At 44.7% G+C, this 121,896-nt stretch overlaps 1 protein-coding gene across 1 annotated transcript; it reads right to left on the bottom strand.

Annotated features, from left to right (window-relative positions):
• Window positions 1-34,020: 34,020 nt before the first annotated feature.
• CMTM6 (CKLF like MARVEL transmembrane domain containing 6) lies at window positions 34,021-118,931 on the bottom strand. The gene is made up of 5 exons (XM_086942103.1): window positions 118,576-118,931; window positions 72,475-72,651; window positions 50,676-50,774; window positions 41,350-42,804; window positions 34,021-40,777 (listed from the first exon to the last, which is right to left on the bottom strand). The coding sequence occupies exons 1-4, from the start codon at window positions 118,693-118,695 to the stop codon at window positions 42,637-42,639; spliced, it is 564 nt and encodes a 187-aa protein (XP_086798229.1). The 5' UTR covers window positions 118,696-118,931; the 3' UTR covers window positions 34,021-40,777; window positions 41,350-42,636.
• Between the last annotated feature and the right edge of the window lie 2,965 nt (window positions 118,932-121,896).

The raw sequence follows: 121,896 nt of genomic DNA on the forward strand, positions 1-121,896 counted from the left end.
CTCCGGCTTGGAGGCACGCGGAGGTGGTGGTATTTCAGAAACCTGGACGCCCTCCGGAGAGCCACGCGTCCTTTCGCCCCATCTCTCTGCTAAATGTTGAAGCCAAGGACTTGGCGAAGGCGTTGGTTAATCGACTATTGCCACATATAACATCGCTGATACACCCTAATAAGGTGGGCTTTATGCCCCAGAGGGCTACGCAGCATAACATCAGGAGGGCGCAGGTGGCCGCTGCTGCTATCCGGATGCTGGGGGAACCAGCGGCGTTGCTCCTGGCGGATATGGACAGGGCATTTGACTCCCTGAGCTGGGTCTATTTATTTGCCCTACTGCCCAGGCTCAACCTGGGTCCGTGATTCCTATCATACATAAAATTGCTATACACTGGTCTCACGGCAACGGTCAGGGTTGCAGGGGCGGTCTCCTCTGCTTTCGAGATTCAGAGAGGTACGCGGCAGGGGTGCCCCCTGTCGCCCTACCTGTTTGCTCTAGCCATGGAGCCATTAGCGGCGTGGGTGCGCAAAGATGCGCAAGTCCATGGGTTTGAATGGGAAACGGGTCTTTCCGACAGAATAGCTCTTTACGCCGACGATGTTCTTTTCTTCCTGACGGCTCTACTGTGGGTCCTCGATGGGCAGACGAAGGTGCGATTGTGGGCATCCACGATAAAGTTAGCTGCAGGAGGATTGAAATATATGGGGGTAGTATTGTCAGAGGTCCCAGCTGTGGCATGGGAGCGCACTGTGGCACCCATATGGGACAGGACGCGGGTGGACATCAAGTCCTGGTCTCTCATGCCTCTGACGCTGTTTGGTAGATCGGCGATTTTTAAAATGGTGGCGCTTCCCCGTCTCCTATACCAGTTACAGAGCCACCTGTTTCCGATTCCAGGTCGATGGTTCGGCATGGTGAACTTTGTACTAGGGCAGTTCCTGTGGGAGGGGGGGGAGGAGGGGAGGGTGCGGGTGGCGGTGCCTACATGCTTTCTCTCTACATACAGCAGGGGATTGACCTCACCTGACCTCCTATCATACTATTAGGCCTCACACTTGCTGGTCCTCAATGACTGGTGGTACGGGGACAGGGGAGATCCAGCATACGCGCTAGAGTGCTGTCTGATGGGTCACAACATACTGTACACTATATTGCACTCAGCCAGGCTACGTGGTGCGCTGCCGCCGGCTACGAAGGTGGTGTTCATGATCTGGAAACAGGCGCTACGGCCCTTGGGTTGGTGGGGGGTCTTGACGCAGGAAACCCCCCTGTGGAACAAGGGGCGCTGCCCCAGTTGGCTGCTCTGACGGGACTCAGGGGGTGGGATGCCATTGGCATTTCCACGCTGGGCGACCTGGTGGCTGACAACACTATTAAGTCCTTTTGGAATTTACAGGAGGAATATCAATTGCAGCCGACACAGTTCTATCAATACTTACAGCTGAGACACGCGCTGTCCCAGAGTTTGCGGGGTTTGGAGGACATCCCCGAGTTCAGTCCTATAGAGGCCAAACTCTATCAAAAAAGTATATAGCCGGCTCGAGAGGGATAAGGAAGTCTCCAACCCCAGTTCCAACACCAATGACATCCCACATTTCCACGACCTGTGCGACTCACTGGCCACCTTCTTCCATTGCAAGATCGCCGTCATCCATGACAGCTTCAATGGGAGATCTGGGAGATAGAAAGATTTCGCGCATATACCAAACCCTAGTGAGGCTCTGCTCCCCCACACTTCAGAAGCTGCGGGGGGATTGGGAGGCTGACTTGGGAGTGCTGGAGGAGGAGGACTGGGTGAAGGCACTGGCGTCCCTGCGTGGGGCAGCCATTGCAATGCGACTTTGCCTGGTCCAATGTAAATACCTTCATCGGGTGTATTTTATCAGGACGCGCCTCTGGCGAGCGGGGATGATTTCCTCACTGATATGTTTGCGCTGCGATCAGGTGGAAGGCACATTTATTCACTCGTTCTGGCACTGTACAGCACTAGAGCGCTTTTTGGGGGTGGGGGGGGTTTTACATGCCTCTCGGAGGTCCTGGGGTGGCAGTTAGCCCGTACACCGCAATTGGCCCTTTTACACGTAATGTGGGGGGTGGGGGGTGGGGGGGAGGTAACAGATACAAACAACACCTCTTATTGTTAGGACTCACCTGAGCAAAGCGAGACATTGCTCAGGCGTGGAAAGCGACAAGGGCCCCATCGGTAGCAGTCTGGAAAAATGGTCTTGATTTCTGCATGGGTCTGGAGCAGCCTATTTTTGTGGCAAGGGGGTGTCCACGCAAGCATTATAAAATCTGGAACAGGTGGGCAGAATAACGGGGACTGCGGCTGGACCCTCTCGTGGCAGATGAGCAGTTACTGCCGGGCTAGGGGGAGACTGCATGCAAATACAAAGGAATGTGTCGATGGGGTGGTGAGGTGGACTCTGAGTGTCGTATGGTATATGGCTATTTTGTACAGCTGTGATTATGGACCTGTGGACTTGTGTGACCTGGGTGGGGGTTGGGGAGGGGAGTTGGGTGAAGGGGGAGTTGGGGGTAGGGGAGGGGGGTTTTACATACGCTATTGTTTTGGGGGCAGAATTCCAGGGGGGCTGACAAACTTTGAACCAAACAGTCAAGGCCGAATGTGAATTTGTTGTAATGATTGTGCAGTTGCCTCTGGGTTACGGGGGACTGCTGGATATGTGTCACTTAACTAATAAAATCTGTTTTAAAAAATTGTAAGTTGGAATAATTGCGGGTATATTGCCAAAATCAAACAATGAAAGCTTGTTAGAATCTATTTGCAAATGTGACATTAAATTAATGCAGGAAACATGGTTCATCAATGACCCTTATTACAATGATTATGTATGCTTTTCCGAATTAGCAACTCCATCTCCGTGTGGTAAAGCAAAGGCTAGAATGACTTGTTGGTTTAGGACTATCTTACCTTGTACGATAACCTTAATACCAGGAAATTGTTGCCTCATGCAAGCCATTCTTTTTAAATTGACTAATAACTTTAATGTGGTGAACAGTTTTTATAACGATTTTACAGGCAAAGGCAATTTACATTTCCATAGCTTATTTGGTTTCATTGATAATTTACCCAATCTTTGCTGAATTTAGGTAAGGGCTATAGCCTCTTGGTGGGAGGTGATTTTTACGCAAGCTAGGTAGTAAGACATTGTGTCGAAATGATATCCCCTTTTATGTTGGGACCCAAAAGCTGGCATATATGTTTAGGATTCAATGAGGGGCAATGCTATACAAGCACCTAAGGGAACATGATTCATGTATGCTTTTGAATCCCGGGCTCTTGAATCCAACAGCTCCTCACGTATGTAGGACATGGAGGCAGCTCAACTACAGATTATGTATTCGTCTCTAGAGCTATAAGCAGGTGCATTACTAAGGTGGATATTATCCCAATGTCTTTAGTGATTGTAATCTGTTGAGTATCACCTTCATCACCCAAAAACATAAATCATTGAAAAATAAGTAAGGCCACATCAAGCTGGAGTCAAAAGGAAATGGAACAAGGTTAGTCTGGAAAGATGCTGACATCGGCACTTTACTTCACAAAGTGATTTGCGACAATATAGCACATGTGTTTTACTGCCTGTCCCTGGATGCCAATCCCACAAAGGCTATGGCAGCATGTCATATGTTTGGCTTTTGAAGCCTATTGGACGTTCACGCAGGGAGCCAAATGCTTGGTTCGACAAGCCCTGTAGCTCTGCAAACAGAAGGCTTTATGCTTCATTTAAAGGAGGACCCAAAAATAGCACGAGTAGTCAGTCCTGAACTACTTATAAAGAGGCACTGTAGAAAAAGGAGAAAAGAAATTCAATACAAAGCCTGGGAAACCTTGGTCTTCTCAAGTGAATCAAGAGATACTAGTGCTTTTCGGAAGGCGGCCAACTCTGTTAGACTCTCAACTACTCTGTTGCCTATTCACAGCCAGGCCATCAAACCTAAGCATTGGGTGAATCATTTCAAAAAGGTATATGGCCCGCTCGAGAGGTATAAGGAAGTCTCCAACCCCAGCTCCAACACCAATGACATCCCACATTCCCAAGACCTGTGCGACTCACTGGCCACCTTCTTCCATCGCAAGATTGCCGACACCATGACAGCTTCAACGTTACGACCACCCCGACTACCACTGAGACATCCGCCACCACCTGCACCAACCGCCTGCTCTCCTGGACCTGCATTAACGACAAGGACACCAGCAAGATCATGAACACCATCCACTCGAGATCACCGTTAGACCCATGTCCACACTACATCTTCAACAAAGCCAGCACAGCCATCGCACCCCATCTCTGGAAAGTAATCCACTTCTCCTTCAAAACAGCAACCTTCCCAGAAAGCTGGAAACAATCCGAGATCAACGCCTTACTCAAGAAGCCCAAGATGGACCCCAAGGATCTGAAGAACTTCTGGCCCATCTCCCTGCTCCCTTTCCCGGCGAAGGTCCTCGAGAAAACCATCAACAACCAACTAACCCGCTACCTCGAGCAGAGCAGCATCCTGGAGCGGTCCCAGTCCGGGTTCCGCAGCAACCATATAACGGAAAACGCCCTCAACACCGCCACCGACGACATCAGGACCCGGCTAGACAATGAGAAACAGAGGCCCTCATCCTCCTGGACCTGTCAGCCGCCTTCGACATAGTCTGCCACCGCACACTACGAACATGCCTACACGACACCCGGATCCAAGAGAAGGCTCTGGACTGGACCACCTCCTTCCTCTCCGGCAGAACAGAGCGTCCGCCTCCCCCCCTTCTGCTCCGATGCCACCGAGATCATCTGTGGCGTTCACCAGGGCTCATCCCTCAGCCCAACGCTGTTCAACATCTACATGGCACCCCTCGCCCACGTCGCCTGACAGCATGACCTCAACATCATCTCCTACGCTGACGACACCCAGCTTATCCTCTCCCTCACCAAAGACCCTCACACCACCAAAACCAACCTCCACGAAGGAATGAAGGGCATCGCCGAATGGATGAGGAACAGCCGACTGAAGCTGAACTCGGACAAGACGGAGGTCCTCCTCCTAGGTTCTACCCCCTCAGCCTGGGACGACTCCTGGTGGCCGACAACACTAGGAACAGCCCGACTACCACCGACAACGCACGCAACCTAGGGGTCATCCTCGACTCCACCCTCTCCATGACTAAGCAGGTCAACTCGGACTCTCATCCTGCTTCAACACCCTCCGAATGCTCCGCATGATCTTCAAGTGGGTCCCCACCAAAACTAGAAGAACATTCACCCAGGCCCTCGTCAGCAGCAGGCAGCACTACAGCAACACCCTCTACGCAGGAACGTCAGCCAAGCTCCTGAGACGACTGTAACGCATCCAGAACGCCTCAGCATGTCTGATCCTGGACATCCCCGCTGCAGCCACATCATACCCCACCTGAGAGACCTGCACTGGCTTCCTGTCAACAAGAGAATAACCTTCAAGCTCCTCTCCACAACACCGGCCCAGCATACCTCAACAGACAACTCAGCTTCTACACCCCCACCCCCCAGCTCCACCGGCCTCGCCCTCGCCGCTGTCCCCCGGATCCTAAGAACAACCGTCGGCGGCAGATCCTTCTCCCTCCTCGCCGCCAAGACCTGGAACACCCTCCCCACCAACCTAGGGCAGACCCAAGACCTACTGGCCTTCAGAAGACTCCTCAAGACCTGGCTCTTTAATCAGTAGCGGCAATCCCCCCACCTCCCCCTCAGCGCCTGAGACCCTCACGGGTATGTAGTGCGATTTACAAGTGTCTTGATTGATTGATTGCCAGCAAAGGTTACTCCTGTTTACCCTCTCTTAAGTATGTCCACCCTTGCTGGAGTAAAATCTTTCATCTTAAAAAGTCCATCAAGCAAGCCCCTTGTCCAGGTGGGATTCCACTGGACTTGCATAAAACCAAAGTAGAGGTGAGGGCACCTTTACTCACCAATATTAACTTTGCTTGCAAGACGGAGCTGCCTTTGTCTTGGAGATCTGCAATCATAGTTACCATGTTTACAAAGGAAAAAGACCCTCGCAGTTTTCGTCCAATTTCTCTGTTGCATTCAATGGTTAAAGTTATAGGTAGAGTTGTCCAAGACAGGTTAATGGCCTGGACCACATCCTATCAGACGTGCAGAAGAGGTTTCGGACAGGGGTAGGGACTTTATAGCAATGTTTACATTTACATCTGCTAATTAGCGAATACACTATAGCAGCTAAATCCTGACATATTTACCTGTCATTGATGGGCCTATCATGCTCTATTGGCAGTGTAAATAAAATCTGTGGTCAATCTTGCTTGCCATGGGACTAGACAAGAAATTGATGGACATCCTCCGAGCCTTACACCAAGATTTAACAGCCCCCATTGGGTTTGGGGAAAATGGTAAGCACACCAGCTCCTTTGGCCTAGCCCGGAACATGCAACAAGGGAGTGTTCTTGCACAAGCTTATTTTTTCATTATTCATTGGTGACCTAAAGGTAGTGCTTATTGAGAGGTGCAGGATATGCCGGTAGTTAGGAATAAGTCTATACCCGACTGCTCCATGGTGGGGTGCATTACTGGTGGCTACTAGAGCACCTAATGGTTTTAAAAATCTAATTGATGTAAATTAAAAAAATTATGGACAAGTTGAACCTTGAAACTGACCTCACTAAAACATTCTTTATTGACTTGTAGACGTAAAACCCCCCAGACAAGGGCATATTCTATCGCCATCCCAAAGATAGGGTGTACCATAATCTCTATATTGGAGTGACCGTCGATGGGGCTGGCACTTGGGATCATTGTCTGCTGAATAGGAAGCAACATTTTGCAGTCTGTCGTCTTTTTCCTTAACTTGACCACGAACATCAATCATAAACTGATTTCTCCACTTATGGACTGTGGAGGGCCCGGACTGGTCCTGCTACTGATCTGAAGAAGGGCCTGGAAGCAGGGTGGGCCGATCTCGCGCCTACCCCTGGGTATCAGTTGAGGATACACTTTAGTCAGAAACGCGAAGACTTGTGAGGCCTCATCCCTATGCCGCCAAAGAAGGGGAGGGGCAAGACGACCAGCAAGGTATCGGATTTCTTTTCAACACTCGGCAAGTGCCCGCCAATAAGGGTAGACACAGGCAGGGCAGGCATGGCTCTCACAAAGACAGATCTAATGACCATGCTTAAAGACATTAAAACTGAACTACGCAGGGAGCTCTGTCAGGACATTAAATCCTCCTTTGGCCAATTGAGATCGGACCTGACCTGATTACGGCTGACGGACCTGCTTTTTGAATGCCTCGCAGCAGATCCATGGGAACATTTTACCGAACTACCTACCCCCTTCCCCTCCCTGCTCTACTCCTCTCCTCTTTTCAGATACTAACCTTTGCCCCCACCTGTCCTTGCCCTAGTCCCCACCCTGTTTACCTGTGAATTTCCCGCGTCATTTGAGAGCTAGCTATTTTGTCTGATGCCCGATGGAGCTACCTGGTTTAGCTATAGGGGAGATGGGCCATGGATTCCCTCCTTGGACGTCACCTACCCAGTCGGCCTTTAGACAGATTTCATTTTGTCTCTCCCTGTTGTCTCTTCCCATATCCTCCCTTTCTCACCTTCCCTGTTCCCTCCCCTCTACGCTCCATTTATTTTGCCCTCCATGTTATTTAATGTTTCTCCTTGAGACCTAGCTATTTGGCTAAAGCCCGGTGGAGCTACATGATAGCTATAGAAGAAATGGGTTTTGGGATTTCCCCCTCGACCGTCATCTACCCAGCCGGTCTCTGGATAGACTTTCCTTCGTCTTTCTGCCGTATCTCCCTCCCATCCTGTTTTTCTGTGCTCCTCTTCCCTCGACACTTGAGACCGAACTACTTTGTCTGATGCCCGATGGAGCTACCTGGTTTAGCTATAGGGGAGATGGACCATGGATTCCCTCCTTGGTCGTCACCTACCCAGTCGATCTTTAGACAGAATACCTCTCGTCTCTACGGTTGTCTCTTCCCTTATCCTCACGTTCTCACCTCACCTACCCCACTTCCTTCCTCTCTCCTTTCTCTCCTCTCCTAATGTATTGCTCATTGTCTGATGTCATTTTGTAATTGTTGATCTTCTTCTTTTACACTGTTAAACCACATTGTTGCACTTCCTTTCGTCCCTCCTGTCGTCTCCTCCCACGTCCTTCCTCTATTTATTTCTCTCCTTCTCCCCTCTCTCAAAGTATTGAGACAGAACTTTTTTGTCTGATGCCCGATGGAGGTTCCTGGTTCAGCTATAGGTGAGATGGGACGTGGATTTCCTCCTGGGTCCTCAACTACCCAGTCGGTCTTTAGTCAGTCTTTAAACAGACTTTCTTTTCGTCTCTCCTTATTGTCGCTTCCCTTATCTTCTTTTCTCACCTCTCCTGCCCCCTCCACTACTTTTCTCTCTCCTCTCGTAATTGTATTGCCTTTGCTTCTGGGATTTAATGTGTAATTGTTGAACTTTTTCTGTTACATTGTTGATTCTCATGTAAAGCGCTCCGATACCTCCGGGTCTAGCCAGCGCTATAAAAAACTCTTTAAAAAAAATATATAGCTTTGGTGTCAATAAAGAGGGAGATAAGTTTTCCTTGGCACACAACTGTCAGAAGGATGACCAGATATCAAATATTATCCATGGATCACCTAAAGGGGTAGAGATTGTAAGTGAGAGGCAAGTGCTTGATTGCCCACCAGGATGAGGCCCTGTGTTTTGTTGAGATTTAATTTTATTTGCTACCTCTTGGTATTCTTCCATTATCAAACTTAATTCTTTTAGAGGCTGCTTCAGTTTGACAAGTGACAACAGGACATTGCCATAAATTCCAGAATATTTAAGTTTCTTGGTGGAAAGTTACAACTTTTATCAGTCTCTGATCCTCTGAAGAAGAGGTTTAAAATAGAGTGAATTATAAAAGGGGGAGAGAACATCTGTATTGAATCATTCGGAATATGTTTATTCAGATGAAGAGCCTGACATTTAGCTCAATCTTGGCCCAAGCAGACTCACAGATGACCTCAATCTATCTCATAAAGCGGTCTTTGTACCAAAACTTGTGTAGAGAGTCTCAAATCATTCCCCAGTCAACCTTGTCAAATGATTTTTTTATGTCTAGGGACAAGATTATTACTTGCCTAGCACATTTCCTCACTATGTTAATCTGTTGGAGGGCTTTCTTGGACCTGTTGCTGATTGTTCGACCTTGGATGCATCCTGTCAGGTATGCACAAGTCATGTAGGGCATCGCCATATCAAGTTTATTTAGATTTCCGTTTCAGACTTCTCATGATGGAAACAAGGTATTGGCAGGGACTGAAGGAGGGGGTACTCCTGCAGACGCTGCTTGGATGCATTAGGTGTTTTGTTTTTAAACTTATTCCAGGAAGCAACAGCTGAGCTTGGGTTGACCGAGAGCCTTCAGTCAAAGCAGGGGCCATATTATCAGCTTCTGCCTATTGCCTGGGTTCATTTGTTTTAATTTTTAACCTGGTAGTGGGTATAAACAAGCATTTGCAATTCAATAGGTCTATCATTTGCAAGAGTTTAAGCTATTGGCATTGTAAATGACAATGCCTTTTATTTATCTGTTTTAATAATTAACACATACATAAAAGGCATTATCATTTATAATGCCAATAGCTCAAACTCTTGTACATGCGGGATCTATTTCATTTCAAATAAGCGTCCGCCATTGTCCCAGGCTGCTTGGGAAGTGAAAGCACGCATGGCGTGCTGAATGTTGCAGGAAAGCTTGTCGTGCATGCAGTTGGAGAAACTCATTAAAGAAAACAGGCTTACAGACTAAATAAGACATACAGTGTAACAGCAGAAGTAAAAGGGCCAGTCCTCATGGGAGGTTACAAATGAAGACAAGGCGGTACTAAGCAGGGACTAACAAGCAAACTAATGAATCAGAGAGCAGCCTTTACAAAGGAAACTTACACAAGCCAATGACAAATATGGGTGGCTAGTGGGCGGGGCTTCAAGTCTATACTCGAATACAGCAAGCCTCGCAGAGCAGCGCATGCACTGCCCAGGCTTGACCTAAAAAGGGCTGGGCATTGATTGGATGAGGAAGTCGGACATGATGAAGAAGGGATGTGATTACCTTCCATTGTTTTTGGTAGTGATTTTGGTTGCCAAGCCATCATTCTCCTCGCTGCATACTCACTGGTTATTTCGGTTTTGTTCACCAGGAGCTTAACACAGGCCCCCGTGCTCCAGGGGCCCCCTCACTCTCAGCAGAGGAAGACGGCTGCAAGCAAGGCAGCAAGCCTAAATTAAACAGTGTGCGCGAACGCCACGGACGGTGACGGCCTCACTTTAAACATTAAATTACAGGGGGGTATTAACACAAGCCCCCGCAGGGGCCCCCTCACTCTAGGCAGAGGATCGGACGGTGACGTGCCGGGCCGCTATTTAACCATTACTTATATAGGGGCGTATTAACATAGGCCCCTGCAGGGGGACCCCATGCTCCAGGCAGGGCCGCCTCATTCTCAGCAGAGGAAGAGGCAGTAAGCTGCTGAAGCAAGCAAGCAACAGTGCGCGCACGCCACGGATGGTGACGGGCCTCGGCCTCTATAAACATTAATTATGGTGCCGTGGTGCGCACGCCCTGCCAGCCTGCCTGAGCCTTTTTTAACTTAATGAAATAGTTGGTGCGCACTGCGCAGTATGCCCGGGCGGGACGGCTCTTCATAATTAAAATGGTGCGTGGGAGTGGCGGCGCGCAGTTGTTGTCTATGCGTCACTCTGCACGCCGCGGTGTTCAGGGTGGGGGCGGGGCTGGTGACTAACGGGTGGCAATTTTCTCATGCGTATTGTAATTAAAAGTGCGCGTGACTTTAGTACTAGCTGAGAAGGGTGCGGCCGCTGGTACTAGAGTAGTACTAGCCCCTGCCTGGCCCTGGTGGCTGGCGTAAACATTCTCTAGTCGAAACGAAAGAGTCCTCTCAGACATCTACATCAGAAACAGTTCTAGAGTGTACAAGTGAGTTTGACCCTTCATTAATATATCACCCTAAATCAACATAGTGGTATCCTTCAAAACATGCATTAAATGATGTATCAACCTTTAGATAAGCTACTCCGAAACAGACTTTGCTCAGAATGTCATTTATCATTGCTTAATCTTATGATACCGCCACCCTGGCATTTGACCCTAACATTTTGATTTTCTTCGCAAAATTTAGGACGGACCCCAAAAAAGTGGTGAATAGGCCCTAAAAAACTGTCAGGATAGAATTCTAGATTTAACACGCTTCTAAAGATAATGGATTTAACTCAATGACAAGACTGGAAGGTACTCAGGTAGCTCTTTCTATATTATTTAATCAGGCACAAACAGCGATTTGGATTTGAAGAAATACAAATTCAGCTATTTCCCAAGAACGCCGTAAAAGCCTACTTTTAAAGTTACACCAAAATTGGGAAAGTCACCAGGGGAATGGCCTCCTTTTTGGTGGTTTTGTCATCAAAGCAATGAGTAAATATGTGTAGGCTCACCCTTACCTAGGGACGTGTACGTGTAAAAAGAAAAGGGAAAAAAGTGCAAAAAATAGGAAGAGAAAATGTCTTCCTAATAACTCCTGGTTTAGGAGGCTTCCTTCATTAATGTTTCTGCACTTTTTGAGTGTAACAGGGGTACACCATGGGTCACAGGAGGGGGGTGGTAGCGTAATTGGCACACCGCCCTCGACGCTAGGCACCCTCAGTATACCTGCATTACCCTTAAACTGGACCCCGAAGATTCGTCCCTAGGTAAGGGTGGGCCTTAGCGTGCTCATACCGCCAGGGTTTAGTACACCTATATAGTCCTGATGAATGCCTGGTAAATACACACCGTTTCGGAGGCAGAAACATGTTGACTGACTAAGGAAATAACCACACAATTAATTTGTGGACTACTTTCCTACACTCATTTTTAAAAACATGTCCTAAGTGATTGCTTAATAAATCAGTTCCTGATACACTAAAGACATTTTTAATCCCCTCACAACTATTTAGTTTATTTTTCACTGCACGCCTTAAACTCACATATCCTGCTCCGCAGTAGATCTGGCGTTGAAGCATACTGAAGAGGCATTCGGCCTCTTCAGTGGGGCCCAATGATGAAGCATGTCATCACCAGGTGGTGAGTGAGGGCCTTCCTAAAAAACGTCCTAAATGTGTCCGTTTTTTCCATTCTTTCGTTGCTCCTTCGTGTGTTTTCTTTGAAACCATATGACACTTCTTTTTTTGCTTATCAAACATAACCGGGAAATAAGAGTGTCTCAAAGTACTCCCTATCTCTCCTCTTGTTGATATATGTTGTTTGATTTAGGCAAGAAGATAAAGCATAATACTCGCCTTGGTGTCCTTCATAAAATCAAAACTTTCATTCACTGAAGCTATGAAAATCTCTATTTGAGTCCATTATGCCTGCTTCAGAATCCCCCAGGGAGCTCCTCTACAAAACACTATGTATCACATCATCAGTTAGTCCAGCGATTATTAAACTTTTGATTTCTACAGACCCCCACTGGATCACTAGTGAAGCAGTGGAACCCGGCCAAAAATATTACTGTAAAGGAAACCTAAAAAAAATACAGAAACCCATGTACATCAAACAAATGCATACACAATGTCAGTGGCACCATACGATCCTCTAGACGAGGAACATAGCCATTCACGATCTCATTGTAAAAGGAAGCAGTGCCCGACTATGTCCGCAATGTAACATACCAATCACCTATGTAACTGTTCTTTAAATGTCATATATTCTTGTGTTAAGGCCATTTAAAATGTGGTTCATACTCAGGGCTTCTGGAATTATGTGATTTTGCGGCCAAAGGATTTTCAGCATAGTTCTAGATTTGCCTCAATTCACAAATAATCCATCATCTTCTGAATACTCTGTAGAATTCAACAGAAAAATATCTTTCTAGCTCAAGCTGATCAAAAGTGTGATGATACAGTTACCTTTCTCTTGCTAATTTAAGTATCTGGGTGCCAAGTACTACTAAAGAGGTGAAACCTTTCCCAGACATGGCTATAAATTCTAAAATAATGAGATACTACTAACACTAAATGTGTCATTTATTTATTTTTGCCACATAATTTAGACAACCCTGCCACATATTTTGGTCCTCCCTTGCTGCATATTTCCAGTGGCCCTGTTCATACTTTGTGAACTTGACTAAGCTCCTATGTACATACCTTGGGGGTAACATACCAGTAAATGACTGTGAAGTTGTTGGTGTTGGGCTTGCAGGCAAGCCCAACTGCTGTTTGCTGTCGACTGTTCACACATTAGGGATGGAAATGGAAAGATGCAAATACATGCATTTGGCTCCTTTGCAATTAACATACACATGTCAAAAGAAAACTAGATCAAAAGTAACTACTGCACCAAACTTTATTCATTACATTGGAGGCATTAGAAAGTAAATCAGGTAAGTGGATGAAGCTTCATAGGTCATTAATGGGTGGAAATGGGGGGTGAAGGGTGCCTTGATGCCAGTGAAGATGGCCGCCTTCTGGCGAGCCACAACTGCAGCTTGGAAGGATTGTGACCCTTCCGGACGGACACTCCTTTCATGCACCTCTGAATTGGAATCCCTGGAGAAATGAAAGACTCCCAGTCTTTACGTTGGCCAATGTTGTTTTAGTCCCTTCAGATATTTTTCCTCACCAGAAATTACAATGTGGTTTTCCTTAACTGGACACTGTGTTTCTCACACTTTGAAGCTGGCAAAGTCACAATGTGGCTTGTTTACCGAGCAATAATTGAACCACTTTCTTGCAATTCATTAGCCAGGAGTTACATATTTAATTTTTTGTTACAAGCATTTCAGCTGTAATTGCTGCTTCATATTTGGAATTTGTCTCTGAGAAATTATTCTTCAATTGACATTTAACAACTTGGAAAGAACGAAGCTACTCTGTTGTTCTTGCTCCCTTGTACAGGTATTTATAGTACAATTTATTTTCCTTGCATATTGAGAATTGCCCTATCGTCATTTCTTCTTCAAACTATATCCTTTCAGCATACAAAAGCTTACTGCTCTGTGGTGTTTTATTTTATGGAGAAAACGAGGTCTGTTTGTGGTATTGTTACTACTACTTCTACTTCTCCATCTCTGGTGGACTATAACCCATTCACTATTCTTTAGGAGAATATAGAAAAGTCAGAGCAGGGTGCCTCGTCTCTACCGTTGGGAGCAACACCAACGAATATTCTGCCTCCTACTTCTAAGCATAAATCTAATTAGGTTGCCTCCTTGATGCTTTCACCAGGTAAAAGGGTTAAAAAAAGATCCACCTCCTCCTGCTATATCTCCTCCACCAATATCTATGGAGTTAATTCTTGCGGTGATACGAACGCACAGGCCTTATATGGAAGAAACCAATATAAGTCTTCAAAATCTTGACGAAAAATGGTCTAATATTTAGAATAAACTTGGCCAAATAGAGCATTGAGTATAATGTAATGTAAAAGCGTACTTGTATAGCGCAACTATCACTCCAAGGAGCATCTTGGCAATGATACGGAAAACCAGAGATGGAAAAAAAGCTGGTTTGCTGCTACCAACAGAAAAACAATGGGCGTTCAGATCAGAGTTTTACAAAGTATGTATCAGCACAAAAAATCCAGGTTTTAAGAGCCTTCCTAAACACAGACTCAGATGCAATCTGGCAAAGCTGAAGTGGAAGTTTATTCCATGCCTTTGAGCCTATGACCGCAGGTGATTTTCCTCCCTTCGACACCAATCTGAAAGTTGGAATGATCAGCAGATTTGCGTTGGATGATCATAAGCTACGGGAGTGGACTCTTTTCCAGCTTGTGCGTTGGATTCCCTCTCTCAATTCACATGGAAATCTCGCATCTTAAAAAAACAAGTTGAGAACCTTGAAAATAACAACAGGTGCAATCATTTATGTTTTTATGGATTAGCAGAGGGGCTCAAAGGCTCTCTCCTTTTTTCAATCTTTTCTTCCAAAGATACTGGGTTTTCCTGAAACATCAGCATCAAATATCCAAAGAGCAAATCATCTTGCTCACAACCCACAGACTGCATCGTCATCTAACAAACCAAGAAGCGTCATTCTTTACATATTATAATACACTGATTTACTAAAAGTTTTACAAGCAAACTGAGCTGTAACATTTTGTGCCGGGGATCCACTCTTTGTTTTCACAAAATTATGCTAAAACCACGGTAGATAGAAGGAAGACATTTTTGGGAGTCATGAGACCTGCGCTTCTGAAAATAAATGCCAGATTGGGCATTTTCCATCCTAGTCTTTTTAAAATGACATCAAAATAGAACCACGAACTATGAAGATCTGGATCTATTCCAGCGGTACATGGACAATGGCAAAGAGGAAGACATGGACGTTGCTTGCTTATCTACTGTTTGATTATTTGGTATAAATGTTTAAGTATAGCTCCTTTTCTTGTCATGTTTATCATAATTTATCATGTTTAAGATAACATGTTTTTCTCATTTCATGTTAGGTGCTGTCTTCATAGATGCTCATAGTGACTCCTAGTCTGTTTGAATGGTGTGTTCCTTCCTCCAATTCTGTCCAGACGTTTTCAGTCGGTTGTGTCATTTTGCCATTTGTGGCTTCACCACCCTCGATTCCTGTGTATGTTTTTTGGTATGTAATTTTGTTTATTCTTTGTATGGCTTCTGTCTCTTTCTTTTCTACCCCTTCTCTTATATTTTCTTCATGTCTTTTTTCATGGATTTTTCTCATTTATATTATATATCTTTCATCTTTCTCTATTCCCCCTTTATCTCTTTTTCTACTTATTTTGTATTCCTTTTGTTCATGAATATATCTTTTTTTCTCATATACTATCCATTTTGCTGGTATATTACTGCATATTCTTTGTTACGTCTTATTACATATATGATATTATTGTATTTTACCAGTTAATATTTGTTTCAAGTTTTACATTTGTATTATAGATAGCTTTAAGAACTATTTATTGGAATGTTAAAGGTTTAGGCTCACCTATAAAATACTAAAGTGTCTTGTTGTAAATCTCTAATCTAAAGGTGATATTATTTTGTAGCAAGAAATCCATGTATTAGATAAGGAAATACCTAAACTTGAAAAACAATGGGTTGGCCATATTTTTGCTTCTCCAGGTTCAGGAAAATGCAACGGGTTTGCTATTTTATGTCACAAACGTTTGGATGTACAGGTCATTGGGCGGGATACTGATGTTGAGAGCAGATGGTTTCAGTTTCCTTAATTGTTAACAAAATACATATGACAATTTTTAACTTGTATGAACCCACTGTTCTTTCACACATGCATTCCCAATTTTCATCCACTATACATCAAAGGTCCCTTGTTGATACTTGGAGATTATGTAATCCTACCTTCCAAGAATATACTTTTGTCTCTCCTGTACATTCTTCTCAATCTAAAAATTGATAATTTGTTCATTTCTCAATCACTTGCACAATATTTGTTACACTCCGATATAGGCTCCATATTAATTTCAGATCCTGCTCCAGTCACTCTAGATTTAGATCTTCTTCCACCTATTCAGGGAACTAAGAGAGGGAGAATCAATAATTTGCTTCTTTTAGATCCCAATTTTACTCAAGGCTTTGAAAAATTTGCTAATACAATTTTTTCTGGAAAAGAAAAATCCAGATATCTCCTCTCAGACTATTTGAGACACTTTTAAAGCTGCCTCTAGAGATTTAATTATTTCTTTTGTAGCCCATAAAAAGAAATCCTCCTTTGAATAATTTAAATTCCCTTAATTAATGTATTAAGCAATTAGAACATTCTTTTAATACTACTAATTCTAAAACTTATCTTGATGAATTAATGCTAAATTTACATTTAATAAACTCTCAGTAGAAAATGCAAATTCATATTTACTTAAATCTAATGCTAAATATTACGGCGGTCAGAATAGGGCAGGGAAACTTCTTGCTAATTACTTTAAAATTAAAAAGGAACGTACTATGTTTGACTCTCATCTAACTTCTACTAATTGCACTGTTCATAAAAATGAAGATATACTCTCCAAATTGTATAATTTCTTTCAGACTCTTTACACTCCAGAATCTCAATCTAATCAAGAAGATATCCTTCAATATTTATCTTCTATCAATCATCCCTCTCATCGTAACAAACTTTTTTTAAATTTTTGCTGATATTCAAATTCATGATATCCTTACTGCTATACTTTCTATTAAGTGAGGAAAAGCTACTGGACCTCATGGTTTTACTGTAGAGTTTTACTCTTATTTCTCCAAATTTCATCAATTGTTTCTACACTTTCTATCTTTTCAAATATCAGGTGGTTCTTTTCAAGATGGTTTAATATGTCTCTTCCCAAGGAAAACATAGACCATCCATTGTGCAAAAACCATGGACCTATCTCATTCAATAATTTAGATTATAAAATATTGCAAAAATACTTTCTCTTCGTTTAGATATTTTATTACCTCAATTGATTGGGAAGGAACAATGTGGTTTCATTAAAGGGGTACATCTTTCAGACAATACTAGATTATTTTTCAATGTCCTAGGTAAATCTAAATCATACAAATATTCTTTAGCGGCTGTTTCTTTAGATGCCAAAAAGACATTTGATTGAGTTAGCTGGTGTTTTTTTTATGCTTTCGTGGTTCGGCTTTGGTTCTAAATGTATTATGTCTCTTAGTTATATTCTATTCTTCTCCCAAATCCTCTATCTTAGCCAATGGCCTAATTTCCCCGTCATTTTCCCTTTACTCTGGTGTTCGACAAGGGTGCCTTCTCTCCGCCCCAATTGTTCATTCTTGCCCTAGTACCTTTCTTAACAAAAATTTATTTGAATTCACAGATTAAAGTTTTTTCGTACGGTGACAAACAGTTACAGCTCTGCGTTTATGCCAATGATATTTTACTTTTAATTGGCAACTGCATACCTCTTTACCAGCCTTTTTAACAGAGGTGGAACATTTTGAATTCCTCTCAGGTTATAAATGAAATACTATTTACAAAAGGGGGTGGTGATGAACAGAGTGTCTGAATTGAGCAGACCACTCTTACCCAGTCCAAAGATCAGGGCTTGATCCATCACCGTTATTTATCTCACTGCCCCATCCCAGCTCAGAATCTGGCTATATGCAAATCAGTCTGTCCCTGGCCCAGTGCATCATGGGAACAGGGCAGACTAAACTACCAAGCCAATTCTTTACCAGAAAGGAGACAAGCTACCGGGGACCGGTTTCTGGCATTTCAGCCTCTTCGGCCCGGCTTGCTTGAATCCTGATGGAGCAGTGAGAAAGGGACTCATGTCTGAGTATACCCTGCCACACCTATAGTGGCCAAAATCGATTTACAAAAGGGGGTGGTGATGAACAGAGTGTCTGAATTGAGCAGACCACTCTTACCCAGTCCAAAGATCAGGGCTTGATCCATCACCGTTATTTATCTCACTGCCCCATCCCAGCTCAGAATCTGGCTATATGCAAATCAGTCTGTCCCTGGCCCAGTGCATCATGGGAACAGGGCAGACTAAACTACCAAGCCAATTCTTTACCAGAAAGGAGACAAGCTACCGGGGACCGGTTTCTGGCATTTCAGCCTCTTCGGCCCGGCTTGCTTGAATCCTGATGGAGCAGTGAGAAAGGGACTCATGTCTGAGTATACCCTGCCACACCTATAGTGGCCAAAATCGATTTACAAAAGGGGGTGGTAATGAACAGAGTGTCTGAATTGAGCAGACCACTCTTACCCAGTCCAAAGATCAGGGCTTGATCCATCACCGTTATTTATCTCACTGCCCCATCCCAGCTCAGAATCTGGCTATATGCAAATCAGTCTGTCCCTGGGCCAGTGCATCATGGGAACAGGGCAGACTAAACTACCAAGCCAATTCTTTACCAGAAAGGAGACAAGCTACCGGGGACCGGTTTCTGGCATTTCAGCCTCTTCGGCCCGGCTTGCTTGAATCCTGATGGAGCAGTGAGAAAGGGACTCATGCCTGAGTATACCCTGCCACACCTATAGTGGCCAAAATCGATTTACAAAAGGGGGTGGTGATGAACAGAGTGTCTGAATTGAGCAGACCACTCTTACCCAGTCCAAAGATCAGGGCTTGATCCATCACCATTATTTATCTCACTGCCCCATCCCAGCTCAGAATCTGGCTATATGCAAATCAGTCTGTCCCTGGCCCAGTGCATCATGGGAACAGGGCAGACTAAACTACCAAGCCAATTCTTTACCAGAAAGGAGACAAGCTACCGGGGACCGGTTTCTGGCATTTCAGCCTCTTTGGCCCGGCTTGCTTGAATCCTGATGGAGCAGTGAGAAAGGGACTCATGTCTGAGTATACCCTGCCACACCTATAGTGGCCAAAATCGATTTACAAAAGGGGGTGGTGATGAACAGAGTGTCTGAATTGAGCAGACCACTCTTACCCAGTCCAAAGATCAGGGCTTGATCCATCACCGTTATTTATCTCACTGCCCCATCCCAGCTCAGAATCTGGCTATATGCAAATCAGTCTGTCCCTGGCCCAGTGCATCATGGGAACAGGGCAGACTAAACTACCAAGCCAATTCTTTACCAGAAAGGAGACAAGCTACCGGGGACCGGTTTCTGGCATTTCAGCCTCTTCGGCCCGGCTTGCTTGAATCCTGATGGAGCAGTGAGAAAGGGACTCATGTCTGAGTATACCCTGCCACACCTATAGTGGCCAAAATCGATTTACAAAAGGGGGTGGTGATGAACAGAGTGTCTGAATTGAGCAGACCACTCTTACCCAGTCCAAAGATCAGGGCTTGATCCATCACCGTTATTTATCTCACTGCCCCATCCCAGCTCAGAATCTGGCTATATGCAAATCAGTCTGTCCCTGGCCCAGTGCATCATGGGAACAGGGCAGACTAAACTACCAAGCCAATTCTTTACCAGAAAGGAGACAAGCTACCGGGGACCGGTTTCTGGCATTTCAGCCTCTTCGGCCCGGCTTGCTTGAATCCTGATGGAGCAGTGAGAAAGGGACTCATGTCTGAGTATACCCTGCCACACCTATAGTGGCCAAAATCGATTTACAAAAGGGGGTGGTGATGAACAGAGTGTCTGAATTGAGCAGACCACTCTTACCCAGTCCAAAGATCAGGGCTTGATCCATCACCGTTATTTATCTCACTGCCCCATCCCAGCTCAGAATCTGGCTATATGCAAATCAGTCTGTCCCTGGCCCAGTGCATCATGGGAACAGGGCAGACTAAACTACCAAGCCAATTCTTTACCAGAAAGGAGACAAGCTACCGGGGACCGGTTTCTGGCATTTCAGCCTCTTCGGCCCGGCTTGCTTGAATCCTGATGGAGCAGTGAGAAAGGGACTCATGTCTGAGTATACCCTGCCACACCTATAGTGGCCAAAATCGATTTACAAAAGGGGGTGGTGATGAACAGAGTGTCTGAATTGAGCAGACCACTCTTACCCAGTCCAAAGATCAGGGCTTGATCCATCACCGTTATTTATCTCACTGCCCCATCCCAGCTCAGAATCTGGCTATATGCAAATCAGTCTGTCCCTGGCCCAGTGCATCATGGGAACAGGGCAGACTAAACTACCAAGCCAATTCTTTACCAGAAAGGAGACAAGCTACCGGGGACCGGTTTCTGGCATTTCAGCCTCTTCGGCCCGGCTTGCTTGAATCCTGATGGAGCAGTGAGAAAGGGACTCATGTCTGAGTATACCCTGCCACACCTACAGTGGCCAAAATCGATTTACAAAAGGGGGTGGTGATGAACAGAGTGTCTGAATAGAGCAGACCACTCTTACCCAGTCCAAAGATCAGGGCTTGATCCATCACCGTTATTTATCTCACTGCCCCATCCCAGCTCAGAATCTGGCTATATGCAAATCAGTCTGTCCCTGGCCCAGTGCATCATGGGAACAGGGCAGACTAAACTACCAAGCCAATTCTTTACCAGAAAGGAGACAAGCTACCGGGGACCGGTTTCTGGCATTTCAGCCTCTTCGGCCCGGCTTGCTTGAATCCTGATGGAGCAGTGAGAAAGGGACTCATGTCTGAGTATACCCTGCCACACCTATAGTGGCCAAAATCGATTTACAAAAGGGGGTGGTGATGAACAGAGTGTCTGAATTGAGCAGACCACTCTTACCCAGTCCAAAGATCAGGGCTTGATCCATCACCGTTATTTATCTCACTGCCCCATCCCAGCTCAGAATCTGGCTATATGCAAATCAGTCTGTCCCTGGCCCAGTGCATCATGGGAACAGGGCAGACTAAACTACCAAGCCAATTCTTTACCAGAAAGGAGACAAGCTACCGGGGACCGGTTTCTGGCATTTCAGCCTCTTCGGCCCGGCTTGCTTGAATCCTGATGGAGCAGTGAGAAAGGGACTCATGTCTGAGTATACCCTGCCACACCTATAGTGGCCAAAATCGATTTACAAAAGGGGGTGGTGATGAACAGAGTGTCTGAATTGAGCAGACCACTCTTACCCAGTCCAAAGATCAGGGCTTGATCCATCACCGTTATTTATCTCACTGCCCCATCCCAGCTCAGAATCTGGCTATATGCAAATCAGTCTGTCCCTGGCCCAGTGCATCATGGGAACAGGGCAGACTAAACTACCAAGCCAATTCTTTACCAGAAAGGAGACAAGCTACCGGGGACCGGTTTCTGGCATTTCAGCCTCTTCGGCCCGGCTTGCTTGAATCCTGATGGAGCAGTGAGAAAGGGACTCATGTCTGAGTATACCCTGCCACACCTATAGTGGCCAAAATCGATTTACAAAAGGGGGTGGTGATGAACAGAGTGTCTGAATTGAGCAGACCACTCTTACCCAGTCCAAAGATCAGGGCTTGATCCATCACCGTTATTTATCTCACTGCCCCATCCCAGCTCAGAATCTGGCTATATGCAAATCAGTCTGTCCCTGGCCCAGTGCATCATGGGAACAGGGCAGACTAAACTACCAAGCCAATTCTTTACCAGAAAGGAGACAAGCTACCGGGGACCGGTTTCTGGCATTTCAGCCTCTTCGGCCCGGCTTGCTTGAATCCTGATGGAGCAGTGAGAAAGGGACTCATGTCTGAGTATACCCTGCCACACCTATAGTGGCCAAAATCGATTTACAAAAGGGGGTGGTGATGAACAGAGTGTCTGAATTGAGCAGACCACTCTTACCCAGTCCAAAGATCAGGGCTTGATCCATCACCGTTATTTATCTCACTGCCCCATCCCAGCTCAGAATCTGGCTATATGCAAATCAGTCTGTCCCTGGCCCAGTGCATCATGGGAACAGGGCAGACTAAACTACCAAGCCAATTCTTTACCAGAAAGGAGACAAGCTACCGGGGACCGGTTTCTGGCATTTCAGCCTCTTCGGCCCGGCTTGCTTGAATCCTGATGGAGCAGTGAGAAAGGGACTCATGTCTGAGTATACCCTGCCACACCTATAGTGGCCAAAATCGATTTACAAAAGGGGGTGGTGATGAACAGAGTGTCTGAATTGAGCAGACCACTCTTACCCAGTCCAAAGATCAGGGCTTGATCCATCACCGTTATTTATCTCACTGCCCCATCCCAGCTCAGAATCTGGCTATATGCAAATCAGTCTGTCCCTGGCCCAGTGCATCATGGGAACAGGGCAGACTAAACTACCAAGCCAATTCTTTACCAGAAAGGAGACAAGCTACCGGGGACCGGTTTCTGGCATTTCAGCCTCTTCGGCCCGGCTTGCTTGAATCCTGATGGAGCAGTGAGAAAGGGACTCATGTCTGAGTATACCCTGCCACACCTATAGTGGCCAAAATCGATTTACAAAAGGGGGTGGTGATGAACAGAGTGTCTGAATTGAGCAGACCACTCTTACCCAGTCCAAAGATCAGGGCTTGATCCATCACCGTTATTTATCTCACTGCCCCATCCCAGCTCAGAATCTGGCTATATGCAAATCAGTCTGTCCCTGGCCCAGTGCATCATGGGAACAGGGCAGACTAAAATACCAAGCCAATTCTTTACCAGAAAGGAGACAAGCTACCGGGGACCGGTTTCTGGCACTGGGATGGTGCAGTGAGCTAAAAAACGGTGTTAGATCTAGCCCTGATCTCTTGACTGGGTGAGAGTATTCTGTTTAATTCAGAGACTCTGTCCCTCACCAACCCTTGTTGTAAATATTTTTGTCCACCCTAAGCGTGGAAGGGTATACTCAGATGTGAGTCCCTTGCTCATTGCACCATCAGGATTCAAGCAAGCCGGGCCGAAGAGGCTGAAATGCCAGAAACCGGTCCCCGGTAGCTTGTTTCCTTCCCAGTGTAAGAATTGGCTTTTGTAGTTTGGTTTGCCCTGTTCCCATCATGCACTGGGACAGGAACAGACTAATTTGCATACAGCCAGGTTCTGAAACTGGGATGGTGCAGTGAGCTAAAAAACGGTGTTGGATCTAGCCCTGATCTCTTGACTGGGTGAGAGTATTCTGTTCAATTCAGAGACTCTGTCCCTCACCAACCCTTGTTGTAAATATTTTTGTCCACCCTAAGCGTGGAAGGGTATACTCAGATGTGAGTCCCTTGCTCATTGCACCATCAGGATTCAAGCAAGCCGGGCCGAAGAGGCTGAAATGCCAGAAACCGGTCCCCGGTAGCTTGTTTCCTTCCCAGTGTAAGAATTGGCTTTTGTAGTTTGGTTTGCCCTGTTCCCATCATGCACTGGGACAGGAACAGACTAATTTGCATACAGCCAGGTTCTGAAACTGGGATGGTGCAGTGAGCTAAAAAACGGTGTTGGATCTAGCCCTGATCTCTTGACTGGGTGAGAGTATTCTGTTTAATTCAGAGACTCTGTCCCTCACCAACCCTTGTTGTAAATATTTTTGTCCACCCTAAGCGTGGAAGGGTATACTCAGATGTGAGTCCCTTGCTCATTGCACCATCAGGATTCAAGCAAGCCGGGCCGAAGAGGCTGAAATGCCAGAAACCGGTCCCCGGTAGCTTGTTTCCTTCCCAGTGTAAGAATTGGCTTTTGTAGTTTGGTTTGCCCTGTTCCCATCATGCACTGGGACAGGAACAGACTAATTTGCATACAGCCAGGTTCTGAAACTGGGATGGTGCAGTGAGCTAAAAAACGGTGTTGGATCTAGCCCTGATCTCTTGACTGGGTGAGAGTATTCTGTTTAATTCAGAGACTCTGTCCCTCACCAACCCTTGTTGTAAATATTTTTGTCCACCCTAAGCGTGGAAGGGTATACTCAGATGTGAGTCCCTTGCTCATTGCACCATCAGGATTCAAGCAAGCCGGGCCGAAGAGGCTGAAATGCCAGAAACCGGTCCCCGGTAGCTTGTTTCCTTCCCAGTGTAAGAATTGGCTTTTGTAGTTTGGTTTGCCCTGTTCCCATCATGCACTGGGACAGGAACAGACTAATTTGCATACAGCCAGGTTCTGAAACTGGGATGGTGCAGTGAGCTAAAAAACGGTGTTGGATCTAGCCCTGATCTCTTGACTGGGTGAGAGTATTCTGTTTAATTCAGAGACTCTGTCCCTCACCAACCCTTGTTGTAAATATTTTTGTCCACCCTAAGCGTGGAAGGGTATACTCAGATGTGAGTCCCTTGCTCATTGCACCATCAGGATTCAAGCAAGCCGGGCCGAAGAGGCTGAAATGCCAGAAACCGGTCCCCGGTAGCTTGTTTCCTTCCCAGTGTAAGAATTGGCTTTTGTAGTTTGGTTTGCCCTGTTCCCATCATGCACTGGGACAGGAACAGACTAATTTGCATACAGCCAGGTTCTGAAACTGGGATGGTGCAGTGAGCTAAAAAACGGTGTTGGATCTAGCCCTGATCTCTTGACTGGGTGAGAGTATTCTGTTTAATTCAGAGACTCTGTCCCTCACCAACCCTTGTTGTAAATATTTTTGTCCACCCTAAGCGTGGAAGGGTATACTCAGATGTGAGTCCCTTGCTCATTGCACCATCAGGATTCAAGCAAGCCGGGCCGAAGAGGCTGAAATGCCAGAAACCGGTCCCCGGTAGCTTGTTTCCTTCCCAGTGTAAGAATTGGCTTTTGTAGTTTGGTTTGCCCTGTTCCCATCATGCACTGGGACAGGAACAGACTAATTTGCATACAGCCAGGTTCTGAAACTGGGATGGTGCAGTGAGCTAAAAAACGGTGTTGGATCTAGCCCTGATCTCTTGACTGGGTGAGAGTATTCTGTTTAATTCAGAGACTCTGTCCCTCACCAACCCTTGTTGTAAATATTTTTGTCCACCCTAAGCGTGGAAGGGTATACTCAGATGTGAGTCCCTTGCTCATTGCACCATCAGGATTCAAGCAAGCCGGGCCGAAGAGGCTGAAATGCCAGAAACCGGTCCCCGGTAGCTTGTTTCCTTCCCAGTGTAAGAATTGACTTTTGTAGTTTGGTTTGCCCTGTTCCCATCATGCACTGGGACAGGAACAGACTAATTTGCATACAGCCAGGTTCTGAAACTGGGATGGTGCAGTGAGCTAAAAAACGGTGTTGGATCTAGCCCTGATCTCTTGACTGGGTGAGAGTATTCTGTTTAATTCAGAGACTCTGTCCCTCACCAACCCTTGTTGTAAATATTTTTGTCCACCCTAAGCGTGGAAGGGTATACTCAGATGTGAGTCCCTTGCTCATTGCACCATCAGGATTCAAGCAAGCCGGGCCGAAGAGGCTGAAATGCCAGAAACCGGTCCCCGGTAGCTTGTTTCCTTCCCAGTGTAAGAATTGGCTTTTGTAGTTTGGTTTGCCCTGTTCCCATCATGCACTGGGACAGGAACAGACTAATTTGCATACAGCCAGGTTCTGAAACTGGGATGGTGCAGTGAGCTAAAAAACGGTGTTGGATCTAGCCCTGATCTCTTGACTGGGTGAGAGTATTCTGTTTAATTCAGAGACTCTGTCCCTCACCAACCCTTGTTGTAAATATAAATGAAATACTGACAAATGTGAAATCGTTCCATTAAAATATGTTTTCATGCAGATTTTGCATCTTCTTTTCATTGGAAATCAGATGGACTATGGTTTAGTGCTTCTATTAAAGACATTGTATCCTTAAACCTGAAAGAATTACAAACAGTATTATTCTCGTCTACATCTTGGTGGCGACGTTTAGATACTATAAAAATTATGTCAGTTTCCATATTATTATTCTTGGTTTCGAATATTCCTATAAATATCGTTAATTCTCATTATAAAAAAATATGCTATTTTGCCCAAGTTTTTATGGAACAACAAAAAAATCTAGAATGTTTCTCCATAAACTCAAAAGACCTAAACATATGCAAGGTGTTAATTTTCTGGATTTTCATTCTTACCATACAGCTTTTTTTCTTAAACAGTCTTCTTTTTTGTTACATGACGATGATTCCTCCATCTCTCACCCTATTGGCGCATCTTGAAAAGTCCTTTTTTCATCCTTTTATCTTTTAATGAGTTTCTATCCTTTTCACATAAACCTTTATCATTATCTCCTCCCATTTTTAAAAGTGCTTGTAAGACCCTACAACCTATTCTTAATTATGATCAAAACATTAAAGTACAATTTCTACATTCATCAATTTGTTATAATTAATATATTAAAAGAAATAAAAGATTTTTTTTAAAGATTGGTATGCTAAAATACTTAGGAGGACTTATCAACTGTTTCATTATGATGTTTGCATTACTTTCTCGATAGCTCAAGCACCTTTTCCCTTCCCTCTTCTTGTCAAACCAAATACATTTCCTTAATCTCAGAGGTTCAATCCTCATATAACCAGCTTCTTCTCAATCATATGTCTTTCTCTCCAATATCTAGTATAAACTTGAATTTATACAATTCACCTTTTGTGTACCAACTTTATAAACATCTAATTTATTTTCCAGATTATCAAGATAAAACGGATGTAGGACTTTACTGTATATCTGATTTACAAACTTTTTTTCAATTCCAATCTGGAATAAAATAAGGAAATCTTCTAGAGCAGCAAATACTACTTAAACTTTATTTTTCATTTATTATTGACCCGAACATACCCCTTATTTGTTGGTTATGCACCACTGCTCCAGCAGATCTTAAACATGTGTTATATGAATGTCCCTCTATTCCTAACTTTTGGTTACAAATTTGGCAACAGATAAATACTATTTTTCTCACACAAGTCCCAATTACTTTTGCTACTATTTTTCTAGGCAGCATCTCAGAGGTTTTGTCATCTCAACCTAATGAATTTCACATACTTGATTTACTTCTTGCTGTTGCTTTCCAACAGATTACCGAGGCATGGAAAGATGTTTCTACTGTCTCTTTTCAGGCATGGTGGTATGGAGTCTGTTACAATCATAGACTAGATAGAGCATATGTTGATCCAATAAAAGAGATCTTCTTTGTTTACACATAACAAGTTTGTAAAATATTTCTGCAACCAGGACATGTTCACATAATCCTAAAAATTGAAGAAGTACCTCCAGTAGATAATACACAGAGTGCAAGTCAGGGAAACCCCCGCAAAAGACTGAAAGCACCACAAGTGCCGTTTATAACAACGCTAGCATAAAGCAAATAACCACTTCTTTTCCTGTGTGACAACACCAACATAGAAATCATTGACCAGTAGACTACGGGACTTGTGGCTGAGTGAGTGCTACGCAGGGAGCTGCCTGGCACGCTTTTACGGCGCCATGTCGGGCAGGGGCGCAAGAAATCAGACTACGCAGGCCAAGCTGGATAAATACGCATACAACAAGGGTTCTCCCGCGCTACCGGAGGGACGTGCCTCTACAGGGAGGTGAGCAGGCGGAGTAGGACCGCAGAAGGTGACACTGGAGGACATTATGAAAGCACTTTCGCAGGTTCAAACTACAGTAGGGACGATCTCCACAGATGTTTCCCTGCTACGTGCAGAATTCCAGAAAATGACGGACAGAGTCAAAGAGGTGGAGATAGTCGCCAAATCTCTAGTGGCAGATACATCAGAGCTACAAACAACCGTATATAGACTCGAGACTGAAAATAAACTATTGGAAGCGAAGCTCGACGATCAGGAAGGACGCTCGAGACAGAAAAACGTACGCATTCTTGGCATCCCGGAAAGTGAGGGCACTGAAGCGATGGACCTCTATGTGGAAGACTTGGTAAAAACATGACTGCAACCTCAAGGGGCTGTCTAGGTTTTTCTCGGTGGAAAGAGCCCATAGGGTTCCGGGTGGGAGAGCAAAACCAGGAGCGCCCCCCCCCCCAGACCGGTGCTCGCCAGGCTATTCAACTTTAGAGATAGGGAAGTCATCCTGCAAACAGCGAGAATCGCCCCGCCAATCCGAGTGCAAAACTCAACGGTCGCCTTCTTCCCAGACTATACAGCGGCGGTCTCACGACGTAGGCAAGACTTCCTAGAAGTTAAGAAAGCCATGAGAGCACAAGAAATACCCTATTCCATGCTATTTCCAGCAAGGCTAAGAGTGGTGGCGGACGGGAAAACATGGTTCTTCGAGACACCAGAAGCGGCTTACGATTGGCTCGAGGGTTGGATAACAGTGAGTAACCGGAAACAGGAATCACCGTCGTCATGAAGAGGAAGACGCCTCCGAACACCAAACGGCATGACGCCAGGAGTCGGACCGCTTACCAGAGACTGAGACCACTGGTCATGGGTAACCTTATTGACCAAAAGCCTCCTGGGACCATTAACTGTGGTCGAACTGACTGGGTTCGGTAATTCTCAGTTTGTTTAGTTCTGTTACAGTTCATAACGGCAATGTTGGCATAGCAGAAAGTCCCCCAGCTGGGGATTCCACAATAGTGATGATTGGGGACACGCTACTGAAATCAACATATCACATCTATGTCACTGGGTTCACAAGTTAATTGTTACCCGTCCACGACCCAAGCAACACAGGTAGCCCCGTTGAAGCTCGTGACATGGAACGTCTGAGGGCTAGGGGACAAGATTAAGAGAGGTCTGGTGTTGCGGGTTCTAAAACGACATGGCCCTACGTTAGCACTACTACAAGAAACACATCTCACGGGAACTGCATGTAAGGCGCTAGACAGATGGGGGTATAAGATGGTGGCCCACTCAGAGTTTTCATCTGGTTCCAGGGGGACGGGCATATTGACACGGGAAAACTCACCCTTCATGGTTATCAGTACCAAGATCGACGACCAGGGAAGGTTCGCAGCGATACAGGGTCAGTGGGAAGGCAAACTTCTAAATGTAGTGTCAGTATATATCCCACCTTCCTTACACACAGTGGCACTCCCAGCACTCAGCGACTTTCTACTGACTCTGCCTGAGGGGGGCCTTATCGTTGGGGGAGATTTCAATGCTACGATGGACGCCACTATGGATAAATATACAGCTAGGCCACCGGCACCTGGGGCCTCTCGGTTGCAAGGCTTTGCTGACGCTGTAGGGCTGGTAGATGTGTGGAGACATTCACATCCAACAGAACGCCAGTACACGTATTACTCCACAGTGCACAATAACCTATCACGACTAGACTATTTCATGATGTTAAGGACCGGTCTCCACAATGTTGAGGGAGTGGAAATTAAACCAAGGGGCGTCTCTGATCATTCCCCGGTATTATTGACTTTCTCCTACCGCCAGAAAGCCCGACGGCGGATATACTCTATCTACCCCGGCTATCTGCACATTCCCAAAATAAAGAAAGAACCTGCACAGCCACAAAAATTTCTTTGAGGAAAATACACAGTCCGTTAGCTCACCCTCAACAGTGTGGGAGGCATAAAAGACTGTATTTAGAGGGCAGGCAATAGCGTCCATCTCGGGATATAGGCAGGAAAAACAAAAGGAACTTTTAGACCTGGAAAGGGCACTGCAGACAGCTGACATTAACCACTCCACAAATCCTACGCCGGAAACGGCGCACACACTACACAACAGACAGCAACAACATAGGGGCCATTTGCAAGAAAAGATGATAGCTCAACAGACAGCCACTAAACACAAAATTTATGACGTGGGAGACAATGCGGGGAAACTGTTGGCTTGGTTGGATAGACGGGAGACGAGTTCCAAGGGAATACAACAGATACAGAACGCAGAGGGACAGCAGTCGACAGACCCAGAGGACATAGTAAACATGTTGGCAGACTATTTCCAGGGAGTCTATAGAGCGGCTTCGGATGTAGAGGAGGACGAGATAGCAGAGTTCTTGCTACACATAGAGATGCCGAGGTTACCGCACAAGGCTACTTTGGAGTTAGAGGCAGACCTCACGAGCGAGGAGTTACAGTTGGCATCGGATCAGTGCAATCAGGCAAGGCACTGGGACCTAACGGGATCCCGGTGGAATGGTACAAATGCATGGCAGAAACTCTCTGCCCCCACCTCCTAGTAATGTTCAACGACAGCCTAGAAAAAAGAGAGCTACCAGTGGATCAAAGAATAGTGACGATAGTGGCAATTCCAAAACCCGGCAAACCCCCATCTGAGTGTGTTTCATATCGCCCTATTTCATTGCTAAATGCGGAAGCAAAAATATTAGCTAAATTGATAGCCAACCAGTTGATGCCCCATTTACCACACCTGATCCACCGGATCAGTCTGGTTTCATACCTCACAGGAATACGGCACTTAACCTCAGACGGTTGCATGGAGTAATGGCTAGGGCACCGTCGCTGTTGGAGCCAGCAGTGATTCTGTCACTGGATGCGAGGATGGCATTCGACATGGTAGAATGGCGGTACCTCTTTGAGGTCCTCCCTCATCTAGGGTTCGGCCCCGAATTGTGCACCTGGGTGCGCCTCTTATATACAAGCCCGATGGCTCATATTACAGCTAACGGGCACATGTCCAAAGAGATACCACTGGCAAGAGGGACGCGTCAGGGTTGCCCCTTGTCACCACTCTTGTTTGCATTAGTTCTAGAACCCCTGGCTACGCTGATCAGAGACGCCCCACTATTGAAGGGTATTAGATGGAAAGAGGGCTGGGAAGACCACCTCTCCTTATACGCGGACGATATATTAGTATACCTTACAGACCAAGAACAATCAATATTGATACTCCTCGCTATCTGTGGGGCTTTCGGGAAGCTCTCAGGTTACACCATAAACTGGGCCAAGTCAATCTTATACGTATTGAAAGGGCCGGCGCCACAACTCCCTACCGACTGCCCATCAATAGTGATGAGTGATTCCTTTAAGTACTTTGGTATACATATCACACCGAACAAACCTGACTTCTTCTCCAAGAATTTGTTGCCCTCCCTGGAGAGACTGCGAAGAGATGTGTCACACTGGGCTGCCCTGCCCCTTACACTGTTAGGCAAAGCGGCACTGTACAAGATGATGGCCCTACCCCGATTCCTCTACGCTCTAAATAATACGCCATTTTAGGTTCCACCCAGGTACCTTCGACAAATAGCTACGCAGGTATCGACATTGTTATGGGGCCACGGTACTGCTCGAATAGCGCAGGCTAAACTATACAAAAGTTGGTACGATGGTGGGATAGCTCTTCCAGACATACAGTTATATTATTGGGCAGCCCACCTCAAAGTCGTCAATCAGTGGTTGCACTCACCGCAAGACGATCCAGCCTACAGGACGGATAGAGCCCAACTATGTAGCATGCTTACATTCCTCTACAACAAAGGACCGGCTCTGACACTGGAGGGCCCTACAAAACATACGGTTAGATATGGCACTCAGCACTGACACGGTTGGGATGGAAGGGAGTGATTACTAAACTTACCCCACTGTGGGACAGCAAAAAACTGGGACACCTGAGGAATAGTAAAGTGTTTGAACAGTGGGACAATATTGGCATTTCTACAGTGGGAGACCTATGGGATAAGGGGACGGTAATCTCATTTGAGCAAGTCCAGAGCCAATACGAATTAGGCCCTACGGAATTATGTAGATATACACAAATTAGGCACGCGCTATTGGCAGCGATCCCATCAAACACTGAGGTCCCTGAGGCCTCCCCACTGGAGGACCGGCTCCTAACTGAACACATGCAAACGAGTGCCACATCACTCACATATAGAAAGCTACTCAACAACTTACCTGACCCAACAGTCTCACTATGCGGCAAATGAATGACAGACGTGGGAGAAGTAGATGACTCTGAATGGCAAGAAGCCCTAGCATCACCTAAAGAGGTGGGAATCCCTGCTAGAAAGCGGTTAGTGCAGGTTTAGATCCTCCCTAGGGTATACTATACCAGGTCCATGTTATTTAAAATACTAAGGGTACAACACCCATATTGCCTGAGAGGGTGCGGAGAAGAGGGAACTTTCTTACACACACTATGGGGATGCTCAGCAATAGTAGAATACTGGCGGCAAATAATGAGAACAATGTCACAGGTGATGGGGTGTCCCTAGTGCCAGAGCCGCGCAGATGTCTTTTAAACATATGGGAGCCCAACGACCTCACACGGCATGGACTAACATGGGTCACTCTGGGACTCACGGTGGCGAATTGAAATACTGCACAAAAGTAGGGAGCAGTCAACTCACCATTGCTAGAGACTTGGTGCAAGGATATGGACCTTGCTATGATAGCGGAAAGAACAGTCTATACTAATCGCAGAAGCCCACGTAAATAGACAAGAATATGGGCGGCTTGGAATACCTACAGGGGGGACATCTGCGACCCAATACTGGAAGAGGACTCTGACAGCTCTGATGAGGATTGAATGGGATAGGCTGGGGACTGCTATATCATTTACAGATGTTGAGAGAGATGTTAACTAACTCTGTATAATACGGGAACTGATTTCTGAAATGTGTCACCTGATTTTATCACATGTTCAATTGCAAACGTGTCATCATTGCCTAAAGTGTTTTGAATAAACAGTTTTAAAAAAAAACATTGAAGAAGTACCTAAATCTCCTTGAATCTTTCATATTTTGCATTTATTATTATAATATCTTTGCCAATATTTTTTTTTTATTTTAGAAATGTTGTCCTACAGATGTTAGTTTGTGCTTGATGGTATATAATTCTACCCCTTCTCGTTTTCTGAATTCATATCTAATATTATCATTGTATGTTTAATGATCATGCCTTTTATTTATTCTATTGTATTTGCATATTTCCCAAATAAAATGTATTTTTGAAACTGAAAAAATATGAAATTGATGGGTAAAACTGATTAGGCAAAAATGCTAATTCTTCCAGAACTTTTTAACAATGTGCCTCTCACCTCACCATATTTCTGTATTAACTGCTTATCCAAGATGAGATACTCTGTAGTGCCCAGTGCACATGCCATGTACTAAGCACTACTTAATTTATATTTGTTCATGAAACAGCTCTATTAAAGCCAGCAACAACACTTTCCTAGTGTCACACTTCACTCAAGTAATAACCTTACTATAGAAAACAAATGTTACAGGTGCTCACTGTTTTAAGGACAACCATATACTTATGACATAAGACTAATTATACATGCACTACAAATTCACTCAAGCACCAAAAATACAGCATGGAGAAATTATACTTTAGAAATTATTTATGCAAGAAAGAACGTTCATGGAAAAGGCAAATTTTCTTCATATAATTTGTATTAAAAATAACAATTTTGTATCTGTAAATGCACTGGCAAACATACTTACGGAAAGTGAATGTAGTTGATATTTAGAATGTGATTACATTTGAGTTAGTTTAGGTTTTAACACAAAATAAACCATACCCATGAGAAAAAAACCACATTTCTATGGGGCATCGAGTCATACCCTAAGTATAGGGCACAGCAAAGTAAAGCAATGACTGGAGTTGTCCTGCAGGATGTAAGCTGCTTGTGTATGCCATCCCAGATGTAAGAGGGATATTGAGAATTACTCCTGGACCAGAGACAAATTAAATTAAGCAGCCACTTCACAACACAAGATGAAAACAGTCTGTAATAGGCTCGCCCAGCATTTATCCTAAATCATTTGGAAGCACATGCATCTCATTGATTGTATGAACACAGAGTTGACATATCAAGAAAATAAAGAGTGATGATACAGTCATTAAAGAACTGACCAGGCCCAATTATTAGTGACTAAATGAGCATTTATTTTTTATATGGAACAATTACAGCAATGTTCAAAGTCACAGAAAAAAACATTATCAAACTTTATACAGCTGTCGGCCTAAAAACACAATGCACTCATTCCAATTTTTCTTCTTTTCTCATAACTATAGATCAGTTTATAAACATAACAAAAGTGCTGCACAGATGCATATCTGGGTGGGTTAGAAGTACTGGCTGCAGTTTCTGTTATGGGAAGGCCATACTAAGACCCTGCACAAAATCTGCAAGGCATGATATGCAGACATAGATGAAGCACCTGGTTGAGATGGCATATGAGGTTGTATAGACACAAAGGTGAATAAAAAAAGAGAAACAGACAAAGAATGCAGGCTTACAACATTCATAGTTTTATTGTCTTCACACATAGAAAGCAGTTGAACATCAAGACACAAAAGGGTGAAAATTGAAGTCAGAAACACCAGAGGCCTCCTGTTCCATAATAGGCCTGTGTATCTACTATATTCTTCAAACACAAAATCTCGAAAGCAACCTCAAATGACCAAACCCATATATATAATTTTACAAAGCAACAAAACTACGCAAGGCATTCAGGTATATGCAAGTAGTACAAAACAAGAAAATAAAATGGGCGATCAGCACATTTTATACAAAGGTGCAACTCAAACTGGGTGACAGCAACACACCCTCACCTGGAGGTAGCGTTGCCTGCTAAAAGCACAGGTTTGCATCAGTTAGTTATCCTAGACTTGTGTGTGATGCCCCAACATCTCTATTTGGAACTCTAAGGTTTTGCTGGTGTAACAACATAAATAATTCTACAAACAATTTGTGTTACAATAGGAGAGCGCCAAAAGGAACCAGAACACAGCTGGTTTGCTCTGCCATTTGAAAGATAACAGAGGTCTATAGCTGTAGATGTTCGGCCTGAAAAGGCATCTAGGAGTGCTACTGATGTGCTCTCTGGAAGACGTGATATTATTGTTTCAAGGAGTTGCTATACAGTATAAAAAGATTAGATACATAATTACAAAAAGAATCATATTTATCTGAACCACGCAGTAACATGCATCAGCAAAGTCAACAGGTCGAGCCTATGAAAGATCTATAGGCTTTGTCAATATCTTTTAGGCATGTTATACAGCAAAGTGCATGGCTCACAACTTGTAGTCAAAGTTACAATAAAATCACTAAAATAAAAAACTTTCACTGAAGGGCCATTATTGATAATATTAAAAAATGTTTAAAAAAAACACTTAATTTCTACAGAGTGTTCAAGGAGGCATTCGAGGCTCTTCTGTGCATTACTGAACTTAATACCTTATATCACAGATGACCTCATTGATTATATTACTAATTATCTCAATCATGCTGTATACAAGGCATGTAGTAAACAAGGGCAGCATGGAGCCACACCATATATAGGCTTGCCCATGTTTCCCTCTTACATCCTGGACCGTAAGGCATACATTGCATTGGCCATAGAAAACCCTTCCTTGTTATGCACACAGGGCATGGCTTTATTAGTTCAGTGTCAGAATTAGGCAGCCACACATTTGCTTAAGAAAAACTAAAAACAAATGAGTGTGAATGTGCTGGTTGGCTTATGAGCATTAGCTGTGTAATGCGAAATATTGTGTAGAATGTTGGAGTGAGAGGAGGTTTCAGTATTGGTAAGCATCAGAGAGAAGAATTTCTAAAGGCCGGAAATAAGTGCTGTACCCACAACAGAATCACAATAGGGTAGCTTCTCAGATGCTCAGGGAAGGGCCACTAGGCATCTACATTGGAGCATGAGTAGATGTCAATCTATATAAAAGTGGAGATTGCAGAGAATCATAACGTCTATGTATGATAGAGAATTGTGCGTCCAGGATGATCCAGCATAGTTTCTGCTCCTATGTGCTAGATGGCTGTCCTAACCAGGCTGCACATTTAGCTCTTACAGAATGTTTTCTGTACGTGGATGACTGGAAAAAAAACTCTGCAATCCAGGGAAGAAGTGAATGAAATTCTCCTTCACAGAATATGAGATTTTTCAATGTGATATTTGTTTAATCAATATGGTAAAATTAAAGGGCATAGAGATCACTTTCAGTATTGGACTTTTTCTTCATGTGAATATATTTGCATGCTAATTGTTAGTTTTTCCAGTCGTTTGTCAGGACAGATCAATATTGCTTTCTTTGCCAGTTTAACTCCTTAACAGCTCACAGGTATTTTAACAATAATTGGTCTTGTACTCAGTTGATTAAAACAGTTTATTTTGAGTCAATAACTCATAAAACGTGTATAAAATTCAACTAGAGAGAAAACAATTTGCATTAAAACCTACTAAATATCAGAGTACAAACAGATGATACATATATAAACAAATTTGAGGGCGGATGAACAAATTTACATATTAATCACAAATAGTTGTAAGAAAAAACATGATCCGGTATCAGAGAAGAGGTAAATCAACCAATTTTGTCATCAAATCTTCTACCTGTCTTGTGAATATATTCTACCTTGAAAACACATATCTAGAGAACACAAAACTGGTGCAGAAAATGTAGTGCACCTAACAATCTGAATGGCCAGAACGGGAATATGATGGTCAGGCTTGTAAAAGTAGTAAGTGACCACGTTCTCCTTTGCTGAGTATGCATTGAGCAAAAAAATACATTGAGCCAGGATCTCAAATTCTGCTAGGTAACAAGTTAATTGATCCGAAAAGGCATATGTGGGGCCCCCAATTGCAGGTGGAATTTGCCAAGTGCAGAATATCCAGGTGAGGTTTGTTCTACAGAATCTTTGCTATGAAAGGCTCAGCAAATACACTATAAACTCCTAACCAGGGAAAGACAATTAAAGAATGCTTCAAAGAACCCTTTTTTAGACATATATGGCGATATCTAACCCCACTCCCAGATATTGTTTTTTTAAGATTGAAACAGGAGTTCAGTCACTTATCCAATTATTTTCAACGCTGAACTCAGACAAGATGGAGTGGTCATGAGAGAACTGTGGTAAAATAGACACCATTTGAGTCCCAACACATCTTTAATTGGAGTCCCAACACATCTTTAATTGTCTTCTCATTAGGGTGCAACTCTTTTTTTTACTCATAGTTTAATCATAAAGAAAATGGGCCTTTTGCTTATTAGGCCCATTTTTAAGTGGAGGCGGATGGTGGAAATACTTGTGGGCATATTAAACGGGCTCTTAAAAAATGGTTCTCAACTGACATTACATTTTCCAAGTTGTTGAGGTCCTTTATCGCAGCAATGTAAAGGGCTACAGAACATGCATGAGCCTTCCACATATGTAGGATGCGTGATATGGTTTGATTAAAAAGTTTAGTATGAACGTGCCATGATCACAAAAAAATTGTGGACCTTTCTCCAATAATTGGCCACTAAGATGGATCTTGGCATAAAGGACCTGGGCTATTCATCAGCCATGCATTTGGTCTTTATTGTAACTTGATTAAAAGCTTCTTAAATCCCAATATACAATAAACCCCTCTAACAATATTCCGAAGCCATCATCATCTGCAAACGGTAAAGTAGTGATTCCTCCTTCCTCCAACAATAGCGAGGCAGTCGCATATTGTCATAAGAAATATACAGCACCATTAAGGGATAAACAGAACAGAGCCAGGTTCGGCACACTGGCCAGGCAGTTCCAAAAGACACCAGAAACTCCTTGAATGTTTCTCCTATTAGACCCGATCACACCTTTGAAAAATTCCTCTGGCAGTCTACTGTAGCATGAAATATGTTGTCTTTATATATCCCAAAAGTTTGCCTCCAAATTTGCAGTAGTATATTGTTATGAAAAGTAGCAATCTGAATATCTGATCAAGGGTACTCGCATTTTAAACCCAGCCTGAAAGTGTGAATAAACATGATTAACTACGGTCGGTTCCTCTAGCCTGGGCAGAAGCCACTAATAATTGACCTTCTGTAACAAATTAATTAGACTGTGCCAATTTGGTGGATCTCACTAGAATCTCTTATTGCAAGCTAGGACAATATCAGCCCAGAGGCAAATTTTTGAATGGGATTTACCTGGGATGTAGCATTTATCAATAATAAAATTAAAAGAAGCCAGTTCTCTAAGTTGATTTTAAACAAATCAAATGGAATTTTATCCAGCCCAGAGCTTTACCAAACTTTTGACTTAAAGTAGCACTTTGGACTTCTTAAATGAAGAACTAGAAGGTTCCAACAGTGTACTCCTGTTAGGCAAATATCTTAAAGCCTCATGATTCTGATAGGGCCAGTAACTCTGTTACTGGCCCATTGGAATTTATGAGGTCTGAAAAAACACCATGGACCTGTTTTGCGTCTTAAGATCATTTGGCTGTTTAAAACAGCCAAAAACATGGAAACTGCAGAGCAGAATATGCAATTAGCAGGTACATCTGACCCAGATCCACCAATTTACCCAGTAATTCTTCATATCTCAGTGGGACCACTCAGAATATCTGCTAACTCTGGACCCACAAGTTAACAGTATCCTTGGTAAAGCTAATAATGGGATGCGGATTTACTCTGTGCAGGTCCGTGGCACTCGTAATGACTCATTAGTGGGATGTTTGAAGACATACTGATTTACGTACAAACCAGATGCATACATAGTATGTAACAACATATTGTATGCAGTGCCTTGGCTTTAATTACATAATGGCAGGTGGCACTGCAAGCACAAGTTTGTTAATTCTTTAACATGATATTAGAAAAGCAGAATAGGTTAGTTAATATGTATACATACTTCTGGTTGTGCAGCAGCAAAATAGTTAAGACCAAAAGGCTTCTGTGGCCTAATACCTATTGACAACCGGAGCAGAGTTATAGCTAAAGGAATTGTATTTACTATTCTTTTGTTCCTCTTGCTAAACTGCTAAACTTAACTTTACAATGTCAAAGACTTCTGGATTCAGCTTCAATTTATTTATATGGTATACAATTCATGTAGACAAATCGAGCTTTAATGAACACAATGTATAATTGTTCTAAATTACAACTGTAAATCATGTACAATACACAAGCACACTATAATTATGTTTGTACTCATTTTTTTGGGCTGTGAATAAGAATGGAAAAGTATGTGACAGTTCTGCAAGTGGCATCGTCATAAATTAATTTAAACAGTACAATCCTGGGATGCTTAATTGAACCTTTAAACAACCATACAATATGGCTCTGTTATTGTTCCGCAAAAAGACCAAACTATTCCAGGTTCATGCACTTGTTTCTTGCTGCACTTTGTGAATGTGAAATAGTGTTGAACTATGGTAAACTACGGTAAATAAAAGAGCAGCACCAGCAAAGTGCAGCACCCTAACTCGACAAAAACGTGGTACACTGTATAAGACACCATATGGTTCACTCTACAATGCGTTCTTCAATCACTTAGGTCTTTCCACAGGAAACTCAATCAGAGTTATGTTATATTAAAGAAGTGTACATAATGCAATTGAGTCTGCTGTCACACCTTCATTGGGGAACTTCAGGGTGAAGAAACACATGCTAACTTTATCTTGCCAGACTATGCATTTCATGTGAAAGCAGATACAGCCTTGCATTCTTTACCGAAATATTCAACAAGAACAGTGGTCTCCAACATTTACTGTAATAAAAGCCACTTATGTGCAAAGAAAATCATCTTGAGCTACCAAAATTGGTTTAGTGACCACATCAGACAAGACTACATTAGTGGCCACCATTACCAACAGTAATCATTGCAGTGCATCAGCCATGGTTGACAACAGAAAAAAAATGTTTTGTCAATGTGTAATGCCTCTGCATGGAATGCATAAATGCCATAGCTGCAGGGCCCCTGGCACCGAAGTTCATAATATCAGTAATAATGTCTCCCCAGCACCAACACCACATGATTTATTACTCAAATATCAGCTATGAATATATTTTCGAAATTCAACCATTTTATTACAAGCAACAATTTACGAGTTCCGAAAATGTTTGTCTCAAATACACAATTTTCATAAGTATTTATATAACTAGGCAAGAGCTTTCAATTTAATAAGCTTAGCAGCACACAGGAGAGCCACTTATAAGTTGATAGCTATCAGAAAATCACAAGCTCCTCGTTGGAGAAGCTTGACTAGAGGGTAATATCTTCCACTTTGGAAGGCTTAAATATCTGGGGTTCAATCAGTAAAGAGACTTTGTTTCCTCTTGACTAAATCCTATGTGCAGAAACAGATGTTTTGGGATGAAAAGTCACTGTACAAAAGCCCAAACATAACAAGACATATATTCATTCCTCAGTGGAATATGCCAATTATAGAAGGATTCAACTTTTAGGATATTCCACTTGACAAGTTAGACTTCTTAAAGAACATTGCCATCAACAAAGAAACCACTAAGTGTATTATATAATTATATAAATATTTTACTTGACTTGATAAAATTCAATTGCACAAATTTCGAAATCTATTATATTAACGGCTACATAATGAAATAGACCCTATTTCTCTAGGTTGAGTAGTACGTAATCTTGAAAAACATTATTTTAGCTTTTAAGCGCAACATACTGAAATTCATATGTGTGTGCCATTGCGGATTTTGACAATAGTTACCAATTTCTTGTCTATCTTTCTTCAAAGTAGTCAAGATTGTTTTGTAAGCCACATCATTTGTGCTGAGTTCAAAATCAGCACAAGTGTTTGTGCTAGATTATCTAATCAATACCAAGTAGGCTTTCTCGGCGTTAACACCACTTTCCCTGAACTTCAATGTCCAACTATTTATTTATTTATAGTCTTATATCGCGCATGAATCAGCCCCGAAGGGGTATCTCCGCGCGTGGCTACTGTGTGATTTGGACAAACTATAAATTGGGAGAGACAGAGGGAAGCTGAATTAATCTTGTGTGAATAAGTAAGTTTTTAGTATCTTCCTAAAGTTGAAGAGGTTGGAAGTTTGTCTTAGCTGGGGGGGAGGGAATTCCACAGCAAGGGACCTTTAAGGGAGGGGGCGCGGCCACCCTGTCTCGTTCTGGTTACTTTAGGTACATATAGCAGCATAGTGTTGCTGGAGCGTAGAGTGCGTCCGGGAGAGTAGGGAAAGAAAATATCTTTCAGGTATTTGGGACCAGACCCATAGATGCATTTATGCATGATGCAGCAGAGTTTTAAATTTACCCGCTGTTGCACTGGAAGCCAGTGAAGGTGGGAAAGGAGAGGACGGGAGGGGGTACGGGGAGGGGCATTCAGGATAAGTCTTGCCGCGGTGTTCTGCACCACCTGCAGTCTGCGCAGTTGTTCCTGGTTGGCAGAAATGAGTAGACTATTACAATAGTCTACCCGTCCAAACTATTTCCAGTTATCCTTAGCTGTCAATTAGGTTAACTCATTTGCTCACTGGTGATTTGCAGTAAGAAGCCCTGCCAAACTCAAGTCTCTGAAAGCCAGTTCAAAGTGAACTATATTTGTAAGAGCTAACTTTGTATTAACTCCCTTAAAACCAGATAATTTTTCACACCAATATGAGGGCACAAGAGACGGTGAAAGTAAAAATACATTTGAAAAAAATGGTCATACATGTATATGAAGTTATGCAAGGTTTAAAAATATATCACAGGCTTACTTTTACTATGACATTATTCATAAATTAACACCTTAAAATTCTGATTCGTCTAAATTTACAATAGGTCTTACTTCTCTCAGAAAAAAATTATTAGCACTTCATTAGTGACCAAAACAAACATCACAATTAAGACACAGTATTTGTGTAATGAATTTAAAATTTCACATTTAAAATCCATATTTCATTACATGGATGGGGAAAACTGGGCCTAGTGTAAATGGATGGGTAAGAGATGTGAGCAAATGGGCGACTGCGTAGGAAGAACACCTCCTTAAATGCAGACATGATGATAAGGTGGAAGAAGATCTGCAACATTGGGATGATCTGCTGAATACGTTTCTGGGCTGGGAAGGAAGATCACAGGAGGTCTCCACTGAAGATGAGGAATTGGCACATGCAGCTACGGACCATGATACTTCAACAGTACCCTGAAAGGAGAGTTGTGGGATGGGATGATTAAGTTTTCCTTTTCTACTTCTGTGGGACTTGACAGACTAATATGTCAAAGGTTGGGGCAGGCCAGTAGTTATGGGTTACCTTTTTTTCTATTGCAGTAACTTGGCTATAAACAATAAAAATGTCTTTAAAAAAATACATATTTCAGAATATATGTATTTTCAACACTAAAGGTCCGAAACAACAATTGTTTTAGAAATTTCTTCGCATTCATGATGTGGGTATGAGCAAGTTAGACTGTGACGTGAACATTGTTTCTTATATCTTGACAGAAATATTTTACTTTGCTTTTATTTTAGAGGCACTACACCCATACGATTTCAAACATTTGATTTTGAATCCGCCTGTCACTTGCGAGTTTGATTTTTTCATCATCAATTTTACCCCAGGAAAGTGACATCATATTTTACATGATTTTCCCCCACTGGTTCTACTTCCCTCTGTTTCCTCCAATCGCCACAACCTGTTACATTTATACTTCAATTTCTGTAATCTCAGATCTTGCGAGACTACTGGTCAAAAGGCGGCATGTTTAAATAAACATATATTCATTAAGCTTTAGGCCGGCTGATTGCCCCGAAGTGGTTGATCCTCTGGTCCAGCTTCATTTTGAGGTTTCCTGTTTTCTGGATTGCCAGTATTCGTCCTCCACAGTAGGACATTCTCTTTCCTCCAGAGGAAAACAAAATCAATCAGAAACACGAAACTTGCCAAGAAACCAAATGCCTACAAGAAACAGAAAGAAGACATTTGTAAACATGCATAATACTTATTTTTGGTGTAGAAGGTCAAGAGCTTTGCGGGTTAGAAACATTTTGCTGACAATCGATTACCAGTATCCCCTGCGGTACAGATAGAGCGATCATGCATTTCTCACATTTATTAAGACTAGTAGGCTTCAAATAAATGAGAGCAATGATATCAAAAGCAACAGCATCCATTGTTTGCACCCTAGAGCAAAATATTAACTTGATGGCAGCTATGATGGAGATTGGAATATCGTGATAACAATACTATTTTTTAACACCAGCAAGTAACACTGCAAAAGAACCCATACAGTTCAACCCTCTGAACAAGCTGAGCACTATCAAAAGAAAATTAAAGAGGAAACCATTGGTGAATACTAGCCCCTGTGGTGCATCACCCAATCATCTAGAATCAATAAAGTCAGTCCTAAAAGGGCCATTAGAGCTCTTTTTTATGAGCACCACTACACTCCAATGTTCTTTACACAGCTGAGCCTTTACGCAATTGAGCCTTCAAGTCCAAGCCATACTTTTGTACAGCTGAAGTATACAAAAAAAGTGATGGATGGAATGCCTGAATTAATCTCCCCCAATAGTAATGGCTTGGGGCCCACATCCCAGTCCATTGTTACTTCAGTGTATTCTAAGAAGGACACTCTAAGAGGGATGGGTATGCCCAGACCCAGATCCTGTACAGAATGTGCCACTGGAACCAAACTATACCCGACCGATGAGTCCTCATAAGGGTGAAACCGGTCTTGGGTTGTTTGTGTTCTATTTCAGGAAGAAGCTTTGCCTGGCAATTTAGGATGGACTGTTACTTCGTTTTGAAGCAGGGTCAAGAGCCAGAGCATGGCTACGCTGAACTTTTCAATCAGACATGGCATAGCTGAAGACCCTGGAAACTTGAGTTGTGCCGGAACCAGCTGCGGTATCGGCTCTGAAGTCGTCCAACTTCGGGAGGAAGATCGAGCACGGTGGCGCCACCCTCGAGATTGCTCAGGCGAATGCAACTGGCACGAGGGAGCGGAATCCTGCTGCAATTTCTTCTGTTTCTTATGCTTACCGGAGAACTTAGAGCATGACGAAGACCGGCTTCTGGAGCAGGTCAGCTGGGAAGGGGAACAGGACCAAGATCGAACCTTCGATATAGACCATGACTTGAAACTGTTGGGGTGGTGTCTTCTTGTATTTGACTTTGCAAAGTTTTGCCTTTTCGGATGGCCGTGAAGTTGTGGCTCGACCCCTCGCATCACAGGCATACCTAATGGGGATCCATCACAGACATATGTCTGTGACAGTCCTAAAGGGCTTAAAACTTGTAGATTTAGGAGATGACTTCCCTTGCACACTGAATACAATTCTGGGAAATATCGAGTTAAGTGTGAGAGGCGATAAAGAAGCTTCAGATTAGCATCTTGTGGCATAGAAAGAAACAAACTGATGTCAGTTCGCAGTAGTGCCCATATAGGCTCCACACATAATTGCCAGAGCAGAATGGTGTCAGTGGAGAGCCGCATGGAGCCACCTACCAACATACAGAAGTACTGCTGAAAAGTTTGCAGATCCAGTCTGACACCGGGGTGTATTCAAAAGGTGCAGATAATCAAAATGCCCATTTGATGAACCGGACAGTCAAGGCAATAGTGCTTTGTGAATGTGAGCACTGAAGCCCATATCGCAGCCTAACAAGACGTCCAGGACAGGCACTCCGTGTGCTAGAGCAGCAGTTGCAGCGGCCTTGGCTCAAGTGGAATGAACCCTTAATCCTTCAGGTGGTCGCTTCATACATAGCTAGTCCTATTCGTCTAGAGATGTTTTTTTCTGCACTCCTTTGCTCCCAAGAAGCCAACAAAGAGCTGACCGACCACCCACCTGATTTTAGGCAGTAGGCGGGGCAAAAGAAGTCAGAAGGGTATTAGCCTACATGACGTGGAAAGGTGTTCCAACCTTTGGCAGAAATTCAGCTTGGGTTATCAACCCCAATTTTTCTAGAAGGAATATAATGTTATGCAAAAGGAGGGTGGGAGCACACTGCCTCACATCCCAGCACTCAGTTCGCCCCAATGCACATTGGTAAAGGCAGTGCATGATAGCATGGCTTGTGGCATCATAAATTGCTCCATCAGAAACTAAGTTGTAGAGCTTTATGAAATTACATCATAGAGGGTGATTTAAACAAAGAAGGCGGATCTAGCAACCTCTCAAAAAGCCAAAAAAGCTGACAATAGCCTTTAACTGTGCCCAAGGCAAATCCTTGCTGAGCCAAAGCCAAAACATGCAACACTTCAAAGAGCTTTCCTTGTAGAAAGGTGAAAGGTGAAAGGGGCCACACAAAGCCACAAACTTGTCCCAGCTCCAGGCATACACTGTTTTCATTGATAGGTGCCTGGCTGAAAGAATATCAACAACTTCAGGAAGAAGATCAAAGGAGACTAGCTGTTGCCACTAAATCCCCAAGCACGTTGGTGCAGAATTCGCAAGTTGCAGGACCCTAACCTGTTGTTTTGACAGTAGATCCTCCCAAAGCGGCATAGGCTCATGTTGAGAAGTTCTGGATACCATACCCTCTTGGACTAATGGGGTGCCCTAGGTTAACTTGTACTCGGTCAGTCTTGATATTATTCCAAACTCGAGCCAATTGCGGTAGAGGAAGAATGTCCTACCAGAATCCAGACCTCCACTCTATGCAGACTGTGCCTTCGAGAGAGAGCCTTCTTGGGAACTCTGACGTGCAAAAAAAGCTGACATGAGCAAAAAGATTGAGTCAGGGTCACCATCTCTGGGTGTAACTGTCATTCGTGATGCATTAGGCATCGGTACCCGAGTGGGTTCGCCACCAGATGGTTCAGGACCAGAGAAAAGCCACGGCCAGTCAACCACTTTCAAAGTCGCAGAGGCTCTTGGCACATGACCCAATACCCCACTCCACCCTTGCTTGTTGTAGTACCATATGGTGGTAGTGTTGTCTGCAAGAACCTCTACCAGTCTTGATGGATCAAAGGAAGGCCTTCAACTCGAAGTGGATCACCTGCAACTCCAACAAACTGATGAGGTGGCGGGTTTCGTCACAGATCAGAGTCCTCTGATCTCCCCCTCTCCCAGATAGCCTCTCCAGTCCACTAGTAAAGCATCCAGAGGAATCTGCCACTGGCCTAATTGTGGTGAAACTGTTACCGCTTCAGATCTTTTTGCTATCTCCTGTGAAAACTGAACGGAATCTGAAAGGTCCCCCTGGTGCGGTGGCCACGGGCATTGCAGAGCCCAGGTGTGATGGTTGACCAGAGAGAGAGACCAATGATCCCAGCAGCCTCAATGCCAAATCCTCAGTGAGATTAGGGGGTGAGGTGGGGGAGTTCTCAAGGTATGGCAATAGTTGTACACCCAACACTCGAAGTTATGCCGCAACCACGACCATCACTTTTGTGAACAACTGAGAGAGACTGGAAAGGCCAAAGGAAGCACCACAAACTGAAAATGCTGATGGCTCACTGTGAACAGGATGGTGCTGAAAGGGTTGAGATCTAAAATAGGAAGAAGGCTTCCATCCTTCTTCAGCACAAGCAAGTAGCAGCAGACAGCCCCAACACACCATGGCATAGCTCTCCTTAAAGCAATTCAGGATTGAGACTGCTTACTCACCAAAGAGGTGAGAGCCTGCAAATGGCATGCCCATTAAACATGCCTGGAAATCTCAGGGAAGACCGTAGACCTCATCCAGGCATGGCACACAAGCACCACACTCGCACCCACAGTCTGGCCCACGCAGTCAGTTGTGTAGAAAATACAGCTAATAACACATCTTGCTGCCTCTTGGCTGACTTGCATTGTTTGGGTTAAAGATGCTCATAGGTCCTTTAAAGACGCTGGCAGTATTTGACCAAACATATTCGATACTGCATGACTGTAGCGGCCCAATAGGCAGCTGGCATTGATGGAGTATGAAGCAAGACTAGCAGACGAGAACATGCATTTGCCAAAGGTCTCCATGCATATAGACTCGCAGTCAAGAGGAGCGGTAGGGATGACTCTGCCGGTGAACGCCTGGTCCACCAGACTCTCTGGCATAGGGTGTTGGGTTAAGAAGTCATGATCGCCGAGCCGGTCAGTGGTGCTGAAGACCTGCCTGCCAGTCGACTGGGGGCTTGGAGCATGGCTTTGCCCAAGCGGGTATCTACTTTGGCCCCACTGAATGGAAAGAGAGTTTCAGTAGGTACCCGTCCGGGGAAGGACTTTCAGGCAGCAGGCAGGCTTCCCAAATGGTTTTGTGTCTTTTCATAGAATACAAACTCACTGAGTTTCATGTTCATTGTGTTTCATTCATTGATAGGTCCTGGCCAATTATAAGTTAAGCTATTTCCCTTTTTTTAAGCAGTGAAAATGCTAGACTGATTTGTGCATTTGAAAAAGCATTATTTTTTTCACAGATGCCATCATTTTTCTTATGAGTTGAAACATGGTACAATGGGAAATACATTCTTAAAATGGCCGTGAGTATAAAACGCTGCAAGTATACATTTACTGCAGAACTTAGAACGATTGCGGACTTACTCCTTATTATTAGTTGCAATATTAAAAGTAAAGGAAATGGTACCATAAGTATTAATAATAGTAGCTGTACCATGAGTATTGCTCATAGTTCTGGTACTTGAAGGTGTATTAGTTTTGCAAGAGGTGCAATATTTTATTGCTCATATTTTTTTGAAATGGGATTTTGGGAAATTGAAAATGCCTTCAAATGTTTATGTACTTTTTGACGAGAAGGGATTAGATGAGACTAAGCCCACGAGTTTGGTAGTAGTAGAATCTGGACACTAGCAGGTAACAGATCTGCTCAGGTTCTGTACCCACTGTCTAGGTGGGCGAATGCCAACTCCTCCGGAACCAGGTGCTTAGGGCGATGATGGAAAGGAGGGGTGCAGAATCTTCCCTCTCTCCATCGGCAGGAGACCCCCTCCAGTAAGAGAAGCAGGTCCCTTTAAGCAGTCCCTGCTTTATATAAATATGAATGTTTAGAACCGCATTAATTCTCTGGAGGACCTGATGCTTAGCACCACCCACTGTCCATGCCAACCCTGACAAATATGAACCATCTCAAAATACAAGTGTGACATTTTAGAATACTCAAGCTGTGCGGATCACCTGGAGTCGCTAGATTATTATTGCTTTCCAAGTATAATGAACATCAACAGTGAGCTCTACTCAAAGTTAGATAGAAAGCACCACCATGTCGTTGACTGTCATAATAAATTCTGGTGCTAGCACTGGCAAACACCAGCACAAATTAAGCACTTGTCAACAGTAGATGGTGTTGACCTGAGAACCAAACCTAGTGGTCCCAAGTTGTAGTCACCAGTGTGAGACAGCACCCTTGGGGGCCCCATATCTTCTGCGGAATATTTTGCATCAAGGCATATATCAATGCCACTGACATGAGGGCGTTGCTCAAGGATCCAGACTTTTTGGCCTAGATTCTTGGGTTAAGTTGCCTGGATTGATTGGGTGCACAATGGAGTTTGGAACAAAAGAGAAACTAGCAGCAACTGGGTTTCAGGAAGCTGGCAAAGACTTGACTGGTCCCAAAACCGAGTGAATCTCCCATCCCTTAAGTAAACGGAGACATCTGTTCAGGTTGTCTACACTAGTGCGATCAATGCCTGTATTGTCGGAGACCAGAAGGAACCCTGATTGCCCACTCCGATACGTCTACTGCCAGCCAGCAGAGTAGCAGGGAGGGTGTGACTTCATAATTTCAGTCATAGAGGTAGAATAGAGCAGGAACTGAGCTCTATACCCCAGTGCACACTCCAGACTTACTTGAGCGAACTATGGGTCTAATTTATATTTCGGTGGACGGGATACTCCATCACAAACGTGACGGGTATCCCGTTGGCTGTATTACAAGTGCCGTTTGACATAATGGACTTGTAATACGATGTTAGAATATAAGTTATCTTTGAGATGAAGTATCCTGCCTAAATGTAAATCAGGCCCTATGTCTCCTTAATTGCAGCCATACACCAACCCTTACTCAACATCTTGGCGTGCACTTCACTTTGAAATTTGCATAGCACTTCAGACCACTGGTGCAGACCCTAACCACTATTTTGATGAGTCGAGTAGCGCAAGGGCTGGAGGGGCACTGTAACTGTGCCTCTGCAGTCTTGGTGCACAGCTAATATGTAATATTGATGCAGGAGAGTGTAAACCATATAGTGCTGTACTTGATCATACAAACCATGCTCAGTAAGCCTTCACGGTAGGGTGAATTTGGAAAAGCGTATAGGACATGCACTTGTTGAGAAGTGATCTTGCTTGGGTGGCAGGCGCAAGTGCTTAGAAATAGCCAGGTCTTTTCAGCTAAAAAGGAATCCTGGTGCTTAGGAAGGTTTTTTATTCTTGTTGGGAGAATGTTGCTTATCTTTGCTGCCTACACTACAATGGGGCCCCATCAATGCAGGTGTTTCTGAACCTTAAAAAATTAAATTCGGAAGACGGGCCAGTCAAACTACGTAAAGTTCCTTACTGTGTGGTAGGTTCAAAGTTTATGTTGCAGGAAGGCGAGTCCCACACTATGGAAAGGTCTATGAGCAAAGCAGACTGTATTGTAGGAGGCTTATATTGCAGCGGGAAGCCAGTTAAGAACTAGAAATGTTGGGTTCCAATGATCACGACCCACTGATGTAGTCGAAGCAGAAGACGACTGAAGCAATGGAGGCCTGTACGCGCAGGGGAAATCGCAGGTTAAGTAGAATTTGGCAAAAAGCCCCTAAGGTGAAGGAGGATATGGTCACTGCATTTATCGTGGGTACAAGGGAAAGGGTGGGGGTACAAGGGAAAGGGTGGAGTCTATGATTTACCCAAAGATCTTTACGTTGATGGCAGGAATGGGTGGATATGCTGAATTTGCTGGGCCAGATGACAGTCGGGTTGGTGCCAGAACCAGCTTCCACAATTGAGCACTTCTCTTTTGAAACAGAGCTCAAGGAGACTGCATGGCATCCAAAGGAGTACTGCAAAGTGGCAAGGCACAAGTGCACTGCACTCCAGATGATCTGGGTGTCATTACCATAGTTGTTCCTGTTGAAGATGAAAGAATAGCATCATGACAGTACGGCATGAATCCCATCAGATTTGGACTGATACAGAACATCTTCCTTCTCTTGTCAAGATGTTGCTTCAGGAATCTTTGGATGAAAGGAGCATGAAAGGAGATGGGGGATCTAAGGGTTTAATCCAGATGACACCCAGTGATGTGGGACAGGGGCTTGTTGAGGCCCTGAAAGCTAGTCATACTGGGAGCTGACAGATGTTTGAGGAATGTGTTGTCTGGTCGCTGGTCTTAAGTGGAGTCTAGCTGTGTTCCTCTGGACCAACAGAAGTACTGATTTGGAGATGTGCGGGTGTGGGCGAAGGACAATGTAGAGTTAGTTAAAGTTCATGGAGAGAAATGAGAGGGCGGCTGATGAGGTGGTGAATACAAGCTTTGGTGGCTGGTTGCTCACATCGTTTATAAGAGGTGTGTAATCAAAGTAAAAACACTGATTTGTTCTACAGTTACCACTATTTAGCTGGTTTCATCCATTCACTCACTCATTCATCCACCAGGCAGCTCTCACCATCCAGCTGTCCAAATTATTCACAAGGGGACTTCCCGCTACATGTGTGTAAGTGTTTGCTCTAAATCCTTTAATGCACTGCCTGCGCGCCTTAACGCCAGCTCTTGGACTGAGGGAGCGGTTATCTCACAACCATGCTGTAAGAAGCCAATACTTCAGGATTCCAAAGGAAACATTTGTGGTTGGTGTTTATAAATGGTGCCATGGATTGCGAACACTGTTCAATACTTACAATAGAGACGTTTTCAAGCGTTGTGCGGTAGTTGTCAGCAGCAAATACAATAGAAGCCAGTAGGAAGAAACCGCCAACAATCAGAGTGAAAAAGGAGTCCTGGTAGGGAAACAGAGAAAATCGAAGGAACACACATTCAACTACAAATATATATAGCAAGCAACAGAGCAAACTCACAACAATTCTGAATGCTCTAGAGGTACAATCAAAGTGGGGCACGAGCCAAACTCTTCAAAGTCTTTCAATGTAGGAGCTCAGTTTTTAGGGCTCGCACCCTGCGTTGCACTGCGTAGCAGTGCTTCGCAGCGCAAGCGCATTTTGTAATTGAAAAACGGGGTTTGTAAGCTGCCCTAGGAATCACACACGCTCGTGCGTGTGCTTTTCCTTCTGTGGGCAGCTATTGGCCTTTGCGTGCGTCTTTTAATGAAAGACTGCACGCAATAGGCCACAGGCGGGCGCATTGCTCCGCTCATGGCCTATTGGTGTCTATTACGCGCTTGGTGCGCGTAATAGACACCAATAGGCCGTGTCGTGTGTCACAGTGGGGCGCGCGCACCACTCGCACTATTCGCGGGCTTGTTTATAATAGCGATCGCTTTCACTTGTTTTTTTTTATTATGAGACAAGACTGACCGCATTTTACACCTGACACGGGATGATTTCAGCTTTCTGCACATATCTCTCCCCAGAAATTCTGGGCGCTAGTAATTTTGGTAGTAAAGGGGGCGGATGTACAAGAAAATAAAGGTGATTTGACCAGGATCACAGAACTTTGTCTAATGAGGAAGCCAAGATTAGAACTAGAGTCTTTTGATTCCTTAGAGTCTTTCCCCGTTTTACTATGGAAAATCTATCAACCGCACCCCGCAAGTCAGAGCACTTACCCCTCTCTACAAAAACATTACATTGAAATCTTAAAGTTTCACAAACAAAGTAAATATGGCATAAATGGGAAACAGTCCCTACTATCCTCCTTGTGCTGGCACTGCCACACACTCTCCAATCCCGACCATGAATGACAGGCGCTTCTGCTGCAACACTTTTGTGCAACCTAGCCTGCTGTGAAGGCCTCCTGTGTTTGGTCGGTTACCCAAGATGAAGGTCGTGATTGGCGATGACTGCCTGCAAGCAGGTTGACTAGCACCCGGCTTGCTGACCTTTTCTGCTTTCACTGTTAAATCAAGAAGTGAACTGTGCTACTTAAAGTGCCAGCGCAGCATTTCACAACCCCTGCAGATGCACCGGGCTGGAGCTGCACAGACCGCAGAGATCGAGCAGGGATGTGGCAGCGAGAGCATCAAGTTTTACAGTCTCGTGAGTAAGCAGCCCAGGCTTCACTTTGCATTGTGGGACTTGTAGTCCTGATTATCCCAATAGAAAGTCAGGACGACAAATCCTAGAATACAAAGCAAAAACCCGCACTGGGTTCTCTTTTATTCATCCCATAACATAATGCATCCACATACTTCACAGGAGGCACTTTTTAAACGTGTACCTCTCTCCAAAAAGTGCTCGCTTTGCATTCACCTTAATGTGATCACCTCCTTCAAAATGCCTTCACTTGTATTTTTGAGTCAAGAGGTACCCTATCCCTGTTCTCAGAAATGTCAGACTCACTGATGCAAAAGGAGAGTCTCTTACTGCAAATGCAGCGTGTCTTACTACGAAAGTAAGAGCGAGACACACACAAAAGGAACAACTCCTTCCTAGCGGGATAAGAAGGGCAGAGGAGCCGGTGCTCGGCATCCACTCTAGAAGCCGTTATGTCTTTCTGGGTCTACAGACAGCCACCATATGCGCCTCCGCCCCGCACGCGCTTCTGCTGCCCACCTTGTGCCGAGCTTCCGGCGCCACGAGCAGTTTGTTTAATTCAGTATCCTATTGGATAGCCTTATTTCCATAACAAATTCACAACCTGCCGTAACATCAGCCCCCTCATTGATTACTGGTAATTAGATACGGATTCTCCAACAACTTCATCCCTTATGATGTATGTCCCCCCTGACAGTCACCATTACACATTAGCATTTTTCCAGTGCATTCAATACATCATATCCAGCCGCTATTTATTTTTTCAGTGGGCGGGAATATATTTTAAATAAAATATTAGCAATCCATTGCGGAGATTTATGCGTTCTGAAGTGCCTGGAATCTTCTGCCGAGCTTTGAATTACTTCATTATTTACTTGTGCGTCTTCGCTTCACAGTTTGATTGGATTTTAATGGAGTGGGCTCCTCTCCAGGGGAGTCCACACTAGACCAGACACGAGAGTACCTGCAGGGGGAAACAAAATGGCGACTCCTTCCTAATAGTACCTCAGAAATGGGGTGCTGCGCCTTCGGGCGTGGCACACTTTGGGCCTGGGACCTTTTCTTAAACACAGTTTTTTTAAAGAAAGGGGCGCAACCTTCATTCATGTGAAAGTGCGGCATGAGGGCTTTAACAACAAAAGAAAATTTGCAATACCATAGGTCTTCCATTTGTGAGAGTTTACGCTTTTGTCATTCACAATGCTAATAGCTCTCATAAATGCGAGACCTATTGCATTGCAAATGCTTGTTTAAATAGATACTTTCAAGTGCTAGATTTTAAGTTCTGTGACAAACAACTGGCAAACGTATAAGATTTTAACTTATCCAATAAAGAACTAGCAAACGTAATTCGGGTTAGGAAATTACAATCCACTTAGGCTCACAGCTCTCTACACTGACCAGCCGATTTCTGTTCCTGACAAACATTTTATTTCTAATGTGTTTACACAGGCCAATGACAGGTCAGCCATGTTTTAGGCTGATGGTAGGTGAGAGTGTATAGGATTCACAATTCCTTGATAGTAATGTATCACAACTTTGTGATGTAGTATTGAGAGAAGCTTGTTTGAAGAAGATACCTAAGAAACTTTTGGATTAATCATTTGCTGTTGTTAGTTCTTCATGCTTTGTGTTTTTACTTTGAAGGGGGATATAGGTTTGTTAGTATTGGATGTTAGGTTTGTTATTTGTGTGAATGAGGTTGTATTTATCCTTGTTATTGCCATCTGTTCGTGCTTGATCGAGGATGGCTGTTCCAGTGTTTGGTATGTTTCTTCTACTGTGATGAATATAGTTAAAAAAGAGGGGAGACGTGTGGTATAGTTGTACCTATGGGAATGTAGGCTGGTGGCACACTGATGACGTGTGCATTCTAGAAGGGAGAGTGAGGAGCAGTTGGGAACTGGTCATGTATCTTGGGCTCCATACACATATATAAAGTGTGTTTATAGTGTCATAAACCTCTTCTGGTAATTCGCTGAAGAACCAGTGTTTCCTTCACTGCACCAGGTCTGATCTTTAGGCTATCCGCAAAAGATACATTTAGATACAATTGATCTGAAAGCGATCAAATTCAGTGATTATCCTGAAAATCTGTAGTAACTTTGGCACTACAGGACCAATGTTGGGCAACCCGGTTATTATACTAGGGGCGGCGCGCCCCTTTCAGTGATGGTGGAAATGGAGAGGCAAGATGGCCTCCAGGAACCTATACATGTAGCAGGAGTCATACAGATAAACCTGCAGTGCCTACACTAACTACAGTCTTGCACTTTTAGGATTAACAGCACAATTAATACGCAGGTTAAGTTCATCAGCCGGAAGCTACGGAGTCCTGAGTAACAATATGAAAAGTAGGCGAGTATTGTAGTGTCTACAGGGGGTTGAGGACACCATTTTTACGCTCCCAGAAACTTCTCTTCTTCATCCTCTGACCTAGAGATTGTCTGACTGGGTAAGGATACTACTAGCAGTTTGTTTCTTGGGCCTTAAATTCCGGTTGTGATATACAACAGCTGAATATTTGAAATTGGGAGGGAAAATTCGGAATGTCACAAACGGTCAACGATTATTATTCAAAAAGCTTCTATGGCAACATGCAGAATAAACGTCATATGTTACAGGACTCACATACAATTCCTGTAACATAATACATGTACTATATTTATCAGAATGGCGATTTTATCACTACTCGCGACATAAAATTGAAGAGATCTTTTTCATATCTTTGCAGATGAATAGACGTCTCTTCCTATCAGTGTGCACAATTTTCCAGTACACAGATGTGGCTGGATAGTTTAATGTATGAAGATGCTGACATGGTAGGAATTCACAGAACTACTCTTCCATTCATGGTGACTGCACTCATGTTGATTACTGGTTGATATTACAATTGGCAACATAGTGGGCCACACTAGTTGCAATTTTTCCTAGACAAGAGCACGGGGGGCAGCGCAAGCCGTGACATCACATTGAGACATCGCGCAGGAGGCATGAGGACAGATTACTACACACTCAGACCACCTGCCAATAGTTTCATGCTTAAGATTTCACGTATTGTGTCTGCTATTCGTTTCTGGAGATTTAAAAGTGATAGTTATTTTCTTTACACTGGATGGTCCCTTTAACCCGTTGGCTGCTGCCGTCGGCCATTGGACGACGGCAGCACTACCTCGCTGGTGCTGCTGTCGGCCAAAAAGTGGAAGCAGCCAACGGGTTAAAAACTGGTGGGACAATAATAAAACACAAATGACACCAGAGTTAAAGATGGGATCCAACAAGGGCTGGCAGATTCTGAATAACAGAAGGTGCAAAAGATCAATTCTTGGATCACGTTACTAGGACACAATGGCATGGGCAAAGGGAAAAGACTTATAGGGCTCTAGCCTGGCTGGATAGGGGCAAAAGGCACTAAAACAATGTTTCTAACTTCGGGCTAAGGCAAAACTTTTTCACTCTTTGTTTATGAATTTTCCATACATGCAAGAATATTTAAATATGACCATAGTAACTTCAAACATTTAGGCAACAACGTTTTTAAGTGGGTTATAGCCTCTGAAGATAGAAGTAAGTTTGAATACTGTGTAAACGGGGTGAATTAGGGAGGGGTGGACATTTACAGTTTCATTTGAGTTGTACAGAAGATTTCATGACTTGCGACGTTCAGTAATATTCCCCATGATTGTAAAAAACTCAGAAAGTATCAGGATTACATCAGAGTAGCATGGATTCATGACATCAATGCACAGCACCTTCGAAGTTGATATCAGTAAAGTGTATTGTTGATGCAATCAGGGAATTTGCTGGCAGTAAGGCCCTAGGCACAGATGGCCTTACCGAAGAATTCCTTAAAGATCACTCAAAGAGTCTAGCTCCATCCTCTGTTGGAAGTTGCCCTGGTGACTGCCTCTGACATGCACAGAAACATTAATATGGTTCTTCTTATGTTCAAGAGGCAAAGTCGGAATGCTCTTGCTTATAACTACTATCGTTGTTTAATTCTGAGAACCAGATCGAAACTGATTACACATCTCTTACAACCTGCTTGGTCCCAAATGGCAAGTTCATTCACCCTACACACCTCTATTAGAGTAACTGTACCCCATATTACACAAAAGTAGAATACTGGGGCCAAACACAAAATTTTGGTTTTGTTTACATTTATCTGGATCCATTAGCCTGACAATAAACGCCAATCTCATTGAGGTAGGATCCATGTATTGTAGGCTAACGTCGGGGAAGAGAATAACTGACTGATAGTAATGACATTATCATCAACCGAGGGGCAGGCCATCACTTTAGCATTACAATCACCACTCATGATAGTTGAATAAATCTCCATTTCACTCTCAAGGAGGCTCATTATACCATCCGGTCTCGCTAAGATACTTTTCTTGTCTATAGAAAGGAAGAAGTAAATATAAACTTGAAATAGGCAACAAGGTCCAACCATGGCCAACCGTGGTGGTGATGTTGTCAATTTCCCAAATAGTCAATGTATTTTGCTACGATCGTAGCTCCTACGGTGTACCATTCTCCAGAGATCACTGTTATAAGGCCATGTAATCATACAAAGGTGAAAAGTATTGGCCTTGCTCATGGTCTTATTTATTTTTACCAAAATTGAGCAAAACTTCAGAGACACGTGTACAACAACCACTACTGTCACATTCTTTTATATTTAGCAAAGGAACAGTTCTCTAGTCACGCCTTCCCTTTCGCTGCCAAGGCAAAGCTTAGATTGCTTGAAAATGAATTTTCCTTGGTTTACTAATTAACCAGGATTTAGACGTCCACGGAGTACAATATAATTCTTGGTGGTCACTGAGCATGTTGTATGTGGGTGAAGCGACAATCTGGTTACTCTTTAACTACTCATTGACACGTGAGGCCTAAAGTAGTCAACTATCATAAGCAGGCGAAACTGTACTAAAGTGCTGGGACTAGAAACACAGATGGCAAAATAATAAATGAAAATCAACAAGTGGAAGATGCTTGATTATGTCACCTACTGAATTTTACAAAATAAAAAAAGGGTCTGTCCGTTAAGTCCAGTTGGGGATGGGGACTAATAGTAAGAGAAACAATTCCCTAATTAGCCATTATTTTAAATAAATAAACCTTTTTAACATTCTAGAACTTGGACATACCTTTTGCAACAGTGTTATTAATTTTTTTAATCATATTTATCATTGCTTCAGAACACTGTCTCATACATTCTTAACATGTACGCTCTGGGAAATCATTCAAAACCAATTGTATTCACAATATTATTCTCAACACCCAAGTACCACTCATATAGTGATATATATGACAGTTACACTATAAACTTACTATAGTGATATGTGTGACAGCATGACAGTTACTTTATAAACTTACTATAGTGACAGTTACATTATAAACTTACTATAGTGATGTGTGACAGTTACACTATAAACTTACTATAGTGATGTGTGTGATAGTATGACAGTTACATTATAAACTTACTATAGTGACAGTATGACAGTTACATTATAAACTTACTATAGGGATATGTGTGACAGTATGAGTTACATTATACATTTACTATGGTGATATGTGTGACAGTATGACAGTTACATTATAAACTTACTATAGTGACAGTATGACAGTTACATTATAAACTTACTATAGGGATATGTGTGACAGAATGAGTTACATTATACATTTACTATAGTGATATGTGTGACAGTATGACAGTTACATTATAAACTTACTATAGTGACAGTATGACAGTTACATTATAAACTTACTATAGGGATATGTGTGACAGAATGAGTTACATTATACATTTACTATAGTGATATGTGTGACAGTATGACAGTTACATTATAAACTTACTATAGTGATAGTATGAGAGTTACATTATAAACTTACTATAGTGATATGTGTGACAGTAGGACTGTTACACTATAAACTTACTATAGTAATAAGTGTGACAGTATGACAGTTACATTATAAACTTACTATAGTGATGTGTGACAGTATGACAGTTACATTATAAACTTACTATAGTGATATGTGTGACAATATGACAGTTACATTATAAACTTACTATTGTGATATGTGTGAAAGTATGACAGTTACATTATAAACTACCTATAGTGACAGTATGACAGTTACATTATAAACTTACTATAGTGATGTGTGACAGTATGAGTTACATTATAAACTTACTACATTGATATGTGTGACAGTATGACAGTTACATTATAAACTTACTATGGTGATATGTGTGACAATATGACAGTTACATTATAAACTTACTATTGTGATATGTGTGAAAGTATGACAGTTACATTATAAACTACCTATAGTGACAGTATGACAGTTACATTATAAACTTACTATAGTGATGTGTGACAGTATGACAGTTACATTATAAACTTACTACAGTGATATGTGTGAAAGTATGACAGTTACATTATAAACTTACTATAGTGATATGTGTGACAGTATGACGGTTACATTATAAACTTACTATAGTGATATGTGTGACAGTCTGACATTTACATTATAAACTTACTACAAACAAAATGTTAAAATTGGGATCATGTGTGTGTCCTTGTTAAAGTGAACTATAAGGTCAATCAGGCATTTAATTTCTTCTCAGGGTGCTGTGGCCATTAGTTACTAATATTAATCCATCATTCAGTGGTCACCCCAGAATTAATTCAATCATAATCTATGTGCACTCCTCACTTAACCTCGATGATGTGCGTTCCGAAAAATAAGGGAAACAAAGAGTTGAGGTCTGTATCAGGACCTGCATCCTCTTAAATACACAATCCTTTTATATAAATTAAATGGTACATAATCAATAGAGGCATTCCACTTTGATTTTAGATGTGTACTTGTCGTAGCCACACTCGCATTTCAAGGCAATCAATTATGTCATCTTTAAAGTGGGATTTCCTATGAAAAGAATACATACAGGGGGGTTGAACATTATTCGAGGCTACTATTGTGTGATATGCAAGTTACCAACCACCACTGCTAACTATTCCTCTGGCCTTTAGTAGTAAGTTTCTCATTTTCCAGCCACTCCACCGTCCCTCCCACATTTATTACTAAAATGAAGTTGTACATGTGTTGAGATTTCCACTCATTGAAGACAGGAGAGGCGGCACCGTAGACCTCTGCACATAGGAGAAGTGTGGCTCACTGGTTAGAGGAGGCAGACCCTGATGCAGAGGTCAGACCCGGGACCAGGGTTCAATTCCCGACGCAGCAGGGTCTTGAGCTCAAAATGTCCACCGACATAATTCTCGCCTCAGTGCCTACTCGAATCATGGGTTCAGACTCTGCAACTCTGGGCAATAGCTTACTTAATCTCCACTACGGCCCCACCGCAATGGGATGCCTGGTCTTCACCTTGGGGATGCCCATTAGGGGTTATCTCGCAGGGAAAGCCAGGACGGGTTCCCAAAGCAAGCGCTAAGAGACCTGTTGGTGATTTGGCGCTATATAAATCGAAATTAACATAACATAACATAACATAGGCTTGTGAATAGTATTTCTTACTACATTTCTAGTACTACTAAATGTACTACAAAATGCACCTTGTGAATAGGATCTACGATGATGAACATCCTTACTCCAGTTATTGGGTTATGTTGTCAATCAAGCCACTTGTCGTTATTGCTTTCTAACTCTAAAAATATTAAACTGCTTTCAAATGTAATAGTGAATGCAACCTTGGTGTGCATAAGGTAAGGTAAACAAGGAGGATAGGAGGGCTAACTTTAAGTTTAGAAACAAAATATACCTACCCAGAAAACACGAACCCCTTTCTTATTCACAAACTGCACTTCTATAGTTTCTACAGCTAACATGCTTTTACAATGCCAGTAGAGTAGGTCTGGCTTAAGGATGAAAGTGCATTTTGTGTCACTAATGGGTTTAAGTAGTAAATAATTCATCATAGATACATTCCGTCACTCATCTTTGAGCTCATGCCTCTATTCATCCATCCACTGCCCATTCTTGCATTTTCTTGTGACACAATCTCGATAAAAAACACACACTCAACAATATATGCAGGATAAATTAAAAGACCCTAAACCCTTGACAACTACAGTAATTAGTAAAGATTTCATGTTACAAAATACCTACTTGTAGGCTTTAATACACAGTAATAACAAATTGACAAAATACCTACCTATACAGAGAAATAGCAAGCCACACGTACATGCCTATTGGCTTTAACATATACTTTCACAATAAATATATATGAGGCCTAGTGCCTTTATCATAACATTTCATAATACGCAGATCTGACCTATCCCCATGACAATAGACTGGCTTGCCAGCATAACCAACGCAGTCCTGCTATACTGAGTATAATATTTGCCACTAGACAAAAAGTCCAATACAAGCACTCTTCTTAGTGGCAGCACACAACTTCATCTCGATCAAATCCTCAAGTCTGTAGACAACTTTTGGGGAGAGCCTAAGCCTTCCTCGGTGGTATTCTGGAAGTTATGCTCTTTTTTTGTAGTTTACATATGGTTCAGCGACAGCTGTGCTGCCAAGGCAGATCTAAAAATGCTTGTGGATTACTGTGGCTTTGGGCGTCTCATATGGCTCTCCAACAACCGACTACACTCTGAAGTCTTAAGCTAATGATGGAAAGAGAAGGGTCTCTGTGCAGCTGGCAGCAGAAAAAAACTTAAATGATCCATATAGACACTTCAAAAGTGCCATGAGCCTGTCCCTGAAAGTTCAAGCTCCATCCCGATGTAAGCTTGATACTTTACGCCTGCTTTTGAGGCTTCCCTCTGCAGCCATACTGCAGCTGGCTTATGCCTCTGCATAAACACACAAAATAATCACAGCTGAGTGGAGAGCAAGCACCTTTTCTGTGAAAGTAGGCAACTATTGCCAAATAAAAACCTGTACCCCTGTCCCTCTCTGTAGTACTCCTGAAAGCTCTTTTTCAAGTTGGTCAAATGAGGTTAGCAGCAGCTGCACTATAGAGCCAGACCTGGAAAGGATCCAAAACAGTTGTAAATGTACTCCAGCTTAGACGTGAAGCAAGTTCAGCAGCACCCGTTGCCACTCATAAGTGTGCAGCACTCTCCCATAGAATATAATTGAGGTAGGGATTTAAAATAAAACCCTTAGGAACTAATGTTAAAATAAATTACATTCAAAACTATAAATACATTTTATTTAATGTTTTAAATAAATCGTTTATAACTAAAATGTAATTATTGTATGTTAAAATATTTTGTAAAATGTGTTTATATTTAAAAAATGTATGTAACATTAATATTTAATACATGTAGATTCTTTTTACTTAAGGTGGGGATTGTAGTTTAATTTAGGTTTTAGAAAAATAATGTTATTTTAATATACTCAAAAATAATTACAACTTAAGTGAAGTTATTAATGCTGTAACATTTTTATTTTGTTCTAGATTTATAAGACTAACAAATATTTGAAAAAAAATATTTCTTTTAAATGTTTTAAAACATTTAATAACATTTGACTCCACTTTACCATAGGAAACTCTCCACCCCGGCTGCAGGGGACTCTGCTAAATGTGTTGAATGCCAAATATGGGATTAAAACCACTACTAGTAGCAACTATGCAGACGTTTTGAATGTACTTACTGACTCCACCCCTATTTCTGGGGTGGGGAGAGAGGAAATGTAAGTATACACTTTTGCGTAACTTTACACTCGTAAATGGTGATTAGCCAAAAGTAGTAACATTACTAATACTAAAAAGTGCAATAGTAAATTTATTTGTACTAAATCTCCATGTTTAGATTTACATTTGTGAATAGGATACAATGTCTACAGAAATGTTTTATTTATAGTATATGTAGAACATAGCATCTCCTGATGTAAACAACTTTACTATAGATACATATACCTGTGTGGTTTCTTTAAATGATGTAATTCTTTTAGCAGAAAGACTGACTTTTTTCTTCTTTGCCCACCATGTAAGCAGGAATGTTTGTTGTTAAATTTAGGATACAGAGGTAAACCTCAACTCCCAGGTTAAATGTCATTTTTGGTTCAAGTGCATTTTTCATGTGAGATGATGAGCAAGTGCTCCGGGGGAAAGGGATTATGGTTTCATTATATATCACAAATGGTGAATCTCAGTAACTTATATTTTTTATATCACAACTTCCCATTTGCTTAAGTTATTTCATGGGATTTTCTATGCTTTTTATAACAAACATTATTTTCTCTTCCCCGTTAAGCACACTTCCACCTTACTTTTCATCTCTTTCCATCCCTGCGTAAAGACACATCCTAACAAACAGAGAGACAAACACAATATTTACAAATATTAGAAGCTCAATATTAACAAAAAAAGGCTTATGCCATGTTACAGGTTACTTCATTACCTCAGGGAGTGGCATGGCTCTGTATCAACTGCGGTACTCATTCTATTAGATTTAAGTGCCACATTCGACACTGTGTTGCATAGCATCTTGCTTAACGCCCTTAGGTCTCTTGGGCTGGACGGCACTGCCCTATCCTGGTTTACTTCATTCCTTGATGGTGGCACTTTTCAAGTCTTTTCTGCTAAGGCATCATCTAAGATCTGCGTATCAGCACATGGAGTCCCACCGGGATCCATTTTAAGCCCCCTGCTCTTTAACACCTATGTCAGACCTCTGGCAGAGATAGTGGAAGAGGCGGGTCTTTCCCTATATTCGTATACGGATGATACGTGGATTGTCTTTTCGCTTTCCACAACTAAAGACGCTACGACATCTGCCTTTCAGCGCGGCCTAGTGGACAGAGTGGATGCGCCTTAACTTTTTTAGGTTAAATGGGGATAAGACTGAGGTCCTTATACTGGGCTAGCACAAGGACCTGTGGGGCCCTCACCATTGGCCTCAAGAAATGGGTTCCTTTCCGCGACCTTTTCCCCATGTCCGTAATCTGGGCATCATTATTGATGATATTCTCTCTATGAGACAAAAGGCGGAGAGTGTTGCTGCCATCTGTTTCACGATCTTGAGGTGGCTCGTAAGATCATTTGGATGCTTCCTGCCTCAACCCAACGCACGGTAGTCCAGGCACTCATCACCTCTCGCCTCGATTACGGCAATGTTCTCTATCTCGGTAGCTGCCAAACGGTACTGAGAAAGCTACAGGTAGGTCAGAACTCTGCAGTACGCCTTCTTTGTCAAGTTCCTAGACAGGCTTCCATCTTGCCGTATCTACGTGACCTTCACTGGCTTCGAATTGATCAAAGAATTAAATTTAAAACCCTGTGTTACATCTTTAAAATTAAACAAGGTGTGGCACCAGCGTATCTGCAAGAGCTCATTCATCCTTACATTCCTTCTCGTCCTCTGCGCTCTACAGCCCACGGAGACTTCATCATTCCCAGATTTAAACTTGCAAGAATGGGAGGTCGTTCATGTCTTGGCCCCGAAATCTGGAATTCTCTTCCAGTGTCCTTGAAGAATGACCCGTGCTATCTCAGCTTTCGAAGAAATCTTAAAACGTGGCTCTTTTAGTAGCAAATGGTTCTTGACTGCTCCTTTTCTAGCAATTTGTGTGCTAGGCGCCGGGAAACACTTTTTGGGTAGCTGCGCGTGTTACAAAACTAATTTAATAATAATAATAATAATAATAATAATGAACCCCCTTCACCCTACTATTATTCACAGATAAAATGGCAGACAACACATAATTATCACCAAAACAGCCCCGCAGTAGACCACCCACCTTTCCTAACACACAGAGAACAATACGAACATTGCACACCGCCTTCATCTAAAGAGTCCATCACAAGTCATCACAATTCTTCCACACTACCAGAAATGCGCCCACGGAGAACACCACACTGAAAGTACAAACCTGTTTCCAGATAAACACTCTCTATTACTCTTTTCAACCATGTAACGGTTTCAAACTGTTCAGGGTCCTTGCAATCACCCTTACCAAACATTCATTGGTGCTACTTTATTTTCAAAAAGTTTACCTGCTCTCATATTTCATTTACAAATCCTTTACAATTAGACATTACTATCAAGAACCTTAGAAATGGCTCACAAACCTGCTCCCTTCCAACTACATTAGGTCGACATAGAGTCTCGTCACCTTACGCCACACCAACAAGCCATAGACACAAAAGCTTCTTCCTTCATTAAACACATTATCGATTCCACGCACTAACTAGACAACACCACATCCAAACACATGACCTAGTTATATGATCTGCACATACCAAACATACTGTAATATATTTCTGTATTTCCTATCTAAAATATGATATCAAAAGCAACAAGGAACATCCACAGGAAAAAAAGACTATATAGTTTTATGTAAGTTACACAAACAATATTTCCATAAGCAAGATTTGTTATGAAAATAAAAGAAGAATGCATCAGTACTAAACTACAAACTTGCACTAAATACTTGACACTGAAAGACACTAGGCGCGTGTTATAACTTTGTCATGTGTCATCAACACCCCCGCTCAGGCTCTTGCTAGGAATGCAGAATCAATCAATCAAGAGTATTTTTAAAGCGCGCTACCCACCTGCTCGGGTCTCAAGGCGCTGGGGGGGTGGGGCTGCTACTGCTTGAAAAGCCAGGTCTTGAGTTGCTTTCTGAAGGAGAGATGGTCCTGGGTGAGTCGTAGGTGGGTGCGGAGGGTGTTTCAGGTCTTGGCCGCCAGGTAGGTGAAGGATCTTCCTCCGGTGGTGGTTCTGCGGATCCGTGGGACAGTGGCGAGGGCGAGGCTGACGGAGCGGAGCTGGCGGGTTGGCGTGTAGAACGTGAGGAGGTTGTTGAGGCATTCGGGCCCAAGTCGTGGAGAGCCTTGTGTGCGTGGGTGAGGAGTCTGAACGTGATCCTTTTGCTGACGGGGAGCCAGTGCAGGTCCCTCAGGTGGGCGGAGATGTGGCAGTGTCGGGGGATGTCCAAGACGAGTCGTGCTGAGGCGTTCTGGATGCGCGGGAGTCTTTTCTGTAGTTTGGCGGTGGTCCCAGCGTAGAGGGCGTTCCCGTAGTCCAGACAGCTGGTGACGAGGGCCTGGGTGACCGTTTTCCTGCTTCCAGTGGGGATCCAGCGGAAGATCTTACGGAGCATGCGGAGTGTGTTGAAGCAGGAGGAGGTAACGGCGTTAACTTGCCTGGCCATCGTGAGGGAGGAGTCAAGGATGAAGTCCAGGTTGCGTGCGCGGTCCGTGGGCTTGGGTGGGGGGACCAGAGCAGGGGGTAACCAGGAATCGTCCCAGGCGGAGATGGATGGGCCGAGGATGAGGACTTCCGTCTTATCTGAGTTCAGTTTCAGGCGGCTGAGCTTCATCCAGTCTGCGATGTCTTTCATTCCGTTCTGGAAGCTGGCTCTGGCGGAGGCGGAGTCGTTGGTGAGGGAGAGGATCAGTTGGGTATCGTCGGCGTAGGAGAAGATGTTGAGGTTGTGCTTGCGTGCGATGGCTGCGAGGGGGCTCATGTAGACGTTGAAGAGGGTGGGGCTGAGCGAGGAGCCTGGAGGTACGCCGCAGATAATCTTGGTGGCTCTGCGAGGAAGGGCGGGAGACGGACTCTTTGGGTTCTGTCGGAGAGGAAGGAGGTGATCCATTCCAGGGCCTTTCCTTGGATCCCGGCATGGCAGAGGCGGGTTGTCAGGGTGCGGTGGCAGACCGTGTCGAACGCAGCCGAAAGGTCGAGCAGAACGAGGGCGGCGGTTTCTCCGTTGTACAGCAGGGTCCGGATGTCGTCGGCGGCCGCGATGAGGGCAGTCTTGGTGCTGTGGTTCGCTCGGAATCCGGACTGCGATGGGTCGAGGGAGCCGTTCGTCTCCAGGAAGGCTGTCAGCTGTTTGTTGACGGTTTTCTCCATGACTTTTGCAGGGAAGGGGAGGAGCGAGATGGGGCGGGAGTTCTTGAGGTTTGAGTGGTCTGCGGTGAGTTTCTTCAGGAGGGCGCTGATCTCTGCGTGCTTCCAGCTCTCCGGGAAGGTGGCGGATATGAAGGAGTAGTTGATGATGTCCCGAAGTATGGGTGCGATGATGGAGTCGGCTTTGTTGAAGATGTGGTGTGGGCAGGGATCGGCTGGGGAGCCAGAGTGGATGGTGTTCATCGTGTGGGTGGTATCTTCCGTGCTGACCTGAGTCCAGGCGCACATGGTGGTGGTGGGGGGTGTAGTTTCGGTGGTGGGGTACGTGTTCTGAGCACCGAAGCGGTCGTGTATGTCGACGATCTTACGGTGAAAAAAAGGTGGCCAGAGAGTTGCAGAGGTCTTGAGAAGGCGTGATGTCATTGTCGCTGGCGTTGGGGTTGGAGAGCTCTTTCACGACGTTGAAGAGTTCCTTGCTGTTGTGGGTGTTGTTGTCCAGTCGTTCTCTGAAGGATGACCTTTTGGTGGTGCGGATCAGCTGGTGGTGTTTGCGGGTGGCGTTCTCGAGGGCTGTCATGTTATCCGTTGACTGGTTGTGGCGCCAGGCTTTCTCGAGGTCACGGCAGGATTTCTTGGAGTCTTTGAGATCATTGGTGAACCACGCAGCTTTCTTGCTGTTGAGGTTGCTGGGAGGGTTTTTCAGTGGAGCGAGGGTGTAGGCGCAGTCGGTGATCCACTGTGTGAGGTTGCGGGCTCCTTCGTTGGGGTCCGTGGTGTTGGTGGGAGGGTTTAGGCGCAAGGAGGTGGTGAGTTGGTCGGTGGTGATCTTGCTCCAGCATCTTCGGGGGTTTGTTGAAGGTGGTGGTGGGTCGTTGTTTTCCTGAAGTTGAAGTGTGTGCAGCTGTGGTCGGTCCAGTGAAGCTCGGTGGCGTGGCTGAAGGAGATGTGGTTGCTCGAGAAGACAGGGTCGAGCGTGTGGCCGGCATAATGGGTGGGGGTGTTGAGCAGTTGCTTGAATCCAAGGTTGGCGAGGTTGTCTAGTAGGGCGGTGGTGTTGTTGTCCTGGTCGTTCTCCAGGTGGAAGTTGAGGTCTCCTAGGAGGATGTAGTCGGGGGAGGTGAGGGCGAGCGGGCTGATGAAGTCTGCGATGGCCTCGCTGAAGTGTGAGCGTGGCCCGGGGGACTGTAGATGAGGGTTCCTCTGAGGGTGGTCTTGGGGTCGGTGTGAATCTGGAAGTGCAGGTGCTCTGCGGTGGCGAGGGTGTCGTCGGTGTTGGTCGTGATGCGGATAGTGTTTCTGTGGGCGATGGCGATGCCTCCTCCGGTCTGGTTGACGCAGTCCCTCCGAATGATCTTGTAGCCGTCTGGGATGGCAATGGCGATGTCGGGGGCTGAGGAGGCGTTCATCCAGGTTTCCGTGAAGAAGGCGACGTCTGGTTCCGTGCTGTCCAGGAGGTCCCATAGTTCGACGGCGTGCCTGTGGATGGAGCGGGTGTTGAGCAGGATGCACTTGAGGTGGTTGTTGTTGGCGGCTGTTTTGGCTGGCGCGGTGCAGGACCGAGTGCAGGTGAAGTAGCAGGCGTGGCAGGTGAAAGCTCCGTGGGTGCGTTTCGGGGTGGCTTGGTAGCAGGCTGGATGTTGGCCGGTGTTGAGTGCGTGGAGGGTGGCGGCGCCGTAGCTCAGTCGGGTTGGCTGGCTCTGGCGGGGTCCAGGGGTTCTGGCGCGGGGCGCGGTCCAGGCGTGGACGGGCGTAGACGGGCGCGCAATCGGCGCGCCCGCTGCGCGTATGCGCGGTCCCCGCCATTTATGGCGAAGTGGGAGGGAGGAGCAGCTGGGAGGCGGGAGCGGGGCGGCGAATGGGGAGCGGGAGACAAGAGAGGGGGCGGGGCCGCAGGAGAGCAGCGGCGGGGAGCAGAGGGGGGGAAGAGCGGGGAAGAGCGAGGGCAAGCCTGGAGATTGGGGCAAGCCTGGGCAACCATAGTGAGGGGGGCAAGCCTGGAGAGCAGGGGCCCTAAGGAGTAGCGGCAGCAAGAGGGCCAAGCAGGCAGCGGCAGCAGAATCCGGGCACACGGGGGCCGTGCGGTAGTGGAGTGACCGGGTCAAGGGTCACAGCTCACTGCCGCGCGGTCCACGCCATTTATGGCCAAGTGGGAGGGAGGAGCAGCTGGGAGGCGGGAGCGGGGCGGCAAATAGGGAGCGGGAGACAGGAGAGGTGGGCGGGGCCGCAGGAGAGCAGCGGCGGGGAACAGAGGGGGGAAATAGCGGGAAAGCGGAGCGGGGGAGAGCGAAGGCAAGTCTGGGCAGCCTGGAGATCGGGGCAAGCCTGGAGAGCGAGGGCAAGCCTGGAGAGCAGGGGCCCTAAGGAGAGGCGGCAGCAAGAGGGCCAAGCAGGCAGCGGCAGCAGAATCCGGGCACACGGGGGCCGTGCGGTAGTGGAGTGACCGGGTCAAGGGTCACCTTAGACTAGTGAGAGTTCTCTTGTAAGCAGAGGCTGGCAGGTGATGGTGAGGTGGCAGCTTGTCAAGGGTCGTCACTGTTAGCTTGAATAAACTACCTTTAAACCACATCTCTTGAGTGACGTCTTCTTAAATACACTGGCTGTAAGTCAGAATATCGAGATAAAAAAATATTATCCAGGGCAAATGTTGACTCTACAATATTGATTACCACTATATTGTCGAAGTGAGTATTTATAGGGAAGTGCAGCTTTATATTCTTAAATCCTTACTCACCTACTTTGACAATATCTTTATTATACCATAAATCCGGTTTCATGAAGCTCTAAATTTGGTATATATGTTTCTCCTTAAATTCACAAATGTACACTGCCCGCAAACTGCAATAAACTACAAGAAAATGGCAAGAATATTAAAAGTAGTGTGCACCGGGCCAAAATGCTAACTTGCCACCAGTTACCTACAAGAATTGTCCAAGAGACACTTTATGTGACTATGTCTTAGAAACCTCCTTTCCTTTACCCACTCCAAAACGAAGCAGCTTTTCTCAGTGTGTGTGCCGCTGTGTGACCTTTCCTCAAACTGCCATTTGTTTTTCACTCCGTTTTCACAAATGCAGCAATGCAGTGTTCAACTACACAACCCATCTTTCAGTCCTCATTAGGCATGGGGCACCTTCTCCAGAATGCGGGTTGGCCCGCTAATCATCCAGAACTGCCAACTCCAGCACCATCTCTAGCTGACACCGCACCATGCTTGAGGGCAGGAACAACAACTTCTTCAGAAAGTCCCCGTCTTCTTCCATATTACAAGCAGCAAACTCTTCTCTTCTTTAACCTCATGCGCGCTAGCGGAATTCCGCTCGTACGCTGAGATTTTTTAAAATGCATGTTACGTGACGAGCTGGGCTCGTCATCAGCGTGCGAGGAGGCTACGCCATGACGAGCCCAGCTCGTCATCAGCGTGGAAGGGGTTAAAGTGTGTAGGAAGCCTCTTTAGCTGAAGTTCTTTCATCTTCCCGATCTTCCTAGTTGCCTCTTATTTTCCTGGGGTGGTTGACCGACCGTACGTGGCATTGGGGAGGCTTCTAACTTTTTGATGCTTATTCCAGGATGCTTCCCTTAAGTCCTTTGATTCTGTTGCTGGTGTAATACATTCTACATGGGCAGATAGAAAGTAATCCTTCGTTCTATGTTACATGCAACTTTTAGGTAGCTCCTACATATGTCCCCACAAGAAGCCATGATGTCCATCCTGCTCAAACTTTCTCATCAAACATACGAGTCATTGAAAGACCCTCTTATTAGACACCCCTGCCCTGAGAAGAGACACGCCCGTCATACATATTACCAAGCACATGGAGATACCAGCTACCTATACTTCTTGTAGAAGGATGTACACAGATATAGCATTTCTTAATTGTAACCTACTGGTGCCAAGTTTTCTTACTCATGCTAACCTAGCCTATAAGCCGTGTGTGTGCTGTATCTTGCCAACAGAAGAATGAAAGTTGAAAATGAGCGTTCTCAGCTGAAGCGGTTTACGTTTTTGCTACTCTAGAAGGCCATGTACTAGTTCTCATGAGCTCAGCTAGGCACCACCTGCTTGTTCTCTTGGTGGGAATGCAATCATGAAAAGAGTAGGTAGCAGGCTATATATTTGAGCTCTGCCTTCTGTAAGAGAACGGACTTCACAGCTGATATATGAAGGATCCCAATTACAGTTGTCGCTCCGATTCTCGAATTACCCATTTTTTATAAAACCAGAGATGGACTTTTCTTCAACATCTGTGATAAGCGCAAAACATTCACATTATCATACTAACAAAGACTCGTGACAATAAATGCCCGTATACATCTAATAACCAAGTGAGGATGAATTTTGGAATGCATTAAACTTAGCAATAATTGGGAAAGTACCCAACGTTGAAATGATATTTCTGCCTTGGTGGTTGTGTGCGCGCCACGATTCTCCAGACCTCGTTCCGCAACAGTTTTTAAAGAACTAAATCGTCTCCTTTTATCATTGGTATGGACAGTGCGATGTAGTAGGGTGAAGCTAGATGTTTTGAGATTGCCTTGGAATTGTGTGGGCCTATAGCTCCCTCAAATGGAATTGTACTGATAACATCTCAGTCGCACCCTGCAGGCAGGTGGCTAGATGAAGTTGTGAATTGGGTGAAGACAACTGGTGGGAAGCCACCCTCAAGTGTCACATCCCAAACTCCTCATGCAGGAAGCGTATGTTCTGGTGGGTAAAAGCACTGCTGCTTTACCCTCATTTGCAGCAGGCATGCACACTTTCTCTCGGAGTCCATTAGAGGGGTTACAGAAGAAATGTAGCTCCTAGGTGGTTGGAGTTGGACTGCGAGTCATTAGGAAATCTCAAGCGCGACACAGGCAAAGGCAGCTTAACTTATATGGAGCATATAGACTTAGGCCCCAACACAAACACAGTACCTGCTGGACTTAATGCCAGTTAGGAAAGATGGCAACAAAGGTTTTTCGGAGAAGATGCTGGACCCAACTACTAGATGTTGGAATAATGCACAAACTTAAGTTTGCACTAAAGGGGGCATTCATAGCTAAGTAGAGAACAGGGATACACTGGTTGAGGCCTGCGGTTCAAGGCATGGGTAAAGGATGCAATAGAATGGGCAACAGTAAAGAAGGGGGCTCATGAAACTGGTACAGGAGGCTGAGGGTGGCACGGATGGCCATGTTGAGAGAAATGAGTGAATCTCCCCCAGCCCCCCCCCCCCCCGCCCCCCCACCCAAGACACCAGGCCTGAAGGAGCCTTGCTTTGTTGACAGATCAATGGATAAATCAGTGCTATGTAATAAGTAGCACTAGCAACTATGGGGTGGTCGAACTTGCATCTTTGTGTAGCAAAGCGATAACAGTAGTGACAGATGTGGAGATCTTTAAGGGGCTACCGAAGCAACAAAGCGGACAAGGGTAGCGGGCAGTGCTTGAATAATGTGCTGAGGGCCTCAGGGTGCCAAGCCTGGACATTCCATGGACGGGTGATACAGATGCACTGCGGGCTCCTTAATTTGATATTATTGGATAGTGGTCTTAGTCATCAGCAGAAAGACAGGCATGAAAGAAGAGAAGAGATCTGTCGCACACTGCTGGACATTGCAGAGGACTTTAGTGACGTCCACCACTGCAGGTCCCAAATATCTTCTACACACTTTGATTCTTTATCTCTCACAATGATACTCAGATAAGGGCTAATATTAACAATGCCCATCTCAGCAGATCTGTTCCCTTCTTTCTCTCTCCAGCCATGCCCGCTCAGGACCAGCTGTACACAAAATCGGAGACTAGATAACCCAGTGCAGAAACCAGACTATAACCATAAGAAATACCATCCAGACGGCTGTTCAACGCTACCAGCGTACTGAAAACCATACACTGCGCTTGTCTCTCACACTTCATTATCCACCACACTTCTACGCTCTGCGTCCCATCAAACGATAACCACACCTTGGAGGTCATCACAAGTGACGCGGAAACACTTCCCATGTAGGATTGAATATAAAGACAAGATCCTTCCAACCACACACCGTACACAGTGTAGCGTGTTACACATGTAGGCAATCGCTTCACCGCCCCACATAGGGTAGGAAATACTATATAAATGCTGCAATACAGAACAATACAATGTATTATACTTATGTATCAGGCATAGAACCTGTATGTTTTGACATTCCTTGATGCATTCACTTTTGATAAGGTTGATGTATTTATAATTATAAAGTAAACAACAAAACTATGTTTCCAAAAAAACATTTCAAAGATCCACATTTTTGCAGCATTATAATTAATGGTGACACAAGACTTCTGTATGGGACAACACCAGAACAGATCAATATGACAAAATAATTCTTCATGTGGACATAAACCCCTTGACTCATCTGGATTAGGATAAGCCCATCACCATGTCAGAACTAGAGGGAGAAAACTTAGGGAAATGTCACCACTGGGTTGGCCCATCAAGACAACTCTGAAAAGGAGCTCATTCCAAAAGACTGTGGGGGTGATGCTCCTCGAGACCCTGACTTCAGAGCAGTGATGATCAGATTCACCGAGTTTGTGAGTGTGGTGAACTCATCTCTAGTTGAACTGGGAAGTGGCTCAGTGGATTTTGTTTATTAAAAGTTGCGTAAAATGAAGTTCTCACCCATTTCTTTAACCTCTGCAGTGAAACCTTCTCCGCAATTTTTGTGGCGTAGACGAGGATCACGACCAGGCTCAACAGCAAAGCTGTGCAGCTCATGAACTCAAAAAAGTACAGCGCACCACAGTTCGAGCAATGCTCCACGACCTCCTCGCAGATGAACGCGATCAAAGACAGCACCTATGGGAGACAAGACAGGAGAGTGAGACCAGTGCTTCATTTGTGAAAGAATAAGTGCTGGGGCCCAAGGTTTTACTCAGAAACCTGTCGCCGGTGCTAAGGAGTCTCGGTGTGTGAAATATCGATGCCACGTAGTGTAGTTTCACCTCATGCCTCTTCCATCCACTACCACACACTCCCTTACCCTTTGTGTCACTCTTGCAGGTTCTTTTTCATTCCTGCTTTCTCTCTTATGCAATCTGAATATGTAATTTTCATATCTAGTTTACAATGAATGCAATTTTTTTCAGTATTGTGCTGGCAAACATTTTCGTAATATGTCAAACATATCACACTGGTTTTTCTATCTTTCTCTTCCTCGCTCTTTCCCCCATGTGTATTTTGCTCTCTCTTGCTCTGGACAAAGTGTGATGAGACAAGCATTAGCAAAGCCAACAGGTCTCATCTATGGCTGATACTTACCAATGTCTTTTGGCCATGTTGTACAGCAACGTGGCTGCGCAGCATGGCTAAAGCTAGAAAAAACAAGTATGACACGGCCAGCGCTGGTCACATCCTAGCGCTTTTTTGCTTTTGGCAGGTGGGGGTGGGCAACATAGACAAAGGGAGAGTGGGTACAGGTAACACAGACAACTAACAGCAACAGGGTAGTAAATAAAAAACAGTACTACGACGAGGCAGGACTGGCTGCGCCAATAATCTTTTTTTTCATACAATGAGTTGGGAGAGGCAACAAGACAATGAAAGGATGGTCCCCGCGGCAGCCGGCACAGGTTAGCGCGGTGTGGGGTGGGGAAGAGTGCAGCGGGCTGAAGTCGAAAGACGACGGAATGGGTATTATTCATTTAACTTTACCTATTCCGTCATCTGTCGACTTCCCACCCCTACCACCTCTCCCCGCCCGCCGCGTTTACCTGTGCTGGACGCCGCTAGGTGGTTGTGAGAGGAAAGAACAAACATAGATTTGGGCAGGGCGTGGAAGGATGATAAACAACAAGAACAAGATGGGGTAGGAGGGGAAGAAGCAACATTCACAAAGGTCGGAGTGGGATGGGCAGAAGCAACACGGACAACCGTTGGGGGATGGGATGGAAGAAGCAACAAGGATGGGAAGAATAAATAAAATAGTACCTATTCAAAGCGAGTTGTGGACGGTCAGTGGGATGACACTAATCAAAGTAAATCAATCAGTACTTAGTCCTTGCTGCAAACAAAAGAACAGGAAGTGACATCGGCAAGCTTGGCCAAATAGACCGCAGCAAATAAGAGTGATAATTAAGTCAACAAATGGTAAGCAATAGGCAGGCTCCATGCCTCCTTATAGTAAACAATGTTTCACAGCGACAGCACATTCGCCTTTCATCAGGGGAGACACGTACAAAATAAGCACCGGTCCCAAAAATGAGAGCGGATGGACCCCACCTGCAAACATTGGCTCAAATAAAGCACTGAATGGGACACATAACCAAGTACTGTTAAATGTGCACAAACTACTGTTTTATTGCTGATAAACTAGGGTCTCCCACATCTACACATGTGGTTATACTGCTGAGAGAGCGCAATTTGAATGAAATGTATGAATACGCCATATTTACAAATCAGTTGCGTAAAGTTAGCTAAGGTAACTAGAGATATGAGAATATGTATCCGCATTTACTCACGATTGCTTTGTTAGATATAGAGAGCACATATAGAGTGTGGGCTAATATAGAAATGTGTGGAAATGCTTAGAAATGTTAGATGTGTTAATCAGGTTCCATGTTATGTAGCTGCTAAATGAAGAAGGATGTAAAATACAAAATGAAGAAACGTGCAGACCACATGGCACTGTATAAAAACGAAATGTACCATTGCATCTTTCACGTAACGTGGATTCAATATTATTCAATGATTTTGCTTATATGTTAAAGGCTGTGTTTTATAGATGTGTTTTGTATAATCAGAGAGTGGTGTGTTAGCATATTATTTTAAGTTAAGAAATAAGGGTTCACAGGGTGCAGGCTACTGCACGTAATTTAGTAGGCCTGGAGAGATAAAGTGTCTTCTTTGATCTGCACGTGCTAGTTAAAGTCAAGCCTCGTTAAAATAAATTGTCAATGCTGGTCGAAGTTTTATGGCCTAGCCTGATAAGGGGAGCCTGGAATTTGGGGCCCTGCTTCGAAGTGTCTGTTTGCAGGTGCGAGGGGGGTACCAATCAAGAGCTTGATGAATAGAGCTCTGTTCGAGGAGATAGGCTCGGGTCCGGAGGAGTCTACTGGAATGTCATGGGGGTACCAGCATGCTGGAGACGGAGCCTGGGAAGCAAGGTCAACTTTAACAGACGGCCCAAAGAAGCGAAACTATGGAAAAAAACAGAATCGAGACCACGTGAATTGTGTACGTGGTGGGCGTCTCAGAGGGGAGTTCCACCCATACTGTGATTTTGTATTAGGGACAGCACCCTGGGGAGGAGGTAGAGCAGATGGCCTGAGGACCCTTAGAGAGCGGATGGGTAGGCAGAAAGAGTACTGCTACAATGCATAGGTTTTCCATCTAAGACTAAGAGAGAGAGATTGAACTTCTTTGGAAGTCAACACGGCTGACACCTTTTTAGGTAAAGAACTTGCTAAGTAGGGATGTCATCTAGTCTAGTGTAGGGTCAGTCTAACCTGATTTGTTTCTTTTCTGTAAATGATGCTTAAGATTCATCTTGTGTCGATGATATTTAACTTACTGATTTTTGAATTGGTTTTGGTAGTTTTCTTCTGCCGATTAAGATCTCTCAGAGAGTTCGTGTTCATCTTACTGCCTGTGTATCTGTTGAATCTTATATTGAGATGTTTGTACCTGCAACTAATTTTGGCTTTATAATAAATCTTTAAACTTATCAGTAGTAAGTGGTTCTTTAGAGTTGTGTCAGTTTTGGGCTGGTTTGACCTATGTAGGGTTTGCCTTTTACTCAATGACAGTCAACAATCGATCCAAAAGACTCAAGTGAGATAGGAGTCAGGGTGATCTGATAATCGATCAAAAATCTCACTTTCCCAGTTGGTAGCAGAGAAAGATGGTTGGCTTCTTGAGGAAGGCGACCTAGATTAGGTCAAGATTACCCCAAGGCCCCTAGTGATCGACGACCCAGAAGAAGAACCACCTGCCGAAGAAGGTGCTGACGGTGCGAGAGAGAAAAGCAGCAGAGTCGGTCGAGAGTGAGTATAAGGGTCATGCGTTGTCAGATTGCGGTGTTTGTGTTGTATCTGTGTTGTAATGTCAAGCGGAGTTGAATGCCTGTAGTGTGATTGTGAGACGGTTGTGAGCGCACGCAACCTGGTGAAAATCTTAAGTTCAGAGAAGAGCTTAAGTGGTTCGGGTGTATCGGACATCCAGAGTAATTGTCTACCATTGTGAAGGGGGTCATGAGGTACCATTGATCGCCCGTAGGACCGTGATAGGGGGAACATAAGAGTGAGTGTATGAGTAACGGACGCTGGTCGGACGTTTACTGTGTGTAAGTAACCTATCAGTTAAGGCGATCGTCTGTCTGAAAGATTACGGAAGACGTTTCGTCACTTGAGGTGACAATTACAGTTAGACTGTGGACGTACAGTCAAGAAAAGTGATTGCTTGGTCGGAAGTAGTCATTTTTCGGTGTATGAATGGGACGCATGCATGACCGGGAGACGAGCTGAGAAAGGAGGGGAACTGCTGCAAAGGGGACGAGGGACGTCAGAGAGAGCCGCGCTGTGATAGGCCGGTTGGCGTGAAGCCGCGCTGGGATAGGCCGGTTGATGCAAACCGCGCTGTGATAGGCTGGTTGGTGTAGAGCCGCACTGGGATTGGTTGGTTAGCGAGAGCCGCGCAGGGATTGGTGGATCACCATCGGGAAGTAAACAAGGAAGTGAAAATCGTAGATTCTTGAAAATGAAGTGTTTTAAATGTTTGAGAGCGATCTTTAAAAGAGAAGGGAGGGATTCTTATGAGGGGGAAGAGGCCCCGCTGGAGGGCACACCCGCTCACTACATGGCCACGAACGTAGGGTTACATACTATACTATGGATCTCTGAGTGGAGCAAGATAACGGAGGGAAATGAGGAACTGACGTTCCCGAAATACAGAACGTTTAGGCTGGAAGCATTAAACCAGCTGAAAGCAGTAATGCTTGCAACGAGACCTCTACCCAGACCAACACAGTTCGAAGCCCTCAATGCATGGTTTAGGGCGGCATACGATCAGAGTTTGAACAGGCGTTAAGAAAGAGTAAGACGATCGGTAAGAGCAGTACAGGATGCCAAATGGGATGAAGAAGCTAAAAAGTGGAGAGTTGAGAGAATTGAAGTAGATAAACTGTATCCAGTGATAGAAGTCACAGGAGAAAAGAAGCCTCCAGTGGAGGATGATGAGAGCGAGACAGATGACAGCCTGATAAATAGGTTATTGTTGGACAGACCACCTCCGTACAATAGAGAGGCTGAACGTCCCGAGCTCCAAAAGGGGGACGGGGCCGGAAAAGGGGAATATAGACCGCTCCCCATAACAGATTGGGAACCCAACAAAGGCGAGGAAATACCTCAACCTAGTCCAGTACAGACAGTGGTTGGAAGGTTTGTGGTACAAAAGGTGCCGGAAACAGAGTGTGCAAGGTCGTACCAACTGCCGGACGCTCTTCAAGTACCTGTTACCATAGGTCCTGTAGTATCGATTTACGACCCAGAAAGAGCGCAAAAAGGGGAACAGGTACGATCGGACAGGGAAAGAGCAGAGATGGAAAGCAGGAATAATACGATTAATACACAAAGGCAGTTGCTAGGACCAAGAGGTCGGAGCACACCATTAGATTCGGTAGTGGATCCCATAATAGATCAAGGGGGTCAGAGAGGGCAGATGGATCTGAGAGGACCACGGCCGAAATCCTTTAAGGAGCTAAGGGAGTACTTGAAAGAATGGGATGCGGCCGTAGAAACTCAAAACAACAGGTTAGAAGCGGAAGCAGAATGGGGAAACCGAGAGAACGGTACCCTGTCTCACTGCGGAGCTGGCGAAAGCGGTCCTGAGTGGGACGGGAAGAGTCAGGACGGTAAGGGAGATACTCGCCATATCAGGAGTGGAAGTAGACAGGAACATGAGGATAGGAATGCAGGATGCGGAGGGGTGCCTCGCCCCATTCTCAGTGAGGGAGATCGAAGAACGCAGGAGTACAGGGACAGTTACAGGTGCACTCACCACACACCGGGCGAAGATGTACAACATTGGAGTCGCGGGAGTATGGAGAGTCGCGAGGGGTTTCACCATGCATCCAGTGATCATGGACGGGATCGCGGGAACGCGGAGAGCTGTGAGGGACCTTATCGAGTATTGAGTGACACTAGACAGCAAAGGAATGGCGAAGGCTTAGAGAATAGTGGAGGATCTTATCGTGTGTCTAGAGAGGCTGAACCGAAGAGACAGAATGGGATGGTGGGAAATAGAGCATTGTTTCACCACACACCGAGGGAAGATGGAAGAGCATGGGATTTAGAAAGATGGGAACAAGGGAGGACTCCTCATAACTCACCCGAACCTAGGCGTAGGACTCGGAGTTGGGACGGGAGGAATGTAAACGGCCCATCTAAGAATGAGGTACTAAGAGCTGAGGTAAAGGAAAAGAGACTCGATGTAACCAGTTTAAAATCGGACTTAGATGAAATAATAGACGGCACATTGCCAATGGAGAGGATCGACCTGTACGAACAAGACGAGGTACTGTTTATGGCAAAGGATGTTACTCGGAAAGCGAGGGCAGTACATGAAAGACTATCTGAATTGGCAGACAAGTACACAGTAGACCTATCAAGGACTAAAGCACTACAGGGTAACCATAGGCTGCATTGCACGGATCAGGATTTAGACGAAAGGAGGACGATCGGGTTGAAAACACACATAAAAGAACTGATCATGGGTATAAGAACGTGAAGAGATTTGGATAAATGGGAGGAAAGATGGTCCAAGAGGGGGACCGTCAGAAGGAGCACAATTGGGATGTCCCCAGAGGGAGGGCCACAGAGAATGGAAGCATACCCTTTGCGAGAAATTGCGAATGGAAGCTATGTGCATGTGCCCTGGAGTAGGGGGGACTTAGCGGCATTTACCAATTCTTTTCCTAAGCTAAGGGAGAACCCCGTGGAGTGGTATAAGCAGGTAGAGAGGTTTGTAAAGATATCCAAAGTACTATGGGTTGACCTGAACACCCTGTTTGACATTGTAGTGCCAGGGGACTTGTGGACAGCATGTAAGGTTAGCGTCGAATGGCCAACATCCGAACCGGATAGGGATGCCCAGACAAACGGACCATCAGAGAAAGTCATGGAAAAGTACGAAAGGGTAATGGCATGGCTGAAGGATAAGGTGCCGTTGCAAGACATAGATTGGGTTAAGATAGATCGGACCACCCAGGAACCTAAAGAGACTGTCCATGAGTATTATGAGAGATTGCTGAAAGCATTCAAACAGTACAGTGGGTTGGATGTGATGGATCCCAGAGACATAGGACAGTTTGTATCAAAGTTGGTTCTGGGTTTGAGACCTGATATTAGTTTGATGATCCAACAACATTTAATTTGTTGGCAAAACAAACCATTGGATGAAATTTTGAGATATGCAAGGTACTGCAGTGATGAGATAGATTCCAAAGCAAAGAAACTTAAGGAGAAACTAATGATGGTGCAGATGCAGTCGGCTGGAAAGGGTGGACAGCGGCAACAGGGAACAGGGACATTAGGAAGGAAGCAAAATAATCAGAATAAAGACGATGAGGAAAAACAGAGACCTAGGGTAGATATTGCGACATTGAAAAAGACGACCAGATGTCACCAGTGTAACGAGGTGGGGCATTGGAAACGCGAGTGCCCCTATAATATTGAGACTGGAGAACTAGAACCAGAGGAGGAAGAGGTCCAGAGCAGTTTGGCGAAGGGGACAACGATACACAAGGGAAAGATTATGAAAGGGGGGACCCCAACTCCTCGAGCCCAGTTCCCTCAACCACCCAGAATTGCGACAGGGGGAAAGACCTATAGACAAATGCCACTTTTCGTAGGAGGAGAGGAATGCTATTACGTTGATCCCCTTACGGGACAGCGAGTAAATAGAGAGGAAGATTGTACCCTCGGGGCAGTTTTAGAGGTGGACCAGAGGGGACCATACGTGGAGGCCGAAGTAGCAGGGTGTCCTACAACCTTTTTGGTGGACACGGGGGCCACTCGATCCACTCTGAGATCAGCAGTAGTCCCAGGCCTGCCAATGTCAGGAGAAACAATTCAAGTGGTAGGAGTCGCAAATAGGAGAATGACTAATCCTTTGACAGAACCAGTATCAGTGAAAATAGGGAAATACAGTGATGAACATCAGTTTGTGGTCTGTGACTCCAGCCCTGTGTGTTTGTTGGGAAGGGATTTATTGTGCAAACTGAATTGTACAATATACTGCACCCCCTAGGGAGTGGAGGTACTGACTAACGATGAGGACGCTGATTTCAAAGTTGCAAATTCAAGGGTGTGCGTGGAGCTGTATCCCACCTTGACGGTGGAAGAGCTTCCATGGGACTTAAGAGGTGCGGTGTCATCTGAAGTGTGGGATTTCACTGGGGAAGAAATAGGACTGATCAAAGGGGTAGAGCCAGTGAAGATCATGGTAAAACCAAATGCTGAGTATCCCAGAACACCCCAATACAAGTTGACTCCGGAGACGATTGCAGGATCAAAGCCTGTGATCGAATCCATGATTAAGCAGGGAATACTGAAGGAAATCGTGGGAAGCCCATGTAACTCCCCGATTATGGATTTGCAGAAGCCTAGTGGGAAATACAGAATAGTGCAGGACCTTCGAAAGATTAATAACATAGTTGTTTCGTGTTGTCCAGTGGTACCGAATCCATCAGTGATATTGTTTCAGATACCATTCCAAGCTGAGTGGTTCACAGTGATAGACCTTTGCCAGGCCTTCTTTTCAATTCCCTTAGATGAGGAGAGCCAATATCTTTTCGCTTTTAAGCTGGAAAATCGCGTTTTAACATGGTGTCGTATCCCACAGGGGTATACAGAGAGCCCATCGATTTTTAACCAGCTGTTGAAGAAAAATCTTGAAAGTCTAGTACTGCCACAGAACTGGTCCAGTACATAGACGACCTGCTTGTGGCGTCAGAAACTGAGGAAGCTTGCAAAATAGACACCATCACCTTGCTGAATCACTTGGCTGAGAACGGACTCAAGGTGTCTCCGAGCAAATTACAGTACTGCTTGACAGAAGTGCAGTACTTGGGTCACAGAATTGAAAAAGGGAAACGAAAGGTGTCACCAGACAGAATAGAGGCGATCATGAAAATGAATTCGCCCACTACACAGAGAGAAGTCAGGATGTTCCTAGGAATGGTCGGTTATTGCCGGCAGTGGATAGCTAACTTTTCACTGAAGGCAAAACCTTTACAAAAACTGACGCACAAGGGGGTGAGTGATCCGGTACCATGGGACAAGGATTGTTTGATGGCATTCTTACAGCTGAGGGAGGACTTGTGTCGTGCCCCTGCTCTGGTAATGCCAGATTACGAGAAGCCATTCTTACTTTACTGCTGTGAGAGGGAAGGCTGTGCTTTGTCAGTTTTGGCCCAGATACACGGAAATGCCCGTAGAACAGTTGCATACTTCTCGGCTACCTTAGATCCAGTAGCCGCAGCGTTGCCCGGATGTCTCAAATCCGTTGCTGCAACGGGTGTCAGCATTGAGTGTTGCGAGAACATTGTAATGGGACACCAGTTAGTGGTGTATGTGCCTCATTCTGTAGAACTGTTAATGACCAGGACCAAGACACAGCATCTGACAAATAGCAGGCTCACGCGCTATGAGCAAGTCATTCTGGCTGCCGAGAACGTGACCCTCAAGAGATGCTCTGTTTTGAATCCTGCCACTTTGATGCCACTTCCAAATGACATTGATGATGATGTATGTACGGATCATGACTGCCTTGATGTGACTGAACTATGTACCAAACCAAGACCAGATATCGTAGATGAGCCCTTGACTGACCCTGATGAAATATTCTTTGTTGATGGCTCATGCGTAAGAGACGATATTGGTCAGCTGAGAGCAGCTTATGCCGTTTGCACCATTACCGGAGTTGTGGAAGCCGCTTGCCTGGAAGGAGTACATTCCGCTCAGGTAGCTGAAATCATTGCTTGACACGCGCCTGTTTAGCAGGTAACAAAATTCGAGTCACCATTTACACCGATAGCCAGTATGGTTTCGGGGTAGTTCACGACTATGGGCAGTTATGGTCTCAAAGAGGTTACATGACCTCTTCAGGTTCACCTACTCGGAATGGAGAATTTGTTCGACTATTGTTGGAAGCACTGCAAGGTTCGATAGCTATTGCCGTTGTAAAATGCACAGCTCACACTAAAAACACCGATTTTGTGTCGCAAGGCAATAGGTATGCCGACGAGGTTGCACGCTACTGTGCAGAACAAGGATATTCTTTTACAGAGGTGGAAGTGAGTGGGATTCAGGAAAGGACCGAATTAACCATGTTGTTGGAAACTGTAGACACTTGGGATGAGTTGAAATGTATACAAGAGAATGCACCTGATTTCGAGAAAAAGACATGGGAAACTGCAGGTTGTACAAAGAGTGAAATGGACTTTTGGGTCTCCGCAGATGGGAGGGCAGTATTACCAAACGAACTAGTTAATCCAATGGCAAGGAGAATACATGGGCCAGCACACATAGGTAGAGATGCTATGGTGAGGGTATTCAGGCAAACCTGGTACAACCCTAAGTTTAGAGTAGCGGCAGAAGCAGTATGTCAACGCTGCGTGATCTGCCAACAACTGAATGTAGGAAAAAGAACACCAGTCACATTGAGTCACATAGGGAGGTCCGGGGGGCCATTCAATAGGATGCAATTAGACTTTATTGAAATGCCAAGGTGTAACCGCCTCAGATACGTCCTGGTGGTTGTCTGCATTTTTTCCAGATGGGTTGAGGCTTACCCCACACGCAGGTGTGACACACTCACAGTAGCAAAATTGTTGCTTAGAGAACTGATACCGCGCTTCGGGGTGCCGGCCTCTTTGGAATCAGATAGGGGAACACATTTCAACAGCGAAATTGTGAAGATGCTTTGCTCAGCCTTAAATATAGACCAGAAGCTGCACTGTAGTTATCGACCAGAAGCTTCAGGAATTGTGGAACAGATCAACAGCACGATTAAGTCCCGAATTGCCAAAGTTTGTTCATCGACATCCTTGAGCTGGCCTGATGCACTGCCACTGGTCCTTATGAGCATACGTAGCACACCAGACAGAAGGACAGGTCTCTCTCCGCATGAGGTGTTAATGGGGAGGGCTATGAGACTGCCATCAGTTCCAACTACTGCGCTGTTGAACATCACAGATGATTTGATCCTGGACTATTGTAAGGGGCTCTCTGACGCCATTCATTCTGTGTCTCTTCAGGTGCAGGCCGCTGAAGTTCCATCGTCCCAAGACTTGTGCCACGACCTGTGCCCTGGGGACTGGGTCGTGGTGAAGAAGCACGTAAGGAAGAATTGCTTAGACGTGCGCTGGCGTGGGCCCTACCAGATCATACTGGTAACGAACACTGCAGTGAAGTGTGGAGGCTTGCCCAACTGGATCCACGCCTCACACACCCGAAGAGTTCCAGCACCTCCGGAAGAAACAGCTCCTCCCTCGGATGAAAATCCAGCTGAGAATGGAGAATCAACGGAGGAGACCAGTCCAGCTGTAGAGGTGCCAGAAGAGACTGGGAGCGTGTCTGACCAGGCCGAGGACGGTCAATACACCAGCGAAACTGAAGTTGCCACAGAAGGAGAAAGTAGCTGGGAGTACGAATCGGACACTGATGAAGCTGCAAGTGGTCAAGAGTCGAGTGCAAGAACAAGGAGCAGGAGAACAAGGAGTGGAGAGGCTAGCTGGCCGGAAAGAAGGAGAAGGCCAAGCCTGAGAACAAATCCAGAGAGAACTCTTGTTCCAATTTCTGAAGACTCAGACCTAGACGAAGGTGCAGTGGACTCAGACTCTGAGGGTCCAAGAAGATCAAGGAGGATACGTGTGCCCTGCAGAAGATACGCCACTCCTGAGTGGACCTACTTGGTGGCAGATGTCTTGGGGACAGAGATCCGGGAGGGTGAGGGAAGTGCAGGTGACCAACCTTGATCCAATCGTAACGGTGGAAGTAAGACTGTTGACACCTGGAATTGAGACCGAAGGGCTGTTAACGTTCACTCTCCCCGTCCCTCTGTATTTAAGCAGGATCAAAGACCTGGTGCTGAACAGATTAGAATTTCCAACTTTGGGTCACCCAGTACCAGAGCACGAGGAAACCATCCTTCGTTTGGAATTGTTGGAATATGCTATTAGAGCCGCTGGAACAAGAATTATTGTAGATACCTAAAAGACTTTGTAAATAAACCAGAGAGAGAAGATAACCTAGCGCCTAGTGGAAGAAGAAAAAAATTTAGGGACATTTCATTTAGTGGATGGAGAAGGGCTAGGGTTGTCTGTTGTTGAAATTAAAGAGACTGAATTGCAAAAGGACTTTATCAGCTTCCAAGTGTGGTTAACAGACTGAGAAAGCGAAATGAAAGCAGAGTGAAGAAATCAAAAGAGACTTTTCAGAAAGAAACTACACTGTTTGATAACATGGAGGCCGGTGGTCCGAATCGCAAGGCAAAATGCGTAGTAGGCACACTTATAGCAGTAGTGATTTCCCTTATAGTCATAGTAGTTACTGTATCATACATAGTGGGACATGCGAGTATAACAAAGGCAACAGATGTAAAGCCGGTAGCGACATCGAAACCTGCTGTTGCTGGTAAAAAGGAGGAGGACAATGCAATTCAGGAGAAAGCGTTGCTGGCAGCAGAGGCCCGTAGGTTACATGTAGATGAGTCACAGGGCAATTTTCAAACTAATGCTTATGCCAAACTGTTATATGAATACATTGACGTCATGGAGGCCAAGGATTGCTATGTCTGCATGCAATTGCCGGCTTCTGTAGATGAAGGCATTCGGTATCATCATCTTCCATTGACTTATGGTATTACATGTAGTTTGTTGCTTAGTATATTTTATGGACGAGATGGTTTTGAGTATTATTTCTCGAATTATGATTCAGTATTACCAGAAGTCCCGAACTATAAACAGATGAATAAATGGGACTATTACAAGAAGGAAGATAGATTGGCGAAATTCTTCCTTCCTTGGGATACACTGGATACTTCATATGCACGCAGAAACAATCTAACTTGCAAGGTATCAGAGATTGAGAAGAAGTTTATAGGGCAAGTTGATGACCGTTACAGAAGGCAAAAGATTCTGAAAATGTCAGGACAGTGGAAAACAGATTGGACCGAGGAGGAGAAGGCCCACAAAAGGAAGGGTAGTAATGGTCCAATAGCTTTAGATCGAACACAGAAAGGGAAGTTATGCCTACACAGAAGCAAAACTTACTATGAGAGTGTGTTTGTAGGTGAAGTTAGTTGTGAACATGCTTTCCCATTAGAATACTATACCAAGGATTTCTTAAAGGGAATGCAAGTGATTCCTAATGTATATTTTGCATGTGGAAGAAATGCCTACGTGAAACTGCCTGACAATTGGTACGGTTCATGTTATTTGGCAATTGTTTTCCCAATAATATATCATGCAAAAGATTTAGAGATCATAGAGGGAAAAGCCTCAGCAAGGGGGAGAAGAGATGTAGGTGATGCTGAGGTAGTTGGAGATGTATTTGGCGCTATGTTCCCTCTTTTAGGATTGATACTTAATGATGTCAAGATCAGGAGACTGGCTACAGTTGTAGACAGATTGTCTGCAAGTACTGCAAGATCACTAATGCTGGTAGAAGGGGAGATGCAATCGATAAGAGCAATGGTTCTTCAGAACCGTCTTGCTTTAGACGTTCTGCTAGCAAAAGAGGGCGGAGTCTGTAAGGCTTTGAAGGTCCAGGAATGCTGCACTTACATTCCAGACAACTCAAAAACTCTTGAGAAGGGCATACAGAATATTACAAAGATACATCAAGAAATTGAGGACCTAACAAGGGTAAATGTCTGGGAAAAAGTAGGTCATGGGATGGGTGAAGTTGGAGGTTGGTTTGCCAATCTCGGGAAGAGTTTTGTCTGGTATATTCTGAAGCCTATCATCATAATTGTGATTTGCGTAATCATATTGTGGGGTTTAGTGAGACTGTATAAATGGTATAGGTCGAATAGATTGCAAAGGTCTATGAGAGAACAGGAGCAGAGGTTAGCTGCTATGCAAGATCATCAGTATAGGAGTCTGAGGGCTCTAGAAACGATAAAAAGGGGGAGCCTTGCAACAAGTTCTGTTTGATCCATTCAAATTGGTGTACTGGTGATGACCCCTAGAGGTCATCAAAGGGGGGAACTGAGAGAGCGCAATTTGAATGAAATGTATGAATACGCCATATTTACAAACCAGTTGCGTAAAGTTAGCTAAGGTAACTAGAGATATGAGAATATGTATCCGCATTTACTCACGATTGCTTTGTTAGATATAAAGAGCACATATAGAGTGTGGGCTAATATAGAAATGTGTGGAAATGCTTAGAAATGTTAGATGTGTTAATCAGGTTCCATGTTATGTAGCTGCTAAATGAAGAAGGATGTAAAATACAAAATGAAGAAACGTGCAGACCACATGGCACTGTGTAAGAACGAAATGTACAATTGCACCTTTCACGTAACGTGGATTCAATATTATTCAATGATTTTGCTTATATGTTAAAGGCTGTGTTTTATAGATGTGTTTTGTATAATCAGAGAGTGGTGTGTTAGCATATTATTTTAAGTTAAGAAATAAGGGTTCACAGGGTGCAGGCTACTGCACGTAATTTAGTAGGCCTGGAGAGATAAAGTGTCTTCTTTGATCTGCACGTGCTAGTTAAAGTCAAGCCTCGTTAAAATAAATTGCCAATGCTGGTCGAAGTTTTATGGCCTAGCCTGATAAGGGGAGCCTGGAATTTGGGGCCCTGCTTCGAAGTGTCTGTTTGCAGGTGCGAGGGGGGTACCAATCAAGAGCTTGATGAATAGAGCTCTGTTCGAGGAGATAGGCTCGGGTCCGGAGGAGTCTACTGGAATGTCATGGGGGTACCAGCATGCTGGAGACGGAGCCTGGGAAGCAAGGTCAACTTTAACAGACGGCCCAAAGAAGCGAAACTATGGAAAAAACCAGAATCGAGACCACGTGAATTGTGTACGTGGTGGGCGTCTCAGAGGGGAGTTCCACCCATACTGTGATTTTGTATTAGGGACAGCACCCTGGGGAGGAGGTAGAGCAGATGGCCTGAGGACCCTTGGAGAGCGGATGGGTAGGCAGAAAGAGTACTGCTACAATGCATAGGTTTTCCATCTAAGACTAAGAGAGAGAGATTGAACTTCTTTGGAAGTCAACACGGCTGACACCTTTTTAGGTAAAGAACTTGCTAAGTAGGGATGTCATCTAGTCTAGTGTAGGGTCAGTCTAACCTGATTTGTTTCTTTTCTGTAAATGACGCTTAAGATTCATCTTGTGTCGATGATATTTAACTTACTGATTTTTGAATTGGTGTTGGTAGTTTTCTTCTGCCGATTAAGATCTCTCAGAGAGTTCATGTTCATCTTACTGCCTGTGTATCTGTTGAATCTTATATTGAGATGTTTGTACCTGCAACTAATTTTGGCTTTATAATAAATCTTTAAACTTATCCGTAGTAAGTGGTTCTTTAGAGTTGTGTCAGGTTTGGGCTGGTTTGACTTATGTAGGGTTTGCCTTTTACTCAATGACAGTCAACAATCGATCCAAAAGACTCAAGTGAGATAGGAGTCAGGGTGATCTGATAATCGATCAAGAATCTCACTTTCCCACTGCCAATGCTCTTTTTATGTCTCCATGTTATTGTGCACAAGTTTAAGCCGAGCTGCTAAAATGTGTGCAGTTCAGCGTGCATCCGCCTGAGCAGTGTAGTGACAGGCATAGCTAAATTCACATATGCAAAGTTATATTTTTAAAGTGCCAAATGAACTATGTAAAATAGAAAAACAAGAAGCATGGTACTGAACCTACAGAAAATACTAAATGTATGATGTTTAGAAGCATTTAGGTTGCAAGCCTAGGTCGGCTGGGCCATGAACCCGGTAGACACATTGCCCTTTGCATTGCTTAATCTTTCTACTGCTGCCAACAACACACTGTATTGCATTGCATTGTATTATAGTAATTCAATTCAATTCTCTTCATTCGGAAACATGTGTGCTTAATAAAAGCTTGTATTACCCTTTCATGCTGCTTACATTCGGCTGGTTGTACACATGTAAATCTATCTGTCTCTAAAGAGAGAAATATATTGATATATTTAAAAGGGAAACACTGAGCCCAATGTTTTCTCATTCCAACTTCTTTTTTAGCACAGAAAATATTGTAGGTAGATAGGAGAATCAAAAAATAAGATGTTCTCATTGCAGGTGGAATTTCCAAAAAGAAACCTCGTCAGGCAACGAGTTACTGTGCGCCTACAGCGTAAAGAGAGGCAAGCACTGGCAAAGGCAATAGGTCTTGCTTACATTGGAAAATGAACTGCTTTAGTAATGTTGAGAAAGGCAACTGCTATGAAACAAGAGGTTCCAGTCATTTACACGACAAATACGCCTATAACAGAAGCATATACTTATTCAATCAAATACAGACCGACCCTACGACTAAACTTTTGATTAAATGCTGCGCTGCTTTAAGTCATAGGTTTATTTCCCCAGGCTCATGTCCTGAATCTATTACTTTAGTTACATCAAGCCTTCCCTCTCCCATCCACTACAGGCTCATGTTTGCATGAGCATTTACACATATTTAAAAATGTGATGGATTTAGAATAAGTTGGCCGAAAAACATATTTACTACCCAAAATATTTGATAACACCAGCCACATAGTGTGTATTATGTATGTGATCTACAGTATATTAGATCGGTAAATTTGCTGCAGCCTAAATTAACTCATGATTTACTGAAATATGTTTACTTGCAGACATTACCATCTCTCTCTGCAAAGGGTAATTTGGAATTTTCTCATGCAGATTTGAGCTCTGATAAAAACAACCTTTTTATTTGTAACTTCGGAACATTCTCAGACCTGATCCATTCACAATGATGCGTGAAGAGGCAGGAGGGGGTCTAAAGAGAATGGCGTTAACTAATCTGACCAACCACAAGTAGAAAGTGTTAATAAACGAAGTGTGCATCATGTAACTGCTTTTTGATGGACCCAGCTATGCCGGAAAGCAAAATGCCAATTATTTCCCCCCTGGTTATAAGAAGAGAAGGTGCAAGTTTATCTCATTGGCTGTTTGCGAAGGAACAGCATGAGGCGAAAGGCACAGCTGGGAACTATTTTCTGCACTTTTTGCAGGAGACATGGTCACGACTAACCCTGGGCATAGTACTTCGCTCGCGGAGTGTGCGGAGTTTGAGCTACTACGCGAATTGCATGTAGCACAGTGCAAAAACGCATAGCAGGCATTTTTTGCTTGTTCGCGGTCCTCAACGTCAAGTTGGCGACCCCAAGCGAGCAAAATCAACATCCCGGCGAAACTTTTTCCTCGTTCGCAATCAGCAACATCAAGTTGCCGATCCCGAGCGTGAAAAATAAACCTCCCGGCGAGCTTCTCAACGGGGAGGTCACGTTTCTTATTGTGAGTAGTCGCGTATGCTCGCGATGAGAAACTACCAGTCCGCGTTGAGAAAGCTGCCGCTTGAGTACAAATGTACTCAAGCGGCAGAAAATGACTGCTTGCACTGTGCAAGGTGCCGTTTGCAATGATTGCACAGTGCGGACAAGCATCCAGCACTGTGCAATCAGTGCGAACAGCATTTTCCCTTCTGCACTATGCAGTTTGCGTAGCTTCGCGTTGCGCTACTATGCAAACTACGCCCAGGGTTAGTCACGACATCTTTGTAAACGTGTTTGGCCTCTCAGAATCAGACTTAAAAATTATCCTATTGTGTTCCTTGCTATAATCATATGGTTTGGGCAAAAAGGTGCCTTTCCTTGCAGCTGCTAAACTTATTTGTCGATTCTTATGTGATGTTTCACTTACAAATGTTTGATGGTAAAGCAATGCTTGGGTTCCATTAGAAAGCGGTTGCACTGAGTTTACAGCGTTTAAGTAAACATGCTATAATGTAGGTAGGGTATCTTTCTTATGGCAGATGTGGTGGGGGAACAACACAGACAATGTGGATGCAAGGAAATAAGCAACATGGACAGCGGAAGGTTGGAGTGAGGGAGGCAAGGAAGTAGCAAGACAGACACGTTGGAGGGAATAAGCAACACAGACAACCGGAGGGTGGGAGGGAATAAGCAACTTGGACAAAGGGGGTGGAAGGGAAAAAGCAACATAACATCAGAGTAAGGAGAAAAAAAGCAAAATAGTACTTCCGTCACGCTGGCAGCAGCGGAAGGACCCTGATCAAGATGAAGCAATCAGTACTTGGTCTATGCTCAACACAAAAGAGAAGGAAGGGAAGGCAGCAAGCGCTGGCCAATTGCAGGGCAGCAGATAAGAGTAACAATAAAGCCAACGAATGGTGAGCAGTAGGTGGGCTCAAAGCCCCTTACACAACACAATATCTCTTACAAGCGAGAGCGCATGCACTATTGAGAACTAAAAACAACATTGGCCGAAGGCAAAAATAGTTTTGGGGATAAAAAAAGCACAAGAAGCCCCTGGCACTGAATGAACTACTTTTTGTGTAGATGTGCTCCTCGTGAAAGGGAAGAATGCTGTCACACACATTCACTCATCACTCATAGTGAAGAGAGAAAATAGTTAAAGTGGGTTGACCTATTGCTAAATGCTGGAGTGAGCAGAAGAGAAATGTGAATTGCACAACAACGATGATGAAGAGGGCTGACTGAATGCCCCTGTAAGTATATTACAGATATAATTTTAGTAAAAATGAAAAGGACTTGATTAACACCAGACCTAAAAGGTAGTTCTCTAGTAATAATATTTTAGTGACTGAGAAATATTATTCTGCGATTAGCATATTAATTTCGTATGGTGTGGGAATTCACACTCAAGGAATACTTTTAAACAGTAGATATGTGGAATATGAAGACAAAATAATAAGATATTGTGAGCCGATGTTAAGAGCAGACAATGACAATAGCTACATATACAGGACAGTACTGCTGCTCTCATGTCAAGCGAGAACGTGTGTAACATCTATATGGTTGCTCCCTTCTACATTCCTCCATGATATATATTTTTTCAGACAGCATAGCTTATCTTGGTTTCCCAAAATAGAAGGTTTTCTGTTGAAAGAAAGTGCAAATGCGCTGCTTCTTTAATTTAGAATTAAGGAGAAACAAAGGTCCTTAGTATATCTAGGATCAATACTGGGATAAAACATAGGCCATAATGGGAACTATATTTGTCCACAGTCCAGCCGGACAGGGTATTTTATTTTTCAATCAAATGAAAACACACAAAGGGATGTTAGTAAGGCACAGTTCTGTACCATAATGGGGACACACAAGGAAGGGAATTTTTCAGGCAAGGGAGAGCATTATTGGCCACTTTTAAGTCAGTGTTAGTTTTAAGTAATGCCAAACAAGTGCTAGACACAACAATATTCACACATAATAGTCAGGTTGTGAAAACACTTATAAAAAGTCGACGTTTCGATCCCTTATGCTCTAATATGTGGGATCATCATCAGGACTGACAATTGAACATTTGCCTGCCTGGCATAGTCATTTTACAACCGCCCTGATCGGCGAGTTGTAGCCCAGGGGTTATGTTGGGTGTTATGTTGAGGGAATATCTGGTATGGCAACCTCCTGCTGCAGGGGATCAGGACGATCTTGGCTGAATTCCAGGCTGATCCCCTGCAGTCCTCAGTTAACTGAATGGGTTCCCTTGTTTACTTAAAAAGTCTTTAATTTAGAAGGTATATTTTTATCCCCAAAAACTTCGACAACAAGGCTGCATTAGCCGAACTTTCCCCTCCAATGATCAAAACAAACCTACATAGATGCTGAGATTTGGTCTAGGTGCATAGACGCTCACCACCCATCCGGGAGATCCCAGCTGGGTTCTAATCTCTGTTAAGGTGCTTTACCAACAAATCCTGTGCTTCTGGGAAATCACAACCCACGCACATGTGTATCGGATCATGCATGTGTACATGATTTATGATACAAAATCTAACTGCAGTCTGCTCTTGCCCTAAGCACCTTCCAGTCCACCCTGCTCAGCATGCTTGTTTCAGCACCACCATTACAACACGTCATTCTGAGATGCTCCTGCTGCAATAGAAGTGTTCACTACAACGCATTCTGAAGCACCTTGAGCACAGGATCATACGTGTAGTATTTGGTTTACGAAAGAACTGAAGGAATGTAGGATGATCTATTGAAGCTAAAACTGAATTTCTAATCAGGTAGATTTTCAAACAAACACCAGGATTTTTTTTGTGCACTGGGGATTTGTAAACACCAGAGAAACCAGACAAAGAGCCAGCTCTCTGTTCCCCAGGAATTCCACTCTTCATAAATGCATGTTTCTAGAGAGTTGCCTTGGTTCCGGGCAAGTTAATTGTGGGAGAAATTGCAGGGTTATTTAGCATTTGAAGACTCCTTTTACTTTGAGGCAGACGTGGCACAAGCCCGGTTCCGTCCTTTCCTTGGCACACGAATAATGCTGAAATGAGTGCCATGATGAGCAGCGTGGAAGTACAGACTTGCACCCCATGTCCGAATCATGAGTTTAGATGGTACCAGGCAAGGTTTGGTGCAACAGCCCGGTCTTGCTTCTGGTAGGAAGACGGGTTTCCAAGCAAGCTTTCTGCTGGTTTGGCACGATTTCAGGTTGTTCAACTAACTTCACTTTTCAAGTGCCACCCTGGTCCTGTAGACCGAGCCACCACCTCTGGGGAGAAGCAAATAGTCCCAAGCCTTCTTGCTAGAGTATCTGAGCAGAGAAGCTCTTGGTAGGTACCCTGTCGATGCATCCATCCTTGATTAAAGACCCTTGTATCCGGGCAAGGAGACTTCTGAGGATGTGCCCCTTACCTGCCGCAAGTTCTGGTCCAAGACGAAAGGCTGCCAAAGCCCTTGACTGCACTAAGTGATTATCTGACTCATTTAGCTACATCTCAAGCAACAGAGTGCCTCGGCGTTATGAGGACCACTGAAGCTGGTCAGAAGCAAAAGCATAATCAAAGAAAGAGTAAAAGGAAAACTTAAGAGGCGCAGAAAAAAACTGGCCGAGAAGAACTACAATGTGAGACAGTTGGGAGCTTCAAAAGGACCTTGTGAAAGAGTTAGACATATGTCAGAGCACCAAAGACACGCCCATGACTGTGCAAGAGGCTCGATGGTCTTTTGAAGGTCTGTAGCGGTCTTGCGAAAGTACTGTGGCAATGGGACCACACTTATTCTGTATTTAGAATGGAAATATACCATAAAAGTAGTGATGTTAATGCCAGGGTAATATGGTAGTCTGATTTCAAGGACAACAACAGTGTTAGTACCCTGTTCACCTTTTTAGGTCGAGCCCACTCATCGCCCATATTGGTCATTGGCTTGTGTCATTGTCCTTCGTTAATGCTGGCTTCTGATTCATTAACAGGCTTGTTAGTCCCTCCTTAGTACCGCCTTCTCTTCATTTGTAACCTCCAATGAGGACTGGCCCTTTTACTATTGTTGTTACACCGGTACGCCTTCTTTGGTCTGAGTCTTTAATGAGTTTCTCCTACAGCAGGCAGCAAATGCTTCCCTGCAACATTCAGCGCTGCTTCTTGGGGGGGAGGAGGTGGGCGGTGGGAGGGGCTGCTGCTGCTGCAGAAGGAAAAGATTCTCAATACCTGTTTTTGCAGCTGGGCGGCCACTACACAAGGCGACGGGCGGGGGGGGGGGGGGGGGGGGGAAGTGTAGCAGAGTGGTGGGTGAGGAGAATCAGTGATACCTCAAAGAGCTTGCCGACCCCTTAGACTTTCCGTACTAATAACGTCACTGGCGAGCAGGTCTTTCGCATGTGTGACAACTAAGCAATTCATGGAACGCCAGGAGGCAGCGCTTTGCATCTTGGGACTTGTAGTTTAAATGCCCCAGGTTATTAATTCTATCACAAATGTTTGTTTACAAACAAGGACTGCGGGCTGTAACTCCTAACTGGGGCCGTCTGTGAAGTGAGTGGCTAGTGTACCGCCTTGTCTTAATTTGTAACCTCCAATGAGGACTGGCCCATTACTCCTGTTGGTACACGGTAGGTCCTGTTTAGTCTGTAAGCACTAATATCTATAATGAGTTTCTAATGCTGCAGGCACAACATGCTTTCCTGCAGCTTTCAGCGCGCCACGGGTGCTTTCACTTTCCAAGCAAACGGGGACAATGGCGGCCGCTACCTTGAAGTGAAAAAGGTCTCACATTTACAGGAGTTTGAGTGATTGTTAATAACAATGCCTTTTATTTATGTGTTAATTATCAAAACAGATAAATAAAAGGCATTGTCATTTACAATGGCAATAGCTTAAGCTCTCACAAATGCGAGACCGATTGCATTGCAAATATTTGTTTGAGAGGACAGGGAGTGGTCGGCCATTACGACTAATGCACGTCATTAATGAGCTGTGAGATAATTTGTGCTTCTCCTACTTTTTAGGGCCAATTAAGTCTGTTGCAGGAAGGCATCTGGACCACTAAATACAGCCTATGCCTTCATAGTTCAGCATCAATAAGGACCACTAAGAACTGTAATATGCCCAGCAATAGAGCCGGTGCCGGCGCAGGTCAGAAAATGATCAGGTATTATCCAAACAGTGTCTTTGATACCGCATCATTGTTTAGTTTGACGCACTGCATTCACAAACAGCCTTGTGCACCTAAGAAGGCAAAGGTATTACTACTTTTGGTGGCGTAGAGCTGGTGACTAATGCATGCCTAGGCTACAAATGCGACCAATGAAAGTGATGGACAATGGACACAGTCACTTGGAGAGTCTGACGATCCAGGAGAAGTATCTTTAAACAAAGAGAGAGGTAGGGAGTGTAGACTGACACTCTTATTCCCCGGTTATGATCAATAAACAAGCAAAGAGTGTCTTATGGTTACACTAAACCACATTAGGGAGCAAGAAAAAATGGGAACGGCCTCACTTAGGACGTTAAAGAAAGCCCTCACTCACCACCTGGTGATGACATGCTTCATCATTGGGCTCCACCAAAGAGACCGAGTGTCTCCTTGGTGTGCTACAACGCCAGGTCTACTGCGGAGCAGGATAGTGAGATTTAGGACGTGTTTGTGCAAACTAAACTAATGAGTGGTGAGGGTATTAAAAAATTGTCTGTAGTGTATCAAAAAATAAACTTTATTCTATGATCACTAAAGACATTATATTAAAATCTATGTGTATGGAAGCAGTCCACATTTAGTTGAGTGGTAGATTCCTAGATATCAGTCGACATGTTTCTTGCAACAAAACTGTGTAATTTTACCAGGCAATTCTTCAGGACTAAAAGTGTGTTTTAAACCCTGGCGGTATGGACACGCTAAGGCCCACCCTTACCTAGGGACGTGAAAGTGAAAATAAAGAAAACAGTGAAAAAGTGCAAAAAATATTAGGAAGAAAGGATTGTCTCCCTAATCACTCCTGGTTTAGGAGGCTTCAACTTTATGGTTTCTGCACTTTGTTGGTGTTAAGGAAGAACACCATGGGTCACAGGAGGGGGGTGGGAACGTAATTGGCACACCGCCCTCGACGCTCGGCACCCTCAGTGTACCTGCATCACCCTCAGCTCTCTATTAATATGCCTCAAGGGAGCGACTGTGGCTCACAGCCTCCTGTTCCTCTCCGCCACCTTCAACACGTTCTCACACTGCACCCTAGCCCACAGACTCCACGACGCTGAAATCTGGAACAAGGCCCTCGACTAGATCCGCTCTTTCCTCTCACGCAGAGGGTCAGACTCCCTCCTTTCCTCTCGGAACCCACAACTACCACCTGCGGAGTACCCCAAGGATCCTCCATCAGCCCCACCCTGTTCAAAATCTACATGGCACCACTTGGTTAGGGACATGGATGAAAGTGAGAGTTGCTGCAAGAGATGGAGAAGGGGTGGGAACATGAAGACATTGATGAGCGAAAAGAAGAGGTGGAGAAGGTAAGAAAGGAATAATAATAAAAGTGAAAGAAAGAGGTGGATGCAGAATCAAGGGAGTTCCTGTAACACCTGGAGAGGGGGTGGAGAAGAGACAGATAAGGAAGGTGGTGATAATCTCAAAGAAATTGACTGGAGAGAACTACGTGGAGGTGAAAGACATTAGGGGAAATAATAAATGTGAAGGTGATACAATGAGAGCGGTTAGAGAAGAAGGTGAGGTGGAATCAGGTAAAAACAGAAGGGGGCAGAGGGAGACTGGAAGGTGCGGGAATGGCAGATGAGGAACATGGGAGAAAGAAGTATGGTAGGGTCTGGAAGGGGTTGGTGAGGAGGAGTAGGGTACAGATGTAATTGAGAGAGATAATGGTAAGAAAAATAATATAAAGAGATGAGGATGCGTTTTTAAAAGAATTGATGCATCTAAAACAGCTTATAACTGTGCAAAGCCAGACCCTTTGACTAGTACAGCCATTACTGCCCAATTGACCCTATGCTTTGGTCCCTTATATTCTAGCTCCCATCAACTGCCTGCATCAGTATGAAGTATGTGCTTGAAGCCCCTGCACTCCTGAAGAGTAAGGCTGGCTCCACCTCTTTCTCCCTTACTGCCATGCCACCTAGGTGTACATCAGCAGAGGAACAGGCATCCAGTGCGGCTAGTCTGTCAGCATTCTGGGGGCTAGGCTCACATTCGGGCTATTGAACAGGTAGAGGTGTATGGTGCACTCCAAAATTTAGACAGCAATCTTAACGTGCTAATTCAAAATTTCAAAAAGCCTAAACACTGATAGCGTGCTACGCAGAGATCTGTGGGCTGCCCGTCCCACATAAAAGTACATGAAAAGAAGCTCAAGCACCCTGGTTGTGTAGACACGGAGTGTCTTCATCCATTTCCTGTTTGATCACTTTTGACTGTTCCCAATTCTGCCTAACAGGACACCAGTTCTTCGTTGTGCTGTTTCAGATGCCTCTCATCCATTGAGGAATGTTCCGGTTCCTGTAGTGTTGTACTCAAGAAGATTGATAGTTGTGCATTTAAAGGCCCCTGAAGAAGGGATATCTTGTCTTGAAATGCATTGGGCTGCACACCTTTGATCTGCATTTCTACAACACAGTATTTGCATTTAAAAAACATGGTATCATTGTCATAACATGTATAATGTATGTTTATTGTAATCATTGTAATAAGTGTTGATTATCATATGTAATTCTTTTCAACAAAGATGTCATTTGTTTGAAACCAATTGTGGTAGGAGTATTCTTTGAAAGAATTGCTGGTTTTCGCTGATTTTTTTAAAAAAAAGTGATGACAAATTGAGCGGATATTTAATTTGTAGTGCACGCAGTGTTTCAAGCAAACACTGTGCTTGAGTTTCTTTTCACATTCGGGCTACACCAACTTGTGTCTCCCTGAAGAGGGTGGGCAGAGTCCTACCCCCAACAGACTACAAATCGCGTCAGCATTCTCTCAAAGGTAGACATTCCCCAAGACTCGACGACTGCTCCCCGCTCCTTAATCTAATACCCAGAGCCGGGTCCTGAACTCGTCAACACCTTTGAATTCAACTGTTACAACTAAACCAACCCACCACATTTGAAGATTATTGTAAAAATGGAAAAAAAACTGCCCGAGACATCTGGACACTTCGAAAACCTGGAGACAGTAGGCACCCGAATGCTACAAGGCAACCTGAAACGGAGGCCCTCAAGAAATGAGACTGTTGCTTGTGGGCTATTGAAAACCTATGACCCTGTCCTGTTCTGGCCTAAGGAAGTTAGATCTCACCCAACATACTGACCGACATAAGGAACTGGGCTGGGATTATGGTCGGTCAATCTGACTCCAAAGTCAGGTCAACGGTGACAAAAAGTGACCGCAACACATGGAGAAGATGGACATATTTTTCCTTACTTTGGTTACCTCTCCTTCCCTTCTTCTCTATCCTTACACTAAGAAATCCTTAGAAGTTTGCTCTTGATTGTAGGAAGAGCAGGTCCATGCCCTCTACTAACTTGATCAATGATAGGGGAGAAGGTGGGAGAACAGACAGACAAACAGGGTTGGTTGTAACACCCTAGAGTGACGCCTGTCAAATTCATCTCTCTATACATGCAACTCCCCAAGCAAGGGTTGTCAAGTTTCCTTGTATTGAATACACCACATTCTGGCCTATATAAGTGATTGTTGTGAGACAGAGGGCTCTGTGGTGGAAGAGAATGCACTGCCTACTGCTACATCATGCCACAACATGACTCAAAAGCCAGTGAATTGGCTAAGCGGTCACCACCTTAACGAAGCATCCGTATCACACCTTTCTCTACACCAAAAGACTTAGGTAGGCAACTACTGGCACCATCACACGCACCAAACAGCTCCAAGACATCTACATGGCTAAGCACGTGCCACCTCAACAGACCGTCTAGCGGAAGCAATACTCTCACTTCGCCCCAAACGGATGATGCACAGTAGGCAACTCCTGGCACCATTGGGTGCAGAGAGGAGATTCTGTGCTCATCGAACACACCTGGTTGAGGGCACTCCAGGCTGCCGCCCAGCACTGCAGCGCAGTTTTCACAAGCTGTCCCCTGGGTTGCAACAAGCCCAACAAGAAAAGGAAGAATGGAGTTCAAGTCCAAGAATTACTAATCTACTGCACTGTCTGTTAAATTGGGGGAGTTAGTGAGACCAGCATTAAAGAAGTCTGCATCCCTTACAGTTTACTTTGTCCTTTTGCTGTAAAGACTTAGGGCCAGATGTAGGAACCCTAATACCGGTCAGTAACGGCTGAAATTACCGAATTTCGGCCGTTACAGACCGGTATTAGGCATTTGGGATGTAGGTGGCTACATTTCAGATTCGGTAACTTACCCAATCGGTATTTAAGAATTCGGTAAATTACCAAATTCTTAAATACCGATTCAGTAAATTACTGAATCCGAAATGTAGGAAGCACTCAAGTGAGTGCTTTTCACTTGTAAGGATTCGTTATTTACCACCAACTACAAGTTGGTGGTAAATAACAAAAACCATTAAAAAAGCAATTTTTAGCTTTTTATTCAGTGCTGTGTGGCAGACATACATGCCCTTAGGGCATGTATGTGTGCCACATGTGTACCCATGCACTATTCAGGAGTGCAACATGGTGTCAATGTGGCACCCTGCCACCCTTGAAAGGGTTCCTCCTATTACCGATTCGGTATTTACCGAATCGGTATTTAAAGAATCGGTATTTAAAGAATCGGTAATTCCCATTCATTCCTATGGGCCTCCAGGCCCATAGGAATGAATGGGAATTACTGAATCGGTATTTACCGATTCGGTAAATACAGAATCGGTAAATACCAATTCTTAATTACCGAATCTTACCGATTCGTTAATTTTTACCAAAAAATTATCTACATCCCATTTACTTATTCTTAAATACCGAATCTGTAAAATTCGGTATTTAAGAATAGGTAAATTGAGATTACCTACATCTGGCCCTTAGTCTTTTAATACCGGGTCTGGTGGCTTAGTGGGTTAATGCATTCACTGTAGGGGCCTGTGTTTAACCGCATGGTAACAAGTTAGATACCGGCACGTCCACTCAACCTTTCATCCTTCAGAGGTCGACAAAACGAGTACCATTGAGTTGGGTAACAAAAGGCATCTGTTATTCAGCACCAAGAGGCCCTTCTGGGTGAACGTGCGCTATACAAATACAGATTATGTTATGTATACAGCATCAGACTGACAGAACGTGATAAGTGCATTATGTACTGAACACTGGACTATTTTAGCTCTGCAAGCACCCAACACAAAGCATTGTGGCATTAAACAGGATACAGACGAGCTCTAGGCCTAGTAGCAGAAATGCACAATATGTAAACAGGAAACCAGGCCACAAAGCCAGCTTCCTCACTTAACCAAACAGTGTTCTCCAAGGGTAATCACTGGAATTCACAGGGCCTTGTTTTCCTTGACTGTATAATCAGAGAACATTTTCAGATGTGAACTATGCAAAGCCCTCACTCACATGAGGTTTGAAAGACAGCACTGCTGCTCCTTATATAACATCAACATTGGCAACATATACAGTAGGAATGTAGTAGCAGTTAAATGCTTTATTGTATTAATCATTAGATTACAATAAATAAGATGTGAGCATTTAGGAGATGAATAATTTCAATAAAAACGTCCTATAAAAGGTCATACACATTTCATAATACTGTATTTACAAGAATATAGCACCTTACAATGCATGCGATTACAACACAGTCGTTACAACGACCACGTTGTTACATCGCAGTAGGTTACAACGCAAGCCGTTACATCGACTTGCCGTAGGGGGCGCGCTGGATTTAGGAATAGTATAATTTACTAATCCAACTCCAGTGTGCGCAACAGCAGGGAAGGTGTTTGAATAGTAAATTATACTATTCCTTAGGTTGGCGCGCCTACTACATCAAGTCGATGTAACAATGTCACGTTATATATATATATATATATATATATATATATATATATATATATATATATATATATATATATATCCATTCATCAAGGCTCCTTCGTGAAAAGGAAAACACCGCTCTCCAACAGGGTTGATATTTAAGGATTTATTCCATGCAATTGATCACCACTGACCACCACCAACGCGTTTCAACCTGCAATAGGTCTTGCTCACGGTATGTGAGTCCATCATTACTTTCTTACTTATATATGCTCCTATTCATGACATTTAAGAGGCATTATGGGATATGTAGTCTATGAACAAATTACCAAGTTTTTTTGGTGAATGAATTAATGCCAGGATAAGCCCGTTCCTGGCACCAGCACCCACTATACAAAGTGCGCTCTCCTTGGGGCTGTTTGTTGTTGGAGATATATATATATATATATTTTTCGTCCTACTTGTCTGCACGATGGTGTTGAGAAAATAAAAATACATCTTACCTGAAAATCGAGTGTTGGACCCTGTTTGTGTAGTGGTGTTTCTGGACCGCCTGGCTGCATACTGGAGCTGGTTGGGTCCGTCCTTTGCTGAAGAATATATATATATTTCAGGTAACATTTTTTCTTATGATCCAATGCAGCAGATGCATATTAAATGTTCAAGAGTTTCCTTACAAGTTCCATAAAGCCGAAATGCTTGTATACTTTTAAGTGCCTGGTTCCATTTCCCTTCAAACTCCCCAATCGGTATTTAAAATTGCCTAAACAGGGGGCATGGCTAGCAGCCGATTGGAATGGCCGCATAGCCGAAGAGCTCCGTGGGTGAAGCGCCTCTATCATCTATCCGAGCATTAATCTGTTGACATTCTAAGACTCCGAGGGGCGGCGGCTAAGGTCCGGAGCCAGGCAGCGTGAATCGGTGGACCCGGGAAGTGCTCCGCTACATGTGAGCGGAGAAGTCGGTGGTGAGCGCGGGAGGCCTACCCGACAGAAGCAAGCCGCGGCCTGTCCCAATCTGAGTGCCGGGCGGAAGTGCGGTAGACCCGGCTGGCGTGGGACCGGAAGTGCCCCGGTGTCAGCCAGCACGGACGGCCATTACCTGTGGGACTCTCGCCTGTGTACCGCGGGCGGCGACGGGGGCCCGACACTGGCGGTGTCCGCGAAGAATCAGCGGTGGTGAAGGAGGCAGCAAGAACAGACCGGGAGGACGAACCTACGGTGAGCGCCGAACGACTGCACTCGCGCTACCTATACCAGGCGCTCTCACCCCTAGCGGCCGCCCCCTCCGTCTCCCCGTCCCGACACAATACCGGGGAAGGATCGGGAGGCTCTTGACAACGGCCCTCCGCAGGCCCGGTGGTATAATATATAAATTGAGGAACCCAGATCAAGAGACAACAGCGGCTGGGGCTGATCATAAATCCTCGATGTGGTGAGGAACCTCCAAATCGGCTTGCACTGGGATTAAATCGCATAACAAGAGAAGGAACACCAGCAGGGCCTCCTATTCTAAAACCCTGTGGATGACACACACGTGAACAGCGCTGTGAATGAGAGGGGGCTGTGACACTAGGCCTCCCTCTCTTGCCTGACACAATGACGGTGGTACTAACGTGCGACTACCGCCTCTCGACTTAACCAGAGGTACAGTATCACCAACAGCTTGCCCTGGGGTGAATGGTACTTCAACTTCAGTAGAGGCACTGGAAAATATCGTGCCACACCTGAACACCCTTACCCATTGATCGCTGTTGCTCCTGAGGAACGAGCGCAACTTCACCCTACTTATTGATCCGACGCCACCACCACTCTCTTCCTGCATTGGCCCTGCTACAGCAGATCGCGTGAGGAGTACACCATGACGGGAAGGGGCCCAAGAAATCACGCAGCGCAGGCAAAGCTGGATAAATTTGCGTATGACAAAAACAATACGCCCTCAGCGGACGGACGCCCTTCTACGGGGAAGACACCGGAAGGCGATGGAACGAAAAAGGTCACCTTGGAAGATATTATGAAGGCGCTGATGGCCGTACAGACAACGGTAGGGACAATATCCACAGATGTTTCTCTGCTATGGGCGGACTTTCACAAAATGACCGAAAGGATCAAGGAGGTGGAAATAGTTACGAAATTCTTGGTGGAAGACACATCTGAGTTGGAGAGAGCAATGGCACGGATTGAAACAGAAAACAAACACCTGAAGGAGAAGCTGGATGACCAGGAAGGGCGATCGAGACGGAACAACGTACGGATTCTTGAGATTCCGGAAACAGAGGGTACACGAGCCATGGATCTGTATATAGAGGAGTTAATCACAACCAAACTGCAGCCTAAAGGACTGTCTACTTTCTTCTCCGTCGAAAGGGCCCATAGGGTCCCTGGTGGCAATCCTAAACCGGGAGCGGCCCAGAGACCGGTGCTTGCTAGACTATTCAACTTTAGGGACAGGGACGCTATCCTTCAGGCGGCAAGGACCTCTCCCCCGGTCCGTATACTGAACTTGACTCTTGCATTCTTTCCTGATTACACAGCAGAAGTGGCCCGGCGCAGGAAGAGCTTTGTAGAAGTCAAGAGAGCATTGAGGGAGCGTGAACTACCTTACTCCATGTTGTTTCCAACCCGGCTCAGAGTAGCAGCAGACAATAAAACGTGGTTTTTCGACACACCGGAGGCGGCGCGTGACTGGCTGGATGGCTGGCGAACGACAGGAACACGTCGACGTCTCAACAAGACTCAACGGCACCATCAGGAGGAAGCTAAAGAAGGATTTGAAGAACCTGAGCACGACGATCTGACCCGCTCACTACGGCTAGTGCTAGATGAACATGAACAGAGCCAAGACCTTTGACTTCACTTCCCGACCTACTGACCAAGATACAGTACTACCAGTTGGACATTGAGCTGGCACTGGATTCCGGACTGGGGCGAGCCTGAAGGAGCATAGAGGGCTGCTGCCTTACGGACCTCTTACCCCAACGAGCAAGTACATGGGATGGGTTGGGAAGAAGCACTCTGCTAAGTTGGGGTGGCGGGAGGTTCTTTGTCCGTTAAGCAGCGAGACAGGGAGGGGGGTTGGTTGGGAGAAATGGGGTTTTGTTTTTCAGTTTGTGTGTGTCAAGGCAAGTAGTGCAGGACTGCATATACTAGGAGCACGATGGAAGGGCAGTCATATCGAACATGGGTTGGGAGACTCACTCCCCCGTTTTCACCACTACATTAATGGCACACTACCCGCAAGCAAACCTCCACGGTGAGGCTTCACAGGAATCCCTAGTGGCCCCCCTGCAAGTACTAACGTGGAATGTTAGGGGATTAGGTGATAAAAATTAAAAGGGGATTGGTCCAGCAGGCCATAAAACGCTATTATCCTGCGATAATCCTGATGCAAGAGACGCATCTTACGGGGAAGGCATGCCAAGCGCTAGATAGAAGAGGATACAAAATGGCGGTGCACTCAGAGTTCACATCCGGCTCCAGGGGAACTGGCATTCTGGGATAAAAAAAAAAAATGCACCGTTTCTGATATTGCAGACTAAAGTGGACGACCAGGGGCGCTTTGCTGCGTTGCAGGGCCAATGGGGGGGGGGGGGGGGGGGGGGAATCTTCAATATAATATCAGTGTACATTCCACCTGCGCTGCATTCCATAGCACTGCCGGCATTGGGAGAATTTATTCTAGCCTTACCACAAGGTGATCTAATTATAGGGGGAGACTTTAACACAACGATAGATGATTCACGGGATAGATTCCCCACTAGAAAGCAACCATCCAGGCACTCTCGGTTTCAGAGCTTCCTCGAGGCAATGGGACTGACCGATGTCTGGAGACTTATATATTCCACGGGTAATCAGTACACTTTCCACTCCACGGGACTTAACAGTCTATCGTGGATAGACCATTTCCTGCTCTTGAGAACCAGACTACAAAATGTAGAAAGTGTCGACATCAAGCCTAGGGGTATATCAGATCACTTCCCGGTATTATTGACGCTGGCTTGCCAGGAGAAAACCCGCAAGAGATTATATCCTATTTATCCCAATTATTTTAGGATCCCACGTATAAAAAAAGAACTTAAGGTGGCCACTAGGCAATACTTTGAAGAGAACGCATCCTCTGTAAAGTCACCCTCGGTACTTTGGGAGGCATATAAGACAGTTCTCCGGGGTCGGGCGATAGCCTCCGTTACTGTTTATAAGCGATCGCAGCAGCAGGAACTATCGACGTTAGAGTTGGCCCTACATGAGGCAAATGCTGCACATATGGCAGACCCTACACCAGACACCGCGCACACCCTGCAGTTATGTCAGCAGCAACACAAAGCGCACCTGAAGAAATAAACAATAGATAGTATTAGAACAACCACCCATAGAATAATAGATAGTATTAGAACAACCACCCATAGAATATACGAGGTCGGAAACAAAGCAGGGAAATTATTAGCCTGGCTGGACAAAAAAGGGGGCAGCACCAAGGGAATACAATCCTTACGCACGAGGGAGGGGACAGCACATTCACGCCCCCAGGAGATAGTACACACACTCGCAGAATACTTTCGGGTAGTGTATACACCGGAACAGGTAGCATCGGAGGCGGCTGTGATGGAAACATTAAGCCACATAAACACCCGGACGCTACTATGGAGCTAGAGGCAGACCTCACAGCTGATGAAATACAACTGGCTATAGGAGCGATACAATCAGGGAAGGCGATGGGCCCTAATGGAATCCCCATAGAATGGTACAAGATAATGTCTGATACCCTTAGTACACATTTGTTAGCAATGTTTAATGACAGTCTGGCGACTGCGGAACTCCCACTGGACCAACGTACTGAGACAATCGTAGCAATTCCAAAACCTGGCAAACCCCCTTGGGAATGCACATCATACCGCCCTATCTCACTGCTAAATGCAGAAGCTAAAATACTAGCGAAATTGTTATTTAGCAGGTTGATGACCCACCTCACACAGCTGATCGACCCGGATCAGTCGGGTTTTATGCCCAACAGAAATACCTCCCTCATTCTCAGGCGAGTCCATGGGGTGTTGGCACGAGCATCGACGTTAACAGATCCAGCAACAATCATGTCGTTAGATGCCAAAATGGCATTTGACATGGTGGAATGGGAATATCTTTTCGCTGTACTGTCCAGAATGGGGTTTGGCCCCAAATTTAGGGCTTGGATAAGACTTTTATATACTAACCCAATGGCACAAGTGACAGCTAACGGGCACTTATCACACACGGTACCATTAGCCAGAGGGACACGTCAGGGTTGCCCCCTGTCACCCTTATTGTTTGCATTAGTCCTAGAACCTCTGGCTACCCTAATCCGAGCCACCCCCTTATTGAAAGGTATCAGTTGGAAGGAGGGATGGGAGGATTGCCTCTCGCTTTATGCCGACGACATGTTGGTGTACTTGACAGACCCGGAAATAGGGATCCCTGAACTTCTCACACTCTGTGACGTTCACGGAAAGGCGTCCGGTTACACCATAAACTGGACTAAGTCAGTGTTGTATGTCCTGAGGGGTCCGGTGCCTATGCTTCCGATTGACTGCCCACTAATTCTAGCGGAAAACTCTTTTAAATATTTAGGAATATATATTACTAAACACGCGACCGATTTTTTGGGGAAAAATTTGATGCCACCGTTAGATCGGCTGAGACGGGATGTGACCCATTGGGAGTCTCTGCCCCTGACCCTGTTGGGCAGAGCAGCACTATATAAGATGATGGCACTGCCCAGATTTCTTTATGCACTCGATAACACTCCGTACCCGGTTCCGTTACGATTTTTTAAACAGGTGGCAGCACAAGTAACAAGCCTGTTGTGGGGGAATCGCCCGGCCCGGATTGCACAAATCAAATTAAACAAGAGCTGGTATGACGGGGGATTGTGTTGCCTAATTTACAGTTATATTACTGGGCGGCGCACCCAAAAACCCTCTATCACTAGATTAATGCACCCCAAGACGACCCAGCGTATAGGGCTGATAGGGCGCAATTAGGCTCAAACAACATGCTTGCAGTGCTCTACAACAGGAAACTGGCCACAAAACTGATAGGACCCACGAAACACTCTGTTACATTCTGGTACACGGCGCAAGCGAGACTGGGATGGAAGGGAACCATAACCAAACTCACCCCGCAGTGGGACGCCAGGGCGTTGGGTCAACTGAGAAACAGTAGGGGCTTCACGAGGTGGGACAATATCGACATATCCACGGTGGGAGACCTCTGGGACAAGGGAACAGTAATTCCCTTTACGCAACTTTAACAGCAATATGACCTGGGTTCAACTGAAGCGTAGAGATATAAACAGATTAGACACGCTTTACTAACGGCGCTACCAGAGGGTACCGAGGTCCCGGAGGCCTCTCCACTGGAGGATCGGCTCTTAACTGAATATATGCAACACAGTGGTACATCACTCACTTATCGGAAACTGTTTAACAACCTACCAGATCCGACACTGAAACTACGTGAAAAATGGGCGGAGGAGGTGGGCGCATTTGATGATCCGAAATCGTTGGAGGCCCTGGCGTGCCCTAAGGAAGTGGGCATCTCTGCTAAATTCAGACTAGTACAACTTAAAATCCTACACCGCATTTACTATACCAGGACCACTCTATATAAGCTTCAGCGCACGCAGCATCCCTTCTGTCTCCGTGGATGCGGGGAGGAGGGTACCCTATTTCATACCTTATGGGAATGTCCAGTGATAACTGAATTTTGGCGGCAAGTGATGCGCACCATCTCGCAAACACTAAAAGTGTCCCTCTTGCCTGAACCACGGAAATGTCTCCTTAATGTATGGGACCCGAATGACCTAACTAGCCATGGACAAATATGTGGAACACTAGGAATGATGATTGCGAAGAGAGACATTGCACAAAAGTGGGGTGTAGCAGATAGACCTACATTGTCAGCTTGGTGCAAAAATGTGGACTTGATAATGATTACGGAACGCTCAGTATATGCTAACAGGGGGAGTCCACGCAGGTGGAATCAGATATGGACTCCTTGGAACGTTTTTAGAGGGGAAATATGTGAACCATTGACTGAGGGAGACATTGATAGTTCGGACGATGAAATGGAGGAGGTTTAAACTGGATCGGGAGGGGGGATTGTTAACTGCCACTATACATATTACATGCTTTACTAAGTACAGAGACGTGACTGTAACGTTATCATATTACTGAAGTACTCCTGCCATTGTAACTGCCTTGTTTAATGGTAAAATAATAAAAAAAACTTTCAAAAATGTTTTTTTTAAATTGCCTAAACCTTAAATATTTCCATTTTATGTAACTAGGTAGATTCCATCCTAAATATTTTTGAGCCTGTATGGTATATGCATCGATTAGTAAATCCATATGTTTATATTTTCCAGATCGTAGCAGATCTGAATTCCACTGCGTTGTAGTTAGCGCATTACATATTAGATTTTTCCGCACGGCTCCGGTCCTTCGCCCCATCTCCTGTATGTCGGGCAGATCATAGGATCCTACTTCCATCATTATACTATGTAGTTCTAAATCTCTGACTTGGTCACTCCCGAGCTCTTTAAATATTAGGTGTTTCAATGTGCATGGATCAGCCTTGGCACAATCAATAATGTAGATCACACACTTCTCTTACAGTAGGAATGACTGACTGGTGCCTCTTCGTTCACTCCTGAGTCCTGACAACTTCTTAAACCCCGGGGTGGGGTTTGAATGATTCTAAGTTAATACCAGAAAGTTGTTGTTTTTTAACTAACATAAAAGCAACGAAACAATCAAATATACTCAACTCAAACACTTATAGCAATATAAAAAAAATTGGTTTTAAAATGTTATCCTATTTTCACAGGTTATTTGTGGTTTGATTTCAAAGCCAAATCCTTCAGTGACTCGGCTGCTGCTGTGGATCCCAGGGCCATAGCAGACCCATGGCTCAACTCTCTCTCTGAATCTGTTCCCAGCCCCCCTTTATTAGAAGAGAGCTAAAGACCTGGCACCGCCAATAGTACTATTTGGAATGTGTGCAGGATCACAGAGCTGGAGCGATGGGGGTAGGTAGCCGCAAATAATTTTTCTAGCAAACTTCTTGCAATTCAGAGGAATATTTTCACTCCTATCAGGGGTTTGTGAAGTTTTCAGCATCTGGGATTTCATGTTAAAATTAGGATTTTATAACCACTTTAAAAAAAATTCTGAGAACATAACCTCATCCTTTCAGTCGGAAAGTCATGACAAAAATTGTTTTATGTTATAGGGCGAGAAAACTTTGTACATGCAACACTGGTCCCATGCATACAGGAAATATAAAAGGAATAAAATATAGACAGAGTCAATCTATATTACGAGTGACATGTCCAGCCGGACAGTGGTCTTCAAAGTTTACTCAATAAACACTTCGTTATAACACAAGCAGTACCTTCCACAATTCAACCAGTGTGGAACACAAGCCTGTGCCCAGCACTAACAGAACGGGTACAGAAGGTGGATATAAAGAGTGAAGAAGGGTTTTTTAAGGCAAAGCACGTATTCTGTCATTAATGCAATTGTACAGAATTTTTAACAAAGCACTGAATGTATGAATGGATAAAAGGTTGCATGGATGGATGTGTGAAAAGGTGGGTGGATGAATGATGGGTGGATAGAAGGAAGGGTGGATGGGTAAAGGATGGGTGAATGGATGGATGATGTATGTATGGATGGATGGATGTGTGAAAAGGTGGGTGGATGAATGATGAGTGGATGGATTGATGAAAGGGTGGATGGATGAATAATGGATGAATGGATGGAAGGATGAAAGGGTGGATGGATGAAGGATAGATTGGTGAAGGATAGCTGTATGGATGAAAGGGTGGACAGATGAAGGATGTATGGATGGATGTGTGAAAAGGTGGGGGGATGAATGATGGGTAGATGGATGGATGAAAGGGTGGGTGGATGGATGAAAGGGTGGATGGATGAAGGATGGATGTATGGATGGGAGGATGAAAGGGTAGATGGATGAAGGATGTATGGATGGGAAGATGAAAGGGTGGATGGATGTATGAATGGATAAAAGGTTGCATGGATGAATGATGGATGGATGTGTAAAAAGGTGGGTGGATGAATGATGGGTGGATGGAAGGAAGGGTGGATGGATGAAGGATGGATGTATGGATGGAAGGATAAAAGGGTGGATGGATGGATGTGTGAAAGTGTGGGTGGATGAATGATGGAGGGATGTGATGAGGTCTATCAGGCGCATTTATGGTTGTCAAAAGTTGATGATGAGGAGTACCAGTTTCTAGAAACTTTTGTCGGAAGGGGGTCCTTACGCCTAAAAAGGTTTTACAAGGGGGTCTCAGCATCAAAAAGTTTGAAGACCTCTGCCCTAAGGGCATGTACGTCTGTCACTTGGCACAGGTGTAAATGCACAGATTTGCATTGACAGAGGAATGCCTTATTTACCACCAACTAATAGTTGGTGGTAAATTACGAATCCTTAAAGCACAAAAACACTCTTTAAAGTACTTCCTACATCTCATTTACCGATTCGGTAAATACCGAATCGGTAAATACCGATTTGTTATTTACTGAATCGGTAAATATACCACCTACATCTGAAAAGGCTATTACCAGTCGGTAACGGCCGATTTCGGCCGTTACCGACCAGTAATAGCCTTCCTAGATGCATTTCCTAAACATAAAAGAGGAAAGAATTTGGGAAGGAGTTATACTCTCCCATATTAGACCCAACATTGGTTTTGAGCCCGAGGGACAAGAAGTCTCCATCACAGAGCACCGATGAGCAGGATCAAGATCCACTGTGAATGCCCTTGTAGGATAAAAGACGGAATATGTGGGAGTCGGACAAAAAGTCTTTTGGGGTGGGGTTCGGGAGTTGTGCCATGCTTTAAGACACTTATGCTTAGTATGAAATAACAAGGGTGTTGTATCAACTTGCTTAATAGGTTCTTTTATCTCAAAGACAAAAGGGAAAGCTTTTGTATTTCTCATTACGGCAGATTCGTAGGAGTACAAAGGTAACGACCAGATTACTTACCAGTAATCCTCATTACTCCTAGTCCTCCCAGTACTCATTGAGTCCGCCCACTCAGTGTTTGGCCTTTATCCTAGATGCTTGGTATTTACAGGAGCTGCTAGGAAGCCACGCCCTAATCATACCCGATGAGTGAGGTGAGGGCAAGGTTTACTAGCAATCTTATGTGTTATTTTCCTATTCCAGGCGAGGTGGGGTTCACCTCATAATTAGTCACTGGTACGACTACAGGAAGAACTAAGTAATGAAGATTACCAGTAAGTAATCCGGCCAATTCCAACCTCCCATCGACCCACCGTTAGCTGCCCACAGCCTTTAACTCTGCGTAGTGGGGTTTGGCCAACGTGCAGTGCCCCACCCTCATTATGCATCGCCTTTCGTATAATTTAGGTCAATTGTAGTTAAAATGGTAAATACTTTTTTAAAAGCAGCCTCCACCCTCAATGGATCTGCTCCGAAACTGACATGCCGAAATGTAGTCGTTTACATTATTTGATTGGAAAGTTTTGTAGCGATCTGTCTTTTCAATGGAAAGTCAATCTTAACCATAAATTACAAAGATTATTTGACTGACAATACAATATTATATATGTATGCTTTATACATACACACACACATATATATATATATACATACATACACACACACACACATATACATATATATATATATATATATATATATATATACACACACCTACATATATACACATATATATACACACACACACACATATACACACGTGTATATATACACACACATACACAGACACATATAAATATATATATATCACACACATAGGTAAGTGGCACAGAACATTTGATACACATAAGGTTAGAATAAATGGTAAATAAACACCTTATTTAATAAAGAAGCTGTGTGTATCAGGCAGTCGAATATCTGCTACACATCCGGTTTCTTCTCAAACAAGGCCAGTGTCCTAGCTATCCAACAGTCTGTTAAGTAATGTCTGCTGATGCCAGAGTGCTGTGTGCAGGGCTGCCGTCAGACACCAGGCAAATGAAAGCAAACGCAGCAAGAATTTCCATTACATGACTTCAGGGGAATTTCCAGCAACTTTTTCACAAGCGCTGCCCATAAAATGTCCCTCTCGATCTCCGTCCAGATTGTGTGAGAAAGTATTGTTCATTTTGTACGCCTCTGGTTTCTTTCTTCCTCATAAAAAGCATTACGTCAAATGAACTTCCACCGGAAGTTGTAACATCTTGTCTACATTTACATGTCTGGTAGTTCTCTCTTCGGTAAGTGCACCCACCAGGGAGGCAAACGCACAAAGACAAAATCAAAGATACTGAGAAGAGCTGTCGGTAAAAAAAAAATCTGAACTTTTCTTGACCTTGCACAGAAAGAGGCCTACTTAACCCTCTTCCCCCGAGCTCGGAAAAGCATCGGATGCCATTCATATTTTTCAGAAAGAACAGAAAACACCCCATCTTATTATAATATTTAAGGGCTGCTATATAATAATATACTTGGACTGTCGAAAAAAGTGCTTTAAGGCCACCAATAGGCGCCATGTTGGCACTACATAAAAAACATGTACAAGCAGGCGGTACAGGTCGCAATTCTATGAGAAAATCCTCCTCACTTCACCTTCACCTTTCTCTAGTGAGGGACACCTGCGAGGGGGCACATGGGAGGGCAGTAGGAGCTGAGAGAATGGTAAGGTGTTGGTAGAGTGGGTGGGCAGTAGTGGGGTTTGTGATGAGGGTGGTGGAGTGGCTAATGTGAGGAGTGAGTGAGTTGTTACTGGACAGTAGGTGAATATAGAAAACCTTGAGAAGGAATGAAGAGTGAGTGTGAGTGGTTTGTGATCGCATATTTCAAGGTTGGTGAGTTATGCTCGGTGAATTGGGCCAGGTGTGGTGGGCAGGGATGCCATGGTTAGGTATATTCACTAGAGCCAATGGGGAGAAGCTAGGTGGGCAGGGAGCTAGGGCAGCAGTCAGAGTTGCTTGGCTGTGCTGGTAGGGGTGTTTGTCGGGGGTGCAATCAAGGGGAGGGGTGACCTGCTAGCGGTGGACTGCCAGCGGATAGGGCAGCAGTTGCACAACTGGTGGGCAGCGGAAGTGGTGGACAAATCGCTGTGAGGGAGTTTATAAAAATCATTATTAAATGGGGTGAACAGATGGCAGGAGAACAGCTGATCGATAGTAGGGTGGTGGACAGTAGGCGGTGGGTACGTACTGTCAACAGTCACGGTTAGTAAGGTACACAACAGACCGTTTGTGGTGTGGAAAGTCACAGAGGAATGGTAGGTGGGTAGTCTGAAGGTAAGGGTCCCATATCTACAAACTCTTCGACACCACTATTGACCACCCTAAATGGTTCAATTTGACAGAAATAGCTGGTTTATGATTAAAAGATTTTGAAACATCCAATTGGGGCTAATCAACGAGCTCTTACCTTTCACCTAGGCATATATATATATTTTTTGCGGAGTTTTATATAGCGCGAACTAGACCCGAACCGAATCGGGTATCAGAGCGCTTTACATAGCACCAGTTACGTTACATTAGGACACATTCATTTTTCTTAGGCACGGGGTAAATAAGTGATTTGCCCAGAATCACAGAAAGTTTGGCGTCCTTACCGAGACTCGAACCCGGTTCCTCCAGGTCCGATGTTTCATGTATTTAAAGTTGTGTGTAGTGCTACATACCAAAGGAAGTCTTGGAGCGTTTAGGGAGGGAATTTAAAGGATTGGTGAGAATTCTACACTAGGGTAATGGCTTTCAAATTGTTTAAATGATTTTCCCTCACAACCACACACTATTATTTCATCAGCAGTCAGCACCCCCAATGACAAACCTATTTCTCGCAAATATTGTATAAGATGTACATTATTGTAATATTGCAAAATAATGCTTGAGGGATTAAGGACTCATCCTTTAACATATATGGACAAACCTAAGACTTTTCAATGTATATGCAGTATGAAACATAGAAAACAAGCCAAATATTTCAATTGAAAATGTGGGGTCGAGGAACACTAATAATAAAAAAGAACAATGTTCAGTGTTACTTGTTTCTTATCCGTTTCAAGATTAATATGAGAAATAAAAATATGTATTATATGCAAAGGTGTCAAAGTATTTGAGGGACAATAAAAAATCTCCAAGGAATGATGAGATAATGTAATATACGTTCCTGCTTGTCATTTTGTCATATCATACAGAGCTGCCAATTAGCCCCATGTCATATATAACACCACCTACATCTAATCCTGACTTTTCAGCCATAAGCATTTTGTGCTGGTATTTTCTGATCATAGTTAGAAGGGTGCAAGTGAAACTACAAGTCCCAACATACAACGTACTACAATGCAAAGACTGGCTGAGTGTGCAGCACAGGAAAAGCGCAACTCTGAAGCTATAAACGTATTTAACATCTCAAGTACAGCAACGCCGCCACTCCACACATTGGAAACTCACCCCACCCCACCGCGGCACTGGGAACGTGACGCCTCTCCCGTACCGACCACTCCCCGGAACCAGGGACACAAGCTACATACCACCATGCAGTTGTATTTCTTGTTAACCTATTCTATTTTTCCTTTGCACCTTCTCTTAGATATCACACTTTAGTGCCTAGTGATTTAATTCCCTCTTTTGTACTTTTTTCTTTTCCTTTCCTTCTTCGGTTTATTAACATAGTCGTCAAAACGTTTAGAATATCATAATATATGGGCACTACTATGTACCCACAAATACCTGTCGTTGATATCGACTCAGATACTAGGTTCGGCGACTGTTTCCTGAAATGAGCCGGAAGAGGCACACACTTCGGGTATCATGTTCCTCCGCATCATGTTCACTGAGCCCAGGGTAGGCAGCTATATTGAGCATGCAGCTACACACTCTCCATAGGCACTTCTACCATAGGAACCCCCTTCATGTACATAGATCGCATCTCGGGCTTTATTGTGATTCCCTGATCCATACACTGGTATTCTTATATACAATGAACCTATCATTTCCTACCATGCGTTTCATTCTCATAGCAGTGATGCTTTAGAGAACACTCTCATGGAATGGGTTAAGATGCGTGAACGATGCCCTGTACTAACTGTTGTTTTCTTTTCTTTTCCGACTCATTTTGTATGACGACGGGATGCTGTGTTGAGTTTTTCTGCTTAACATTACGATATGCATTGTGAATTAATAAAAAACGAAAATCAATAAAGATATTAAAAAACAAAAAAAACATCTCAAGCGCAGCACTGCTGTTCAGTCATCCGTTTAAAAGGCAGACTCACATGCATGACTGCCAACAAACTAGCAAGCGGAATGTCATCCTACAAAAGGTCCTTTATCAGAAGAGAGGTGCCTGCATTATCTAAAGGCCTTTGGCACCTGCTCTCAGCCAGGACAAGACTGACAAAAGCACAGACGCCCCCGGGCATTCGTTGCGCTTTATACATTTAAAAATCTAATCAAACCAATCAGAGTGGAGTGGAGTTGTGCAGAACGGAGTGGCCTAGACTTGGGTGTTGTAGAGTGGAGTGGTGAAGACTGAAGTGGGGTAGAGTAGAGTGGCGTAAAGTGCCGCTGATGGGCGGTTATGGAAGGCCTTAATCTTGCTCTGTTTACTTTCTCTAAACCCTTTAGTACTGTTCTTCAGCCTGAAGCTTGTGTATTCTCCTCGGTACAGAATGTGGGCCACTCGTGCCCTCCACACACAGCTGGAAACAAAAGTGGTGCTGTGATAATTTTCATACGGGGTGCTGCGATAATTTGTAGGTCACTGAGGTCATATGGATTGTGAAAAATCCAAGCATTACACAAAGAGCAAGCGTAGTGAATGAGCCACGCCCCTTCCGCAGGAGAGAGGTATGGGTGTGCTATTAGCCAACGGTGCATTTTGAAGCACACCGTCACAAATATTGTACTAAGGCATGCTGTGGAAGCGCACTTCAATCTACAGACGCACATTTTCTACTGAAATGGCCTCAAAATGATCACTCGCAAGCAGTGTTACTGAGGACACTACTTTAATAGGCCTCTACTGTTTCTGATCTCTTTCTCGTCTTTTTAAATATTTAGCACTGTTTCCCATCTCTTTTTCCCATCTATCTCCTTTTCACTGCTTTGCCAATAAGTTTTAGCCATGTTGTACAAAAGGGTGGCTGCAGTTCAGCATGGCTAACAGTTAGGGGCGTAGAGGAGGGTGGCATGGAGTGTTGTGGAATTGAAAAGAGTGGATGGAGTGGAGTGGCATTGAGTGTCGTGTACCGGAGTGGCATAAAGGCATTGAGTGTCGTGTACTGGAGTGGCATAGAATTGAGTTGAGTGGTGTGGCATAGATAGAATGGACTGGTGTAGAGTGCAGCGGCATAAAGTGTTGGAGAGTCTAGTGGTGTAGAGTGGAGCGGCATAGAATTCAGCGGCCTACAATGGTAGATTAGAGTGGTGAATTGTAGAGTCAATGGTGCAGAGAGTGCAGTGGCGCAGAGTGGAATGTTGCAGTGCATTGGAGTAGAGTGCAGTAGTGCAGAGTAGAGTGGTGTGGAGTTCACTGGCAGACGGTGCTCTGTTGCAGAGTAGAGTGCTGTACAGTGGAAAGGTGGTGTAAAGTGCTTTGGTGAAGAGTGCAGTGGGGTAGAGAGGCATAGAGAGGAGTGGGAGTACAGTGGTGCAGAGTAGAGCGCAGTTGCTTAGAGTGCATTGGCACAGAGTAAAGTGATGTAGAGTGGAGCGGTGTGGAGTATAGTGAAGTACAGTACAGTGGCGGAGAATTCAGTAGGGTAGAGTAAGTTGTTTCAGAGTGGAGTGAAGTGGTGCGGAGTGGTGCAGAGTAGAGAGCAGAGGTGTACAGTGGCTTAGAGTGTAATATCGTAAAGTTGTGTAGAGTGCAGTGATGCAAAGTAGAATGCAATGGCATAGAGCACAGGGTCGCGGAGTGGAGTAGCGTAAAGCGGAGTTGAGTGGGGTGAAGTAGTGGCATAGAGTGCATTGGCAAAGAGCACAGAAGGACAGAGTAAAGAGACATAGAGGAGTGCAGAGTGTGGTAAAGTGCAGTGGTGCAGAGTGCAGTGGTGCGGAGTGGCACAGAGTAAAGTAGAGTTGGGTGGAGCAGAGTAGAGTGGCGCAGAGTGGGGTGGGGTGGCACAGAGTAGAGCGGGTGGGGTATAGTGGAGTATGCATGGTGTGGTAGTGTACTGCCACTACAGAGAACACATTTTCAACTGAAATGACCATTACATTTGAACAGAAATACAGTTTTACTAAAAAAACTATACAGCCTACAAACGATAAAGTGTGGAAATGGCATCACCTGGTGTATTGGTTTGTTTTGATCACATTAAAGTATTTGTTTCTAACATACTTCAGAATTAGTAAAAAATGTGCTTCATTTGTGACCAATTCTTATATATTCTGCATTACTTGCACAGTTCATTTCAACGTTGTATGCTAGCGGGGGGGGGGGGGGTTTCTACCCTCAGTATCCAGCAATATTGTCACATAAATCCTCTCAACTGTGAAGTTGGGGAAAGAAAAGCAAACTTCAAGCTTTCTCAGAAGACAGAGCCTGGCATTTGGCCTCTGTCTTGGAATGCACAGCAAATGTGACAAGATACGATTTACAGGTCTGTTTACAGAAAGGAGCACTCGTGGAAGACTACAAAGAGAGGTAGTGTGAAAAGGCTTTGCTCCTTATCACAACCAATAACACACCACCACCAACGCTATCATCCTCAATACCACAGCCAGCACACTAAAGGAACCAACTTCACCACCACTAACAATCATCCTCAATAGCACCAACATCAACACTAAAGGAACCAATACCACAACCAATAAAATCACGTTACCAATAACACCCCACCACCAATACCACCATACTCAATGCAAATATCATCAATACCAAAGGAACCAATACCACAACCAATAATATCACCACATAATCAATACCCTCACCATCAAGACAACATCAATACCATTATCCTCAATGCCACCAATATCTTTACAACAACCAATAATATCACCACTATTGATAACACACCACAAGCGCCAATACCATCATCCTCAATGTCACCAATAACAATACTAAAGGAACCAACACCACCTCCAATAATATTACACTGTCAATAACACACCACACCAATACCACCAACATCAACACAAAAGGAACCAATACCACTAACACCACCAATAATATCACACTGCCAATCACACACCACCACCAATATCATATTTGTCAATACCACCAACATTAATACTAAAGGAGCCAATACCACTACTACAACCAATAATATCACACTGCCAATCACACACCACTATCAATGCTCAAGGCCGGCTTTATGGCAGTGCGACCGCACTGGGCGCTGGCCTGGGGGTGGGGGGCGTTGACCTCAGGTGTGGGCACTGTTTTAGCAATTATGTATAGTTTAAAAGCAGCTGATGCAGAGTTCCTTGTGTGTCAACATCTGGCAGATTTGGCTCACCATATGGTAGCGCAGAGGGTTAACATGCCTGCTGCTGTGTTTAAAGTGGGTCAGTAAAGCCAGCCTTTACCAGCGCTTTAAAACAAATGAAATGTATGCGAGAGAGGGGCCATGGAGAGACGAGGGGCCCTTTTGCTGGCTGGGAGTGAGGAAATCTGAGGAGTGGCAATGGGGGGCGCTAAAAAACAGACTGTTCCATCAGGCGCCAGCAGCGCTAAAGCGGGCCCGGTCAAGGCTGAAGGAAACAGTGCCACAACTACCAAGCACTGGCAAAGCCAATATGCCTGGCTCTTACTTTTATATTTCTCCTGCGTGTGTAGTGTCATAGGCCCCTCCTTCCCCGTGCTTTGGTCTCGCCTGTGGGTAGAGTGGGTCGGCCCATGGCTCACTCAGATGGCTCTGTGTCGTGAGGTGGGGCGGTCCGCGGAGGGCGGCGCGGGGTCTGATTGCTACTGTGAGTGTAAGGGGTGGGGCAGAGGGTTCAAGTAAAAGAACAGGTGTGGAGCGGTGCCAAGGGATGCTGCCAGGGGGGCTCTGGGTGGATACAGGGGCACTTTGATGGGTAGCTGCACTCTAGCTGGGTAAGGGTCCTGTCGATAGGCGGGGGCCCTCGGTGTGGGCAGCTGTGCCAGGTCGCTGGTGGTGGTTAGGGGCAGAGCAGGTGAGCACTCGGGTGTGGTCTTGCTTGGGTAGGCTGGGCGCGCGCTGAGGTGTGGTGAGGCGCGGCCCCGGCGAGGGCTAGTGGCCCTCTTGGCGACAACACCCTCTCGGTGGACCTCTCCAGGGCTCCGTACTCACCACCTCCAGGAGTTTCAAGGCGAAGCGTAGAGGCTTCAGGTGCAGCCACCCCACAAAGGTGGGTCCGTCCTCCTTCCCGACGGTCGTCTGCCCGTAGACAGGGTCATCTCCTTCCGCCATGGCCTCCCGGTAACACTAACAGATCAACCAGAAACAACCCTTAAACTGATCACAAGGCACACCCTCAGCGCCTCGACGCCACCTCCAGCCCCCCGCAGCGCTGTGCTTGAGGTCAACGCGCACGGAAGTGGGCGAGAGAGCGAAACTCCGAAGCGAAAGTGAAAGCATCCGCTCCCCGAGGTGCCCTGCCCAGGAAGGAGGAGCTGTGGCCGCCTAAGCTACAGGGCGAGGGTGGTGTAAACACCCCGCGCCACAAGATGCAGCTCCCAGCCCAGTGCGACGCCTCCTCTGACAAAACAAATAACAAAACTTGTCACTTCCACCCACCATGCGCATTCGTCTCGGTTCCCGCAGAGGCTCGGCCCTCTGTTGTTGCCAGGAAATAATTCAATTGTTGTATTATTTTATTTTCAGCGCGTTTTTGAAAATGGCACCTCAACCCCCTTTTTGCGTTGTATGACGCAAATCTCAAACATGCAAATGTAGTGGTTTTGAAAGGAGAAACCGTACCAGTAGTACCAGCCTGAGAAAAAGTATTCTGCCAGCAGGCGGGAGCATTCTCCCTCTGAACTGTGTGTTGTACTCGCCACTTCTTTTCCTGCCACGCTCGGCAGCGCCGCAGCGGGCATTTCGTACAGATCTGCACACTGAAGGGAGGGCCAGGTTCTCTAAAACCGTCTCTTCACTCTTTATTTATTTATTTATTTATTTATGCAATTTTATATAGCGCGAACTTTACCCGAAGGTGTCAGAGCGCTTTACATAAGGACCCAGTTTCAAACATAAGGACTGACGGTACAAAACGAATTAGCAAATTTTTGACTTACATAAGAACCAGTTGAAAACATACGGACTTAGGATTACATGCGTGCTAAAAAGGTACAAACAGAAAAAAATTTGCAAATGTACAAGAGATAAAGTCACACAAGGAGGAGATACAAATGGATATATTTTAGGCAAATACTAGTGAAATCTCTATCTACTTAGGGAGGGGATACACATGGATATACTCTAAGAGTCACATAGGAATGGTAGAGAGCAGAGCGGACTCCTGCATAAACTAGTGATTAGAGTTATCTCTATATACATAGGGAAGGGGTAAGACTGGATATACTCTAAGAGTCACATAGGAATGGAAGAGAGCACAACGGTCTACTGCATATACTAGTGATTAGAGTTATCTCTATATACATAGGGAGGGGATACACATGGATATACTCTAAAAGTCACATCTATCGCATATACTAGTGATTAGAGTTATCTCTATATACATAGGGAGGGGATACACATGGATATACTCTAAAAGTCACATCTACTGTATATACTAGTGATTAGAGTTATCTCTATATACATAGGGAGGGGATAAGACTGGTTTTAAAGTCACATCACCGAGGGAGGGACAGAGAAGGGCAGGAAAGTGAGACAAACCAGAGAGGGAAGCAGATAGTCACAAGTAGGCATCAGGAGAGACAATAGAGAGGTCACTAGGACAGAGAGGGGGAGGTGAGAGATCGCTAAAAAGGCGGAGGAGAAAGGTAGAAGAAGAAGTGAGTCATAGAGAGAAAATGGCGGGGAACACAGAGGTCCAGGTCTGAAAGTCCAGGAAGAGTGCTGCAAGTCCGGGGGGAGAAAGGCAGTCCAAAGCAACGGTTGGGTGATTACCCTCGTGTGTTAATTATGTCCTTGCTGCAGAGAGAGAAAATCCCTTTAGGTTTGTCCCTGGAAGCGCGTGGTCCGCTGCTCACCTCTGTCCCGATGGTGCTGTACACCCCCAGATATTCCGGATCGGCTCCGTCGGCCGTTTTCAACACTGGACGCCATTTTGAAGTCAGGCGATTGTTGCCGATCGGGGGCTATTTCGTGCTTCAGTGCGGTGTTGGGGGCAGCAATCGACTCTCCAGCTCCCAGATCGCCGCCGATGGATGGGTGGCGTCACGACCATGCTCGGAGTGACCGCAGGTCTGTGGAGAGGCGAGGCAGAGACCAGGACAGCCAAAATGGCGGGCCGTCATCGATCACCGCTACCTGCCTCCTCGTGTGCCCTCCAGAACTCGCATCAGGGAATGGCACTGTCGGAGTGCCGCCACTCCTCCGCTGCGGCCGCATACAAGTGCCCCCGTGCTGCTCCTGGCGTATAGCGCGAGGCACCGGTCCAGACTCCCAGAGCCCCGGCGGGCGCCATCTTGCCACCGGGAGCGTGCGGTCCAACTCTCCCCGTCTGTTGCTGGGAGCGCACCCAGGCATGATTTCGCGGCATCTCCCCGCACTACATGCGCTCCGACACCCGGCCGATATCAGAACAGGTCGGGGCGACGCTGGGAAGCGGGCAGCATGAGAGCCCGATCGCGGAGCCTCAGCAGGACACGTCTGCCTGGCAGAAAGTATCACCCCTTTTGAAAGTTCGTACATTTAAAAGGCCAGTCAACTTTAAAAAGTGATGCAACATAGATTACCACTTGGAGAAAAATATGAAAGAGGCGCGTTTATGTATGTATGTACGTAGGCCTAGGGTTTTTTATCTTCATCTTTTTTCTACTTAAATAAAACAACTTTTATTGCTTCTCACGTGAGCAGCGTTTGCTTTACAATACATTTGTAAATTTTGGGCGTCCCCCCAAACCATACAAATGTTTCAGCCGGTGTATTCTTATTAGCATTGTTTCTACTTATCTTTTTCGAATAACAAGTTAAATTGAAGCATTGGCAGTCCCTGTCGGTGTGTCTTTAATGTGCACATGCTGCTAACACAGGCGAGTAGGTTACTTGCACGCATTAGCACATTAAAGCCACACCCTCTAACTTAAACCCCCAAAAGACACCTGTCTCCATCACTGGCTTCAATCAGCCTTAATAAAAGGGACCGGCACAAAAGGGGGTGGTGATGGACGGAGCATCTGAACCAATCAAACACACACCAATCACACACCCAGTCAACAGATCTGGGTTTAATCCATCACCGTTCTTTAGCCCACTCTGCCACCCCAGTTCAGACATGGCTATATGCAAATCAGACTGACCCTGTGCCTCATGGGAACAGTCCAGCCTGAACTGCCAACCCATGTCTTCCCTGGACTGGAAACAAGCTTCCGAGGACCGGTTTCTGGCATTCCAGCCGTCTTCAGCCCGGCTTGCTTGAATCCAGTGGTAAAGTGAGCAAGGGACTCATGTCTGAGCATACCCTGCCACACTTATGGCGGCCAA

The sequence above is a fragment of the Lissotriton vulgaris genome, chromosome 10 (genome assembly GCF_964263255.1).
Source record: "Lissotriton vulgaris chromosome 10, aLisVul1.2, whole genome shotgun sequence".
Lineage (NCBI taxonomy): Eukaryota > Metazoa > Chordata > Amphibia > Caudata > Salamandridae > Lissotriton > Lissotriton vulgaris.

Bases quoted from the DNA above. Each gene is read 5' to 3' on its own strand.
- CMTM6 (XM_086942103.1), bottom strand. From the start codon at position 118,695: ATGGCGGAAGGAGATGACCCTGTCTACGGGCAGACGACCGTCGGGAAG. The intron at 72,652-118,575 runs GTGAGTACGGAG...TGTCTCCCATAG, and splicing joins CCTTGAAACTCCTGGAGGTG to GTGCTGTCTTTGATCGCGTT. The intron at 50,775-72,474 runs GTGAGAACTTCA...TTTCCCTACCAG, and splicing joins TGCAGAGGTTAAAGAAATGG to GACTCCTTTTTCACTCTGAT.